General features: G+C 44.8%; 1 protein-coding gene across 4 annotated transcripts; it reads right to left on the reverse strand.

Annotated features, from left to right (window-relative positions):
• Positions 1-7,382: 7,382 nt before the first annotated feature.
• On the reverse strand, positions 7,383-93,778 carry SLC45A4 (solute carrier family 45 member 4). Of its 4 annotated transcripts, XM_010404702.4 has the most exons (9): positions 93,594-93,778; positions 93,029-93,160; positions 43,625-44,242; positions 19,474-19,662; positions 16,952-17,131; positions 15,766-16,841; positions 15,567-15,666; positions 14,378-14,589; positions 7,383-13,521 (listed from the first exon to the last, which is right to left on the reverse strand). In XM_010404702.4, the coding sequence occupies exons 3-9, from the start codon at positions 43,866-43,868 to the stop codon at positions 13,159-13,161; spliced, it is 2,364 nt and encodes a 787-aa protein (XP_010403004.1). In that variant the 5' UTR covers positions 43,869-44,242; positions 93,029-93,160; positions 93,594-93,778; the 3' UTR covers positions 7,383-13,158. The 4 variants fall into 4 exon arrangements, with proteins under 4 accessions (XP_010403004.1, XP_010403005.1, XP_039404570.1 ...); XM_010404703.4 differs by lacking the exon at positions 93,029-93,160; XM_039548636.1 differs by lacking the exons at positions 93,029-93,160; positions 93,594-93,778 and adding an exon at positions 71,289-71,387.
• Between the last annotated feature and the right edge of the window lie 39,227 nt (positions 93,779-133,005).

Genomic DNA, 133,005 nt, shown 5'->3' on the forward strand with positions numbered 1-133,005 from the left:
GGGTAAGTGACAGGAATTATTTACTGAATTCAAAGACACACAAGGCCTGTTAATGAATTTCCCCTGGCTGCAGAGATGAACCAGCTGCACCAGCCTGCTGCCCACCTGTTGCTGCCTTCATTGATTTTCATTCCTGACAGACTTTTTAAACCTGCTTGTCTTCTCAGCTGGTTTGTAGGTGTTCACTGACCATCTCAGCTTTGCTCCAGGATTTCAGCTGTGGAATGAACCTGCAGTCATAGCACTGTGAGGTTCTGTTCACTTCTCAGTAGAGTTTCAGGTACTTCCTGTGAGCCCCTTGGTGTTGGGAAGGCACAGGGGAAGGACCCTCTGAGCTGCTCAGAGCTCCTCTTTGCCCTGCTGCCAGCTGAGAGCTTGCCAGGTGTAGTTGCCTCTGTGAGTCACTGTCTCCCAGCAAAGGGACAAAGGGAGCAGGAGCTGCCCCTGGCAGAGAAGGGAGGCCCTGAGTGACTGGGCTGAGCACACCCCATCCCTCTCTGGCCCTGAGGCCGTGCTGCTGTTGGGGTTGGTCAGCCTCTGTCCGAGCCTCCAAGTGCAGCTTGTGCTGCCATCCCCTTCTCTCCCTCAAGGAAATGTTGCCTGTTTCTTGGAAACCTCAAGGCTAATGTTTGCTGATTCTTTTTCCTGGTCTCCTGACCTGAAAAACCTGAGGGGAGCAGAGAGACCTGCCAGGAGCCCACGATGCTCTTGGTCCTATGTCCAGTTTTCAGAAGTGCTGTGTGGAGCAGGGAGTTGGACTCGATGATCCCTATGGGTCACTTCCAAATTGAGTTGTTCTGTGATTCTTGGATCAAACCAAGGGATGGCAGTGTCTGCTTCCAGAAATAACTCGGCTGTGGAGATGGGAGCTGCTTGGAAATTCAGGGTGTTGTGTGCTGGGTGTGATCTCCCCCACAGGGCCATGCAGGAAGGGAGGAAACAGCCCCTTCCTCTGCCTCCCAGCCCGTGCTCATGGGCTGCTGGGGGGCTTCATGGGACCAGGCCCTGTCTTCCTTCAGTGCCAGTTGAATCCTTTTGTAGGCAAACTAAACCACATCCTCACCCCTGGATGTGCATTCCTTACCTTCCTGCATCTGTTTCATCTGTCATGGTAACCTGCAGGATTCTGCCTGGCATCCTGTTCCCTTCTCCATGGCGAGTTCCCCAGTGTCTTGGCACAGGTCCCCTGCTCTCAGAAGCAGTGGGTGGCCCTGTGCCACCCCAGTTGTCAGGACAGGGACAGTGCTGCACAAATGCATGAAATGCTGCCACCAGCCCCCCATGTCCCTAGCCCCGTTTTGGGATGTGAAGGGCTGCCCAGCACATGGGACACCAATGTGAGGAGGTGTGGGATGTCACCTGGAAGAGGTGAAATCCCACAGGCACATTCCATGTCCCCAGTGAGTGTGTGCCGTAAGGGTTACACAGCCGGGCTGGCACTGCTGTGGCCTGGGTGCTCCTTGGGGGTCTGGGAGTACACGAGGTCTTGGCTGGTGATGGGCATGGGGACCATGTGGCAATGGATGTGGGGACAATATGCCACCCCCACCCCCCAGGACGGGAGACACCCTGGCTGCTGCCAAGCCTGGAAAACGCAGGGACTGACCCCACTGGGGCAGACTGGGCTCAGGGAGGGATGATACTGGTTTGTTGATTGTTCTTGGTCCAGACTGGGAAGTGGAGGCAGTGCTAGAGCAGCTCTTCTCCAGGCTATTCCGAACCACTCCAAGGCCACTGTGAGTTATTCTGGAACAAGCAACAGCTCAGGGAGTGTGGCTGTTGTTGAGGCAGACATAAAAGCACACACTAGTCATAATCCATAGTTGAGAGGTAGATTTTTTATTTTCCCTACTGCTATTCTTATACCTCTTCACAAATGCTGTGTCCTAATTGAGATTAGCAAACAGTGACAAGGCTGTCTAACAAGCAATGACCATTCAGGCAGTAAAACAATTAGCTATACAAGCAAAGGTATAGTTGCTATATATTACCTACAAGCTCTTCCTTGTACACTCTTAATGTCCCATAACAAGAACATCCTCCCCTTGTGTCTAGAACATCTCTTATTATCTTCTTGGCCTTCTCTGTGGGTTTCACTAAAGCTGCAAAATTTCACTGTAATATTCTCACGGGTAAATTCTGACTGGCTTCAGGTCTGACTATGAGACTGTCAGTCCAGCTGTCAATCTCATCAAGGGAGTGACCCAGCTCCACTGTCCTCACCCCCAGCACAGCACAAGTCAGCCAGCCCAGACCTAGCACCCCCCTCCCAGCCTAAGCAGGGACCTGCTGCTCTTGGACAAGGATCACAGAGTCCCACTCCCAGGGCCAGGGATGAGTCACCTCCCCTGAGCAGAGCAGGGGGATCACCCTAAAGGCACAACAGCACCCAAGAGATTTCTGCTTCTTGTCCCTCTCTCAAGGCCTCATCCTGCTGTGGTGCTGGAAGGGATCAAGAAGGCTTCCCCACCCCACGCTTGGCACAGGGGACAGGGCCTCTTCACTTGTCATTGCACCAGGAGAAGATGGGGATGTAGGACAATCCCTGCCACTTGTTCCCCCCGTCACTTTGGGCTCTCCAGGTACAGTCCCTCAAGGTGAGGATGAACCCAAAATTCTGCTGGGCAGAGTGGGGCCAGGAGGGGAGGTTCTTGCCCTCATTACTTGCTCACATACTTCATAGAAGCTACTAGGAAGCAACTCTATCCACCCAAACCCAGCACGGCCCCTCTCTGAGTGTCTTGTAGGTATCTGGAGAGCCTCCTGCCGCAATGAGGCAGGTACCTGTTCTCCTCTCTGTGCTGGTGAAAAATGCCAACAGCATAGGGCGGGCCTGATGTCCAATTTATTGTGTTTTATGTTTTTAGTTCTTCCTTAACAGCATGTCCAGGGAAGTGTCTGGATATTCTGTGTTTAGCTTAGAGAGGAATTAGCCAGTGTGCGCACTTAGCATGTCAGAGGTACTGGCATTAGTGGCTGCATTCCCCAGTGTATTAAAGGCCAAGAGCTGGGTAGTGCCCTTGGGTGACCACACCAAGGTGGGTGGGGGTGTCGATGCCCTGCAGGGTAGGAAGGCTCTGCAGGGGGATGTGGACAGGCTGGCTGGATGGTGTGAGGCCAGCAGGATGAGGTTCATGAAGAGCAAGGCCTGGGTCCTGCCCACGTGTCCCAACAAGGCCCTGCAGTGCTCCAGGCTGGGGGCAGAGTGGCTGGAAAGCTGCCCAGCAGGAAAGGCCCTGGAGGTGCTGGCCAACAGCGGCTGAATGTGAGTCTGCGTGTGCCCAGCTGGACAAGGAGGCCGGTGGCCTCCTGGCATTCTGTGTCAGCAATAGTGTGGCCAGCAGGACCAGGCTGGTGATTGTCCCTCTGTGCTGGGCACTGGGGAGGCCAGCGGTCGAGTTTTGTCTGCAGTTCGTGGCCAGTCATGACAAGAAGGACATTGAGGTACTGGAGCATGTCCAGGGATGGGCAGTGGCACTCGGAAATGCTCTCGAGTACGAGTTTAATGAAGAGCATGTGACGGAGCTGTGGGGGCTCAGTCTGGAGGAAGGGTGGCTCCAGGGGGACCTTCTCACTCTCTACAACTGCCTGACAGGGGGTTGTAGCCAGGTGAGGGTCAGTCTCTTCTCCCAAATCACAAGCACAGAATCACAGAATCAACTGGGTTGGAAAAGACCTTGGAGATCATCAAGTCCATCCTATGAGTCAGACAAGCCAAAACAGCCTCAATTAGCACCAGGGGAAGTTTATATTGTATATTTGGAAGATTTCTCCGTGGAATGGGTTGTCAATCGTTGGAAGGAGCTGCCCAGGGAGGTGGTGGAGTCAGCATTCCTGGATGTTTTTAAGGAAAGACTGGATGTGGCACTCAGTGCTCTCATCTACTTAACTGCTACAGTGCGGATACTGTAACACGATGTATCAAACAAGAAGCCTGTGGAAAAGAAATATATATGGACCGATTCTTGATAGATGTTTCAGAGATGTTTATTTCTCCAGCCGCATGGCCAGGATCTGCCAAGGAGCTGCTCAATCGCGGGACCCGAGGGTCCTTGCCCACACAGGGGAACACAAAACAACTGATGGGGAACGAGGCTGACCAGGGGCAGGGAAACGCTGTGTCTGTCCCCTCAGGGCCCCTCTCCCAGGACCCTATGGCAGGGGGGAGGGACCCCGACATTTCACCTGTTTATTTTTAACAAAAGAGATTTAAAACTTAACATTAAAACAACTGGATAAACTTAACAAGAACAGTTTCAAAAGAAAAGAAGCCACCCTCCTGAGTCTTTAAATGTCCAAACAGATTCTCTGGAACATCCTAAGGCTGACAGAAGGGGGACAGGACTCTCCGAGCATGCTTTGTGGGGAAACTGAGGCAGGAGAGGGTTTAATTTCTTCCCTCCCCCTTTTCATCCCCCCCGCAGCATCGGAGAGGAGTTGTAGGGAAAGGGAATTGTATAGGGAAACCATGGGGTGAAAAACAGATTAGGAATAAACTGGGGATGGGGTAAACCTAGGAAAGGGTTCATATTGGGTATAGGGTAAAAGGGGAAAGCAGGCTGTGGGTAGGGAAGCTGCTGGGATGGATATTGTTTATAATTTTGTGCATAACGGCTGCCTTTGACAGGAATACCTCCAGGCCCAGTAACATTTGCTGCTTGTAAACCCTTCTTTCCTTGCACTATATCAAATTGTACAACTTCTCCATCTCCTACGCTTTGCAGGTAACTTTTAGGGTTATTCCTTTTAATGGCAGTTCTATGGATGAATAAATCTTCCCCTGTATCATCTCGTGTTATAAATCCATAGTTGTTTTTGACATTGTACCATTTCACAGTTCCTGTGATTTTTGTTGTACAACTTCTCCTATCACGTGCTTGCGTGTTCGTCGTGGCTGCTGGTCCCGCGTGGCCGCCGCCTTGCTGACTCCGACGTCTCGGCTGGGCCCCCGCGTTGCGGCTGCTCCGCGCTCTCCGAGCGGCGCTGCTCCGGCGCGTGTCCGGGCTCTGCGCGGCCCCGTGCTGCCATCGCCGCTGGCTCCGTGCCCCGCGAGCGGTTCTGCTCCACCAACTCCACGCTGCTTTGAGTGCGGCCCCGTTTCGGCTCGGTGCTGCGCTGCGCAGCTTCTTGTGTCGCTGTGGAAACCGCCGCTTCTCCCTCCGCAGGGCTCTCCGAGCCGTGTGCTCAGAGCGGGCTGCCACGCCGATGCCCGGTTCCTGGCTGCTCGTGGCCCACGGCACCCACGGTGCCTGCGGCATCGCTCCCTCACTCGTGGCCGTGTGGCCGGGGACCCCGAGGCAGGGATGGGGTGCGCGATAAGGCGCGCGCTCCCGAGAGGGCCGGGCGCATCCAGCGCAGGCACCTCCGCCGGCACGGCTGCAGTCATGTGCTCCCGGGATGGCGGCCGCGCGGTCTCAGCCACGGGATTATGGCCATCTTCTGCTCTAGGGGTAATGGGACCATACAAATGCTCTTCAAGAGCTTCACTGATTACAATGGATCCGCGGGGGGGTTCTATCACTAATGCATGTTTTGTTTGATCCCTTCTCTCATCCCAGATCTCGTGCCAAAAACACCCGTGATTAGCTCCAGTAATTCCAGGAGAATTAATATCAAAAAGCAAGTCTCGAGAAATATAAAAGAAATTTTTGAAAATCCAGTTAAAAAAATGTTCTAGATCACCCAGAACAAATACTTTCTTGTTTTGTTGTTGAAGAATTCCTTTAACTTCTAGATACATTTCTTTCTGTCGTTCAGAAAGCCACATTTCCCACAATTCTTCCATAGTCCAGAGAGAATATCCAAACCAAGGTGATGTACCTGTTTGGCCAAATTTAGAAATATATCCTCTGAGAGAAGGCAGGTTACTACCCCTCCCCCACCAGCTTCGGGAAAAATAAATTTTCCTCAAAGTGAAAGAGGTAAAAATTATTTATTTAACAAACACATGGGAAAAGGAAAATAATGCTAAATAATGAAATCTCTCGCTGTGGAGAAAAAAGCCTGGGAAAGTGTTCGAGTCCTCCCTTTGGTCTCCTCGGAGCTGGGGGTCTGTGCTCGGTGGAAAGTCCTCCCAATGTGCTCTGATATTGAAGCAGTCCAGCAGAAAAGGGAAAAAATCTGAAATTCCAGGGAAGGAAAAAAATTCAACTCTCAGTCTCTCTCCAGAGAAAAAGAAGCTGAACCACTGGCCAAAAGCTGACTGGAAAGCAGCAAGCTGGGTGCCTCCTCCCTCCCCTGCCGCAGCTGGAAAAAAAGGCGCTATCTCTGCGTGACCTTGAACAAGCTGCAAACTGCTTCGAAAAAGTTTTGCTCAGTTTTTTCCTTCCCCCTCTCAGGCTCAGTTTAGAGGCATAGAAAGGCACAAAGTTAATTTCTGGGGACAGAGCAGTGACATGGGATACACATCATAAAGTCACCCCAAGACAGGTGAGAAGAGAGAGATCGAGTGGTTTTTACTCATGAATTTTCTGTCCTTAGGGATCGGTGTCTTGCCCGCATTCTCTATCATTTGCTACAGTGTGGATACTGTAACACAAAACAACCAATGGGGAATGAGGCTGACCAGGGGCGAGGGAAACCCCGTGTCTGTCCCCTCAGGGCCCCTCTCCCAGGACCCCATGACAGGGGGGAAGGGACCCCGACACTTAACAAAGGTGGTGATCAGTCATAGGCTGGACGAGATCTTGGAGGTATTTTCCAGTGTAATCAATTCTGTGATGATTCTGTGGAAAATGAACCAAACCCTAGGTGGGCACTGACTTCTTGGAGGTGCTGATACTTGTTCTGAGGAATCTCCTTTAGGAAGAACCACAGATCAAATCAGTCAAGGAAACTAGAAATCAAATGGGACAAGTGAGCTCTTCACTGCAAGTTTACCCATCAGCTGTTGTTTGTGATCTGGCCCCAGCTTTCCCCTCTTCTTGTTCCCAATGGTCCCAGAAGTTGACGAGTTTGGATGGGAACTTGATTTCTTTGGAAGCTGCTTGTGGCTATCGAATCATAGACTCATAGGTGACTGGGGAGACCCTCAGCTCCTCAGCCCTTGTGATGGCATGAGAGGTGACGGATTCTGTGTGGGAGCCACCACCCTTTGTCAGAGCAGAGTCTGGAGCTGGGGACACACACCTGCCCTAGGTGTCCCCATTTTGTTCCTCTACCTGTGCTCTCTCCTGGGTCACACCAGAACCCTGCAAGTGTCAGGTGAGTTTAGAACCATCTGTGAATATTAACACCCGGATTTTTGCCAGGCAATGTTTGGCAGTAGCATTTTTTTAATGAAGCTCTGGGGTGCAGGTGAGTGTTACTTGCCTTTCACAGCTCAGGGACCTGGTGTCCCTCTGCTCACCTTCCCTACAAACACCACAGGGACACGAGCCACCAACTCTTACTGAAATGTTTATTAAGATCGAACTTCGGAACAACGGATTGGAACACAATGTCTCATGGAGTAGAATATTTCTAAATTGATTTTTTTCTTTTCTATGCATAAATGAAAAAAAAATCAAGATTATACAAAAAGAACAGAAAGTGCAGAACACAATAAAACAGTTCTCATGCAACAATTTTTTTTTAATCTTTAAACAGAAAATAAGCTCAACAGTGTAGAAATAAAAATCATACATACATTATGCCGTCTACGCACTCAAACATTCATCTGTGACATCACTTTTCTTTATCCCTTTTTCCTCATAAAACAACATTATGTGTTTAACACATGCTTATAAACATTGCTAAACTCAGCAAGAGCTATTATAGTGCCCCAACTTAATAAGTTGATAAAAAAGTAGTTGTCATATGGCCAGTTCACAAAGGAACTAAATATTCTCTTTTTTTTTTTCTTTTTTTCTTTTTTTTTAAATTTTTCCCCGCTATGAGATGCCTATATGCAGCTTTCTAGTAATACGAGGCATTTAAAATAAGCTGGTCATTTGGCTACTTAAAGGGCTTAGTGTTCATGTTACATCAGGAAAAACAAATTCACATTGGGAACTGCCAATTTGTTGAGAGAAAAGTCTGGATTTTGAGGTTATTTATTACAATTTGGCTGTTGCTAAGGGCTGAGTAGGTGCAGAGTAAATAAGGTGACAGCGAGTTTGACTAAATGCTCCCAGAGCTTCACCCCAAACTTCCAAATTTAAGAATAAATGTGCCAGAGCAGGTCAAATTGAACCATGCCCTGCATTTTCCCTAAAATTTTAGTAGGTCGCAAGGGCATCAAAAGTCCTTTAATTACAGCAGATGCTCTCTTTTGGTGGGAGATGTGTTTGTCCCTCCTGGGCACCCCTTGTGTTCCCTGGGGCGAGGGAAGCTGAGGTGGAAATTCAGCTGAAGCTGCTCAGGTTGAGGAACCAAACTGCACTGGTTTTCCAGGAGGTGATTTTAATTTACATGACAGGAAAACCTGGAACACCTTAATGAGCAGATCAGTGGGTGTGAGTGCCATGTCAGGAAAAGGAACTGAGCCTTTTTGTTGTTTTCTAAGGCAGCTTCCGAACTGCTGAGCCTCAAATTCAAACCCCAGTTGGTGTTTGAGCTGCTGCAGCTCCTTTGGATGCAACATGACAAAGAGAAAACTTTGGGTAGCTCCACTTTTTCCAAATGACCATTTTTTGACGTGCTTTACAAATGTTCAGCTTTGTCATTTAAGGAAGGAAAACAGCTAAAGGACTCTCTGGAACCATAGAGTTTCTGCAAAGAAAAATAAAATTTGGTATTTCTTCCACACAGTCATTAATAACATTTCTGTGCAACATTTGGTGTCCGTTACATTTATTTGGCCTTTTCAAAGGAAACGAGGACAAAACAGCTGCAAAAAAACCCAACTTCTCTTTCACGACAGACACTTCAGATGCCGAAGCTGCTACATGTGCTTGGAATATCATGCAGGAGTTCATTTGTTAACTTAAATAGGATACATATTTATAGCTGAGCTTGTCTTGCATCAGACTAGGATGAGGGAAACCCGGAAGAACTCAGTTGAGAACACTGTGGAGTACAGTGGCAGCAACACACAACCCCCAAAGGTATTTTGGCCTGAGCAGTGTGTCTGGAAATGTACAAACACATAGGTGCAGACACACACACATCCCTAAAACCCCCAAATCTCAGCACCTGCCTCCTGCACTTCCCTCCTGCTCAAATGTCCCAGCTCTCCTAGGAATAAAATGTGACTTTCTCCACCTTTACTCAGAAGTGTGACCTCAACCTGCATGGCCGTGAGATCTAGCAGCCAGGAAAATCCTGCTTTTCATGGTGGATGCTGGAGGAAGCCAAACTCACCCCCGACCAAGGGCAGGGGATGCATTCTTAACGATGGAACCCAGGTTTTAATGAGGAACCTGGCAAAAAGCACTGTGGTTGCTGCTGTCATTCCAAGTGCTAGGGGGTTCAGATCAGATGGGAGAGGGATAAGAAAGACTCAGTCCTCGCCTCTGAGGAAAACCTCACGCAGCCTGTTCCATCCTGGGGTCTGAGTGCCAGCATTGGTATCAGCAAGAAAACCAAGAGGGTAAATCTGCAGCCACCTCCTTTTCAGACCGATGCGCTGGGAATATTCCAGAGCCTAGAAAAAGGTTCCAAGTGAAAGGGGAAAAGGACATCCTGGGTTTCAAGGAGCACAAACCTCTGTTGGATTTACTGGCCTCCTCCCTCCTGATGATGAACAACCCCTATCTTTCCACGACTGCTCACAGCCAGCACCAGCAAACCACCAGGTTCGTGTTATTAAAAGGCTATTTAGGCAATAAATCTCATGAAAGTCACTGAACCAGCAGGAAGAGAAACATTCCTAAGAAATTATTGCTTCTGGAGTCTGAAATCCAGAATGCCATCCACCAACAGCACAGATCTCACTGGGCTCTTGGAATAACCCAACAGGGCCAAATGCACACTCTGCCTTTCCGAGAGGTGGAAGTTAAAGCTTCTCTGCTCTCACATGAAACATATCAAGATGTGCAGCTGATCGACCACAGCCCTCAAGGGTCTGAGCACCAGCAGTGCTTCATGTCACACATCACGGCAGCAGAACAGGTTAAAATAGTTTATGGTCTTGAACAATGCTAAACCTTAGTCCTACTATACTGAAGGTCCAACGGGATGACTTTGACTAGACAGGAATACAAACAAAAAAAAAAGATGCTTGTTGGCACCAGGAATAACAAAAAAAGCCACTTCAAACTTCTCTTTCTGCAAGTTCTGCAACAAACACATAAAACTGTACTACTTTAATTGTGGCAAAAAAAAAAAATCTGTATCAAAAGATAAGGTAAGGGACAGATGAAGAAATAAATCATTGCCCACTCTACCCTGAGAAGTGCTGGGGCTAGAAAGAAAACTCTCACATCCAAGGAAAAGCCTTAGGGAGACCTCAGCAGGTGAAGCCAGCGTGGGGGTTTCCCAGGCTGGCCAAAGGACAGGAGGAGATGCTTTGGCTGGGGCTCCCCAAGTTAATCCTTCTGGCAACACTACAAAAACTTCAGCACATTTACAATGAATAATTATTTCCTTTGCCTTTACCAGGGAGTGAAATCAGCTTCCTGTCGTGGCAGCACGCATACTCCTGTGTTATGAGCCCCATAAACAACTCCAAACATGGATTTTAACATCCAGTTCTTAGAAATGAGGCTCTGCCAAACGCTGTCCGTGACAGAACTGGCCCTTCCCTGCCTTTGCTTGAAGCCTCTGGGTTCGAAAGTAAAGGTCCTTCCTCCCTCCTTGCCCTTCCCTGGCTGAGAAAGCTCCATAAACATGGGTGAGCTCACCCCCAAAATGGTTTCATGTTCTCTCTGTGGGACGTGAAGTCAGAGGGAGCTTCAGCTTCTCCTCCCTCTCTGCAGCAACTTGGTCAGTGTGATGGCGCAGTGAAAGAGATCTTAGCTTAGAAAGTGCAGTGTGGAGTAAAGAAGATTTGATCCACGCTGGTCCATGGAACCCTTGGGAAAAGTGTAAGGCTGGCACTGGTCAGAAGATGCAGGTTTTTAAACTGTTGAAGAACCTTTTCAGAAGTAGAGATTCAAATAAGGAGTCCTTGACACCGGTCATTAACCAAAAGCAGAATCTTCAAGGAGCTTCAAAACTAAAATATTAAAGCCACTTTAAAATGTGTAACTCAATACGTAACTTACACAAATGCCAGTTCTAGGGTGAAACACAACACTTGTCTCTCACATATGAACATCACCAGAATATATTAAATGTAATTGAGATGATAAAATGCACGGCAGAATTTCTCACAACTGCTTTCTTCAGTGAGGTCTCACACTCTTCAGTAGTATCGCTCCCCTGGCTGAACACAGTTCACAGTATGTGTTCTAAATAAAAAATATTCACCATAGAAAAAAAAGACTTCCTCAAGACACTTGGAAAAACAAATACAACCCCTAAGTCCCGTGTGATTACATGTACTTCAGTGCTCTGTGATGTCACCAGCCTAAAAACATTGTCACCCTTGATAGCAGAGGCCATGGGCATGACTGGAAGCCCTCAGAGAAACCCACAGATGCCATCTTCAAATACACCCAAACATCCATTTCTCAAATACACTGACAATTCAAGTAATTCATTAAAAACTGCTTTTCATATTGAAATCTAGCTTCTTTGTCTGAATGCCTGTATTGCAGCATGATTGACACAAGCATTTGCAAGTCTTGAAGGAGGAGGAGGAGTTTGAGGCAGCAGGAATCTCACACTGCCTGTCCAGCACATGGATTGATGGCAGCCTGGGGAGGCCCAAGCCAAAATGAGTCAACAGCATCACAAACACTTCTTACGAATGACAAATGGAAGTTTGGTTTTGAAAGTTGCTTTAAATGGCTACTGGATAATGATCCAAACCTATTTTAAATGAAGTTAGCACAACTCTTTCAAGCTCTTTCCAGAAAAGTATCTTTGCACTGCAGCTGTGTCCTGAATCACAGAAGGGGACATGGAGGATGCGCTGACGACATTGGTACGGCAGCTCGGAAGAGCTCCAGCCTACAATTCCTCCAACACAGGGGCTGGAACAGCAACTTTTGAATTTTAAGGCCTAAAAACTGTTTCTGACACAGATTTTTATACACCCAGACTATGCCATAAAGTGACAGAGGTAGGCCTTGGGTTCTCCTTGTTGTACTGACCCTGTGCCTTTACCTCGGCTGCTGCGTTTCCAGCCAGGAGGTTAAAGGATCGTAGAAAGTGCAATTAATCAATGACTTCCTTTCCCTACGGAAGAGAATCGCATGCCCCTCCCATGAAGCTGACCCCAGAGATGCCCTTTCTCCATGGCAGCTTCATCCAGAGATGATCAGGTTTAAATGCCAAGAAAACACCCCCGAGATCACCAGCACGTGAAACTCTCAGCTAAAAATTGTCACAGCGTATTCCAACAACATTCATAAAATACAGCACTTGTGATAAAAAAACCTGTGAGTGCTGGTCACCTCTCCCAGCTGCTGCTCCTTCCATCTGCATCTGACATCCAGCACCCAGTGTCACCCTCTCCTGACGAGCAGCAGATTTGGGAGTGGTTGTGAATAGTATGACTAAAAGAATTCACAGCAGTTTCTTAGAAACTGCAGTAATTGCTTTTTTTTTCTTGAAAATAATTGCAAATAAAAGGATTCTGTAGTAATTGCACTAACAAAAACATGAAGTCTAAAATTAATGTAGCTGTCAGACCAGTAATATCATGCTCATGAAAAGAATTGATCGATGTCTAAGCATTTGAGTCCATTATTACGCTAGTGAAATCTGAAATGTTCTGACAAAAAAATGGCAAGAGACTATAGGTTGAGATAGCTTCCATTTTCCGTTAGTTTAAAAACAGCCGAAAACTTAATTTTTCTAACTGCTAATTGTATACACTGTGAGTCTCATGCAGATTAATAAAACTTATTCGAAATCTAAATGTATTCTTAATAAAAAAGTGTTCAGAAATGATGTTTCTAACTCGTAGAGAAAGCAATTAGCATCAGAGTGACCTGCTCAAACCTAGAGGAAGGACTACAGAATTTAATTTACATTTTTGCACGAAACTGCCTTTTCTTCTGCAAATTTTAGCTACAAGCAGTGAAGGTCCTAATTTGCTTTCCTGGAAAAAAAAAAACCAAACACAACAAAAGTTCTTGATCCTGCACCTGCACTCCTTGGAATGTGGGTGAACAAGTGGCGGTGGCCTCACACGGCTGACTCGCCCTCTGGCTCTGTTGCCGCAGCTCCTTTGCGCGTCAGCTTCAGCACCGTCGGCTTCTCTGTGCCTGTGCCTTTGCCCTCGGCTGTCTCTGGAGGACCCAGTCCCTTCTGCTCTTCCTTTGGCTCTTCGTTGACTTCAGGGTAAATAACCAAGAAAGTCGCTGTCAAAAAACCCAGGAAGGATCCCACCGAAGCCACCATGGGGATGACTCTGACCGTGCCAACTGCATCCACCACGCCGCCGAGCGCGGAGGCCACGAGGATCTGGGAGATGTAAACCTGACACGACAGGATGGCGCAGTCAATGCCGAATCCCCGCTTTGAGTTCCCAGGGCTGTGGTGAATGTACTGGAAAAAGACAAGAAACATGGTAGGAGGTAAAACAATGGATGAAAGCAAATACTTAAACACCAGAACTTTCTGCAAATTTCTCAGCCCCATGGTCAACTTTACATCATCCATGACACAACTCCAGAGCAACAGCCTCCTTATCTGCTCATCAACAACCTCCTCACCCTGCAGCACGAGGCAGGTATTGACTGGGTCACTTCTAGCCCAGATCAGCTCCAAGAGGAGGTTTTGTAAAAACAATTTTACATCGAACATTTGGTGTTACATGAAACATCATTTTTATGATTATAAAAAGGAATCCCCCTCCCTGGCGCAATGCAGGAACTTGTAACAAATGATCCTACTGTAATTTGCAATCCAAATGGAACAGTGGAATTACACTGTTGGGAAGTAATATCATCCTTGTTTCCAGCAGAACTGGTTTGTCTTATGCATCCCCAAATTACAGCTGCATTTCCAGACTCACTTCAAAATCTAAGACTGTTAAAAATCTGAGTAACACTACCATATCACATCCAAGACAGAAGTAACAAACAGATATGTAGTAAATACTCCAATAATAATTTAATTTCTCTTCATCTGCCATATGCACCCAGATCCTTTTATACCTCAGCATAGGGAGAAGCAGTCATGACCCCCTCTGAAGCAGTCATGACCCCAACTCAATGCCAAGACCGTCAGATTTCAGCATCAGCTCCTGCTATTCACTATCCATTCAAGGTGTGGCACATATCCCAAAAAAACAGGTATCTTCAATAATGGGATTTAACAAATCCCTTTTGCCACTGTGTTCTTCGGAGAAACATGAATGCTCTGCCTTTATTCACATATATACTCCAAATACTCCACGTACCTGTTTAATCTCATGGTATTGTCCCAAAAGCGCATAGGGGCAGTAGGAGATGCTCATGGAGACTATTCCCATCGTGCTGATCATTATCATGGTGACATAAACGTTGGGGAACATGGCCATCACTGCAGTGCCAAGGGAAAAACCCAGGGTGCCCAGGATGTAGATCACTTTTATGCTAAGGTCGTAGTTGTCCAAGTATTTCTGCAACAAGGCTGCAGAGATAAAGAATAAAACAGGAATCATAGAATTGTTTGGGTTGGAAGGGACCTAAAAGATCATCCAGTTCCAACCACCTCTGCATGGGCAGGGACACCTTCCACTAGCCCAAGCCCCATCCATCTTGGCCCTGAAAACTTCCAGGGATGGGGCAGCCACAGCTTCTCTGGGCAACCTGTGCCAGTGCCTCACTATCCTCACAGGGAAGAATTTTTTCCTAATATCCAATCTAAACCTACTTTTTTCAGTTTGAAGCCATTTCCTCTTAAATATCAGTTTACTCACTAAAGTTTTAGGGGACTGATGTGGCCGTGGCAGCTCTATCCCTGTTTAGGATGTGGATGTTCAGTGCATATTTGGGCTGTCTGAGCAGCACAGCCCAGACCTCACTAGGAACAAGATACATTCCTGCTTCAGAAAGAGCCTGTCCCCATGTCAGCTGTGTAGGCATGCCTGCAATGCGCTGCAAAAGGCAGAATTTAAGTTTGGAAAAAACTCTCAATTTCAGGGTCTATTCCAAGCCCAAATTATCTGCAGAATGACTTTCAGAAATACATATTTATAATTTTGATTTAAAAACAGTCTTTGCAAAAACTCTCTTGCATATGTTTAAATCTTCTACCAAGAATGATTTTAGTTTCCTGAAGGCTTGTTAAATGCCACTCAATATCCATTTTGTGCTTTATGCCACTTAACCATCTGCTCATATTTCCACCTCTACATTTGGAGGAACTTTTTAATATCGATTCTTAAAGAAGCCCTTCCCCTTATGATCACATGAAATGCTTTTCCAAAATATTCTTTACCCCAAACAAGGAGGTGGATGCCAACTGAAGTAACACTATTTCAGGAGGGCCAGGAGTTGGACGATCCTTGTGGGTCACTTCCAACTCAGAATATTCCGTGATTCTACTTTTACCTTAGAAATACATGCATGAGGTGCATTCCACTGTGTGATTGCACAGTCTCTTACCTGAACAAACGGCAGCAGTAGCAGCATAAATCACCAGCCCCCAGCATCCCATCTGAACCCCAGCATTGTAGGCGTGCAGCTCAGTTGAGTTCGAAGGAGCCTGCAACAGACACAAACACCAACACCACTTTGTTGTACTGAGAACATCTCAGAAATGAGGGACTCTGAGCAGGTCTGCCCATGGGAACTGCTCTCCTACCTTTGGATCGCCCTGGAAAATGACCTGTCCCATGAAATCTGTATAGAACACAGCTTCAGCAATGATGGAAAACCAAGTCAGGAGGTGGCAGACGCACAACCTCAGCAGCTCCTTGGGCATCTTTAGCATCGACAACCACAAGAGTCTGACAGTGGTTTCGGTCTCGCCTTCTTCGCTCTCCGTGTCCCCGCTGGAGTTGGTGGTGCCGCTCTGGTTGCGGTGCCGGCAGCGCTGCCGCTGCCGTTTCTGCATATCGTAGATGTCGTTCATGCTGCGCGAGGACTTGATGAGGACGATGGCGTTGGCCCGGCGGAAGCGGTACCGGTGGGAGCCAATCTTGCCGTAGTACGAGAAGGTGTAGGACGGCTGCCGGTAGAACATGTGCCTCCGCCTCCGCATGGAGTTGGAAGTGCTGGACTGCTTCATGCCTATTCTGGCGTGTCCATTGAGGAACTCTTTTGGTAGGGAGCCGTTGATGTTTGGGACTTTATCTTCATTTAAACGATTATCAAGCAACATTTCCTCCTCCTTCTCATTTTCCCTAAGGAAAGCAGACAGGTGGTTGAGTTTGGACTTCATGATCTCCTGGCTCGTGTTGTGGGGAGTGTTTGGATATGAAGCATCCTGAAAAATGGAGGGCTCGATGTCATGCAGGAAAAGCAGCTCTGATTCAATTTCCAACGTGGCATCGGGCATGTGCAGAACTGAGTCACTCTTGCTTCTCACAATGTTCACCTCAAGGAACTCCATATTGAGGTCATGCTCCGACTGAACCTCATCATGGAACATGGAAGCTCCATACGGCTCTTCCTCACTAATTACATTCAGCCGATTCAGAGGGGGGAGACTGCCACTGAATTTGGCACTGGAAAGTGTTTCTCCTTCGTCATCGATCCTGTCCTGCTGAGGGTTATATTGCTCTTCTTCAATGCTAAAAAGGTGGAGAGCAACGGAGACAGAGAAAATAATGGCTGCAAAGAAGAAAAGGACTTGCTCTTGAGATTTAAAAATGCTACCCAAGAAGGTCTGTGTCCAGTCCAGCCCTCCTAACATATAACCAATCGCTCCTCCAAGACCTGCGGAACAGAAAAAAGTGAGAAGTGAGTTCAGGAAAAATCAATTCAGCCACAACCTAGTCTTCAGGAAGACCGAACAGCTGCCGAGAACATCTCAGCTAACTCCATACCAGCTGAAAACGCATGGATGTTCAGGGCCATGTCTTGTTCTTCACTGTCCACCACATCCAACAAGTAGGCCCGAATTGGCCCTTCAGTTGCATCAGCACAGAAGTCCAACACCACAACCCCAAGCACTGTGAGAACTATCCCAATGGGCTGCTTGTCTGGGACATCACCAATAGCCAGACCTGGGGAGAAATGGGAGAGGAATCTGAGCACCTCATTCAAAAAGGGAAAACTCCCAGGAACAAGCTTAACACCTTAGGAGAGAGGCGGCCAACACGCTCACTGAAAACATTCCTTTTGGTGCAAAATGGCAATTTCAGCTCTTTGGCACAGTATCATGGAAGGTCTCGGACAAACATTATGTTTTACGTTTGTCAGACTGACATTTGTCAAAATGTTATTTTATAAAGCATCTCTGAAACCTCTGGGAGCACCGGATATTATTTCGTATTCCTCCCATGTATTCTCCTTCCGATGTGGAAGGCTGTTTTTATAAAAGACAGCCGTGGTGGGAGAGGGGAGAATCCAAAATGACATATTTCATCTGTCGGATACATTCACAGGTAACTGCACTGCTGGCAGCATTCCTGACGTGATACTTAACATGCAGTGGTTGCAGTACACCAGGATAAAGTGAAATTTAACCCTGTCATCTCTGTCTTTGCTTTCTTAAACATTCTTATTTTCTAGATAGCTTTTTATAAGCTAAATTTTTAAGGATGAAGCAACAAGGATGTATTTTGCATTGCAAAAAGCATCAGTCAGCTGCTGTTGACAGCACAGGATGAAACGCTTTTTGTCTACATAGTAGAAAGGCAGCATTAGCACAGAGGTGGATAATTTGTCATGAGATGAACCAGTGACAAAAGAACAAATTACTTGAATCACAGAGATTTAGAAGTTACACATGCGAGGCTGATAAAACCATTAGTGTAACTGATTAAAATGTCTATGGAAGGAGATGAACTGGCTAAGCCACCAAAAATCATCTAAATCTTAAGCGCTGATTCCTGCATATTGAATCCTCATTTATACCAAGCCCTTTGAAGACTAAAGAAGTTTATAAGTGTTCCACACTCAGCTGAACCCTACAGCAGAAAACACCAACAGTGCTTTAGAACTGCTGGAAACCTAAATAGGGCAGGAGAGAACATGAGTTGAGTAAGCTGTTCCCCTGGGACATGGTTGTATCACAATTGGGATTAGCCAACCTCTGTGTTCCTGGTTCCCCTCCCTATGACTCCTACTGCCAGAGGCCACGTTATGAAAGAGGGTCTGATACAGTTTTTGCAGCATCTCCTGTTCTCCCAAATTGCAATTAGGATTGCAAGTAAGTGGAGACTGACGATAGGAAAGCGAAGAAGAAAAATCAACAATATTTTGTGCTGATTTATTTTAAGGCTTCAAAATAAGCCTATAAACTGAGCATGAGGTTTGCTTGCCAGTATCAATGGCTCCTGACCTAAACTACTGTATGGAACTGAGAGCTTCATATCGCTTAAAATCTTGTATGAGGGTTGTAGTCTAACATCCTGGAAACAACTGGAGGAAGAGGAATAAGTCTTGGAGACACAACAACTAAATACAATTGATGCCATAGGAAAGCAATTCAAATAAGTAGTGTAAGTTCAAAAAGCATAAGCTAAATGTAATTTTTCTGAATAGTTTGTCCACTACAGTTTGCAGAGAATTGAAACCAATCATAGGGCATTCCAGTCTGGCTTTAACAAGCTGAGCCAAGGTAACATTCCACTCATTTCCCTCAATTAGTAGACCTGTTTCACAATAGAGCTGCATCTAATCCTGAAAAAGAGAGCCAAGAGGATGTTATTAGGTGCTAAGTTCCTTTTGTTTGCATCAGTCCAACCATTTTGTAAACATTTTCCCAAATGTACTTGCAGTCACCTCTCCTACAATAAATTTACAAAGAGATTGTAGATTAAATTCGTAGTAAACTATGTTTGAGGGAAACTATTTTTACCAGCTTTGATGGGGGCTCAGGAAAAATTATTTTCCCACATAGTTTTTGATAAACAAATATTAACTGTGTTCTGGACTTTTTCAATACTGGGTCTAAGAAAAGCACAAGAAAAAGTGAAAAGATAATTTTTGAAATAATGCTGGAAACAGGATGTGTTGCCAGATATGCATTAAAGGGAAAAGGGATCACAACAGGAAACATTTCCCTGTGAACAGGTTGCTACAATTTTCCCATGTCAAGGATCGACCAAATTCGTCTCAGCGTCTGCAAACATGCTGGCAACCATTGCATTAATAACATTGTTATTAATACCAGTTACAGCTACGATTGCACAACGCTCAGCACAGTGCTGTAACTTGTGACTTCAGATAATAACAAGCAAGATGGACAGAGCTCAAGGGCAGGGCTGTGAAGATTTCTAATGATTTTAACATTAAATATAAATTAAACCAACTGCAGAGCATTATCTTTACATCCTACATTAAAATATCAAAGCAGGTACATTAGCAGGAGGTACATGTAGGGGATTTCCTTGTTATTTACCTATCACAGAGCCATTAAGGAAAAGTGCAACTCCAAAGAGAACACCAATGCAGAGAGCAAGGATGAAAGGCCGCCGGCGGCCCCAGCTCAGCGTGCAGCGGTCACTGGCTGAACCTATGAGTGGAGTGAAGATCAAGCCCAGGATAGGGCTGAGGAACCAAGTGAGGCTGTAGTATTGTTCAGGAAGACCTAAAACAAAGACAAAAATGATGGAAAGGTTATGTGGTACACACTGAACATTTCACTCTATACATTAAGTTTTGTTACAGCGTTGAAAATTGTAAATTCAGGGTAATTTACCTACAGTGAATTCTCTCCCAAATTAAGAACTCACTTAAGAATCTTTAGCAATAGTTAAAAATACAGCAGAGATTGTTTATCTTTCAAATACCTGGGCAATAAGAAGGTAACAATTGGAGTATTTCTGCTACTGAATCCTCTATCCATTTGTGGAATATAAACCCAAAGGTTTTAGGATGCTTGGAAGCTGCCTGGCTGTCATATATACAGACCCCCAGCTCAATAAAGTTTTTAAGATTCAAAATTGAACATTACAGTGGTGCTGTTTTCATTTAAGACCACCCCCATAAAAGAATTATTAAAGATTTAATGGACTGAGAGTGAAGGACAGAATTTGAATGTCTTATTAAATATCCCATTTCTAAGCACAAAATGTTTACGTACAAAAATGAACAACAGACAATAAAAACAACAATTAGCATTTATTCATCAACTTAGATAAATCTAAGGTTTGCTCATCCCCACTGTCTTTGCTTTCTTTAAGAACAGAGGTGACTGTTCATGAGATTAGATGGGAAAATTTAAAATTTACTACATAGCACTTACTAGAAAACAACAACTTACTAGAAATAATAATTTCTGGAGAAGAAAGAGCTCCCAAGCCCTGCTCTCCACATCCCCAGCACGGAGCAGTGGCCTGCAGATGGCAGACTGGCCACAGCAGCAGCCAAGCCGGCTCCTTTGGGACCTGCCTCCTGCTCATTTATCAGCACAGGGCAGGTAACACTCAGACACGGTTCTTAGAAAACCGTTAAAAACATAACAATCTATTTCTTGCAGTCCAACTGATGCCAAGACAGAAAAACTCAGTGTCTTTATCCCAGGAAGGAAAACCATTTATTATCCAAACCCATACACGGTGAGTGCGAGCAGCATTTGACCTTTGCTGGTGAGATCAACCTGTACCTTGTGCTCCCTGTTCAGCACACTGAGGCATCCATTACCAAGCAGGATTATACCAATCCCTGCCCAAAATAGCCTCTGATGCAGATTTGGAAGTCTAATCTGCTGCTGTTTAAAGTAGCACCAAATCTTGACTAGCAACACTGACTTCTTCCATGAGACAGATCAGATTTTCCCAAGAGTGTTGCACACTCTGTGGTGATACAGAGATATATTATGGAAAATAAGCTATTTTTTGGCATTAAAAACCAATTTCATCATCAGGATTCAAAATCCAGGTCTGAGGCCGAGGTCTGTGTGATTTGACTCAACTTTGGCTAATGAACAAGCTAACAGTGACAGCTGCCTTGATGAGCCTAGAGTTATGGAAAGAGACCTGCCCCTTCTGAAACTTCCCAACCTATGTTTTCAGACCAAATACGCCATGAACCTCCTGCCACAGGGAATGGCACCATGGTTCAGCCACCCTTCCTTGTTACAGGCAGCTAGAGGCCTGTACTGAGGCCAGTACTCCACATCACTACTTACCATGGAACTGTTGACTCCTTCTGCACAGGATTTAGATCTTTAGGAAAGGGCTGTGTTTGTACAGGTGGGACTGTGTTCACATCATGATTCAAATCACTATCTATCTCTTACTTAACTTTTCCTACTGTTTGGTGATGTCTTGGCTGACATGGAAGTTTTAGCTGAGACGTAACTCTATGTGTTTGCATATCGGACCTAAAGCTCTTGTTCAAAAAGCCACAGGTCCCTCCAGATCCCATCCAGATTTGGACCATCCAGCTTCTCTTCATGAACACTGTCCTCATCAAATATGCAAGTTAGAAAGCCAGCAATTCAAGCAGAAGTGCAAGGAAAACTTCCATCTCCCTGTGGCTTAAACACTCCCTTTAACTTCACCAGGTTCAACAGCTTCCCAAGCACAAAAGCAGGTTCAGGCACCTCATATTTAACTGGCACCTCACCTGCTCCAGGATGCTGACACTTACCAGTGCCTGAGCAGGCTTAAAAATTAATCAGTGATGGGGAAGAGGAAACATTTGGTTCAAGGCAAGCAAAACTAAAGGCTGGGCATGATTCATTTAGGGTGAAAGATTTTTCTGCAGGACATAGAAGACATGGCAATGTGTAAATACTCTTCCCATTTTGCCTGCACAGAGCCATCCTGGGAGCAGTGGTTAAGCACCCAAGGTTGCTACTGTGTGAGGCCAAGTCCCTGCAGAGTGTGTTTCAAACACAGTGAGAAGCTGCAGCTTAACCAAAGTCATGGATCTTTATTGCAGTGATCATCAACATCTGGAATAACTCGATGGCATTTCACTACACAAGGGCTGTGTGTTGAAAGCAGACACTTCTTTTCTGAATTATGTTGTGACTCGTGAATTATGAGCTGGGACATCTCAGTTGAGCTCATCCATCAGTAAACACTTGCGAGACGCTGGGAAGGTTTTGCAGTAAATCATACAGAGGCTTTAAATAAACACAGGGGTGAAGGCTGGCAAGAGCTCTGACATCAGCATAACAAGCCTCATCACATCTTATGTGAATAAACAATCAAATAGGCATATTTAAGTAAAATGGACACAATTAAGAGATTCTCTTTTAATATTCCAACATCCATTGAGACAAACAATTTGTTTTAATGGAGACTGTGAGCAGAAACAACAAGGAAACACTGGTATATCAGGGACAAGAAATAGGAGTGCAAATCAGGGACACCAGGGGTTGGCGCAGCTCACTGTCCCTCTGTCCTTGAGGCCACCACCTTTTCTCCAGTCTGCAATGACACTTCTCTGTGGTGTATACAGATCTTAACCAAAAAAAAAAGTTCCAAAACCACAGAAACCATTTGAAACGATGATTTGAAATTACTTCTGCAGAGAACTAAAAATTGTTTACAAATATTTCTCCTTCAACTGTGAAACCTGCACTTTTCTAAACTGGACAGATAGGTATTTTTTATGCTTTATAGCCACAGCTAACTGTCATAAAAATGTCCTAAAATTATTTTAAAAATTCAGTACTTGACTTCAAGTACTTTCAAGATCAACTTTGCATGTAATAACTCAAAATCAGATTAAGGTCTGGTTTGATTTTACAGGTCAGTAGAAGAAAGGAAAAAAGGTTTTTTACCCAACCTTAGATACATGACTGAAATGAATGAGTTTTATCTTTCCATGTGTGAGTCAGAGGAGAGAGACTGAAATGCTTTCTTGGGAAGAATTTATTTTTACTTATTGCAAAGGGTGATCTTCCTAACATCTAAGTATTATAAATAAAAGCCTAAATCTAAATATTTACAGTGAAAATGGCTTACTTTGCAGAAGACATGAATCTCAATGATTTCAGAACAGAGCCATGGATGTAGCTTTTATGGAAGGGTAAAAAGGACACTTGAAACCCCAAGAACATTATGTTTCAAGATTCTTCTTTAGAAAAACAACTTTGATATTTTTTTATTGAACTACTCATTAGCAGCCAAAATATCTATCTTTAGAAAAAGAGGCCACGATAAAAATCTGTACAAGAATTAATAGCCCCATGCCAAGAAAAATGGAAGAATTTCTAAAAAGCTCTGAGTGCTCCCCCAAGTAAACAGGAAAGGGATAACTTTCAAGTGAAACACGAGCCATTCCCACAGATTGTGTAATGGCAGGAATCACTGACATGAACACAACCTGCTTTCTCTCTTGCTGGAGAAGCCATGCCATGGGACTGCTTCCATAAGCTAAGTGGCAGGGCCCTGATAAATTGCATTCCAAGTGCACGCCAGCAGTTTATAAAATCATCATGTGTGTTTTACATACAGTTATGCAGAATTCCAAACTGTTACCATTTATTGAGTGACATGTATGGCTTTACTGTAAGCATGTAAACTGTGAGATTGTCACATTAGAATTCAGTTGGTTACTCAAGTGGAAAACAACTGAGTGGGGTTAGAGAAGACTCCTGGCGGGAAGTGGGTGCACATGAAAACTAAATTAAAGCAGTACAGGAAAAAAAATTAATCTGCTGTTGGGAGAATTCCCTCCTGACCCTGACAAACTCCTCACCTGAGCAATGCACAGGCAGACATAGCAATCATTGTAGCAATAGGCAGGAAAGTGAGTTATCCTTTTGTGTTTGCTTTCTAGATCTAAAAGTTGAGATGTGTAATTGATAAGCTCAGTCTGCCCAGTGAACCAAAACTCTGAAGAGCTCTAGTGCCCAGAACAGTCTTCTCTTTCTGCACAGATTTAGGTGTCACCTCTGATGTCTGTGCTCAGCACTGTTGCTGAGAAATCAGACTTCTGTAAAGCTCACAGCCATGTTCTACCAGGAGTTTTCCAGGAAAGAGTTTTCTGAGGCACTGAGCACGACCTCCACTGTCCCATGAAGTGAAACTTCAAAAAGTACCTCACAGATGCTCCTCCTAAAAATTCACCCTTCATGCTGGCAGAGTCTGCAGGACCTTCCTCATTCCAACAGTAGCTTTAGTGCTAGACATTTTCATATAAATGAGAATGTTCCAGACAGACAAGGAGAACTCCAACCCCAAAATACTTTTCTTCCCTTAAGAGAGGCTGTTCTGGTTTTAGTATCTTGAATGTCTGCATACGTGATATGCATATTTAGGTTGGCGTGTGTGATTTGGCAGGAGACGCAAAAAAAAAAAAGACTGAAAATTGAAATACTTAAAGAAATTGTGTGTATAAGTGTGTGTGTATAAACAACAGAAACCCCCCTAAGTCTTCCAGGGTTTTTTGCCTCATAAGAATGAGCTCCAATAATGAAACTTTATAAAAATTCTGTCTGCAAGGGCTTTAGAAAGTTGAAGAAGGTATGTATCCTAATGATTCCTTTCTCTGTATATGTATGCTGCTAAACCTACAGAATGTCACCATTTTATGCAGTATTTTAAAATGGGAAGACAGTTCAGAAGGCAGCTGAGACAGAAAAGACAACACTAAGCAGAAATGTAGAGACAGAGGGTTTGTTTTGACACCAAGAAGTTCCTTCTGACGCCCCCATTCAGTGGCAAGGACTCAGTTGGGGGGTGTATTTTAAATAAACTTGGCTATGGTTACATGCTGGGCCAGCAGCCCTACAGCATCCAGTCTCTGATGTGCGTACAGATGCATGGATGCTGGCTTGGACTGGATTTCAAGGCAGCACAGCCATAAGATTGTCATCCATGTGACAGCCATTCCACAACCTCTTACAGCCAAAAGTGAAATGTCCCAACTGCTGAGAGCTGCTGCACCTCCCTAGAACAGGCTACAGCTCGGCTGAGGCTGATTTTGTATGGCCAAGAGTGGTTCCACGCAGCATATGCCTTTACCAAAGGCTGCTGAGACTCACATGCAGACTCAAAGGCCAAAGCAGCTGCATCCCATTACCAATTTAATGCCGTTCCTTTATTTTGTATGTAATTTTCCACCTCCACACTTGCCTTGCCAGGTAGCAGCTCTTACAGCAAACCACCATCCTCCAACTTGGAAAAGCAGCCTGGTGACCTCACGGGGGAGGAATAATAACTGGAGGATTATTATTTAGCCTTTTACTGACAGCTAATCTGAGGAAACACTGAGGAGGGAAAAAACATATTGGATAAACAAGGTTAGTATTTGTGGCGTGAACTGAATGTGGAGCAGGTCACAAGGCAGACTCAGAAGTCTCATACAAATCAGTGAGAAAAAGAGCAGAACACAACAACAGCTTCTGTTAGGAGTGACGACTGCCACTGAGACCCTTGTAATATGGCATTTCCCAGCCAGCTACAAACAAACAGGACACTGGCTTCTAGTAAATAAGGGTTTGTTTTTTCCCAGACAAAAAAAGTGCCCAACAATAGTGGGACCAGGACTGCTCACGGTTCACAGGAAATGCTCACTGTGTCACCATCAGTCTAAGGGCTGCGTGAGGTCACGAGTTACACGGAAGAAAGATTAAGTCACATGCAGTAGTTTCTATTCAAAACCTCTTTTTGATAAGTTCTATTGGGGGAAAAATAGTTCTTTATAAGCTTAACAATAAGATCTGATATGGGAATAGGATGCTAAGGTCCTATTTTCATTTGTTAGAAATCATCACCTAGAGACTTGTTTATACACTTTAAATAAACACCATACAAATTTCTGAACGAACACAAGAAGCTGTCATGCCCTGCAAATGCTTTCTATTCCACAATTTCATCCTTGTATAAAATACTGCGTGCTGCTAAAAATATTTCACATTGATCTGTTTAAAAGTGCACTGCTTATACAAGCTGCTTTGTTTAGACTGCATTTTGAAAGAGTGTAGCAAGCAGAACCAATGCTTGTCAAAAAGCTGTGAAAAAGTTCAAACTCTGGTATCTGTTTTTCATCTTATACATCAAAATTGTAGGAACCACTGCAAACTCAAACAGTTTAGCTTTGGAGGGCCTATATGAGGAGTAGGGGTTTCAGAATAATTTCATAAATTCAGCCAAATATCCATTCCCTTACATTTAAAATAAAAATACAGACTTGCCACACATTTGCGTCTCCCAGAGAAACTGCAAACAAGCTGCAGTGCCTGTTTTGACAACCGCATCACCACGAAACTTTGACCATACATTCTTTGCTTCTTGCTATCTCCCCTCAGATTCTAGGACTTTTAATGGCTTAGAGTGGGACCCTGAGCTGCCAAAGAAACCACATCAGAGCCAATATATGTTGAACCAATGCACTGGATTAGGCCTGACTGGTGGTCTGAGCACTACTGAGGTACAGTCAGCACTTGTACATAGAATTTGTTGCATCCATGAGAAACCACCTTCTAAATTCTGAATTGAAATAGGAACTCTGACCAACAGGGAAGGGATAAGAAAAAGCACAGTAATTTCTCCTGGAGCCTATTACTACGATTTGAGCAGTGAGAGTACAAGTTTTTAAGAAGGAAATAATTTTAAGTACTGCTTGAAATCAGAGCCTGGTAGCACATGAGAGGGGACAGCCTCTAATTTGCACCCCTAATGCTACAGTATCTTACAGCTGCTGGGGTGACAAGAAATGAAGCCCTATACTGGACTTGGTTTTTATGTGAAAATTTTGCTTTTCATTCAATGAGTCCTGCCCATCCTGTATAAGGCACTTGCTCAAGCCAAGTGCTTGTTCAGAAGCCACTTCAAAGAAGCAGCAAACAGCACAACAGCACTGGAGAAAAACTGACCAACACTTGTGGTCACAGGATTCAGTTTAATTGCAAGAATGCAGGTGGAAGAGCTCAGAACAAAACTGTGAGATTTTTCATTGCTGCTTAACTTCCTACATTAAAATGATTGCCCGGCAAGCTGTCAGGCATCTCGATTCGCTCAGTGTCTCAGGAACAACCTACTGCATAAACATCATCTCAAAACTGTGGCTTCAATCTTCCCACTGGTAAAATTCACATCCTGAAATTCCTCTTGTGCCTGTCGAATCAGAGCTCTTGTGCTGAGCCTGCAACATTCATGAGCTGTCAGCACATTATCCACATCTCACAGGCAGGAGTACGTGCGTTCTGCAAGACGAACACTGCTGTAACACAAACATCACCCACTTGCAAGAAGTCTCTCCTCTCCCTCGTCCTCCTCCTGGTTAGCTCTTGTCAGGAGGTATGGCTGCACAAGGGCTGGGATGCCAGGCTCTAAGCTCACTCAGCTGCTCTGTTATTGCTCTGGATGACATACAGGGCTGCCTCCTCTGTGCAAACAAGGAATTTTTTGTGGGACACAAGACTGGAGGGATAAAGCACAATTTCTCCATTGGATGGGGTTATGGGCACTGAGGGGAGTGATAATCAAGAGAACAAATAATTAATAGGAATACTGCAAAGACATAAAAAACATGGTACTGCAGAAACCTGACATCTAAGGGCAAAAAGCAGAAAACTCCTTCCAACACTACCAGCAGAAGCCAGCTGCAGCCACCCTGGAATGGTCAGGAAAAATCCACAGGACCAAAGAGACACTTTGCAAAGGAGACCGCTGGGGCACTGTCTGTCTTCCAGGACAGGGACCTGCTTCCTGCATTGCTGTGACATTCAAACCTTCTACAGCACATTTAGGCCTTTAAAATGCACCTACATTTCTGCTTTAGTCACTCCCTATCATAAGAACAGGATTCTAGACAAAATCTGCATCTACGTTAGAGATACAGGAACAAATAATTAATAGGAAAACTAAAATGATGACATAAGGTTAGAGATGTAGGAAAACTGTCTGACATTCCCTTAAAACTTATATTTAAAATTTGAGATTTCCTTAGGAGTTGGATGCAAACAAGTCAACACTGTTAGAGCAGAAACAACTTCCAAAAATTTGGCAACTATTTCATGCCATGTCTGCGCCTAGATTAGAGCCACCCATTTTGAAAGACCAGCTAAACTGGTAATAAAACAAAGCTGTTGCTCTTCAACAGCTTCAGTATAGAAATATTAGTGTGGTGTTTGACATACAGAGTTCTGGAGGTGTTTTAAGCTGCAGAATATTTCCTTCTGGCAAAGCTATTGTGCCTTTTGAAATTCCTCATGCAATAGCATGCCAGCAGCAACCATGGTGGGTTAAATAAGACTTCTGGAAAATGGAATTAAGGAAATAAGTGACAGGCCTCTTAAAGGATTTCATCATCCAGCTCTCCCATTTTCTGTCTCTGCTCAATTATTGCTTCTCAACCTCCTACAACTGTCCTCCCCTTCTCATATTTGGCAACTGTGGGAGTTGTCAGTGTTTCACTAAGCTCTGCTGCTGCACGGCTGTTCTGCCAAAGTTGTAGAAAGGTTTATGTGGCTTTCCTGACAATTTCTGGTTTATAACCCAGCTTTATGGTGCTGTGTCAGGAAAGAGAAGCGTATGGTAAGAGAAGTGAGCCAAAGGTATGTGTGGAAGGGGGAGAGGGAAAGCAAAAGCCTGGGAACAGCTGAGGTTTGAGGCATCCGAGAGAGAACACATGCGCTGATCTGCAGGCAGGCAAATGAGATTTTCCTTTTAGCATGATCACAAATGCTGTCAAGCAAAGCTTTTAAAGCTTTCATTATTTATTTTAAAGTTTCTAACCCTCCTACTTCCACAGGGGTAGCCTATGGTAATTCAGGTAGAAGACTATTTCTAGCTTACTGCCTTTTTAACAATCCAGTTTTCTACTTCCTTATCCAATATTGACATACATGTCTATTACTTGACTTATTTGCTACTCCTGCTGCTGCTGAGGAGGAGGAATCAAAAGCAATGCATATGACATGCCCTGCTCAAGGAAAGGCCAAAGAATCAACTACTGTTGTAGATTTTTTTTTTTTGTAACTATAGCTAGTTAGCAATTCCTATAGGTTCCACTGAATTATATACTTATCAAACCCACGGTATTTATTTTTGCCAGGGTACAGTGTAAAGTGCCAGCTTTACTTAAGACAGAAGCTGAACCTTTTATGCTCAAACACTGAGATGGCCAAACAAGCTTTCCCCATGCTGCAGCAGGTAAATAAGCTGCAGAGAGAGCAAGGAAACACAATATTGCCAAGGGCTCTGATCTACTGCTGAAGCTGATTCACTCAAGTTTTCTAGATTATCTGTGCCATCCTTTTTGGCTCTTGTGAAACTTGGTTTTAACTTTTCCTGCTCTCTCACTTATTAACCAATATTCAGAAATATATCACTTTGACACTAATAAGAAATTTGCATCACAGCATTTAACGAGCTGAAATGGAATATAGATTAAATCTGATGCAACTTCCAGTGTGCTGAACCAGCACTAATAAAAAAATTTCTTTTTAACCATCACTGTAGAGAAGTTTTAAGGGTATAACAGAGGTGTTTACATCAACTAAAAAACTGAAAAATTTCTTCACTGTTCCAGAAAAACAGAGGTTATGCTCTGTATCATAGAACCACTCAAGGCTGACTTCACAATGTAAGGGTATTTATTCCCAGCCTATCTCCTGTTGCTGGCCAGTTAAGCAAGCTGCAGATGCAGAAGGACTCGAAGGTCACACACACAACATCAGCATCCATTTCCCATCGCTCCTAAGTGTCTAAATGTATGCAGGCCCGTGTATGAATGCAGCAATCAATAAGCTGTTTCACCACACTGATCCTTCCCTCGCCCCTATGGGATGTAATTAAAAGGCATCAGCCGTACGTGATGCCCCACTTGGGCTCGGCGCATTACGTAACGCTGCAGCACTTCCTGCTCCTCTGGCTGCAAGATTACACATCAATTACTGTGACATGTGTTGCCTGAAGAGATGCAGCATCCCAGTTTATCCAAAGCTCAATAGGGTTTTTCGTCACTGCTTCTAGAATATCGACAAATTTGTAAACAAAGGACTTTGGCTTGAATTCCTTGAAAATTCCCAAACTCAAGAGGTTCTTGTACATACAACAGAAAATCTTTCAGCAACCTGTTCTGTTTATCAACAGTGGAGCTTTTGTTGCAGTGATTAACACATTAAAACCCATGACCATCTACTTACGTGGCTGAGTCAAATCCTAACCAAAAACTTGTCTTAACCCCTAGTTTTAATTCCAAGTAGAGTAAACCCTGAACTGTTAACTCTGGGTATTCAAACCAGACTGGAGCAACCCTCCCACCTCCTAAAAAAATCTGGTCAACGAACAACACTTCACCTTAAGAACAAGTTTTTAATTAAAATCATACTGGCTTAAGGGGGACCTATTCAATATGGGGCTGTCCAGCAGCACCATGAGGCAGCAGTAAGTGCAGCCTTAGCCCTCTGTGCTCTGGTCCTGTTCTGCTCTGCAGGGCAAGGAGTTTGTGCCCAAAGGAAGCTTTGAGTACCCTTCCACACTGCTCTACCCAGACCCCAAGGGGAGGTGAAAACCTGACTGACATAACTAAGCAAGGACAAGATGAACAGCGGGGCTAGGACATCGCAAATGTTCTGGGACTTGCTCATGGTCAAGATTTTTAAACCACCATTGTAGCAAACACTGGGCTAGAAGGCATCACCAAGATATTAATTCCCACTCACTGCAGCAGAAGTTTCCCTCTGACGTGTCCATCCACCCCACAAACTCCCAAGCCCTAGGGAATCATAAAGGTTCTGGTTTGCCCTGCCAAACAAATGACTGGCATATACATAGTCCAGCATGGCATCTGCTCAGTGTATCCAGGAACAGAATTTGAAAAAGGAAGGCAAGCAGACTTGAGGGTAGCCAAAAAAGTATATTTTTGTTGAGCAGGCAGCCAGACAAACTCTGGCCAGCACAATATTTGTGCCCTTGAATTGCAAGGAGCAAAGAAAACAGTTCATTTCCAGGCTTAAGAGTGAAATGCAAGGAGCTTGTCTCTGCACATTGATAAAAATTCTTCTCTCCTTTCCCAGTTTTTAGGCTTGACTACATGCTTGGAAGTCACATGAAAAGAGTGACTTGAGGTGGCTTTTGGCCTGTGTACCCTTGCAGACACCATCTGAGAACCTTCCTCTTCTTGGGGATTAGTGACCAGACAGTTGATCTTTACACTTCAGCTGGGATCACATTTTCATAGTCCTTTTAAGGGTCAGAAAGTGGTGCAGACAGCTCCTGCTATAATTACCCTAGTTGATCCAACAGAAAAAATGTAATACCTAATAAACATTATAACTACCCAATATACACTTCATATTCCAAAAGCCATTTTTCCCTGAACTGCCAGAAGGGAAAAAAGCTGAATTGATCCTACCTACACTCCTTAGGCCATTGACATTGTGCAGTCTCAAAGTGCTTTACTTCCCTTTGCAATACTCAAAGCCTCTCAAAAAGGCACCATTCCCATGACAGACTTACAAAAAGTGTATTGTTAATTGTTACCATGCTGAAAAATCAACCTTCTGGCCTTTCTAAAAGCTTTTGGACCACAGGTTTGTTTATGACAGGAATAAACACTCTGCCTGGGATCATTTGGGTCACAACTGTGCTACTGGGAAGCTCTACCAGAAAGTCAGCAGAGAGTGGTAATACAGCATTGGATTTTAAATTATTTGCTGTTTTAGAAGTGTTGCAGAATTATATGTATGAACATATAAAGAAACATGCTGATTCTTCTAACTTTATTCATTGTTTTCTTTAAAAAAAAATCCCAAACAGGCAAATTTTGCAAATAACCCATCCTAAGCTCCTAAAGAAAAACCACATTCCTCTATGCAGTTGTCTTTATTGAGGTTAATTCCTCATGTGGCTATATCAAGCGGAACAGATATCCTATTAGTGCTTTCCCCATTTGCTGCAACAAATGAACAACATGTTGGAGTTTGCAGGCACAGTTTTCCATGTACATTGCTCCAGGAAAAACACTGCAGTTCACCAGTGGTTGTAACAATCTCTAGATGTAAGAATGAGGACTATGAGACAAGAAGTTTTAATCAACTGAGGATTTTCCCTGCCAAAAAATGTGGGTTTTTTCTGTAGCTATGCATGCCACCTGCCTTGTGGTAAAGCATTATGGAAAACCATCCTCTCAGATGAAATTCTGGGCTGATTAAAGACAGTGTTGGTGTTTATGGAGCCTGCCTAAAACCTTCCTGCACTTGCATGTTTTGGCTTGAACATTAACTTACATGAAACACGTTCTATACATGTACAGGGGAGATTTAAAAGCAGAGCTGCTTTCCCATTGAAGCCTTCTAAATTCTAGTTAATAAACCCCTTGATCTTAGTATTTTGAGCTTGCAGGGTCATACTACAGCGTTGCTCTCATAGGAAATTTTGGTAACTAGAGCAGAGTCTCAGGCATCACTCCAAATAACTCACTCACTGTGTCCCAGAAGTGGCTTCCCCACCCTCACTCAGCTGTTTAAAAATTATATGACTGTATTTGTACGTGAAGGATAATGAGATCCATGGAGTCCTTTTGCACCAAATAACTGGAATTGACAGTCAGGAATAAAATGTAATAATACAAGATGAATAAGACTTCTTACTGCAAACCATTAAATGTGATCTTTACTCACATGTATTATGTTGCACAATCAGTGAAGCTACATGTGGAAGGATAAATTTACCAATAAAACCTGAAGTTAAACATGCAGAGCACACCAGCACATAAGACAGCAAATATTTCCTTTCCAAATGTGCAAATTATGAGAGTTAGGCCCTACTGGGGAGAAAGCAGAACAGAACTCTCTTCCAACAGCCAGACAAGTGCTTTTATTATATCATGAAAAGCAGTTTTCCTTTATAGCACTCTACATGTAATTTTTTCTTTCCATTTGAACTTATAAAAGAATGGAACAAGTTATATATTATATACATGTGTATATTATTATATGTTATATACTATTTATACATATATGCAAGTTATATATGCTACAGGTGTAGCAACACAGCATTATTCAGTCATCCAACAAAGAACCCAAATAATTTTTAAGATTGAAACCTAAATAGTTTGCAAAATTTGGCATCCTTTCATATCTGACGAAGTTGTACCAAACTCCTCTCCTGAAGGTTACAGCTTAAAAACATTTGAAAACTTATTTTAAATACATTTGCCACATCAACAGGGTAGGAATACACACTGCAGAAAAATAACCCTCCTCTCCATTTATCTCCATAACCTCTGGCACACACTGACTGCTCTCCAGACTGATGGAGTCCCTGGCACAAAATTTATGACACATGACTTTGACTACCTCAGAGAAAGGGGAACACTAGTTAGACTATTACTTAGTTAAATTACAGAGAAAGAACCACCCTCAGCCTTTTAACTGATTACACAATCTTATTTTCTCATGCCAACCCCAAATATCCTTAAAGCTCCCTCATTCTCTTCTTGAACTTCTCCACTGTTACACAGCATGTCTGTCTTGGGGGGACCCAGTGAGCCACTGGGGAAGGGGTGCCAACACTGCTGCTTCACCACTGGCTTAGCCATGACCTCTGAGATGTCAGCCAGTTGGGGCTTGAAAACTGCGTTTCTGGAATACTTCTGTTGGTTGTAATGGAAAGGAAAGGAAAAAAATTAAGTTCTGTTTTAATTTCATACAGATGACAAAGGTTCCTTCTGCTCTTATTTAAGGTCAATATGAAGTAAGCATCATTTGCTTTGTGTTAGAGGGTAGGTTTAGATTAGGTATTAGGAAGAAATTCTGCCCTGTGAGGCACTGGCACAGGTTGCCCAGAGAAGCTGTGGATGCTCCATCCCTGGAAATGTCCAAGGCCAGCTTGGATGGGGCTTGGAGCAACCTGGGGTAGTGGAAGGTGTCCCTGCCCATGGCAGGGGGGTGGAACTGGATGGTCTTGAAGGCTCCTTGCAGCCCAAGCCATTCTATGATTCTATGCTACAAAGGCATTAACATCAGGAATACCAATCCCTTTTGCTAAAAAACAGGAGATATAGTGCAGAACCACTACAGAGATGATAAACCGGCACGAAAGTCTAGCAACCAGAAATTTATTTTTTTAAAGTTTTACATAATAATCACTTAGGGGGAATAAAAAGGAGCAGAGCACAGTGCATCTGCTCTTCTTTTCTACTGCAGCTTGGAAGAAAACAGCAGATCAGATATTTCAGTGACATCCAATCGCTGCATAAATTGTTTAAACTGCAGCTAAGTATGATAAACAATCATTTTGAAGTCACCTGATGCAGTCCATGTAAGACAGCAGGTATGCCTGTAATGACTCTTCCTTGCCAGAAAATGTCTGGCTTGGTAGGACACTGACTTTCCAAATCAGGCAAAGAAAACAGAGTGAATACCACAATTGTCTCCACTGCAACTAATTAACCCCAGTAAACAATCATTTATCTGAATACCCAAGACACTTTGGTTTAAATTCATGAAGATTCTTCCCAGAGTGCCCAAGTTTAATACTAATTTTAGAATATGTAATTTAATATTTATTTTCCTGCCACCTACATGAACTCTGAAGGGCATGAACTTGATCTCCATTCTCCAAAGAAATACTTTACTTTCCAGAAGTGTCCAGATATAACATTTGTAAGAGGTATTAGAACACTTCAGATGAAGAGCTAATTTAAAGCCAGCAGGATATTTTTGGAATTTGCAGATTATCCTGGTGGGGGGGAAGCTCAGTTCTGATAGACTGAATTATTGAAAGACCATTGTTTACAGAGCAGCACAACTGATAAAACCAGGAAATTAATATTTTTATCCAGCCAATACAGAAAACACATAGAAAATGATCCAGCTCACTTTATCACTTGAGATAGAAAGAACAGACACTGGGATTCAGGGGAGGATAGAAATTCAATGTGAAGATGACCTGAGCAAAAGTTATACAAAATTTACTGGCATAATAAAAGCCATCACGCTGCCCCATAGTGGGCCACTTGCCAAAGACAAAGCTGATACCAAGGACAGAACTAGGCCATTGTAGGGACTGAGCCTTTCTGTTGATCCTTCCCCGTATCAGCACCTCCATGGCAAAATGTATTCTTGCTCTGAAAGTGTGTTAAGACATTTTTGAGCTGAGTGTGGAAGCTCTGTCCTCACACGGAACACTCCCCAAAACCTGGAGAGAAGGCACCTAACTTTGCTGTAAAAAACTGTAATCCAGCAGTCACCATTCCCTAAAAATAATAGAAACTCAGATTCGAATTCTTTTGTTTACATGCTCTGCATCTACTACACCACAAAAAATTCACCATGAGGCTTCAACTGAACATCATCAAATGTTAACAGAGTTGGGCTCATCTATTTATGGAAAAATCAGCATCTGTGCTGCTCTGTAACCAGTTACTCAAGACTTTAGGGAGAGGAAGATGTTTATGGAGTAACATGAGCTATAGGGGATTTATCCAAACCTATGTAGACATAATCCATAACATGGATTTGCCCTATTTAGTTAAATGGGCTTGTATTAAATATTATCAAACTGAATCAGTAGCAGAAAACATTTCCAGTAACTTCTTGCAAAATAGCCTGCGGGAAGTATATCTGAAACCTCTTCAACTGTTGGTTGGTGAAAAGAGGATGATTAAATGGGGTCCCCCAAAGGGGCATCACAACAGAAAGGCTCTTGCAACAAGTACACAGGAGACTGAGGGTAACAGAGCTCAAGGGGCTGCAGCTCTGACAATCCTTTATTAAAGCACTACATGAGTTGGCAAAAGCCTGCTGATGTTCTTTTCATTTCCGAAGTAGCTTTAATTCTACTTCCTTGAAAAGTAAGACTCCTGTTTACTAAGGAGTTCTCAGCTATTCTTTTCTCATAACCTGTCTCACAGTCCACATTCAACAGAAACCCACTCATGTGAGCTGTGGGGTCGCCAGTTCCAAGGTTGGGCATCCAAATATCAGTTCTGCATCTGCAAGTCTCTTCCACCAGAACCCCATCCAAGAGCTGAAAGGTTTCTTTTTACAGTACAGAACAGGCAATGGCCTGCTGGAAAATTACCCTGGTGGCAATTACTTTGTAATAAAGAGCATGGAAGCACTATCGTGTTTCACCTGTTACCACTATGGCAGAGTTACCTCTCGGTCAGAGCTGAGGGTCAAACTCAAATTCTGAGCAGAAAAACTCATGCATGTACATTCAAGGGTTCTCCTGACATCTTGCTCCAGATGAGGGTGTTTAGACAGAAATATAAAGAGATGTTGGGCATGTGGGTGGAAAGCAGATTAAGAGGAAGGGTTTAGGCTAAGAGAGAGACTGAGTAAATGTGTGTTTAAATCCACTCAATTTTAGTGCATTTCCAGGAGGCCAAAGTCTGTCCCTACTTCTATCATCTTTTCCCCACTACTCACAGGAAATCTTAGTAAAAATCCTGCAGTTCCTTTATTCCCATCTGTGCCCATTTCTATGCTCTAGAACTGCCCTTGAAAGCAGCAGAAAGGCTTGCCTTGAGTATCTCACAACAAGGTGGGTCTGCTATGTGTGAGAGGAAAGAATTTCAAGTCAATTCAGTGACCCAGTGATAAGAGAGATGTAAAAACTCTGTTTACAGTAGAATTTAATGCTACTGGCTGATATGAAAATTAAAATTTTAAAAATATGCTTTAATTTAATACAGTCCCATACCCAGTTCACCACCATTAGCTTATAACAGTGTTATTAATTAGCCCTTATTTCTGCTGCTTTACTAGCTCTTTGGGTAGGAGAAAAGGCATTTGGGAAAGAAGGGGAACACAGATCTCAAAGTACCCCTAAGTCATGCCAAACAGTTTAGCCTCTCCTAACCCTTGGCTACTACAGATAAAAGGGAGACAGCATGCTAGACTGAAAATATTTACAGGTAGAAAGAAGCAGCTACATAAGGATAGAGATGTGCATTTCCTTCTTAGAGAGTGATTATTTTTGGAGGCTTCAAGCTCTTCTGACAAATCACAGACTAAAATGTCTATTGCTGCAGGAAAAAAAACGGATTTTAAGAACAGAGGTGACAAACCTCCATTCTTCGCTGACAGCCTGCATTTTTACACTGTTTGCTTTGCTCTGCACTGTGCTGCTTCTATCAGCCCACAGTTTTTAGACCTGTTCATATTTTTTGTGTCATATACCGGTCACTTGCTCTAAACTCAGACCAAACTCTTAAAATGAAAACTTCCAAGGATTCAAAGAAGTGTTCACTCACAGTTTTTACTGTGAACACTATGCTAGGGAAAAAAAAAACCCAAAACAACCCACATTAACATTCTCACAGTACACAATTAAAAGCTCAAGGACTTTTATTAAAGATTTGGAATGGGAAAAAGCAGCACCATAGCAAGTACGAATCTTATTTTAGAAGTAGCTTCTCCAGCAGACCTTATTCAGCAAAAAAAAAAAAAAAAAAAATTACCTACTGGTAAGTAATAAGAAACATATTTCATGCTATGGGAGAAGCCTCTGAAGCCATTTGCACTCAGCTTCCCCTCTCATTGCAAGGCTTTTCATCCAAAGTCACAGAGTCTGTAGGACCCTAGAGCCAGCAGGAATCCTCACACTATCCAGCTGAAAATCTGCCATGTGCTATCAGTGGTGCCTCTGAAGGCCAGATTCAGTGTTACTTGAAGAAAAACAGAACATTGATATAAAAAAAGCTATAAGGAACAGCTATTGCACAACTGCCAAACCACTTGCCTTGATATGAAAATAAAGTACATGCTCCTAACTGCCCCCAGGATTAAAAATCTTAACAGTTCCATAGCATCTTTCTTTTAAAAGGGTTTTAAATGTATCTTTAATCCAGCCTTCCACTAAGGGCTATCTGTGTTTAAAATCAGCGCTGCTATTGCTTCGAGGACAAACGATATTTTATGTAAGAGCGATACATGATATGAAAGCCTGACTTGCTTGTTACTTAAAAAAAAAAAGTACAGTAAAATTAGTCTTACACAACCCCTTAGTGAACATAAAATTAGTCAATAAGTAAAAAAAGATGGGTGGGGAGGTTTTATAGAGCAATTAACATGTGCCTCAGGCACAATATTTGCAGTCTTACACATTCCACCACATGAGATGTGAATACAAACTTTGCAATCTTACAGACTAACTCTAAAGCTAACAAGGCTGAAAAAAGGATTTAATTGTTTATTATTCCAGGTTTTCTGGATCCACTGTATATTCAATTCTTGCCTTTAGGTTAGCTGCATTACAGTCCTCTCTTGGGACAGGTCAGCTCTCAAGCGATTATTTCTTCCAAAGAGAAATTCAGAGCCTGCAATTCAGTCTCAGCATCAAATGCAGCCATGCCTGAGAGCACGGATGCAGCTGGATTGAACAGGAATTTAACTCTGTGAGTCAAAGGACAGATTATAGCAACTCAGTTTCTTCCTGGTAAGACAAGGTAAGGTAGGCCACAGCTGAAATGGAAGATGGAGCTTTGCATACAAGCAGTTAAAAATACATAACCTTAATGTAACCTCTGGCAGAGATGAGGAATAAACTCAACTACTCGAGCTAAACTCAAATAGATTCAGTGCTGCTTTGTGTTGAAGAGCTTCCTCCATCTGCAAGAGGCTTTCCAGCCACTCAGCTCTTTTTCACTTGAATTATAGCCTCTAACAGCCCATCCACAACCCTTTGCTCCCTTCTTTCCCAGGAGATCTTTCAGGTTTTTAGATTTCCTTTGATCTCAGGCTTAGCCTTAGGAAGGCTATCTGCTTCCACACTGAATTGAGTCAGCAACTGATACCTTAATGCCTTTGAAGAAACAGACCTGGAAGTCAATTCTTCTGTAACATTTCATGCTTGGTTTCTAAATACATCTCTATAATCTCCCTTTACCTACAAGCATTCTTCTCAGGCAGGTATCGACACTACATTTCAATGGGAAGAGTCACGACTGCACACTAAAAGAGTTCACTCTGGAATATTGAATCTCTTCAGCATAACGAATTCTCAGCTACCACAGAGATTTCTCAGAATCAGCAATTTGAATTATTGCTTAACACACTTTTTCCATACCAGCAATTTCACATGAATTTCAAGACCCTTTAAGCACAGTCTGCTAAGCTTTAGTCTGGATGAATTTTGAATGTTATTTCTTTTATGAGATATTATATCTAAATATTTTAGCTGTAAAATAACAGCCCAAACCCCTGAACAGTTTTCCTACATATATGAGACACGAGCAACTACAGCATTTTGCTGATGTAAAAGGACCTAATGAAAGAAATAATTTCTTTTACAAACAAAAATAATCTACAGTATTCTGCTCTGCATAGCTCAGCCTTTCTTTTTAGTAAAATCTAATAATTAGCAGTGAAATACTCAGTTTCCAGAAATTCTATTCTTCAGTGTTATTGCCTAAAAACAACATCAATGCTCAGGGTTAAGCTTAAAATGACCAACTTCAATATTTAATGCTAGACTAGCCAATGTTTACTACATTGAGAATCCATTAACTCTCGCAGTAAAACAAAGTGATGCAATCACAGAGAGGCACTCACATATGAAATGCAGAAAAAACACAGCTACTCCTGTACCACACCAGACAAACATCCCTAGATTTAAGTGGCATTATAAAGGTAAGCAGCATATGTAAACTAATTTTCCTTAAGTTTTCTTATGAAACTATGTAAATGTACACAGATTTTTTTTTTTTAAGAACACTAGTGTAATATATTTAATTTATGCAGGGGAATGAGGAACAGCTCTGGTGCTGACAGTCACTTCTGTGCCTATTAACTATTCATAAAACACTCAATAGCACTGAAAGAGCCTTTGAAGCAACAGTAGAGGCTTGACAAAGCTTTTATCATATTAAATATAAAATGTGAAATTTCATGTTTACAGCTACCACTACTCATTAGTCAGACAGTGAGTTTTTCATGCTGAAAGCAGCAGCCCCCCAAGTCACAAAATACAGATTTCTTTTTTTTCCTTCCATAGTCCTAATCAAACAGGCACACAGATCCCACCTTTCAGAAGAACTAAAATGGATTTACAGCTTGCATTAAAACCAAAATTTTGTCTGAATTAAAATAGAAATAATCTGAAATTACCAAGTTATGTATTTATTAATGGTTTAAAGTGTTATTAACAGAAGTCATGTATTGTGATTTCACTGAACAAGTTTCTTCAAAAACCAGTTTCTCCAAGTTTACACCATACCAGTCTTTGGTTTCTCCTCCTTTTACTTTTATTCAAGCAAAATCCTGTGCAAAAGAATTTTATCATGTGTCCAAATCTTCCATGAACTTATGAACTGGAAGTAATTTTAGAGATTTAATTCTTTAAAAGCTAAGTTTAATGGTGGAAGAAAATACACTGTCATTTATAAACAATAGCAGGGATTTTAATTCCTTCTCACAGATAAGCAACATTAAGTACCAGACATTTCAGAAGACAAAGGTCTCATCCTGCTCCTATGGAATTTGTAGTTTATGTGCAGGGGAAGCAAACAGCAGTGTTAATACTCAAGGATAATATGAATCATTCAGTTTGTCAAAACCCTTGGACTCATGAACAAGTAAAACTCGCGTTCTAAAGGTGCTGAAAGCTTATTTTCTGGTAAAATTTAACACTGGTAGAAACTGCTTATTGAACAGGTTTCAAAAAGGTTAATGGAGATTTTTAGAGATTATAACTTCTGCAAGCATCAACTAATACAATTTCATCTGGACTCAGACCAGAATTCTCATATTTGGCATTTTTTTACATCATTTGAATTCTTCTCAAGTTCACTGCTTCATTTTGAATTCTCAAGCTGCAGATACTAAGACACCAAAGAGCAAGCTGGAATTAAAAAAACCATATATATTTGGCTTGTAGTTGTTGCTAGGCTACTAAAGCCCAGTTATGGCTGCAAGGCTGTTAGAGATTTGTAACTGCATTTCTGACACAGCAATATAACATCAATTATAGCAATAAAGACAATGATTAAAGTCAGAAGTCAGAACTTATTTCAGTAGGGGTGCAGTAACTCAGGTGCTTCAGCACCATTCCAATTCCAGTATCCATTGATTCAAGCAGCTTTCACTGATACTTTCAGTTCTTTTTTTTAAGATTTCAGACCTTCAGGAAATTTAAACACAATGAGTTCAGCCACCACTGAACTGGAAAGGGACCATCCAAGTGACCATCTCCTTCAGCTGATAAAATCTCGTGGATTACAGAACAAGTAGGACAGCTCATTCATCTGCCAAATCATAACTACACCTCTGATCCAGGGTACTCAAACTGCAAGAAAAGTCAAATACTTGCAAGCATAAAGTGTGTAACACCATACTGATGTGCCTAAGGTTTTCATGGTGGTATCTGATAAGAATCTCAGATTATTTCAGTGACCAAAGTTTTCCCACATACAGTTAAGCACAAGCATACACTGTAAAGTTTAATTGTTAATATTCAACACACTCTGTGAAGACTCATCTTTTTTTGGGTACCCAAAAGGCTTCTTGTTCTTCAGTGTATTATAAGCAAAATTGGTTGAGTCACTACACTTCCCCAGGTGCCAATTCTCAAATATAGTTTCTCGAGCCAATTTAATCTCACAGAAACTGATCTTTGCTTCTACCAAAACAAGAAGCAAAGGGAATATTACAGCAGTTCGACAGCTATACTGCAACCCCCTCCAGTGAGGAATAAATATAGCTCATGCTGAGGCAGACAGATGTTGAGGTTGATAAAGGTAAACAGAACCATGTAAGAGGTAATTAACAAAGAGGCCAGATAAGTCACCCGTGAATAACTTAACCCTTCAGTGAATCCAACACTGTTTTTAGCCATGCTGTGGGCACAGGAGCCAAGCAGAAAGATTTCAATTAGTTGCCAAAGCACTGACATTTGTAACTGCTACCTCCATTTCTTATCTCCGCGGCAGGGAACATCGTTACCGCATGTAAAAGGCATCACTTTGTCGATTTGCAGCTATTCTAGAAGTGGGAGCCCTCTTCTTCCCTTCCCCCAAATCACGATGTTTTTTTGATCACTGGGGTTAGGGAAGGAAGGGAAGAGATATTTCTCAATTATCTGGAGGAAACAGCTAGAAAAGCTCACAAAAGAAATGTAAACTGGAGACTGGTCAGTAATTAAGAGGATGGTTTATTTATACTGTCTGACCTTACCCTATGGTAAGGTAAAGTCAGTTTAGCCAGCCATACATTTTAATCATGCAAGTGCCAGCACAAACAAAGCAAACGAAAACCTACAGGTCACTTACAAAACCAGTGATCTGTTCCATGCAAAGCAGGATGCAAGTTTTTGAGTTTATGGTAGGCAGTTATTGAATCAATGCTGCCAGTACAAGGGACTGAAGTTTCTAGATCTCAACTTATGCAAAAGACACAACCTCGGAACAAGTTAGGAACGTTACAAGCATTCCTAGATGAAGTTGCATGTGTTTTATTTAGCAAATTTATTTAGGTTGATCAGAAAAGCTCTTTTTTGGAACTTTTTAGAATCTGTTTTAACTGTGCAAACAATAGATCCATGAAGACCATCTGATGAGCTCTGAAAATTAAAATTTTTAGGAAAACATTGAGGCTTAACTCATCATTATCTCCCATGGCACTAACTGCACTGATTATTCACTCCATTCACTCAAACCAACTAGCAATTTCATAGGAAAACACATTTTTAACTGCAGGAAGACTGCATGAAAGGACTTGTACATCACACGCTCACAAGCTGAATCTAAGATGCCTTTTTCTCATATCAAACAAACAAAAAACCCCCATGTGTTTCAGTCAAGATGCTAACCTGGGAATTTTTAAACAATGTTGTAAATAGTATTCACTGAACATTATTTTTTTAGTTGGTTGAGTGCTTCTGTTTGGCCACAGCTGAGCAAGCTGTAAGGCACACCTGCACAGGTAAGCCAAAGCAAACATATAATATACAAAATATATAAACAATTATACAGCGCACACACATGGTTGGTTTATTCCCCACTCAGTCTGGCATTTCCATTCAGTGTCATGTTGTTTTCTGATATCTGATTGACAACACAAGTTTCTGTATTTGATAAAGGTAATACCAGATACTCTTAATACTGTAAACAGTTTATATGAAACCTAATGACAATGCTCACCATGAAATTTAACACTGACTACCCCATTCTAAACCCCATCACTGCCCCCATTATCATCTAAGGCGATTGATATCATGGTTTATTCATGTGTATTCATGTGCTTTAAACTGCAGATTAATCACACAAAACAAGACTCTCCAGTGGTTAGAAATGAATGTAATAGGTCGCTGGAAAAAACAATTTATCTGTTTAGATATTCTAAAGTACTGTAACCTGAAGCATTTCTCCATAAATTAAAAAAATGCTTCACTGCAATCCTTTACAGCCTAATACTTTTTCTAGTTTCTAGGACACTTACCTTGTAGGAGAGAATTTTAGAATTAAATGAGGTTGCATTTTTTACAGAGGGAAGCAATATTAGACAGAAGATGAATGCATACTTAAACATGATCACACAGTTGAATCTGTGCTACAGACAATAAGCAAAAAAACCAAAATCCTTTTTACCTTGTGTACTTTCAGTTGGCAGACGCATCTTCCCTCTTTGCCTGGCTTCAATCAATGCAAAAATATATAGAAAGCTTTGACTCACAGAAATGAGAATTACTTACCAATTTGTAACAATACAGGTGTTACCAAAGCTGTCTCCATGGCATAACAAAATTCCCTGCCAAACATTACTGCACCATGCATCACCCACAGGCGTATTGGTATCCGGTCTATGGATCCTTCACTAATGGTCTCCTCCCTACTTTCATTCTCCTTGTTTTCTGGTTTCTGAAGCTGTGCCACAGGTAGATCTTGAACTTGCATAGATTCCGAGTCAGCATTCTGAGGAGCCATTTTCATTACCATAAAAATATATATATTTGTTATATCTATATAAATAATACTACCATAACTCCACGAACAAGTTAGGGTGTCTTCTCTTTCAGCTTCTGTTCCTCAGGCAAGTAATGCTTATATTCCTCTTGTACAAACAGGTATCTTGCAACTTCTTGTATAGATATGAGACATTAAGAATGAAAAGCTATTTGGTAGGAATTTCAACATATGGCTTGCTGGTTTACTGTGAGTTAGAGTTAAAAATCCATAATTGCCATTCAGTTAATACCAGTTCCATAATTATTATTGAAGAAGTGCTGAAGTTGTTATTTGTGCTACAGAGAGGTGGAAAGGCGACACAAAGAGGTGCTCCACTGTTAATCCCCATCGAGTGGCTGATTAATCTGCAACAAAAAGCAAGCATTTAAAAATTTCAATAGGATTTTTCAGGATATTGTGTCCCCCCCCTTAACCATATAACCTATTTCCTGCTTCATGCTTTCCATTGTCCTTTGCCTAGTGTAGGGTCCTTTATGCCTCGTTCCCTCCTACCTCTGAACTTTCCATTGAAAAGCAGTTGTGCCTTGTATTTAAATGATGCTTTACTGTACTCCAGTTCCTCTAGTTTGCGGTCCTACACAAAGCCACAGAAGAATATCAGGGTACTTGCCCAAGATCCTCAGAACACCAAGACTATGATTCCAGGAAATGTAAAGCAGGCTGCATTTCAGAAACAGCATAGGATATTCCAGTTCTATGCCAGGAGGATGATTCATCAATTACCATGGTCACACAGACATCTTCATTTAGACTCTTGGAAGTTGCAAGTTACTTTGCAGTAACTATCATACCATTTTATACTGAAGATATTTCTCAAGCAAGTATGAGCAAAATAAGACATGATGAATATAACTAAGAATTAATATTTAAATATTTAAACTTTAATGAAGATATACACAGCATATGAATTCATCTTCTTTCTGCACACAAGACCAGAGCATCTTACTCCCACATCCTGTGAGGCTGCTGAAATTTGTGAAAGCAGAATGATACAATATCTTCCACATTAAATTTATTAAAATATATTCTAACCAGGTAAGAAGCTTCTTCTGTATCTTCCCCTCCTTTGTGCCATAGACAAAAATCTAAGCATATATACAAATACTGCACCATGCCAATCAAAATGTGTTTAAGCACTTAGAGGAAGAAAACAAAGCATCTTATAAAAAGTCAGACTACATAATGTTTGTATTAGAAGGATGCATATTTACATCTCTGCACACAGGGTGACTGAGCTGTGACCCCAGGACAAAACCCCTCCGGGATATGCTTCCATGAAATGATGGCTCTGGCAGCAAAGCTGGCCTCAGTAGAAGTCCCCACGCTGCAATTCCCTGTCCCTTCAGTTGTGGCAACAAAAACTCTTAGTGGGCTTGAGCACAAACCAGATCATTAAGTGGTGAGCCTAAAACTGAGCCTTAGGAAACAGATGACATGTTTGGTGTTTAAAGCACATCACAAGAGCAGCTCTGTTTCAGTGTGACCTGAGACACTGTTCTACTAAAAGTGCATCACGAGAACACCATCTTGAGCACTCCTTCCTGCTGACACCCTCCTTTGGACTGCTTATTGCATATACGGCGTTCTTTCATTCCAAAGCATCTTTTTTGGTCTGGGTTTTTAGTGCTTCCAGGCTCCCCAAGATTACTGGAATTCTCATATTTGATCACCCCAACAACAAACTAATGCTAAAATTTTATTTTCAGCTGGACAAACATTTAAATCCCATGAGAAAGTTAAAATAACTTACTGAACTAGTTCCATAAACCAAGTTAAGTTCAAGTTTTTTCTATAAGCATTAAATAGTTCAGAACAAAAAGCACTCGAGAAAGCATTTCTCTACTTACTTGGAATTCACAGAAATTAAGATGTAAGTAGTTTATCATAAATGTAAAGTACTCTGCGTATTAAAAAAAACATATCCACTTTACATAACACAAGTTCTGAGTGAGTAAAGCCTACAAAATACATGTTCCGGAGTAGGAGCAATTATTTTAATTGCGGGCTAGTCATAAAATGTTTAACTGCTGGCAGACTCAGGCAACATGACATTCAGTAGAATTTAAAAGTATACATGTTAGCTCTTATTCAAAAAATCAGCAGAACATGTATGTTGTATTACACACTAAGGGTCATGGACTACTCTCCTGCACAAACTGGCTTTAAAGTCTCTGCTGTTTTCTCATGCCTGATTTCCTCTCCTGTGAAGGATTTAATTCCCCTTCCCTAAACAGCACCTTCCATATGCAGTTCTAGGGTGAGGCACTGAGAGGAAGACAGTTCATCACTCCAGAATATTCTGTGATGCACTGGGGCAGCCTGCACATGGCAAGGAGGATGACACCAAGCCAGGAGCATTAGTCCCGGGAAAGGATAAAGAGGCAGGACAAAAGAGGATATCTGAGATTTAGCCCATTTGAGCAAGGCTCTTAAGGGATGACTGAAAAAGTTATTTCTGAAGTGGAAGATGATGGGGAATGATCAGATAATTTAAGAGCCAGGAATAATGGGTGGTAGATGGAGGTAGACTTTGAAGCTGTAATTGACACAGATAAGAACAGCATATTTTAAACATGCCAGAAAAAGCAGTTACAGTGTTCAAGTGCAATAGCAAGAGGCACAATGGACAGGTTTTATCTAGAAGAACTGAGAATTACTGCTCCATTATGTCAATTTTGTGGTAAGCATAACGCTAGACTTCCTGTAGCACTTTCATCTGACTCCAAGTGCATGTCTAATACAAAAGCCAGAGAATAACAAGAGCCTCTCAGAAAGGTCTTCAGTTCTTTCCGAAGCCCTGCTCAGTTGTGTTCATATTCATTTTAGACTGATATATATTCTGCTACTGCTTTTTCCAAGTTCATTTTGAATTTGGCAAATTTGAATAGTGGCATTCAAAGAGGGAGACAAATTCATTTACCTGATGGAAGTAAATATAACAGGCTTTTGTGCAGCGAAGAACTCCAAAGTAAATGGCACCTGAAGAGAAGCTGGATTAAAATACCAATGCTGAATTCTCTGATGTCTGCATCCAGCACAAATTGTTTTTCATGGCTGGTTTTCGAGGGCATTTTCAAAACTAACAACAAATAAAGCAGTAGAACGAAAAATTTCATCCAGGGGAAGAGATTCCTGTTGGGCACTGTACACAGGTTGGGTGTGAAGAGAACTTTAGATACAGAAATATTTCTGATCTTGCCAAGTGTTTATGGGAGGAGGGGACTGATGACACTCTCTCTTCTTAAGTTTAATTGCACATGTTTTACTTTGACCTTTGGCCATGTTTTAGCAATGACAAAAACCTATAAAGCAATAATTAATATTTCAACAAAACAGACAGGTAATATATTCAAAAAACTAATCTGTAAGCAAAATTTTATAAAGCTTCTCAAATTGCTTGCAGTCTTACCTGTTATACTTTTACTACCTACCTTCCACTGAGGCATAATATGACTGTGTCAAACACAAAACATGTTACAGGCTTGACAAGACAATAATCCTGTGCCTCAAATAGGTACTGTTCACAGACACAGCCTGTGAACCATTAGAGAACCAAAGGAAAATAACTGCCTTTCCTCAGGGTTTGCCAAAGAAGAGGAAGTGTTATATAGGTCATATCTGTAGCCCATGAAATTCTGTGGTTTTCTTTTCCCTAGCGAGCACTACGATGCTTAAGATGCACAAAGAGCTCATGCTACACAATTATACAACATGATGCCTCAGGCAAATGACTTCTATCACACACCTCAGCATGTTTTTAAGTTCAGGACTTGGGGGTTTGACAAGCAGTGTTCCTGCATTTGTGATGCCACCATATGGAGGTCAGCAGACTGGTAGTACACCCATCAACACCGAAATAAATGGGGTTAACTCATTTAAAATAAATGAGTTAAAATAAATGAGTGATCCTGACCAAATCTTTGAAGAGTGAACTATTTTTGATGCATGTTTCCAGACCTCTCTTGCTAACAAGGAATAGGAATGCACTGCTTGACAAGTAACTAGAATTTCTGAACCAGTGCCAAAGCATATGACTGTAAGCTGTGAAGTACACAACACGTTTCAGGTAATCACATGCGTAGTTTTTTGAGCTGTAATAAAGCTTGGCAAGTAGAAAACAGTTAAATGGGCCCAACTGAATACCATGAGAAGATTTCAAATCTTTTGGAAGGTTTTCTTCCTATAAAGCCATTGCGCACTCCCTCAGGCATTTACTGGTGTAAGAAACAGTCTCAGAAGAGTTGGTATGCACTAGTTATAAAAACCCAAAACAATGAGAAAAATAAGCACAGCCTATGAAAAACTGGAATGAACAAACTGAAAAAGATGGAAAGAGTCCTGTCCAAGCACTCCTGAATATCTAAGGAAAAGAAGGAGAGGACTGAACAGAGGCAAACTACCCCTTATCTCATCCTCTTTGAAGTTTATTGCATTAACTTCCAGTCATTTATACAGCTGTCGCCTGTCTTCAAGATTTGCCTCTTACATTATCATGACTTTCTTTTATATGCAAGGGTACAGACTGACCAAAGTTGTCTCAGAGCATGAAGAGCTGCATTCAGTTTTGCTCACAGGAATTATTTTCTAATTATGTAGGAAATACCCTAACTCAAAGATTCTACGGTTTAAATGAATTTTAACTTCTTGATGCTGAAAGGAAGGATGAAGAGACATGTTGAGCCATCATTGCATACAATGTCTTTTCATTGTTTACCACGATCTTCAGAAGGGAAAATAGCTAGGAATCAATTAATCAATTATTACAGAATTTAAATAGGCTTTAATGATTCTGGTCACAGTTGTCATCACTGCATTAGGACCTGTCAGTGATCCATGCTGCTCAACACATCAAAAAAGCCCCAAACAACAAAAACAAGCCCAACTAAGTGTACTTTTTCATGAAATATTCAAATGTTTACCTGGAAAAAAAGTGTAAGACTGCAGAAGCTGCCAGTCTAATGGGAGAAGATTTTTGTTCCTCCCAGAGCCTTACAACTTACCCTCCTCCAATGCTTCAGTGAGTGCATCCCACAGACATCCATGCTAGCAACCACACTTTCACCTGTGAATCATGTCAGGCTGACAAGCCTGTAAGTGCCCAGTCATTGAATTTATTTGTCAAATACTTTTCTGCCACATTGGTTTATGCTCAGGTTTTCAAGTAATCTGGCCGTATCTTGAAAAGTTATCTAGACTGACTTAAGCTTAGTTTTAATATTAGCATTAGAAATAAAGGCATTCTGAGTTTATCTGTCTTATCCTCGGGCTAAATAAATGTTTGGCTGAGCACTTCTACCGCCATATTGCAGACAAACATCACTTATTATTCCTTCCACAATTCAATTCGAAGTGGACAATGGGTTCTGCTTCAGCATCTGACTGGCTTGTGAAAGGACACATCGTTTGGGCTTGTGCCTTTTCAAGAGTAAAATGGCTTTTGTCCAAGCATAATTGCTGGTGTTTTGAGTTCAAATGCTCTGTGTTCCACCAAAGAGAATGCTGCTGTGAAAGAGCAGTTCTTAAAGGCAAGACTGACCTTCAACCCCTCTGCAAGCATGGCTACACCACCTTACAAAGCCTTGCCCATTCTCAAAATACATTAAACATTACTCTGTAAGATCGGGCAACTGATTTTGTAAAGAAATATCACATAAAATACATTACCAGTTTATTACACTGCTTACACTCTAGGTTTCTCAATCACTTTAAGCTGGTATAAACAAGTACTTCCTCTAAGGGCACCAGTCTGTTTTTCCTTTTCTTTGCCCCTGGTTCCTTACCCCCACTGCTTCCTGCACAGCCACACCAGCAGCACAGCAGCGAACCAGACACTGTAACTGATCCAGGCTGAAAACTAAGCTGACAAAAACATGTCCAAGCAGCTAAAAAAATCCTTTATAAAATCAGGTTGGCTGCATGGATCCATACCATTGTAACAGAGAGGCACAGGAGTGGCTGGAAGTGTCCCTTTGGGGAGCAATTCCCAAAGCCAGTGTGAAATTGCAGCTCACAGAGGAAAGGAGCTATCAGTGGATCCCTGCGGCTGCAAGGTCAAAAAGCAAACTCATCTGCCCAGCTCCAGACACCTGCTGTGCAGAAGGCAGAAGGATCCTCAGGCATGCTGGGAAAGCTCTCATGTACTTTCCTTGTACTTGCCAGATGCAAGGCAGAACACCACTTGCTTGGCCAACAGGCAGCTATTTTCTCCCTGGTTGTTTTGCGGCTCTGTTGCTAATTATTAGCAGCTGTTTATAGTAACAGAACTGGCCACAAGGGATGTTTTCTTGGCCCATGTCAATACTCAAGTGTTCAGTCACTCCACTAGGAAGAAAAGCATCTAGAACACATACCTGGAGGTTTTGGCCCAGCTGGATAAATGTGCTCAACTACCCTACTCGAAGTTAGGAGGATGGGCTGTATCCCTCTGTGATCTGATTAAGTCGTTCCATCATAAAGGTGTAGACAAACCCTGCGACTTTCTGTATAGGTGAGTCATAAGGCCTTTTGTTCAAAAGGGCAGCAATTATAAGCAGGCAGTTGTTTGAATTCCCATTAAGACTTCTGACAGCCAAATGCAAACACTGAAAGCTTTTTAGCTACTACTTTCTAAAAACAGAACTGTATTAACCCTATCAGAGGGGGAAGACTATATTTTTTTTTTAAATCAATTATACCATTTATTACTTAACAGCATTCCCATACATGAGCTATATTACCTCCAGATCCTGAAAGTCAACCTCTCATTTTAAAACAGTCTTATATTACACTGGACTGGCCTGTTGTGAATCACTAAAACCCTGCCAAAGGAAAAAGGTTAAGGCTAACTGGGTGCAATAAAGAACCACATTTGACATGTCCCAACATCTAATTCATCGTTCAGGTCATCAGAGGCATTGAAGCACAACAGCATGGACCAGCTTCTTCTAAAGGACACCATGACTAAACAACCCTATGACTAACACTGACTGCAGGTCAGATTCTTAGCAAGTTCATCTTGGACACCAAGATAAAAAAAAAAAAAAAAAGGAGAAAGAAAGAGAAAAGAGTGACTGGAAACAGCACAATGCTTTTGCATCATGACCTGCTTTTGAAGCTACCACACAATTTAGGCCACAGAAGCAAGGTCTGGGCAGGGGTAAGTCATTCTGCAGCACATTGTGAATTAAAACAATATGGAGCAATCCACCTCACACGGAGAAACAGCATTTTTTCCACTTCTTCCAACACAAACTTTTGCCTGCCCTCAGGACTCTTCACACATTGTAAGTCAGTTGATGTCTTTTACAACCTCTGCCTTGCTATTTAAGACAGAACACAATGTTTGAAATATAAATTCATCTAAGAGAAGCAGATGATGCTGGCAGCTTTTCTACTCTTAATGCCGAACATCTGACATCCTCTACTCCCCCAACAAATAAATATCCAAACCACAATGCAAAACATAAAAGGAAGGGTGTGAACAGCTTGATTTTGGAAGGCTTAATTAAGACTTGTTGCACTCTTTCCTCAGTATGTATACAAAATTCCAGAAATTATTAAAGCCTGACATACACAGGCTTACAAACTCCAGCCCTGCCAATGTTAAATCTTCCATAGGGTTTCCTGCTTCCTTTTTTCCATAAAGCACAGCCCTGATTATAACCCCCTTAGCTTTCTTGGGGCCCTCTTTCCACCCCCTCGGAGCTTACTCAGAAAATGACCAACAGTAAGATTTTGGCTCCTGCTGGAAGATGGCATGATGCAGTCACAGATGGCAATCCAGGCATGATAAACTCCCCTGATGGGATTTTTCCTGCCCAGACACATGAAGAGAAATAGAAAGCTCTAGAGGTAAGGTGGAGAGGTGAAGGTGCTTGTGACACCAGGGAGAGCAGCTTTGTAAGACAGCACTATTTCATCATTCTTTGTATTTTGGGGGCCAACATCACTTCTCTGTTCATTACTGGGAAAAACACATAGGAAATCATGGGTCTTTATGCAATTACTGAAACAATTCTGGGAAGCCATCTTTTTAAGAGGGATCCAGAATTTAATGTGAGACAGACTTTATTCAGTGGATTGGATATTATACTGCTCCCTAAAGGCACAGCCTGTTACTAATATTAGATCAGATTACATTGTTAAATCACAGTTGCTACTGTTTTTAGTAGGAAATACTTCATTTTGTTAAACTGGAGAGGTGGCATTATCTGATTTAACTTGTATTTTGATTTACTGATAAGTAAAAAAGTCATATATACTCACATTACCTTAATGTTTATTAATACAGATACATTAAACAAGTAAACAGCTAAGGGGATATGTGCATAAACAGTAGTAGAGAAGCCTTTAGAGCTAATGGAAAACGTAACAGCTGGGACCAGGGATGCTGGGAAAAAAACAGGCACTAAGAAGCAGTTTCACAGCACAGCAAAGGCATAGGCATGCCTGATTTGTGACCGCTGGATCTCCAATTAGTAGGTTCTACACCCAGAATTAGGTAAAGGGCAAGACAGCAAGCACTAACAGCTCTCAAAACCAAACACTTACAACCAAGTCACCACAAAAGCACAAAACTCAAAAGTCATGGGGACAGAGATCACTTGGGCCAGTGTGCAAATATGCTGTTATGGGCTGACATTGTTGCAAGTAATGACTTTCACTAAGAAAACCCACTGATTTGGTCAGATAGGCACAAACTTGAGTCTGGCCTAAGCTAAAAGTATGGTCCAGCTTGGAATGGTCCTACTAAAAGATCCTCAAGTTTTTAAACCATGTTGAACATGAATGTTATCTCCCATCAGAGTTAAGTGGATTCATTCCCTCTGTCTCTGTGAAGCAGAACAGAGGAAAACAAAATTAAGGCTATCATCAGCAAACATCTTAATACATAACCAAGTGGATTAACTGCACCAATCCCACCTTCCTTCAGAAGGAAGGGCAATGTCTAACCCAGTGGGGCTGCTGGTGCAAGAATAATCCTATCAGGGCATCGTTGCCAGTAGCATTTTCTTTTCCTTCAAGTTCTTTCACCAAGGCTGTTCTTCTGATTGCAGTGGGGAAAATGGAATACACCAGAGCAACCTTTTCAAGTTACTCCCCAGAATGAGAAATACTTTCTGTAATAGGTTGAGACTAGAGTTTTGCATGAATATTCATCCATACTAATAGTCAAGCCAGGACTGATTACTTCTGTATTTACAAAGTTAGATATTTCTTGCAGATGCTACTGTACCTACTATGAAAAGCAATTATTTTCACGTACTGGCATTTAAACTAATCATATTCACTGCCTGAAAATTCACAGCCTGGTTTCTTCAGGCTGCAAATGCTTAAGAAACCCAAATACTGCCAGAATATGTATTAGACAATTACAGAAGCTATTCAATAGATCAAGACAAAAAAGAGCACAGCATAGATCTTCATAAGCTGGCTTCCTCTAGCATATCATTAACGTCTGCAAAGTCTAATTCATTGGAATTATCTCCAATTACCAGTCCCTAAACGCATTACCATCATTCAATCTCAGAAAACTCTTAAAGGAAGCTTTTGAAAATATCCCTAGAATTTTATTCACCCTCCAACAAAGATGGAGAAGTCAGGTTTTTGACCAGGTTTTACTAACTCTGAGGAAATAATTACTCCCTCAGAAAAAAACCAAGGCATCTCAGAAGAGGGTTTCTCACATTTCAGATTCTCCAAAGGGTTTGTAAACAAGTATATATGACTAGTTATATCATCTTGCACTAAGTGTTCTCATTTTGCCTTGTTTGAGTGGACTCACGGATCAAAGGGGAACCTCATCACCGTGACTGCTTGGTAATAAACCAGCATTTACAGCCTAACTTGCAGTTTGAGCCCACACCAACTCATCATGATTGCTGGAAATTGTCTCCTGTCAGCACAAAGGAGAGAGATTCCTTCCCTTCCCCACCCAAGCTTCGCTGAGCTTCCCTCCATCTGAGCCAAGGAAAATACTTTAACATCCCCTGATGAAGTATTAAATGGAACTCATCACTACAGTACTGAAAGAAAGGAATAAAAGTGTTTAGAGATAACATTTATTTATTACTTACTTCCTGGCACCCAAAGAATCCCACCTCCTCCTAAATCCGTGCTACAAAGGGTGTGGTAAAAGAGCTGCTTTTCACCCCTCTGGCCCCACACCTGCGATGCATGAGGTGGTGCTAATAGAGGAAATGGCAGGTTTAGGGTGCAGCACCTTCGGTAAACATCTCCCTTTAGCAATACAAATAATTACAAACAAGCATTGAGAAAGCATACTCCATAAAAAGTATTGCTGGAGCACTTGAGCAGATCCCTGCTCCAGTTTTTTAGGCTGTCCCAAATACCAGTGTGACAGACGTGTTTATGTACACTGCCATGAAGTAGAGCTATATGATTTAGTTCCTCAGTTATTTAGACAAACATTTGAACTGACCTAGCAGTGATACATAGCTTGTATATTTTAAGGAAGGTATTAGAGAAACAAAATTAAGAATCCCCTCTTAACCCCAATAATTATTAAACCTTAAGAAAATCAGAGAATTACTGTTTGGTCAATAATATGGATAAATCAGCACTTATAGGTTGCATCACCACACTGATTTCAGACCTTATCTACAGCATTTAGGATCAATACTGTAAGAACCTCCACAACCAGTACTTCTAACAAAGTAGGGAACACACACCACATAAGAGTTACACCTTATAGGAGACAGAAATACAGGTAATAAACAGACAATATTTTGGCCAAGTTACAAACCATCCATTTTAGACAATTTTAGTACAAATAATATGCTTTAGACAGCTAGCTTATAAGCAGCCCCACAGAAAGCTGATGGCCACATTTAAGAGCAGCTTGATCAGGACATTTTGATTTTGGACAGTGAAAAAATGCTATTTTAGAATGTGTTTTGCCAAGCTCTAACCCTGTTAGAACTGGCAGGATAAGATATTTACTGACATGTACACTAAAATAATAAGAGACTACAAGTGCTTGGCAGTTAGACTTGATACATGAAGACCAGCTAGCAGGGCAATATTTAGAGGACACAAACTTCTTCCATTTGTGACTCTGTAGAACTACGAAATACTTGGCAAAGACTTGCCAGAATTTGGCATTTTTACCTAATTTGGGAATGACTGTCAGCTGTTCTCCTCTTAAAGGATGCACAAGCTCCAGCATCCATGCCACTTCAACAGCAGACAGCTGGACCACTATGGGATGAGACCTGCAGCACTTCTGCACCAGAGAAGTGTTTGTACCCTGCTGTCACACCAGTGCAAACACTATAGAACTACTTGCAAGTGAAAATATTTGAAAGCAAACATCTCCCAGTCTAGATTTAGCCCTCTCACAGTCAGACAATTCAGTCATGCTCTGTCAGTCCATCAACTTTTCCTGTATGCTTCTTGCAAAATACACAGCTGCCATCCTCCAAGGAAAACTCAACATATAACCCAAGGGACAAAGCTGCACTGTGAGATGGGGGTGGAGCTCATCCACGGAACTCTAAGCATCTTCTTATTATCCAGAGCACAGGTCTTTCACCCCTTTAAGTCTCCACAGAGACAAGTTTCCAGAGCAGAGGGGTTAAGAGGAATCAATGGTTTCAGCAGCTGCACTATAACTGTTTGTCACAAGCCAGCTGGGACTACCACAAGCAGGCTGTAAAGGCAGTAGAGATGCTAATGTACATTTAAATACCTTGAACACTGGTTGCCCTTGTGAGCTGTATTCCCACTTCCTGCCAAAAAAACCCAAAACCAAAACCAACCCACCCAAAACAACAAGCAAATGCTGTTTGAAAGGCATCTAGTCTCCCAAAAGCATTTTCTGTTGGAGGTTACTATCAGATAACAGCTGGATTACCTAAAACATCCTCAGTGAATTAAACTTTCACATGCTAAAGTAGCTTTCCTTGAATATCCGTAAGAACTAAACATTGTTGCAATAGTGTCTACAGGACTAGGCAGCCTTCTTTTAGGAAGGGGAGAGTTTCTTTGCATTAAAAACATATTTAAAGTCAACAAGTCACAGCCAATATTAATTTAGCTGTAAGATTCAAAGTGATTGCACTTGAGTCATTCTATAGATACAGGGCTGCTGACATAAAGAACAGGGCAGTGAGAGGTACAGCCTATACAAGCATAATTGATTGTTTAGAAAACAAAGCTAATCTAGTGGTTGTTTCTTTATACAAGGCTAATTGCATACCAGCTAGAGCGCCTTTCCAGATCATTCTCAGAGGCAGAATGAATTTGTGGTCAGATAATATCACAGGTATTTCTCTAAGAATGCAGAGCTGCTTTAATACTAGCAGCCACTGAAAGCAGCGTATGTGAAGAGCAAAACAACGAGGGAAACACCAGAACTGCAGCACACAAAATAGCTTGATACCAAAGTGTAACAGCTGAGCTGGCAGGTTATCCTACTAGACATCGAATATCCTCAGAAAGGGGTGGGATCCTCTCTGCAAAGTGCACTCAGAGAACAAGCAATCTCCTTCGCTCATTCTATTACCCTGGATAGATCCTGAAATCTCAAGCCAAGGGGGAAATCCAGAGAAAGAAGTAGTAACCTGAACACCTGACAAGGTAAGTTTGGCTTTGTGCCTTTATTGTTTAAAGAGACACCAAAACACATGTGCAGTTAGTGTAAGCTGCCTTCAGAGGAAGGAATATAAAAGCAATTCCACAGACTGTGAGTAGGTGCAAATAAGAGCTGCAACTTCAATTCAGGGCCAAATATCTCCTTAAAATTTTTAAAAGGCACACCAACTACAGCTTGGAGAGTAACAAGTTTAAAATTTAGTGATTTGAAGGATAAACAGGAACAGCAATGTCTTGCTCAGATAAATATTTTACAATTAGTCTAACAGGCACCTAACATTAAAGGACCTCTCAGCTCAGGGGCTGTAGGGCTGTTCACAGAAAGAAGAAGAACGGACCAAACTGTGAGCTGATCAGTGAATACTGCCTTCAGTGCACTGAAGCTACCTGCTTATGCATCTAAACAGACAGGAGCATTCTCTGAATTTGAGTAACAACATCTAGCAAGAGTGTGGGCTTCACGAAGAGAGTTAAGTTAAACAGCTCTCATTCATCTTCTGTCATCCACACACCTTTATTAAAGTGCTTAAAGTTTGTGCCTGCATCACTGACATTTCCTCATCTTGCTCCTCTCACATTCAGTCTGGATTTGTTTCTGCTGCTCTGCTCAGATGGCAGAAGAAGTACCAGAGCAAGATTTTTAGTCTTTACTCTTTTCTGTGGTTTAATCATCTTTATGGTTTGGCAGCAGCTGTTGGGAACAGGCACAGCACAAAATAGGGATTCAGCTTTGTAAGCTCTCAGAGCTTTCTGTTCCCTGATCCTAAAAGTATAAGGGATGCAGACTCTTCTCACTGCTCCTCTGGAAAGCTGAGCCTGACCTCACAGTATTCCAGATGTTACATTTCCAACTGCCTGATCTATCACTCACAATCAACTTGCAAGATTCTACTTGCAATAATACATGAAATTTCTCGATTTTCAAAACTGTCTTGATGTTCATCTTCCAGGAGACGGCAACTGCTCACAGCAGCATCCCAAGCAAGGAGCACCACTAATGGCAGAGGTCAGACAAAGGATGATGGGAGCACACATACACCTGGCTAAAGCTGTTTGGTGGTTTTCACTAGATAAACTTCAAAGGGATGTTCTCTTTCTGTGCTGCAGAAGAAATCACAGGCTTGCAGCTGTGGGGGAAAATGGGGGAGACCAGGAAGACAGTTGTAATTTCTACAAGGGAATGAGTTAAAGTTGCAAAACTAAAGTACTTGAATGAATACTGCACATATCACCTATCTCAACTTTTCAGAGTTTTACGTCTTCAGACTATTTCTTTACACAACTGCTCTACTTTTAACTGAACACTTTCTGTTATCAGTTTATTCTGGTACAAGATAGTGGCTTGGCTTCCACCCCAGTTCCCATGAAGATAGTTAACACTTACAGATTCCTTTCTCTAACATCACAACCAGCTAAATCCATTTATTGGAGTTCATAAGGAATAGGACATTCATTCCTGAATTATTTTGCTGTCTCACTTTCTGCAAGGAGTTTATAAGTAACAGTTTGTTGAACAGACTTGCCATTCAACTTCACCAGCTACTTGGCAGTGTCCTAGAAAAACAGACAAAAGGTTGTTACCTTCATATAGCAATGCATATAGTCCTAAGTATTTGAAGTGCTACACTGCTTAAAGTATACACCTGTTAAGAGCAGGCAAACCAAAAATATGAAGTGACGGAAGCTTTGAGAAACTGGCAGTTATCCTGGTGACACTGTGGTGATGTTAACTTTGCCTAGCATTTCTAAAAGCCTTGTGTAAGCACTTTGGCATACTGGATAACTTGTTATAGGTCTCTGGTTCAAGGAAGAGATTTTAGAATTGATTCCAGACAAGTAGAACTGCCTGAATTTGGTCACTCAGGAAGTCTTCCGGGGAAAATTCTACTCTGAAACACTTGAAGATTTTCATAAATTAGCAGTCATGTAGGATTTCACAAGTTTTATTAATAAGCAGTAGGATGTACCATGCATCTGTGAATATATTCAGACTCTGTTAAACTTAGATGAAAGCATCACTGAAGTGGGCAGGACACTCAAACTCAAAGGACATTACAACAGCTTCCACAAATTTTGCTGTGAAGAGTAGCTGACTCCAAAACAGTATTCCTAAGTAGGGTTTCAGGAGCTTTCTAGTGTCGGTCCAGAAGTATTATCAGCCCATGCACTGAGAGCAGGTTTACTAAACAGGGATCTGTAACGATTCAAAAGGATAGTGTGAAATAAAACCAAAAACCTAGCAAATATTTATTCAAACACTGCTCCTTATAGCAGTTTGGAGAAGGGATTGCACATTTTTCAGGAAGACCTGTGGATTCCAGCAGAGAAGCATAACCCAAGTCAGTACACCCTGCTGAAAAGAGGTATTCTCACTTTTGTCCTAATGTTCTCTTAGAGGTGAGGACCACCTCATATGACAAATGATTCCTTATCAAGCACAATAACTTCAGCCAAATGCTTCAGTGAGCAAAGCACATTGTAAATCAGATTGAGCCAAGCAGAAAAAAAACTGGGAGAGGAAATAATCAAGAGGATAGGACCCAGAAGACATGGCTACAAAGTCTGAAGGGCGTGAGATTATTTTACATCTCTAAACAAAGTCTTGACAGAGGGTTTCAAATGTAGGAGCTGCTGAAAGCACAAAAAGGTATCAGAAAGGTAATGACTGGGCCAAGTTGTAACCAGAATTAGAGAATATTTTCTAGATGCTATGGGTAACAGAAGTGCTATTATCCATCATGGGGAGGACAACTGGCAGGTTCACTCCTGCCTTGCCCCACTCATGGATCAACTTCTCACAGTTCTACATGCTGAGGGTTAATTCCCTGCCATTCTCTCACCTTCACTTGTGAGCACACACTATTTCCCACCTCCCAGAGCCCACAAAGGCACAGACATTTGCATGTGCTGCATGTGTGGGTGTGAGTCTTCAGCAGTAACACAGGAAGCTGAGGAAGAAAACTATTCATTTCTTGTAGCTTGTGAACAAGAAAGTACATCTAGTATTTGACCAACAAAATCTTAAAGTTAATGCAAGTTACTGGTCAACACAGAGCTATTTGACATTTTACACTTTAGTCACTTGTCAGAGTGAGGAAGCCCAAAGGGTGATAAATTTCATGGTTACTGAACCTTATTTTAATGAAATGCGTGGCTTGCCCTTCTGGGCTGTATTTTATTTTGGCAGCTTTACTGAGAGCATTGTGCTTAGTCATTTTACTTTGTCAATTACAGGACTAGAATATGCAATAAACTAATGTTTTTACTGTTTGAACAATCACCTGCCAGATTTTCAGGAGGAATAATATTTGATTAAAGCAATCAGCAGTTAACCATAACATATCCTTAAATGTTTTAGGTTTTAAGAGCCTAAATAGATTGAAAAAATTTATTGTTGCTTTGTACAGCAGTCAAGATTTAATAGATAAAACAGGGGCACCACATCCCTTTTATCTAATTTAAGTGAAATCCATTTATCATCCTGTAAAAGCTTTAAGTTTTTATTCTTCCACTAACAAATTTCAAAGTTCATTGTATTACCTCTATATAAATATTTCTGCAAAACACATGGGCAGACTTTTGACCCATAAACTTCTCTGGAGAAGTACAGATGATCATATATGTCATAGGTTAGCAAGCCTAGTCCCGGAAGGGATGTCCTTGCTAAGGGGTGCTTACAGTTTCCTCTGGGAACTGATAGAACCTATCAGCTGGCCAGTTTGAATATGGACAATTCTCTAAGCCACTTAAAGTTGTGATCACCTCTGTGATCCACATTTAAGAATAGGCAAACTCCCCTCCAAGCTCTCTCTCATTTCCGGCGCTGGGACAGGTGGCTGCAGACCCCGTGTGGGGGCCAGCGGGCCCGGCCAGGCCCTGCTTGGGCCAGGCCGGGCCGGGCCACGGCCATCCTGGAGCCATGGACCTGTTCCAGCCATGGAACCCCCCCCCCCCACTGCATTGCCGTGGGCAGCCGGAGCGGCTCGGCTCTCCCCCCTCTCCACTTCGATAAGAAACATTCAACATTCCAGCTGCAAAGCTGCAAGGCCAAGGTGAGATTAACCCTTTTTATTGCCGTGAAGAGCTGAAAACCTGAGGGAAGAGAGAGAGGAGATGCTTAAAGCTGAAATTCTGTTGTGAAGCTATGATATATCAGAGTATCCTGTTGTAATTTCATGAAGATATGGGAGGTGGAGTGTTCAGCTCGTGAGCAGAAGCACCTGCGCTGAGATAGGCAGATGCTGACGCAGCTGTAATTTCATGAGAAGTTTGGACAGGGAGAGACGAACCAGATGAGGACTTTTGCTCCAAATGGGAAAGGAGAAAACCTCAGTTCCTAGAGATGCTCCCAGAGATAGTCCTAACGATGAAGATGATGAAGACCCTTTGCTCCCAGGGAAGGAGAAGGGCCTCTGTTTTCGTTTCTGAATGGCTCAACCTTAAAATTGTACCCCAAAAAACTCCAAGAGTGGACCCTCGAAAGCAGTTGCGGGAAAAGCTGCAAGTCGGGGGAAAGGACTCACACGCAGGCAGAGAGACTCCTCTTCCTAAATGGACTGAACAATATTTGGAAGTGGGCGGCTGTCTCGTTGTGATAATGGTTTCATAGCATGAGCAAGAAGAGACTTCTCTTTCTAAATGGACTGAACAAGGTTATTATGGAAGTGGTGAACAGACTGAACATCTTAAGGGTTGTCTTTTTACATTGTCAGTGGGAGAAGGGAGGAAGGTGGGGGGAGGAGGAGAGTTCTGAAGGTGGTATAATTTTTTTTTTTCTTCTTTTAGGTCTGTTAATAAACTTCTTTATATTCTTTCAAGTTTGGTGCCTGCTTTGCATTTCTCCTAATTCTTATCTCACAGCAGATAAACAGTAATGAGTATTTTGGACCAAACCACTACAATATAGTAAAACAGTCACAATTCAAAAGGTCACTTCCATTTTGTTTTAAACCTTCCCTTTTAAGCAAAAAAATATTTAAATTCAAGTTTCAATTCCACATTAAAACAGCCCTGATGTGACACATTACTATCCTTAACTTGTATTCTGGTTTTCAGTCAAGCTGCAGTCAGTTTAAGTTAACTTAATTGGGGTAAAGAGTTAGGGGATAAAAAGTCATAGTTTATGAGGGAAAAAATAAAACCTGCAGGAAAATTCCCATGGCGCCTGTGAAATTCTTCCTACTTATCTGTAGTAATGTGAACAGCAGTGTGCATAACTCAAACATGTTTTGGCTAGGAAAGCTTTTTCACCTTTCTCTGAGGACTTTGTGTGCTCTTGCTCACCACTCATACATGAAATCTGGAAAAACAGAATGAATATACAGTGTGCAACTGTATTCTGCATTTTACCTGATGAAAGAATACTTGTCATGTTACAATAAGCATCAACCAGGCTTAAATCTTGACTGGCACAGAGAGCAAAACTCAGCCTTCAAAACATGGAACTGAAATTAGCATGGACAAATTTCCCAAGTATGAAATGTTAATTCCTTCTGAAGAATAGTGCAATCAAAACAGACTCCAGTTTACTTTAGGACACATCGGCTAAATCAGCCATCTGGGCAGGATCTTGAGAGGCCTGATCCCAGATTTCTTTGCTGAACAGAAAACAAACTGCACACATGTATGTGCCTTCTCACATGCTTTTTATTAAACACTCCCTACCATGAGGAGCAGGCCTGACAACCATTTGCTGAGATTACACTGATTTCAGAAGCACTGGCAGTTCTATGCTGCAGCCACAGCTGAATCCCACTAGTCTGTGAGCAGTGACACTTGTCTGTCACGTTGGATACATCCTCCCCACATATGCCAGGAGTGAAACCCTCCACCTACCTGATGAAATAAAGCTTCCCAGACTTTGAGACTTTTGCTGCACGATCTACAGTTTAAGTCTGTGCCTAAACTACTTAGAAGTCTTGGGAGTGCAGATCTAACATTAAATTACAGGCCCAGATATAAACAATGTAAGATGTATTCATCACTCATGTAAGCCTGCTGTATTTTCATTATTCCCTGCAAGGCTGAAAGGGTCACAGCAATACTACAAGCCTAAGCCCTTTCAGATGCAAAAAGACAAGACTTGTGTAGCTTTAGTCTTAGCTGCTCACATCAAGCAACTTAGAGCTCCAGTTTGTCCTGTGAGGCTAACGAATTAATGAAGGAAAATTCTGGGCTCCTGCTTGCTTTATCAGGATGGAGCAGAGAAGTTTCCAGCCTTGGCTTCCTGCTTTCCTCTCAGTCCAGTCCAGTATTTTAAAAATTTCTCGGGTGAAAGCCAAGAATTGGCCAGTGTTCTTGTTATTCTCATTCTTTGAAAAGATATGACTATTACCCAGACAATGAGAAGGAAGTTATTTAATCCCTACATCAACAGTGAGTAAGAAAATGAAGTATTATAATAACAGGAGCGTAACTGCATCAGGTAAAAATTAAAAGTTATGCTGGACAGTCATTAATGCAAAAATAAGGAACCCATTTTTATTTAATATTTTGACACAGGCAGGCTTCCATTCATTTTCTAAGTTACAGGGAAATGCAATATTAATGAACTGAATGCTGCTATTGGAGATAAACCAAGTGTTGCTTTCATTTGCATAGTACTTCCACTCTGACCACACTCATTTAGATGCAAGAAAGAGTATAGTGCATAGTGAAGGTGTTATAAATACAGAGTTGAAGTACTTAAACACATACCCTTATTAAAAATATACCTTTAGTATTAAAGCTTGGGGAACCATTACCAACACCTCTTTATTTCAGACTATTTTTTTTCACAGAGAAAGCAATTTTACTGCAACTGCCTGAAGCACAGAACTGCAGCAGCTTTCTTATCCCATCTCCTAGGGCAAGATCACCAAATCATTTGGACAGCAGAAATTTCTGCATGTAAAGCTGAAATTTTATTCCCTACTTAAAGAATTTGCCTTTTGCAAGCTGTGGTGTGTGTGTGTGCATATATATATATATATACACACCCACATACATACCCAGTCAATACAGTAATTGCATGTAGGGACTTCAAGCTTTCTCTGGCAGGGATGTTTGACCCCGGGCCACTTACCAGCAGTGGCTTTGTCAGTGGGTAGCCCCTAAAACTTCAAAGGTCAGAAAAGGCCATCGGGACACATCAGTTACTAAATTCCAAACAGACAGAATGAGGCTGTGATCCACAGTCAGGGCAACTTACCAGGTTCATTGAAGGATCCTGCAAGTGAGATTTTTGGCAATACACAGACTCCTCACAGAGCCACCCAGACAGGGAGTCTGTTGACAAAGAGCTTCTTAAAGAGGCTGAAGTGCAGGGAACAGTGTAGCCAGTATTGTACCAGTGATAAATTCAGGCATTAATTACAACCAGTTATTCAGTAACCAGCCTTAACAAAGAACTGGAACTGATTTCTTAGAATGTGTTAATTTAGGAGCACAGTTAATGAGGAGGAGAGCTACTAAGTGCAGTTCAGGGAAATACCAGGCGGTGTTGGGCTGCTGGAATGAGCTGGAAGTTTGTAGTTTGATGAATGTGCATGTTTAGTAGTTTGCAGTTAAAAAAACCCCAAGTGCTCAATAAGTGTATCTCTACCACAAAAAGGTAGTATGATGCAGTGAAATCTCTTCAAGGAGTACAGAGTCAAGTTTATACTGAACATCCCTGACACTCATCAGGTTTTAAATTGACAAAGTGATTTTACAGAGATCTAGCCATGAACAGGCTAAGAATACCCTGAGACAAAGTAGTGAGGCTTTATCTTAAGTCATCACACCAAGACTATCACTTGCCCACAAATATATCCTGCTGTTCCTAACCAGTAAAAGGCTTACTAACAATACAATACCAAACTCACTAGACACACAGGCATCTGATGTTAGCACAAAATTCACTGTATGGGAACCCAAACCCTTTTAATATACAGCTTAATTGGGGGCTACTACACAACTGAAAGGCCGTGGTAGTATCCAGGTCATATGCATACAAAGAAGATTAGAGATCCCACTAGTACTATAGGGTCAAAAGGCTTATTTTCAAATGGCACCCTGAATTGTCATGCAAAGTATTCCAGAGCAGTTGTCTGGAAGAGGACACACCTTATCTGATTCAGTTCCATTTCTTCAGTAGACTGAAAGATCGACTATGCAGCTGCATAATGAGAGTTTTGAACAGACTGTACCTGGAAGACGACAAATTGGAAAGGTGATCTGAAAACAAAGCAGCAGAAAAGGCTCCAACTGTAACGCCAGTAATGACTGTAAGAGCATGAAGGGAACAGATAACTGCCCATTCACTCTCTTTTTCAGCCCATTGAAGGAAATTTTTTGACTTTTAGGGAGGCGGAAGTGCTATGATGTTGGAGACAATCAGGGGACCTGTGCACTGAGAAGTGTAAGCCTTTTCCCTCTCTACACCAAAGTTAGAAGCAGAACAAGAGCCAAGAAAAAGAACCAGCCTACCTCACAAGCTGATTCCCCCAGATACATATCAGACAGCAAACAGGACGTGCACTTGAAGTGCTGGTGTTAAAGCAAGCTGTGCATTTGTTTTGGGTTATTTTTTGAACTCTTGGGAGTTAGCTGGCCAGCCACACTACTCTAAGGAGCAATAGTTCAGACTGTCAAATCACTCCTCTGGGAGTACCCAGAGCCAGACTGCTCAGGCCAGTGTACTTGCTCAGATATTCCCCTCATAAAATGGGAGGAGTATTTTTTACCCTGCATGTGTGGCTTCTTCCTCCCCACACACGCACAAAAAAAACCAAAACCAAAAACCAACCAAAAAAACCCACAACCCCCTGAAACTCTTGTTACCTGGAAGCACAGATCCAGCATCAAGACTATTTAAGAGTTGACTCCTGTTCCTGTTATTTGTACTTCCATATGATTGATAAGAAAGTTGTAGCTTAAACAGTGCTCACGTTAAATGTATTCTGGAAGACTGTTTGCTGTGTGTAAGTGATGATAGGAAATTAAGTGGCACAGAAATCTGACTGCTCTGCAGTCATCGCTTGCTGGGTTAAGCCACTGGTTTCTGGATGTGGTCCAGAAAGATTGATCACATATTCAAGGACAGAATGCAGAAGATAAGAGTGACATGCAGTTGTGCTTTTGTAAAAGAACACTGGGTTCGGCCCCCAGTTAGATCATTTATTTATCTGGCACTGAAGGGTGATAATGGCTTGTTTTCAAGTCTCCAAAATAAATGAATTATACTGCATGCAGAAGTAGTCCAGGCCAGCCAGCAGAGAATAGAAAATATGCAGGGTCAGCATAACACTGGTTTCAATTTCAGTTACAAAAACATTAGAGTTCTCATTTAAAACAAGATGAGGAAACTAGGTCCTCTCTCCACTCTGCTGAGAGAACCAACCTTGCTCTCCTCAGAACACTGACAAAATCCACTTCAAATATAGTTCAGCAAAACAAGTCACGGTAACACCTTGCTGCTACCATTTACACACTAGAATTTTCTTAAAAGCATCTTTGGCTTATGGTTAGCACTAAGCTTTATCTCCTACGCTTTTATGCCTTGCTACGTGAGCAGCAGCTATTGACTGACAATTTCAGTCATGCAGGGGAAGTATGTCTCAGTCCCCTCCCAGAACACCTCAGGCCACCAGATTAGTCCATTTTCATATAACGCTGCAAAAGACTGTGTCAAGCCTGAAGTGTCAGTCCAGCCAGGTCTCCTAAAGCTGAAGTTTAACAGTCTTTATCCTTCATAAATGGGAGTCCTGGAAATCAAGTCTTCCCCAGCTTTAACTGGGTTTTAAGTTTTATTAGTGGTCCACATTGTGGAGACCAACTTCCCATCATCTATAGATTGAGATTCACGTTTTGAGCAGAATACATGCCAGCAAGAGCCAAACCAAGGTCAGGAACAGCTCTTAAGCCAAACCCAATCATTACCCAACAAAGGCCTTGTGTCCTGATGCTTGCCAGAGTCACTTGCCAAGAGCAAGTTTGATGAGGAAACCTGGCTGCTTGTCCCAAGTTGTTACAAAGCCGTATGCCAGCTGCAGTCTAAACGACTGCACAGCACTTGTTGGAAGTACCAGCAAGAAGGGGCTTTAGTTAATAGCCACCCTGTGCCAGTTAGGTCACAGCACAAACCACTCCATGGCTCAGACATTGCAGTGCTCTGAACCCATCACTGAGATGCCCGAAGTCCAGCTTTTAACTCAAGACAAATTTAGTCTTGGGCAACTCTATTGGAGGTCTAGATTTAATAGTATGATATCAGCTCTTTTTCATGCAGAGTATCTTGTTTCACTTAGAGGAATATTATACTTCTGTACCACACTAAAGAGTAATCAGAATATTTAGAACAGCAATAATTATTCAGTGCTTGGATACAAGAGCCCTTCACTGTTCCAGATGCGAGATATAATATCTGTTTACCAGTGGAAGCTTTGGGTAGTTTCTCTGGGCAGGGCTGTGACCCAAATGCAAGATGTGTGGGTAACTGATAAGCTGCCGACCTTAAAAGTCACCTGACAGCAGCAGTTTACTGAAAGCATGCAGTCCTTAGTTCACAACACTCCACAGCTTAACAGTCTCTGCTTCCATGCTTAGTTTCTGGGCTGCCCAGGATCTCCTGTCTGAAAGGTGACTCTCAGGCTGAAACACCAGCTGTCAAGTTGTACACCTAGTATCAGTCATCCTGACATCATTCTGCTTCAACTTTGACAACTGGATTGTTTTCTGTTTTTGCATGAAGCCTTAAACACACAACTGCTAGAAAGTTTATTGGACTTGATACAGCCATTACTGGGCAGATGTAATGCTCTGCTTAGGAAAAGTATTGTTTCACTCACGCCAGTTTAGTGCTGGTATATTAAGCTAAGCAATGCCTGCTGCACTCTGTAATCCCCAAGTCAACAGGCTACTCTTGAATGAAAGTGTTCAGTAAGGCTGACACTACGTTGAAGGACCAGGAGCTCCAACAGAATAGCTCAGATCAGTTAACCCATCTGTAAGGGAAACGACTGCACACAAGGCTGTTCCATTGGAGTTTTGATGAATCTTATGCCTATAGTTGGAATAGGTCACAGCCTGGGATCCTGCAAGTATTACAGATATAAAGGTCATGGGAGTGACCCTTGCAAAACCAAAATGCAGCACGAACAGTTTTTCATGTTACTCATTACTCTGCAAGCTGCTAAAGCTTCCTCCTCCATCACAACAGCCTCGTCACTTCCACAGGGCTCTCCTAGCAGGTCAGCTGGAAAGCTCCATTTTAACTTCAATAGCTTTGCCTCTGTTCAACATGCTTTTACACTACTAAAAGTAGCCCATAGCATTGCAGTCAGTTTGAAGGGCAAGTGAAGCTTGTTTTTACATCAAGCACACCAGCACATGTGTACTGTTGCTCAACACACTGCTTGATCATTTGATGCAAGTATCTTAGGGTGGCTTATGGTGTTTGAGGGGCAGAGGAGGTTCAGACCACAAGTTAAGCTCAAAAGCAGCTGCCAGCTCCAGCTTGTTGTGATGGGCAACATGAAGGATTTCATTGTTTTGCCTAATATGCAAGCAGCAGTGCTCACATACTGCGAGTGAAACTGGCTTCCTACTCTAGGAATTGATGCTGGAAGTCATAAGGTGATCAACTAAGGATGACAGCAGTGCATCACAGGCAGTTTACAGACCATGCTAGAAAAGATCAAATGCTCCTGTGTAAAGGAACTGTTTATAGCTTAAATCAGCGTCTGAAGAGTTAAATGCAGCTGTGTTCACAACTGCAGGCACTACCTAGCAGGTCATTCCACCCATCATCTTCCCACTCAGGAATTCATGACTCTTAAAGCTTCAAGATCTTTTCTAAGCTACTCAGTTGGCAACATATTTTAACTGCAAGAAAGTTTTTCAAACATTAGATGCAGCTCACTGGTGAATTACTCTGCAGGTACCATCCAATGTTAATATTCTCATTGCTTTTATAAATGATCCATTTAAGTTTATACAGGGATAGAGGCAGAGTCCATGCATTCCTGCCTCAGCACACAAGCAGAGCAACATTAGATTTCCAAGTCTTAACTTCCTAGCTGCCAGAGAATCCAGGACCGGAGTGAGTTTAAAGGTAATTAACCTTGGAGGTCACAGCCCTGTGAGACAGGTCCAACTTCAGCCTGCTCTCTCAGACCCTGTATTTCCACCTGGAGGAATCAAGGCAATTACTTCAGAAAGCTCCTCAGATAGGCTCCACACTCGCTTCAGTGTGAAAACCTAAGGTCACATGCACTTAGACGTACAAGCATGTGCATTGTTTCACTCAGCTACACCAAGCTTCACTGGAAGCCACGAAAATATTCTACTTGTGTTGCCCCAGTGAAAAGGCACATGAGCAAAGTTGCACTTCATGAGTTTTGTTGTAACATGACACAGAAGGAGCAGCAGGGTCACCAGCTGTCAGTCAATGTTCCTGCCACCTTCTCATGACTAAGGACACCTCCAGCAGAAGACAACTTCCCTTGTCAGCACAGGGCAGCACAATACAACTGTATTTAAAACAGACTGAATTTTTAAGGCATATTTCAGCTTGGAGGAAGAGGATTGCCCTCGACTGCATGCAGTCCCCACAGCATCCAAGCAAGATCACGTCAGCAGATACTGCTCATTCCTTTCTCAGCAACAGACTCCAGAGAGCAGCAGGCTCCTGCAGGAGTTAACCCGCAGTTATACAGAGGGTTTATCTGTAGAACCACACATTTTCCTTTTGCTGAAGATGCCTCAGTCATACATAATTGAGCACAAGAACTGCCATCATTTACTTGCTTGCAGAGGCACAGGCCAACCCATGTAAACTGGCCTCTGACATTACAAATAGCTAACTAAAATAGAAGTTGTTCCACTGATCCCACCCTTTACCTCATGGAAATTGTTATTTTGTCATGAAAACTGCCTTAAGTATCCAATTTAATCTAATTAATAGATGAATGAAGCACTCACTTCCAAGACAGCAGCTGCCATTACCTTTGGCATACACAGGAACTCAGAGATGTTTTTGGATGCTTCAGAGACTACTGGATGCAGTTTTAGGAGTTCAAGGTAGTGTCATCTTTTCAAACTTACAGTAAAAAGCACTTCTGTAAGCATCTACAGCCAAAGTGTCAAGTAAATAGCTTAATCTCTTGTCTGAAACCTCTTCCCTTATTTAAGAAGGGGAAAAATTAGGCATGTTGAACACTTCATCAATCCAGGATAATCACTAAACAAATCGAACGAGGAAGACCTTATCTTTTGCAATACTGGTGGAAGAAGTCACACAAGCCATGTCAATGCAACCACATCAACAACCCCCTCTGCCAGATATTTAGAAAAAAGCCTGACTTGGGGAGGGAAGCAGGAAGTATTCACCAGCTCGCTCTTTGAGCTCAAGCACCTGCTCAAGCCATATTTCATTAAATATTTTAGTAGCACTGTCTGATCACAGCAGTGGAACATGACGCAGCTCACACTGGAGCAGTTTTTTGCAGAGCAGAAAGGATACATGCTGTAACAGTGCAATTCCTTCCCACGGATCCTCATAATGCTGCAGTTATTTGGCTGTGCTCTGTACCTAGTGCTGCCTCTCCTTGTAGAATTCTTGTAACATCTCCTTTCCTGAAGGAGAAAACATCTCCTCTGTCTAAGATGCAACATTCTGCATTATCTTTCCTATCCTTTCCCATTTATAAGACCCTGAATTAGCCAGGCTCCAGCAACATTGATTCACTCACCGCACCCAGAGCCAAGTCAGAGTCTTGGCTAAATATTTTCCTCCCCTCCTTTTTCCCCTCTATACCTAGAGAATACTGAAGGCAAAGCACTCCAACAGAAAACTGCCCCACTGAGAGAGTATTTTTCCAGGTCAAGCAGAGCTTCTGCACCTGCTAAAGGTGCTAAATTAAGGCATGTTAAGAGTTGCAGATCGCTGATAACGTGATCTTAAGGGAAACTGCTGCATTCATGGGAGGTTTAAGAGTAAAGTTAGAAGTAATTTCCCCCAGTACCCTCCCACCATCATATCAGGCAAGGGGAGATTCAACTGGTTTGTGATAAAGCTTTGAGATCAGGTTACAGCTTAAGTGTGGAATTATTCAAATGGAAGACTACTGAAGTTTAATAGTCTGAAAAGCTACACTAATTCCCATCTTTGATCCCTTTGTCAAGTCCTCTTCGAGCACAGTCTGCACCCAACACAATCCCAAAGGGGCAGTTAATGAATTCTGATGAGAACGAGGTGGCTATCTCAGACACCCCAAATAAGTCTTTCCGACATCACCTTACTCATTCCTCATCCCTTCCCAGCCTCTGTGGCCCAACACCTCCTTTGACTCGATTTCTCACCACAGCACATGGCATTTCCAATTTCCACCTCTGCAGCTTCGCATCTCCCTCACCTCCAAGACCCTCATTATCTTCCCATCTTCATGACTTCATATAGCCCTCATTCCAAAGCTCCCCAACCCTCTCACCTTTCCAGCCCCGTAACTCCTTCACGCAAAAAGGTTTGGGGTTAGGGGCTGAGAAACTTTCTCATCTTCACCCCAACTCTTCCTCACCGTCATTAGCCCCTCACCTCCCCCACCTCAACTCTTTCTCACCTTCGCTAGCCCTTCACCTCCCTCACCCTCACGACCTTTTCACCCCAAGCCCTTCCTCGCCTTTACCAGCCCCGCAGCCCCCTCACCCGAAACCCTTCCTCGCCTTCACCAGCCTCTCATCCCCGTCACCCCACAGCTCCTCAGCCGCCCCTTGCCTCCATACCTCCTCCTCACTCCAGACACCCCTCACAGCCCAAGCTCCCACCGCGCCCCTTACCTGCCCCCGGGTCTCCCCCTGCACCCGGGACCTGCTCCGTGCGGCGGAGGGGGGAGGCGGCGGCGGCGCCGGGGAGGGCGGGGGGGATGAGGGAGGGAAAGAGGGAAGGGACGAGGTCACTGACGGCGGCGCGAGCGCGGCAGCACCGGGCAGCGGCGGCCGCTTTATACCGGGTCCTCGGGAACCGGCACCCGCTTCCGCTTCCGCTTCCGCCCCCTCCCGCCCCCGGGATCATGAATATGCAGCGAGATAGGCGTGGCCTCCCTGGGGGTACGCGAGGTGTGAGTTATGAATATGTACCAAAGAGGCGTGGTGTCATCGGGCTGGGCGTGTTGCTCATGAATATGCAAATGAAGGCGTGGCCTCGGGGCGGGGGGACGGGCGGGGGGCGTTGCTGGGTGACGGCGGGAGGGCTACGGGGCTGTCCAGGCATCCGCCGCAGGGGCGCCCGCCTGAGGGGAGGCGAGGCGGGCGGTGGGGGGGCAAGTGTTAGAGTGACAGCGTGACAGAGGGATACAGAATATCCACAAGGAACGTCGAATCCAAGTCCTGGTCCTGCACAGGACAGCCCTAACAATCCCACCATGTGACTGAGAGAGTTGTCCAAACACGCCCTGAGCTCTGCCACGCTTGGTGTTGTGACCACATCCCTAGGAAACTGTTCTAGTGCCCAACCACCCTCTGGGTGGTTATTACCTTTTTGTAATATCCAACCTAAACCTTCCTGACACAGCTTCAGGCCATTCCCTCGAGTTGTGTCACTGGTCACCTCAGAGAAGAGATCAGTGCCTGCCCCTCCTCTTCCCCTCACGAGGAAGTTGTAACTGCAATGAGGTCTCCCCTCAGTCTCCTCCAGGTTGAACAGACCAAGTGTCCTCAGCCACTCCTCATATGGCTTCTCCTCAAGGCCCTTCACCATCTTCATTATTCTCCCTTGGATGCTCTCTAATAGCTTTCTATATTATATTGTGGTACCCAAAACTGCACGCTATATTCAAGGTGAGACCACCCCAGTGCAGAGCAGAGCAGAACAATCCCCTCCCTTGCCCAGCTGGTGATGCTGTGCCTGATGGCCCCAGGACAGGGTTGGACCTCCTGGCTGCCAGGACACTGCTGACTCATATTCAACTTGCCATCAACCAGGACCCACTGGTCCCTTTCTGCAATGCTTCTTTCCAGCATCTCATTCCCCAGTTTGTGTAGAGGGAGTTTTTTCTTCTGCTCAGGGATGAAGGATGAGCCTATCGGCACTGCTCCTGGGTTGAAGAAGGGCTCTTGGTTGGAAAGGGAACACGAGTGGCAACCTGAGGGCAGATGGAGGCTCCACCTGCACTGTCCCTGCCAAGGTAGTGGGTGTTTGCACAGAAAGAGAGCATGGAGCCCCTTGCCCCTCTCCAGCAAAATTGTGCCAAGTACAGCTCCAAACCAACATCTTGGAAAGTGCAGGAGTGGGTGCCACTCTCTGCCTGAGATATTACGAACATGCTGGTCCCAAATAGCTGAAATTGTCCTTCATCATGAAGGAAAATAACACCTTTTCCTCATGTTTGGCTACAGTCGAGGTCCCATCCTGACTCCCTACCTTGCCCCTGCTGCTCTGCCCACCAGAGGCCATGAGCTGACTCTCCTCATGTCCAGCCCAGCACTGTGATGGGGTGTGTGCCAGGCCACCATGGAGAGGGTGACATGTGGTATTTGTCATGTATTTGTCACATCTGCAGAATACAATCAACACACAGCACCCAGTGACCCTCAGGACATTAGAACACTTCATTCCCCATGGCAGCCATAGCCCTGCCACATTAGAAGCACCCTCTGCAAACTTGCCATAAAAGACTGTGGTTTTTTAGTGCTGGTGTGTGTTTTTTTATTCCCAGTTAAGGTCTCCTAGCCTTAAGTGTGCTGACTGCATTGTGCAGGCTAGTGTGATATTTAATTTTCATTACTTACATAAACTGGGGATGCATAAAGCAGCGTGCGAGTGGCATGTAAAAATGCACGTTACGTTGCGTAAGTGTAATTGTTTTCTGTTTCTTGACATGCCGTTAAGTATATATCCAAACCATTTTTTTTTCATGATGAACTTCTTTCTCTACAACTCATGAATAAACAAACCATGAAGCATACCAGACTTCAGAAGAGGAAAACCACAGGAGGCAAAATGGAAGAACTGTACACATCTATTAAAAAGCAAGATGAATCTTGAATGTAACAGAGAGACTCTATTACAAGTCCTAACGAAAAAAAAAGACAACAATGTTTTGTTCTACAATGCTATTATCAATATGTTTTTGATTTAGGCTAATTCAGATGGAGGGCTGAAAAGCATGCATGACCACAGTCATGCACAACTCACTAAATTAACCATCCTTTGGTGAGGATGTCCAAAGTCCATTCAAAGAGTGATGGTTTTTAAGACATACTACTGATGTTTATAAACACAAAAAGTGTCAAAATAATTATCTTAAGTAGCCAAATGGTGAAGATAAAGGTTCCACACCCATGACAGCCCAGTGTAACACCTAGTCTTGACGGCAAAACAACGTCCATTGTATCACAACTGTGATAGACCTTAATAAAACATTAAAGTTTCTTCCATAGAAGAAACACAATATAACCATACTTATAGAAATGTCTGATGGTTCTGTAAGAAAAAACACTTGAATGACTTTAGTGGAAATTCTGAGACGCTAACACCCCTAAAAACACCAAGAAAGGATCTCAAGATATCATTACAACTTCTAAGATGTGCTTCTTGTTACCCATGGGTTTGTGGCAGCCCAAGCTGCCTGATGTTTTGACGCCTCATTTTAAAATAAGTGAAAAAAAAAAAAGTACTTCTTTTTTAGCCCTTTTGTTGCTTACTGTTGTGGTAAAGTGGGATCCTTACCTCAGCCTGACATTTTAGACCCGTTCTGGCAATGTCCAGACATGTCTGGACATGTCCAGATATTTCTCCATTGTATTTCCTCATGTTATTTTCACTCAAGAGTTGTTAATTCTCAGCCTTTAGCTGAGCCTAAACTCAGAAAGGGTAATTTTCCATAAACCAAATATTTTAGTTTAAAAAATCTGATTTTTCATAGCGAGTGAGGGGGTGGAAAAAAAATCCAAGGAAACAGACCCACCTTTTCCCTCTGAGGTTTTTACTCAACTCCAAATATTTAACCCATAATAAATAAACGCACTCTCATGTCTTGGCAGGGGAGAAATGAGCGTCAGTCAGGAGCCTGATGTGCTGTCCAGACGTGTGCTATGTTTGCCCGGGAGAGGGACTGGGAGAAAAGCCCCTGGACTGTGGTTGAGAGTGGGGTTGGAGACAACCCCTGAGTGCTCTCCTCAGCAGGGTGGTGAATCCTGTTCCTTGGAGAGTCCCTGGGCAACGTGTAGGGATTTGAGGCACTTCAGGGAGAGCTTTTTCTAAAGAAAGCATCCAGAAGTCACCTTAAAATCTCTCTCTGGCTCTTGGTGTGCACGTACCCACTTTGTTGAGTCACGTAGTTGGAGAACCCCCCCAAGGTACCAATCCCTTGCTTACCCTCACTTCCACTGGTTTGTTTGGCATGAAGTACCCGAGGACTTTAAAAGAGAAATAACCTATGGGACCTCAAAACACTGGAGAGCAACATCCTGCTCCAAACACCTTGCCTTGTGTCTTGGCATAGATGCTGGAGCAAGGGGTCTTCCCTATTTAATGAGATATGTTAATTAACCAGACGGCAGGCTCAACAAGCTGCCGTGAGTTCTCTGTACTCCATTTCACAGGTACTTGGCTTACCAAATTGTTATGAAAACTCACCATCCAGCCAAGCCAAACAAACACCACCCCCAATATTATTTTACACGCGTGTCAAAAGAAATAACTTGCCGCAGGCCAAGCGGGTAAAGGAATTTTACGAGGCTGCATCTGATCCTCCCTTCTCCCCTCCCTCAGACAGTTAAAGAAATGTTTGTATGATGAAAGGGGTAAGGGAGCAGAGGACAGCTGGTTAGGAATTAATGAAATGTTTGAGCATTATCATGCGATAATGGATTTAGCTGACTGTTTGCCAGTGTTCAGATCTAGTGTGAATTGCTTTATATGAAACAAGGGGATTCCTAGACTAGACAAACCTCCTGAGACCAATGCTGCTCCTAAATCCTTTCAAAGCTGTGATTTAAAAAAAGAAGGTAATTCTTCCTCTGGATGGACAGAAGCCCTTGGGATTGTTTTGATTTGCTTTCAGACTTAATGATATTTGACACAGCCAGCTCTCTGAGGTGTCTCCTAATTGGGAGTGGCCATGGGTTTGGGAAACCTGAGGCTACGCTTGAAGCAAATCTGAGCACCCAGAAACACAGGTGAGGTCTCCCAGCCAGGACATTTATAAACAGGACATGAAAAATGAGTCTCAACTTTTACACATTTGGCCTGTAACTCAGCCCCGGGGTATCTCTCACAAAGGATGATATATCTGATGGGAGACCCAGACTCTGGACTGGAAACTGCTGTTTATCCTTTTTCCCACCCTCCCCCAACACATGCTGTCATTACGATGGAACTTTAATGGCTGTGTAAAATGGCCCAAGTCCCTTGATACTTTTTTTTCCCCCCTAAAAGTATTGGGATGCTTCTGGTTTTCTTTTTAGATGTGGATTTGTGGCCGGTCAACCAAAGATATTTTGTCTGGACACAGACAACTCTCAAGAAAGTTTAATGAAGAAGAGCAGATTGTGTGAATTTGTGACTGGCACACAGACAGGCAGATTTTCAGGTCCATTCAGGTTGCCCATGTTAGCCAAAATTGACTTTTAATTCTGAGAGCCGAAGGGCTTCTGACAGAACCCACAAGTATAGAGTGTGACTCAGCCCTTTGCCTTGTCACCAGCCCAAAGTCCACCCATCTGGAGCCAGTTGGTTCATGCCACCCCAGAGCAATGTCAACAATCCTGAGCAAACAGGGTGCTGCAGGTGTAGGGTCCCTTTGCCCTCATCCTGCACTGAAACCTGGAGTCCCCCTGTCCTGGGCATTGGTGAGGTCCCACCTCAAATCCTTTGTTCAGTTTTGGACCCCTCACAACAAGGACATTGAGGTGCTGGAGCCTCTCCAAAAAAGGGCAGTGGAGCTGGAGAAGGGTCTGGATGAGGAGTGGCTGAGAGAACAGGGGGTGCTCAGCCTGGAGAAAAGGAAGCTGCGAGGTGACCTTATTGCTCTCTACAAGAGAGATGATAGAGGTGACCTCTGTCACTCTTGGGGAGATAGTTTAGTGGTGAACTTGGCAGTGCTGGGTTAGTGGTTGGATTTTATGTTCTTAAAGGTCTTTTCCAACTGAAATGATTGTATGACTCTAAAAGCAGTAGCTACAACTTCTCACATAACCCTCATATGGAAAATAAACTACTCACAATAGCAGTTACGTTACAAGGTGCTCATACTGGCTGTAAGATGGGGTTTGTTGCTTCTGCCACTTGTGAGATCTCATCATGAGTTCATGCCTTGAAGAATGAGAATTCCCTGTCATTATTTTCCTGGTTTGCACAGCTGAAACCTGGTATTAATGGCTGCAATAATTAACCCGCCTCTTGAGTCTATGTGGTCTATAATTATCTTCACAATAAAACTGTGAGGAATTAAGCTTCAGAGCAGTTTATAGGTGACAAGGGGTGACTTGACAATCCTTCGAGAACTGTGGCTTTCAGTCCTCAAGTGCCAAGAGCAGTTAAGATGCTGCTAGATAGCACTTAAGAACTGCAGGACTTGCTTAGTTCAGCAACTGCTTCCCTTGTCAGGGAGAGACCAGAACCTCTTTTTAAATTTTTTTTTTTTTTTAATGCTGTTTACTCTTCTGTTTCTCTGCACTTGGGAAATGAGCTGAGATAAGTGAGTTTTAGTTCTGAGCTGCCTGTCATGAAACCATGACTGTGATGTTTATGAGGTTTCCATTGCTGCACAGGGATATTTGTATTTTGGTCGCTCTATTTTTATTGAAAAACAGATACGTTTTCATCATATTGCAGAGAAGCAAAATCCTGAACCAAAGCCTGAAGTACAGGAGGCTGTTTAAGCCTGAGATGAGTTTCATTCACGTTAGCCTTACCCTGGTGAAAGCTGACTGGTAATAATTTTAGTTTACACTGGTGGATGTCTAAAAAAAGACCAGTTAGTCTTCTGCTTGCACAGACTCCTGCTGCGTGCCATGAAGCCAAATTTACCGAAGTTTCACCTGAGAGATCTTGTGACCTTTCAGTATTTAATGGGAACTTGTAAAAAAGATGGAGAGGGACTTTTTATACAGCCAGAAAGTGATGGAACAAGGGGGAACAGTTTTAAACTAAAGGAGGGGAGAGTAAAGATTAGATATTAAGAAGAAATTTTTTACTCAGAGGGTCATGAAGCACTGGCATGGGTTACCCAGAGAAGCTGTGGATGCCCCATCCCTGGAAGTGTTCAAGATCAGGTTGGATGGGGATTGGAGTAACCTCATTTAGGGGAACATGTCCCTGCCCATGGCAGGGGGTTTGGAATGAGATGGGCTTCAAGGTCCCTTCCAACACAAACCACTCTATAGTTCTTGGTTACTTAATGCTTTCTCATTACAACACAATGTTTCATAGATTAATTAATAGATGATAGCCAGTTGGGCTAACCCAGAGAGGAGAAAATACCTTTTTTTATCTGATCACCACACAAATGCTTAGTTTATAGCTCTAGACACTTAAGTGATGACCTCTAGTTAACTGAGCACTTATCCCTGTTCATGCTGCTTGCTTGTTTTGCAGCCTTGTGGCTCCAGCTGGATCCAAACTGTGCAGGTGTTACTGGGCACGTCTGTTTTGATCACCAGGTGGGACCTGAAGCCTCTGTAGCCTTCCTGGAGGACTCACTTTACTCTTTGCTCTGCTAAGGCCTGTTACAACCACATGCTGTGATTTATCTCATCTCTCTGCTTGCCTAATCAGTCACATACCTAATCGGTGTTTGCAATATTCTGAGTCCCAGCATAAACAAATTGTTTAGCCCTGTGTCATCAAGACTGCATCTGGACAACCATCAATGTTCTCCATATTTTTGGAAAATCCTAGGAAAGAACTCAGAAGCTACACCTGTGTTAGTGACTTCTGCAGATATGACTCAGTGTTAGCAGAAGTCCATGAGCAGTCACAAAAATAGACACTGTTGTGTTGACTGTATTCAGAGTTTTTTCACATTTCCATGAAAACATGAGTAACACTCACCTGGGTGATGGAAAAGTGAGTTGGATTGGCACTGGTTGGCAGTGGGATGGAAAATTAGTATGTAAAGAACCTAGTGATTAAGATAATGAAAAACAATGTTAAGAGTCTTAGGCGGAGCCAAGTTTTGTAGCCCTCCAGCTTTTAGTTGTGAAATTGTTGGCTCTTGTGTTGTTTCTGAAATAGAAATCTATTTAAATGACTTAAGCAACCCAAGTTTTAAGAATAACCCCAAGCAGGCTGTTTTAGTTGTGACTGAGAAACCAAATTGGGTGAATACTTTTTATTCTAATTGCTTGAATTTCCAAACACAACCAAAGAACCAAACAGCTGCAGACCCTGAAGTGTTTAATATGAAAGTAATTTTAAACTTTGAGGAAAAAATGAAATGCCAAAGTTGATTGGAGTGGAAATCCCCTACAAAATACTGGGATTTTTTTAGGATTCTCTTAATTGTTCCCCCCACTGCCCCTAAAAGCTGAATGTAAACTGAAACAATCACAGTTTTTGGAATTAACTCAAAACAGTTTTTTTGAGTTAATTGTATTCAGCAATTTTTCCCCTTTCCTAGAACTGAATCTCACTCATGGGGTTTGATTTTCATTCAGTGTTGGACTTGTGAAAATCCCTCTACCTAATGCACAGTGTGGATACTTCACACTGCTGTTCTTGGGCTCTAGTTTCACTTTTCAGCTTAAATGATTTTAAAACCACTTACTCTGAAAAGGAGAAACTTTTCCTTTTCTTTTCATCTCCTCATACTCTATAGAATCATAGAATATCTCAGGTTAGAATGGACCCATAAGGGTAATTTATTCCAACTCCCTGTTCCTCGCAGGACCTAAAACTAAACCATATGACATTGTCCAGACACTGCTTGAACTCTGTAGAGGCACTTACGAAGACCCCCACGAATACAGTGCTCTCCATAAATGACTGCACTAGATAGAAGCCTTTTGAAATGCAGGATAGTTAATGCAATTTGCAGACATTTTTGTGGGGATAAATACATGGCAATGCACTGTGGAACCTCAGAACTCTGCCTAAGGACTTTTAAGAGTTTAGGCTTGGCATGAGTCAGTTCATCTAGTTGATTTGGTGGGAAACCTACAAAAAAAAGGTGTTGTTTTCTGTTGAAGAAACTGCACACATTGAGTCATGCCACAGTCCTACACCTCGCGTAAGCTTGCCAAGGCTAGCAGGTCGTCATGGTCAGGCCCTTTCACAGAATAAATCACTCTCCAGTTCTCACTTCTGACCCCTATAAAAACAGCTTCATTTTCCAGTTCCTCCTCAAGCAATTTCATCCATTTCCTCAAACACTTCCCAGACCTTCCGAAGGCTACAACACAACCTGCTGGAGGGGGACCTGGAGATGGCCCATATGCATAGACACTGTTCCAACACCAGAGGAAGATTGTAATGGAGTTGTGCTGTCCTGCTGCTCTTCTTCATTGGACAATCCTATTGGTTCAGCAGCTTCTTTCCTTATTTATATCAGGAGCCTGGCAACTAAGCTCCTGACTTAAGCACCTCAAAGACTCAAGGTTGCTTTGGTAGGACCAAAAGTTTTGTATTACTGTCAGAATAGGAATAAAGAACCTTTCTCCTTGAATAGGTTCCAGCCCATTTCTTTGCACTGGCAATGCATTTACGTTGGGCAGACGGATGCTCTCCACAGGGATGTATTAGCCCTCACCTGGGCCAGAGCACAGAAGGACAACAGGCTATTTGAATGGAGATCATTTGTAAGCCGGAGAGCAGCCTCAAGAAGTTACAGCTGAAGATAAAGAAGTATGTAAAACTGAGAGAAAGTTCCTAGCAATGAGGTTATTTGGGAGGTTTAACAGGCTCCTCAGGGAAGCACTGTTCCTATGGATAACTTTGAGAAGAGACCAGGAGAAATGTTTTTGAGGAGTATAGATTTGTCCTGTCAAGTAATCAGCTATATTTCTGCCAGAGAAGGCCTTTCCCCCATCCCAATTAAACAAGAACTGGCCTGAGTGGATTTCTCCAAATCTGAACAAAACCTTTTTCTTTTTTCCAGCTGGCAAAAATTTCATATATTTTCCTTGCTCCTTTTTCCCCCCATTAGTAGTTTTGGTCAGACCATAAGCATAAGTTGCAGAATCTACTAGAAAAAAATGTTTTCACAATTGATATTTTCCTAAATGCTTTTAAAAAAATTTCAGCCAGTGCCCAGCTAGTTTCCTGTATTTCCAAGTATTCTCCCAAACCATTTCTTCTGAAAGGACCATGCCTTGTTGTTGAATGCAAACTTGAACCTGTTTTCCTGTGGTTTGAACAGATATAAGGTCTCTCTACCACATGGATTTACTCACATCAAATACCACAAACCCCATACTTCAGATGAGCTACAAATCTCCTCCTCTAAGAGCTTATTTTAACAAACTTGCAGCATTTCATCCTCTGGTTTTGACCTCCCTCTGAAATGCTGCTGAAGCCAAGACATTTAAAACTTCTCAGGAAAAAGGACACACTATTGGACCAACCTCACCTCCTTAGAAAACTAGTATAAAATTCACAGACAGGGACAAGCCTATAAATTTGAGTCCCCCAGTATTTCCAGGACTTGAAGGCATTTGCACACCTGATGCTGAGTTTTGTCCCAGCTCCCTGAGCTCTGTCTGAGTTTTGCACTTGAAGCCAGCCCTAGGAAAACTAATAGCTCTTCAGACCTTTGCTTTCTATCTCTGGGTGATAAAAAACCCAGAGTTGGTTGTAGCAGAGCTCTGGCAGCTGTGCTGTTAATGACAGGAAGAAAGAAAGAGAAGCTGTTCAGCTGATCCATGACCATCTCCAACTCATCCTGAGATATATTATTTGAATGACAAAAACCCTCCACACATTTCATGCCTTGCAGGGGCAGATGTTCCACCATCTGTCTCACTGGTGGTTTGCAGGATTTACCTTGTTATAAATCAGAAATAGTGCAGGAGTGCAGAAATACCCATTATTTTCAGAGTACAAAATATCTTCTGTGTGTGTGTGCGCATTTCATTCATGGACTTTACTTTCTCTCGAATGACCTATGAGTATCTCTTGTCTCATGGAATTGAGTGTTGTTTGCTTGTTCACAGCTTCCTTTCCTTCCGTTATCCAGCAAAGAAAGTTTGCTTAAGTGGCTTTTGTGAACTCTTTCAAGATCCCCAGAAGGATGATACAGGAAACAGAGAGTTTCCTTTCTATACAAACTTCTAGGGTGTTCCCATAATAGCCTGAAATTTATCTGCCCTCAGCAGCCTGCAATTGGTCAAAAACTTAATGGACTGTCAAGGGATCAGGCCAAACACAATTAACATATCAGAGAGGAGAGTTTGCAATAAGAAAAAATCCTCCACTTAACACAGCACCTTTTATCCCATGTTACCAAACATTTTGCTTTCTACTTTTCCAATTACTTTACAAGTTGGCCATGCTTTAACTATCCAGCCTGAAATTTTCCATAATTGCTTCCTGCCTCACATTGAATAAATTTTTCAGAGAGCAGTGAAGGGGGAAAAGTCTCAGAAAAAAACCCCCTCTTGGCTGCAGTTATATTGCACTGAGCTTAAAGATATGAATTAATTTTAGGGGCGTTTAAGCATTCTCCCTCTTTATTTTGAAGATCACGTTTGCACCACGGGAGGCTGGAGTGCGAATGAGACTCTTAGCAAAGCAGTAGTGCTGGGGATGAGAATCTGTCACCGTCGCTGTGAAAATGCATCTGGGTTTGTCCAAAAAATAAACCACAGATAAACCCCTATTTCAGTGTTTCAGAGGCAGGTTTGTACCTCGGTTTTATGCCTTCTGACTGTTGTGCCCATAGTTTCTGCAGCCCCTAAAAAGCAGCCCCTGTAAGCAGAACATCTGGACAGGGTGCCGACAAAATGGATTCTCATCCTTCAGGATTTCACCTGGTGTGACCTGGCACTGTGGGTGAGACCTGGGAGGATTGTAGCACTGGGAGGGAGGGCAGGGCCTGTGCTGAAAGCTGACAAGGTAGAAGTGTGAGTCATTGAAAGGCAAAGACGAGTCTGTAAAGAAACAATTACTTACATATTAAAAAAAAAATCAGATCTGGAAGGCACGTTCGCCTGGTGGTTGACACTCCCTACAAAAGCACCATGTTGTTCCAAAAGTCTCCCAGGAGATGAACAAATCTTGCCAGGAATAATCACAGATCTGGAGTTGTATAATTGCTCAACTAAAGGCAGGCAGGGAACAGATAGGGAACCTGTGCTTTGCTTTTCCTGCCCACTTCCTTGCTTTCAGGGCTGTGTGCTGCTGTGGAGCAGTGAGGCTTATATTGGCTGGAGCAGTCAGGACACCAGGAAAAAAGAAAGCTTCTAAGAAACAGCTTCACGGCATGTGTTGTTTTTAACTCCATTCATAAAAGCAGTGAGGAGGGCGGTGTGAGGTGGGCTGGGGCTCTGCGCGCTCGTGTCTGCTCGGAGAAGAAAGCTCTCGACGCGGTTGAGCCGAGTGCCGGCAGATTCAGACCCTTCCAGCACTAATCCAGTAATAAAGAAAATGGCTTTAAGCCACTTCAGACCCATTAGTGCTCTCCAGAATGCTAATATAGCATAGAGATGAAAGGACTGCAGCGAGGGGAATGAGATGTGGGCAACAGCTTCACCTCCCCTCTTAGGGAGGTTTGGTTCATTCCCTCAAGGAGCAGAGGCCAAATTTGTGGAGCAAATGCCATGGCAGCACAACACAGTGGCACTCCCAAGCCATGGGATTCAGGCAGCATTAACGACAGGGTTGGGGTGCCTTTATTTTAGTGATAATTTATAGTTAACCAGAAATCTGATACTTGGTCTGCTGCAGCCTGGAATGCCAAGTCCATTTGCACGACACGTGTGGCAAATGTGGCCACAGGCAGGAGATGATGTGAAAATCGTTTGGGTAATAGCAATTAGCACAGCAATAGTTTTTCTTTATTTTCTAAATAGGCTTGGGAAAATTAATCTTTTTTTAAATTAAGAAACAGTGTTTGTCACTTTTAAAATCGAAAGCCTCATGTTTACCGAGAAAGATCTGTCTTTAGTGACAAGAGCCTATATATTTTTCCAACCCAAAAATCCTCTGTGAAACAGCAGTATTTAAAAAGTCTCTGAGAAAAGGTAAAGAGGTTCTGCTAGAAAGCCTCATGATGCAGAGAAAGAAACTGAGAAGGATGGTTGATGTGGAAATTCACAGGTTTGGAAACAGAAGTGTGGTGGAGCTCCAGAATGTCTACGCTGCAGTAGGGAAGATTAGAGGGGATTTTGCCCAGAAAAACCTGCGGCAGAAGAAGGTATGAGGTGAAAGCAGGCTGTCTAATCTACTAGAGCCATTCGCTAGAGGTGGAAACAAGAGATGTTCCCGCTGGAAATCAGGACCAGAGGTTAATTAACTCCAGGAACATCCTACTGAGAAGCCATCCTGTGAATTCCTATATGATGGCTCGGAGGCATTGCCATCAGATGCTTTAGGTGTCCCATTAAGCTGCTCACCACGCTGTTGCGGAGATAACCTGCTTTTCCACTGGTTTCCAGAGGGATGCCAGGGCTCCTGCTGCAGGTTCCCAATCCTCAGGACTGTGGATACCCCCGGATGCCCGCTGCAGGACTGTGCCCTACTTTTGTGTTTCTCAGTGAAAGAGCCACATCAAGTCTCTGGGGAAAAAAAAAAGCAAAACAAGGACAAAGTTCTGCCCTCCACTACTCTGTTTTCATTTACAGCCAAATTCTGCCAATCTTTTAGTGTCTATTTAAAACTTCTATTTCCTTCCCACCAGTCTGTTTCCGTGCTGGGGTGTATGTTCCTTTTTTTTCCTTTTCTTCTTACTTTGTTTTTCTTTTTTCCTTTTTTCTCTTTTTCTTTCCCTTTTCCCCTGTTGTTTCACAGTCCACCTGACAACACTTATCACTCAGCACTTCAGACATACCAGGACCCTGAGCTGAGCTCAGTCTGTGTGCAGACACTGTTACATGAGGTGTCAGAGCCTGCTGTGTATCCAGGGGAGGAGACTGTGCCTGACTTTCCTTGGCTGTGACACTGTGGCTCAGCCTGGAACTGACAGCTGTGGAAAGTTAATGGATGGGCCCTGTTTCCAAGGAATGGCCATCAAGGTCACGGTTTTGAGGCTATAAGGGCACAGCCCCTTCCTGCTTGCAGCCAGTACACATGCCAGCTTTTCTGTCCCCTCTTCGGATGTCACCAGATCGCTGTCACATGAGGACAGCATGGGTGAGGGGGTGCCATTGGCTGCCCAGCCTGTTTTCATGCCCTCTATGAATACAGCCTGACAATGCTCGAGGTGTAACTGAAACCTGCTCTGCAGACACAGCTCCTGGCTGAACTGTCCCTGCCCCTTGCAAGGGGCTGAGCAGAGGAATTTGTTCAAACCAGCCTTGAGGACAGGGTCACCCCGTGCAGCAGCATGCAGGGAGGTACATGGTGCTGCCTCTTTTCTGGGGGTACTGGCCTGTTTAGTGCTCTTCTCCATCTGTTTGGTGGTCAGCCCACTTGAGTGGAGCCAATTTGGATGCAAAGAAATGGAATTTTTCCCAGTCACAGAAACCAGATATGAATCCTTTTGGGCATGGAGGGCCTGGGCTTGGAATACACTGAGCTGTCTCTGGGCAGTTTAATCTCACCAGCCAGAAACCTGTATGGATTTACACTTCCATATGCAACTGTTTGATAATCATGTTGCCATGGCTACATTTGAATCCTGCAATAAATGTGTAATTTCACACATTTACATCAAAAGGAGCTCCAGAACATACAGCTGCTTCACAAAGCAGCTGATCTCCCTCCATAAGCACTTTCCATTTTTAACACCATATTATTGTACTCAATGGTGTGCTTCTTTTGGGAGGGGGTTGAGGTCCGTAGGGCAGGTTTGACAGTCAGGTTCTTGAGATCTGATCTATACTAAGGTTCCTTCAATGCTGGCACCAGGGCAGTTGCCCTGCTGGGGTCAGAGCAGCCATTTTCAGGGCAGCACTGGTTCTGCAGCCACTTGAGCTTCAGGGGACTGCGATCCTTTGCAATTAAAGAAGGACATAGTTAAACACAAGGTCCTGGTATGCCCAAAATGCAGGGACAAGGACTGAGAAAGAGGAGTGGAATGTGGGGCTCTGCTCAGGGATGTGATGCCCACCTCTCTTAGCAGTTTGGTCCCTTCATCCCCTTTTCATCCCAGTCCTTTCAAGTCTTCCTCCCTGGCTCCTTGCCTCCTCTCTCCCACCCCCTGCCATCCTGATTGTTCCTTATTTCATCAGCCAGCTTGTCCCAGTGTTTTGCCCCCAGGGTACCTGTCTCTCCAGTGCCCTCTGAGTGCTGTCCTACTTGTGATGGCTCCTTGTCACACAGACACCCTCTGTTAATCCCATGGGCAGCTTTTTCCTTGGTCCAAGCCTCTTTCTCTGCCTCTGACAAGAGGCAGGGAAGTGTTATTTAGAGAGGGGTAGGTCACAGGGAGAGTAGAGAAGAGGCTGTACCAGGATACAGCTTCAACCAGCAGCAGCTGAATGAAGTGGTGGATGGCACCCACTGAGCAGCAGATCTGGAGAGAAATTTGCATCCAGACTCTATCCCTGCTGATTTAAACAGATTTTTTCAGGAACTCGAAACTTGGACAGTTCTGCCTTTGGTGGTTTTTTTCCCTATAGCAACAGCAGCTGGAACAATGTTGGCACCAAGGCAGGGCTGCAGCTGGTTTCCTCCTTGCTCAGAGCAAAGAGATGCTGGAGAGTCTTCAGCACTCACAGAATAGGGAGAAAACAAACATTTCACTTCACTCCATGAATTTACTGTTGTGTGGAGAGAGAGGAAATTTGACTGTGACAAGTGCCCAATACCAACAATTTCTGTGTGAGAAACTGGAAGAAGGAAAAATACTGGAAAAGCATAAGATTCTGGTTTTTTTCTCAGCTGTTTATACAATTGGAAAAGTTAAGTCTAATTATTGAGGTTATTGGTTTTAATGAGTCACCACCTTGATGTTATTATTCCTGGTTCCTGTTGCCATAGGACAAGAAGCTGCAGCTGGGCTGAGCTGTGCTACGCAACAAACACTTACGCTTGCTATTCCAAGATTAAGACATAGGGAAATGGGTGGCTCAGACAAATGGGAACATGGAGAAGGAAAGTGATATTTGCCAGTGTGTTATGTGGCAACATGACCAGTATGCAGATACTGGGAGCAAAGATGGGTTTCTACCAGAGACTGAGTTTTGGATGTTTTTTGAGGAGCACTTCCAAAGATGTGATAGAAAAGAGGTTGGCCACCATTGTGGGCTGGTAGTTGGTGGGAAGGGCTACGGGCAGAGAAGTCACAGGGCTTTGAGAGTGAAGAACTGAGTTTGGTGTTATGGGAAGGGATGAACCAGTGAAAGGATACAACCTGAGAAACAAGACAAAAAGGAAAGGTTAGGAGAAAAATCTCCATGGTGGTATCATGAATGGGTAAGAGTGAAGTGTGATCAGGGCCCATGAGAAGTGCTTTAGTAACAGATGAAGGAAGAGATATGCAAGAGATTTACCTGCAGGGCTGGAGAAGCTGGGCTTGAAAAATTCTGCAAAATTTAGCTGCAGCCTAAATTCGTGGGCTTTGAAGGAGAGGTATGAAGTGGCATCAGGAGCAGTGCCTGCATGGCAGATAAATCATCGTGTTGCCCACTGTGTTTTGAGAAGATTTAGGGAGACGGTTTGGGAGGAAAGGGATGTCAAAAACTCTTTTGTATCCAGGCTGATCTTTAGATAATAATTAGACATCCATGAGATATCCTGGAGGATCGGATGTCACTAGAGGATCTGTGCTTGCGTGTGCATTAGTGTGGGAGTCAGCTCCGGGCTGCTGTTGGGATCAGGCAGAGCCCGCGGGGTGGAGGCAGGAACATGCCCAACCCCCAGTGTTTCATTGATTGGTTTCAATTGATCAGTTGTGTAGAAACAAAGCAAATGAAGCTTCTGGTCTCTTGGATGTTGCAGGAGGTGTCAGGTTTGCTTGCAGCAAGTTCCTCTTTTTCAGCTGATCCTGCACTTTCAGTTCTTTCTCCAGGATGGCAGAGAAAAATCTTTTTTGAGCTGGGCTCAGAAACAAAAAGGAGTATCCAGTCGAGCAATGGGCTGTCAGACAGGTTTTCTTCCCCCTTAAACACATACAAGGGTGCCTTCTGAAAATGCCACAGGAGGGGTAGGCATGGAAGTGAGCTGCCCCATGAGTGTGAAAGTCATCCTGAAGACATTGAAGATATGAACTTATTCCCAGTGTGGCCCCTCCCTGCAAGCCTCACAAGAAGAGTGGCATAGTCTTTTTTTCACCCAGTTTGGACACCATGTCCATTCAGTTCTAACATCCATAGCCTGGGAGGAGAGGGAAACCCTCCCCTTTATCTCTATGGCATGGGTAATGTGTGTCTGTCCTTTTCACAGCTACCAAAATCTGGCATTTCCTGTTCTATTTTCCATTTCCTAATACTTCCCAGGGCTTGAATGCTGAACTCGGCCAAGACTCCAGAGAGGGATTAGCATGGACTTGCCTTGGCCGTGGATGACCTTCATTCTCTTTAGCATTTATTCTTTCTAGAGGATTGAGGAGGAGAAGGGGAGGGTGAGCCACAGCTAAATCCTGTTCTTAGATCTCCCTTCAGCCACTGAAGAATGAGCTGAGAGCCTAAATGAACCCAAAAGGCACTGTGGGGTGAGGCACATCGCATCCAAGCCGGATGTGGTGGCCTCTTCCCAAGTTCCTGAGCTGCCACACGCTCCAGCCATGCTTCAGCAGGCAGGACAGCCCAGGGACCCTGGGGACTGTGACAGGGCTGCTGCCAAGGCTCTGAGCTCCCCTCTGGGTGACTGGAAAACAGCAAAGACACAGGTCATGAATGCTGTCTGGAGTGAGTGACCTGGATGTGTCTGCCCAGACTCTGTACAAAGAGACAACGTGGCCTTGGCTCCGTTGCTCCCAGGGCTTTGTGCTGGAGGCTGAAGTGGTTCCTGTCCAACGTGTGGAGAGCCACAGCTCTTGCCCAGTTGCAGGAGAGGCCTCTGTTCTCTCTGGTACCCAGAGAGGCTCTGCAGACCTGGCTGGACAATAGGCTGCTCAAAATGGATGCCAGGGAGCATCTCTGTCATGACTGCCAAACTTCCTGATTACAGACTGCTTTGCAGCCTAATGCAGCACACTGAGGGGGAATTCGGGTGCTCAGATAAGAACTGCATAATATATTGGCAGTTGTCCATGTCTTTTCACTCTTGGGGCCACTTAACTTTTTGACATACCATGCCAAGCCCCCCTGTGCAGCACCACTGCTGTGAATTTTGTAGGTTGCTGAAGTTAAGCTGTGTTTTTCTTTCTGTGCTGATCATTGCTTTCTCTGTAGACTTGTATATATGAGAATTGTTTTCCTAAACTCTCTTGCTTCTCTTCCAAAGCACACTGGATTCTCTGACAATGGCAAGAAGATCCTTGCTTACCTGCCAGCTTATCCTCTCCCTCTCCCAACAGGTACTTGCTTGAAGTTTATGAACATGGGAATCAACCCCAGGAGCTCCCAGCTAATGGCACAGTCATGATCCCAGCCAGAAGTTGCTCCTGTGCCTGACAATTAGGTAAGAATTACCTCAAATACCCTCAGATAGGTCTGATAGGATAAGTGCAGGGGACATGGGACTGCCTCCAGCATTGCAGAGGAGTAGGGCTCAATCCACTGTATCGACTGAGTCCATGACTGTTGGGTTTGCTTCTTCTCTCCCTTGTAAAATTACATGATGAAATGTTTTTTCCTGGGCATTTGTCACTTCTGAACATTATTTAGTGCATTGCATTACAAATAAAGGAAAATACTAAATTTCAGCTGTTTTTTTTGTTTGTTTGAGGTTCAAATTTTATATCCCCCAATCGTTTTTTGGCAGGTTAAAATCAATGGACTTTTCAGGGTGGTCAAGGGAGAAATAGAGTATCAGTCTCTTACCAAATGAGAAAAGATGGGAAATGTTAATTAGATCATCTTGGATAAATACCATTTTTCCCCTGTTCTTCCCATCAGATCAGTGTATGGAGTACCAGGGCCAGACAAGTGGGAGAAGCACTGCTGCTTTTGCTTCCCCCTCCCTCCTACGTACAGAAATGAGGCACCTGAGGAGCTTGCAATCACCAGCTTGGATCAAAAAGGAGTGCCTGCCAAGGAGCAGAGCTGCTCCTGTAGAAACATCCCTCCATCTCTACCATGTGGGAAGAGAGGGACTTTGGCCATTTCTTTCTCTTAGTTATGAACAAATAGCACAAGGCCATCACTCACCACTAACTAAGAAGCCCAGTTATGTATCTGGTGATACATCCTGGCTGCCCCAAGGTGCTGTTGTGCAATGGAAGTTGATAAACTGGGCCAAAAAAATGCCTTAAAATCTCCCTGCTTCCACAGTAACTTAAACTCGAGGTCAGAGTGAGCACAAAATACACTGGGCTAGAAATGAGACTTTACAGACACTATCCATTTCCGTTCACATCTCCTTTTTTACCACCAAGAATTCAGCTAATATAGCATATCACAAACAACAATAGTTAGTGCCAGTATTGAATGATCAATGGTGCTTCTGCAACCCCCTGCATGCCAGCTGGGAAGAGTCAATGTGCCCTTCCTGGGAAGGCTGTTGCAGTGATGAGAAGATGAAGGATGTGTTATTAGACCAATATGTATGTGCCAGGTCCAAGGCTTCAGATTTCTGCAGAAAGGTGGGATCTTATCTGACTTAAGGTTGGAAATAGACAATCATAAGATCCCTTCCAACCCAAACCATCCTGTGATTCTAGAACTGGTGACATGAAATGGTTTAATGCTGGATTTTCCATGAGGATACACCTCTTAGACTCTGTGCCCACCAGCACAGACACACCAGTTACATGTGAGAGCCCTCCCAACCTCTGTGATTAGGAAAAAAACAAGAGCTGGCATGAGATGGTAAATGCTGCCGTGCAGTGTTCAGAGAAAACGTGTTTGCGTGGGATGTGCTGGAAAAATTGCTCAAGAATGGTGCATTCTCATAAGAAAAATGATCTGGCTGCTGTTCAGGTCAGTGGTTTTGTATCAGGGCTGCAGGCTGTGTGGTTGTTTCAGTACATGGTGCAGCCGCTGGCAAAGTGTTCGCTGTGCGTGTGATCCAATGCCCCTCACTCTGGGGTGTTGGAGGTCCTTGCCCTCACCCAGTTTTGCGTCTGGCTCCTTGTTCTCAGAGCAGCTTGCACTGGCACAGGGCTGCATGGCAGAGAGAGGCACCCTGTGTCAGCCCAGGAGAACAGGGCAGTCTGGATCAGTTTGCTGGTGGGGCTTCAGCCCTTTATGGTGGGAAGGTGGGAGGGATAAAATGCTATACCCATGTCAATAGCAAGTGATAACCAGGATTCTGATCCCTGCCGAGCAAAGCAGTGACTGTGCTTCACAGGTGGATGAAGATGTTTCTGAAAACACAGATAATGAACGAGCATTAGCTGCTGAAAGAACTAAATTACAGGAATGTCCAGGTGTTAATTGGAGCCTCCTCCCAACCTCTGCTTGACAAGCTGTCAACATGCCATGAAGGGACAGCCTTCACTCCATCTCCTTTTTCATCTTAGGTGAAGGGTGAAGGAAAAAGACATATGGAAGGTCTCCTGCCAGCAGAGAGCTGTAAGGCCTCCCTCCCTCACTGTTCTTGCTCTCGTACCAGCAGACCCCCAGCCTTTGACAACAGCTACATTAGTCTATGCTTGGTTCCTGTAACTTTTAAGACCAGAACCATCAGCAGGACTGCCACCAGCACCAGCCAACCCCTGTGGTATCATGGGGTGAGGTTTAATAGGCATGTTTTAATAGGGTTGCTCAGTAGAGAGGGCCCTTTTTCCTCAACAACATTAAACAAATTAATACAAACAGTAAATTTAATGAAAGAAAATGAAGTAGCCCTCCACGGCAGGCTGCTGTTTCTGCAGAGGATGTGCTCTTACACTGCTGAATGGTTTGGTTCTGGTCAGTCATGAAGCAGCCACTGGAAATGAGACCAGAGTAAGGTTATTCCAGAGGAAGGTTGTGCTTTAGGTTCCTTGTGCTATTGCTTTAAAAAAAATAACCCTTCGCAGCAACTGCTCTTTTCCCTCTGCAAGGAGAGCTGAGACGGAGTTTGCAGTGTAAAATTTAATTGAGAAATGAGGAAGGAAAAAATTCCCCTTTTCTTGCAAGCACACAATATCTCTCATTTGTGGCTTTGTGCATTGCTGACAAGCACGGACAGTGATGGGTTAGTACAGGGAGCACTCCCTTCCACCGCATACCCTTGTCCCCTCCAGATCCCAGACATGTCCTGGCACACACCAATGACATCTCTCCCTTTTGATCCCTGGACACCTTCTCTCCAGGAAGATTCACTGCTATTTGCCCATTTTTCCAATCCTTATCCCGTCCAAATCAACACTGACAAGTTGACCTCCATGGCATTTTCACTATGCCACCTCAGCTGGAGCTGCAGATCAACTCGGACCTCATGTCCTTGCTGTGTCCATGCAGGAGGTCCCATGGAAGCACCAGGAATTTGACACCAGCTTTTGAGGAACAGGCACCAGTTTTAGCTGTGAAATGTCCAAGACCATGAGTGCTGAAAGCTCCAGAAGGGATCACCATGTTAAACCCATCCGGGCTCTCCTTTTAAAAGCACAGCCCTGCCTAACACCCATCATCACAGCTCCAGTAATTCTTTGGCTGCACAGCCAGGCTTGGGGTACAACGAGCAGTTCGTGCCTCCTCCCCCCAAACACAGACGTGCGTTCGCACCCACACGCAAAACTGGGGTGCTAAAACTTCCCTGTGCCGGAGCTTTCACAAGCAGCGTTTCTGGGAAGGCCTGGCATTTGGATGGCAGGCAGGACAGCTGCTATCAGCAGTGCCCGTCATTGTGGTGTTGGGGCTTTGCAAAACAGGATCTGTCTTTGAATTTTTTTTTTTTTTTTTAATTAAAGTATCCCTCTAAGGTAAGGTCTCCCTGCTCCTGAATATCTCAGAAGGTCAATCATACCAAACCATGTTCCCCTGCCTTGGGATTATTGTACCATTTCAAAACACCAGCCTGGTCTGTTAATTCTGCATTTTAACCCCCCTGCCAGACTGCCTCCTTTAGCTGCCAGCAAGCATCCTCTTCCCAAATTAACCTGACCACAATGAGCTGCAGCAGAATACACACAATTGGTCCTTTTTGCTCCAAACAGCCTGACTTACGAAGGGGATATTTCCTGCAGCAGCCAGCCCTGCAATACTCATGATTCCAAAGTCAGGGGTTGTTGCGGTATCTTTATGCTCAGATACCGCCTTTAATCTCACACGCTGCCTTCAGCAGCACCACCGGCTGCAGCAGCCCCGCAAGATGCCCTCTTCCCATCCTCTCCCAGGCAAGCAAGCCAAGAGGCTCCCGATGGAGCCGGCAGTCACCCGGCGAGAGCTGCATCCCCCCTTGGAGACAGGCATGCAACTTCCACCTGCGCTGGCAGGCGCGGAGCACTCACGTTGGCGGCAGCGCGGATCCCTTTCAACAGCTTAACTGCGGCTCATTTTTAACCCCGGCCAGCGGATCTAAGCTGCTCTCCCCAGGGCTCAGACGGAGCTGCCTGCATGGCATCCAGACACCGGCTCGCCAGCTGACATGTCAAAGCAAAGTCGTGGTTAGCAAACACATCACCAAATCGACTGACAACCCACACACCGACGGGAGCGGGTCCCTGCGTTCCGTGCCGCTGTCGCTGCTCCGGGGTTTGTGCAGCCCCGTCGAATTCGGTGTTGCTATCTGGCGTTTTCTGCCGGTGTCTAAAATAGCATCAGGAACGTTCCCTGTTGATTTCCCCGGCAGTGCTTGCTGAGCGATGCCGGGGACCACAGCTCCCGCAACCTGCCTCCACGCAGCACATTAAAAACATTTTCTTGCCTTCTGCCTCCAAAGGAGGTGGAGAGGGGAGGAAAAAGCCCTGTAGATGTTTTTCTGCCCAGCTACCAGCAAATCCTGACCTGAGCTAATTCTGCTATGGCTGAAAGCAGAGGATGTGTGCAATGCATGAAGCTGATTTGCTGACTTACCCTTCATCTCTCCCAGGAATGCCAGGTGAAGAAGCCGGCCTCTCACTCCAGGAAAGAGCCACAAGAAGCCCAGCAGCAGCCACTGCAGAGCCTGCTCAGAAGTTCGCTCCCTCTGTCACAGTGTGTGCAGCTTGCCAGGTATAGCCTGGATGAGAACACTCCGTGCTTTTCCCAGGATGAATGAGATCAGCAGATATTCAGTCAAGGAAAAAAAAAAAAAAATGTGATGGTTTAGGACCCAGAGGAAAAGTGTTGGTCCACAAATTGCTCTGCTTTACAACTCAGGATTTTCTCGGTGAATTTCATAGGGAGAGGAGTTTCTCTTCTGCATTTGATGTTGTTGGATGTGTTAAAAAGCAAGCAAATGGTGGTGATATCCATGGGGATCCTGAGCCACATGAGGTGGAGGGCGGGTGAAGGGCACCCTTACAAGCAGCAGAGATACCTTTATAACCTGCAGGCTGATGCCTTTTGACTCAAACCACCACCTGGCTGTTACAGGCTCCACATGGGTCGTGCAGATCTGGACTCCACCGGTCCTGGCTTTTCTGAGTGAGGTGGTTCGGATTAAGCTCTCTTCCACCTGGCTGCTCCGTGACTCCCCAGGCTGACAAAGTCCCTTTATGCTGCCAGGTCCTTCACATCAAGCATCTCTCAAGGCTCATCACCTGCCTGTCAGGGTGCAGGGTATCACTGAGCTGAAATCCTGGGGTGACAGGGAGGCAGGGAAAGGGCATGAGGTGCTTGGAGGACTCAGGTGGGCTGAAACATTTTGGTGTCAGTGTTATGTCAAAGAGCATCTTGTACCTCTGTGTCTCTATCGTTGTACTGGGGGGATCCTGTGCTCCAGCGCAAGAGGCTCACAGCATGGCAAGAGTTTTGATGTTTGCCTTGGTCTTAGCTAATGTTTGGGAGCCTATGTGGCACAAGGATATGACATTTTCCTTTAGTCTTGGAACTGAAGTGACTACATTGGATGAAAATGAGATGCTTTCCTCAGGATCAGGCCCCAAGGCTTGTGTGGTTTGGAACCCAGCTCAGCTCCCCAATTCCCTGCCTTTAGCTACTGCAAACCCCCTCCCTTTCCCTCTCCCAAAGCCCAGGGCTAGGAGTCACTGAGACACTGACCTCTGCCACGGACTCTCTGCATAACCTTGGGTGCGTCCCTGCACCTCCCCATCCCACTCATATGCACAAAGCTCCTGTGCAGCTCATCCATGCAGGGAATGGGTTCCCTGCCTCCCACACCTGGCCTCGTTCCCTGCTGACAGCGAGACTGGAACGTGGGGTTTGATGTGGCTGAGACAGTCCCTGTGAATAGGCTGTGGGGGAAGCCTGGCTCCCCTGGGTGTCACTTCAGCAGGATGCAGCAGGGCAGTGTGCTGTGCTCACCTGTCACCATCCTAAGGCCAGGTTTGTTCTCCTGCATCAGCAGGACTCATGGATAGCTGCCAGCCAGACCCCAGGGGAAGGTTTATCCCACCTGCACTCGAGGTCTGGCAGAGCCTCGGGCAACTTGTTGCTTGTCCAAGAAAGTTGGCTTCAGTTGCTGGATGTGCCCAGAGCCCCACTGGGTGGGAGAGCAGGGAATGAAGCAATCATGGAGGGCCAGAGAAGATGCAGGAGAAAAGGCCATTCAAGGACAAGCTTGGCAAGAGTCCTGGGCTGGGGACATGGTCCCCTGGGCGCAGTGACCTCTGAAGTCACAGCACAGAAGGGCAGTGCTCCATGGGTCCCTCTTGGAAGGGTGGGCGGTGGGGATGGTGGACCTCCCATCACCTCTGCAGAGCTCCCTCTGCCTTTGACCCGCAAAGCGGCCGTGGGCATGTTTGGAAGATACACCCAAGACTGAACTAACCTACCTCAGATAAGGCTTGGATTAATTAGTCAATACATGTTAAGTGCTGCAAAGATTTAAGGCTCTGCTTAATTGTTAAGTAACTCAATCATCAGTGGCTGCGTGGGATGCCTGAGGCAGAGTGGATGAATCAGCCGTTCTCTGGCAAATGCAAGGTAACAAGGGAGAAAACTTTCCAAGGCTGGGTGACAGCAGGATGGGTTGGTTAGGGGACAGCAGCAATTACTGAGGTCACTGGGACTGACACAGGTTGCCCAGAGAAGCTGTGGATGCCCCATCCCTGGAAGTGTTCCAGGCCAGGCTGGATGGAGCCCTGAGCAACCTGGTCTGGTGGAAGGTGCCCCTGCCCATGGCAGAAGGTTGGAATGAGATGATCTTGAAGGTCCCTTCTAACCCAAACCATTCTGTGATTCTATGACTGGGAACACTTAGGACCTAAAAAAGAGGTCAGGTCCTGCATGGAGCAGCTGGCTCTAGGAGCAGGAGTCCCTTAGGCGATGGAGGGAAAGGCAATGATTTCATAGGAGAAGGAGGTAAAAAGACCACGAAGAACTTAATTGAGCTCTTCAGCCTTGTTATGGCCAAGCCACTCTGAAAGAGGTGGATTTGGGGCTGAACCAAAATGTGCTAGAGGATGTGAGAGTGTTTTGGGTGAAGTGGGGAGCACTTACTGTGCCATGGACTCACCTGTCCTCCCTGCAGGGACTGGCCCCATGTTATAGGCTTGGATGGGACATGAAGCTGCTGCTGAGGAGCCAACTTGTGTCCTTCAGGTCAGTTCTTCATGCAGTGATTACAAGCTGAGAGGGCTCCCAACAGGAATGTTGGTGCAGTCCATCACCAGCCTAAGACATCTCTTCTCCTGCCACCATACAACACGTCCTGTCACTCAGGGGTGGGTTTCAGACCTGGACCTGTTGCTTTGTTTCTGTGCCAGCAAACTGCATCTTTCACAGTCTCTCCATTTGCCCCTCCCCTTCCTGCTGAGCTTTGCCCTCTGCTTCTCTCCATCTGGGAGCTTCCCAGCTATGTCATGGAGTCTGCTCCCAAAAACCTTTGAACAGGGTAGGAGTGTCCTCAGAGTCAGCCAGGGTGTTTTCCACCTCCTTGTGAAAAAATGTCCCCCCCGAAGGTGTAACTCACTGATACTGAGGCTTTAATCCCAGGGTCAATCTCCATGCAGAGGTGACTTCCAGCCATCCATGATCATGGCACCTTGGCCAGGTAAGATGAGGGACTCCTTGGCATTGTGCCTCATCCACACACATATTCCCAGGGCTTTCTGTGAGGCTGGATGTGGGAAGGACCTATCTACCTGGCATCACTCTGGCTGGAAAAAGCCTCTGAGCGCTGCCCCGGTGAAACACTCATATTTTTGGAAAGAGGGAGCGGGCAGGAACAGCCTGTACTGTTGTGACAGAGCTGCTTGCATGAGATGAACCTCACTGCCAGGGTTGGGACGGGTGCATGTGGCTCATGTGCGATAATGGTGTGAGCTCTGGAAGGAGACACAGCCAAACAGAAGACCCGGGAAGGGCCAGCAGAACAGCATGGAAGCATTGGCAAACAAGCTATAACTGCTTGCTCTCTTACCCTGCAGGCTCCCATGTCCCTCATCCCAATCCTTGCCCTGCAGCTCTCTGTACAGAGCAGCACTGCCATAGGCAAGCAGCCCAGATAGGTTGCCTGGGTCTTGGATTAGACTTGCCTTATTCTTGGAGAAGCTGGAGTCACCAGCAGGCAGCCCCCTGTCCCAGCACCAGCTGTGGGGCTTGGCATAGGTTTGCAAGGCACCCCTTGACCTCAGTGTCGCCCACGTCCTTACAGCCTTGCTTTAATCCTTTTTTAATTAACTGCTGAGGGGTGTGATGGTATCAGAAGGGTGGGAGGGGGTGGCCTGGGGTGTTTTGGGCTTGGTGTGTGTGCAAGCCAGCTGGGTTTGTTATGAGCCTGTCAGATCTCACAGGCTAGTGTTCCCTCTCCAGATCCGGTTGCAATTCAGGCATTGCATGGATCATCCCTGCAGCTCTTGCACTGCTCAGGGATCCTGCCGTGTCCCACCTGGCAGGTGCTGGCATATCAAAGATTCGCGTGAAATTGGCAGCTGAAAGGCAAAGTGACGTCTCTGACAGCACGGAATGCTGGGGAGGAGGTTTGACTTCAGTCAGAAAACCCTGGGGAGATAACCAGAACAGAGATGGAGCGGCCACGGGGATGTCCGAGGTGGAAATGGGGGTGAGGTCAGCAGTTTGTTGGTCACTGAGGTCATGCAAGAGGCTCCTAAGGGGTTTGGGTTTATCAGAGCTTGGTGGTGGGTTTTCACAGGGACTCAACAACCTGCTTGCCTGGGGTTTGACTCGAGGACAAGGCATATCCAGGCTTTCCACATCCCCTGCACCTCCATCACAGGGAACCTCAGTTGCCCAGAGTATCTCCAGGGATCTGACACTCCTGGGGAGAACAGGTTGCACACTGGACCCAAATGCCGTGAAAGTGGCTGTCCCCAGGCTGAAAGCAGCCTCTGGCTGAAAGGATGAGGTGTTGTGGGGACAGATTGCCTGCCTCTACCCATGAGCCTACAAGAAGGGAGGATGAGTGGAACTGAGATCCCAGGCTGCTGGCACTACCAGGAGCACCAAAATTGTGTGTGCTGGGGGTCAGTGGAGGCTATGAGAGCACATGACGTTGAGTCCTAATAAAAGTACACCCAGATAATAACATCCACAGTCTTGTGTCTGTCCTGCACCCTTACTATGATTTCTTTGACAGAGACTTGCCCAGCAGATGTTGATTTGGCCTTTCCTGGCCCTGAGGTGGCTCTTGGTTTTTGAGCATCTGAGAAGATCTTGTGTAACATGACCTTGAGGGGAATCAAGGGGATCAGAGTAGGGAACAGAGCACAACTGTTCTTGGCCACTGTGGATGATGAGACACAGCTGTGCCCAAAGCAGCAATGCAGTTCAGAAATTAAGGAGCTGACCTGGATGAGGTGGATGCAAAGACTTTCCAAGGGGTGAACAACACTTCAGCCCCACTGAGAAAACCAAACCATGTCCATTGATGTGGAGCAGAGGCCAGATGTGTTCAGTCAGTCTGTTGCCCTCCTGGCTTTAACTGGTGGAAGCTGCTGACCGCTGTCACCAGCCACCTGGGGTAGCTGGTGCACAGTAGGTTCTTCATTGCTGGAAATCTCTGAATCAACACAGCAAAATTATTGCTCAAAAGGAAATTGCGGGCTTAGCAGAAGTGGTCAGTGCTGGGTTTTGCAAGAGGGTGGATTACTGAGCACTGTTCACCCCATGTGCCTTAAACCCTGTGACTCTGAACCAGCAGCTGGTCACTGGTCCCTCTTAGCCAGAGTCATGAGAAGCTTTGTGGGTCTGTTACATGGCCAGGAGGTGCTCTGCAGCATTGCTTACAAAATCTCTGCTTCCTGTGCACATAAATTTGGGGAGACTTTGACTTTGAGGGAGCCATCCTCATGCCTTGACTTTATGCTGACCACAAACAGCTGAGTGAAAGATGCCTCAAATGAGGGAGACCTGTAGATATGCAATATCTCTGCCTGCAACACACCTGTTTCTCTGCAAGAAAAGCTTGCAGGGGTCCTACCCACCCCCATATTTCCTGGCCCCCTTCCTGAGCTGCTCCCCTGGCACTGGGATGTACACACACAAAGCAGAGCAGAGCACCAGATACGTGCTTGGTGAGGGAAACCTGGGCTTTGAGGAGACAATGCTTAATCAGAAGCATGACCAGAAGGTGGAAGGTAGGGAGATGGATGCATAAATTCTCCCTGATGCCTCATACTGCTGTCCTCTGTCAAAGCCGGGAAGTCTGGCAGCAGCAGGAACCTTGCCCCAGCAGAGGCTCCAGCACAGGAAGAGATTGCTCAGGGCTGGGTCACCTGAGAATCCTCCTCATCAGAAAGGTTTCAGACCTGTTTGGCCAGATGAAGGTCCCCTCAACTGCTGAGATTCCTGTCCTCCTTTCGGTTATGCTAAGGATAAGGTTTAAAAAAATCCTGTGAGTCAAGGCCTCATGAAACCTCCTTCCAAGTACTGGAATGCTTCACTTTGAACTTTTGTTGTTGGGTTGCTTTTTTCCCTCTTAAGATCTGCTGGCTCTGAGGTTGGCATGAAGTCAAATGCTCTTCACTGAAGTCAGCCTTTAGCTGGAAGCAAGTCCAGTTATTCATCCCCTTTTCCCCACTGCAGCCAGATATGTATTGCTCTCCTGAAGCAATGCTGCTGGTTTTGTATTCCTGCCCCTCTCTGCTCTGAGGGCATCCCTGCCCCACAGCCCTGCTGGTCTGCAGCACAGAGGAGCCTCAGAGTCTGGCTGAGCACTCAGCAGCAGCTGGCTCAGCTGGTGGCAATGTGCAATTTTGCAAGCACTGGGCTGTGTGAGGGTTCAGAGGTAACTCAGAGCTAACCTGCTTCTTGCTCCTGGGGATGAATCATGGCAATGTCTAAGCTTCAGGCAGCAAAGAGGGAGTGGAGCAGGGCAAATGCAGGGTCACGGAAAATGGGATTTCTTCATTCCTCAAACAGTAGTTCAGCTGTGCAGAGCCATGGTGCTTCTTGGCTGCTGTTTCTCTGCACTCACCGTGGTTATTGCCCATGGGGCTCATTAAAAGTGCAGTGTTTGTCCCCATGGCAGTGTTGGCTTGGAGAAATGGCCACAGCTCTCTGCAGAGTGGAGCAGAGCACATATGCTCACTTTAGTTCTGTGGCTGGAGAAAGGGTGGAGCAATGGAAAACATGAAAGGGTGTCAGCTGGGGAGGTCAGGACGTGGTGGGAGGGGAAGATCTGCCAAGCATGGGCCATGGCCACAAAACCAGAGCTCTTGACATACCCCATGGGGCTGCAGGATTGACCAGCTTGGCCACACATGGTCTGTCTGTGCTTCCTACAAGCTGTGCCTGTGTTATACCCTGACCTGTGCCCACACAGCAGAAGGGGTCTGTGGGACACAGGAGCCAGCTCAGACCAGACCTGGAGGCATCAGGAGATGCTTAATGAATGCAGGCAGTGCTCAGCATGGGGAATGACAAGCCAGCAGGACCATAGATGAGACAAATGGGATGTCCCTGCCAGAGGCCGGTCGTGCCTTGGCTTCGTTCTGTTGAGCTGGTGCAGCTCTTGGCTGATCACCCCTGGAAGAGAGGCACCTGCATTGCAGAGTGTGCTCAGAGCAAGGCAGCCAGGCTGCTCTGCACCTTGGTGTGGTGGCACTGGGGCGTGTGTCACCTGTGGTGCTGTGTCACCACTTTCATTTCCTCCCCACAGTGTCTCAGGGAAGGGGAATTGTGCTGCTTGCATTAGCACAGAGAGCTGAGGAAGGCACGGAGAGCTGTCAGGGGAACTTTTTATACCCCAGCGCTGATGGCCAAGTCAGCTTTGCAGATGTTTCTCAGCTTGTCCAGAGTGGAGCCTAGGCCAAAAAGATGCTCTGAGGGACAGAGAACTTCTGCTATGGAGACAGGCTGTTAGAGCTGGGGTTGTTCAGCCTGGAGAAGAGAAACTGGGGCTCTGGGGAAACCTTAGAGCTCCTGTAAGGACCTAAAAGGGCTATAGGAGAACTGGAGAGGGAGTTTTTGGCAAGGGCCCTCAGTGACAGGACAAGGCGGAATGGCTTCAAACTGACAGAGGGCAGATTTAGGTTAGATGTTAGGTAGAAATTCTTTACTGTCAGGGTGGTGAGGCCTTGGCACAGGTCTCTCAGAGAAGCTGTGTTTTCCCCATCCCTGGAAGTCTTCAAGGCCAGGCTGGATGGGGCCCTGAGCAACCTGGTCTAGTGGAAGGTGCCCTTGCCTATGGCAGGGAGTTTAGAGCAAGATAATCTTTAAGGTCCCTTCCAACCCAAACCGTTCTATGATTCTGTGATGACACAAAAACAAGATGTGAAAGAGAAGAGCTTTTTAAGAACCTTGATTTTTCCCGTAGAAGGTTCCTGTTGTGCTGGGTGGAGAGGCTGTGCTCTGGGACCTTGGTCTGCAAGGGCCACAGGAGGGGAGGAGGCAAAGACAAGCACAGGGATCCTGGCAGGCCTTGAAAACATGAGAAATAATTGCATCTGCTTAGTGAGAAGGAAGAGCTGGAACCTTCCCCCTCCCCTTGCATCTGTCCAGCACTGAGCAAACACCAACTAATCTTCCTGACACTTCCAGAAGACAAGGAAGAATTACACTGCCATAGTGGTCAGTCAGTGAAAACCACAGCTGCAGTGACATAAGCTGCATAAACCCACCCCTCAGGCAGGCTTGGCCCATCAGGAGCAGGGCTGAGCTCTGTTTCCCACAGCAGGCCAGGGACAGAACCAGAGGGGAGCCCAGACATCCTGTCTTGCAGCCTCCTGCTCTTGCTTCTGGGCCACAATGAGCTCAACCAGCCAGGGCAATAACTTCCCAAGGGGGCTGGTAGAGGTGAAGAAATAATTAAAAGCTGATCTGGGCTCCTGCTTTGGAGAAAGAAAACCCCCCTCACTTATTTTCTTAATGATTTAAAAGCACCCTTTCATCTCCAAACTGGCAGGAACCTTCTATTGTTTGTTTCTCTTAGGTTTGCTCCTAATCAGTTTTTGCTCAGCAGAGATGGAGATGTGGGAGCCAATTTATCAGGCAGAGCAGAGGAGACACATGAAATGGAGTGGAGAAAGTTAGTTCTCATCAGCAAATACTTAAAGATTTGCTGCCAAAGGTGCAGGAGCTTATTCTTTCTGCTCACGCAGATATCTGACAAATAACAAAATAACAATATTTGTTGGGAGTTGATTACATTTTAAACCCAAATCAAAACAAAAGTTCTTGTCATTAATTGCATCCAGACCTTCATGCCCACAAGCAGCAACATGTACCCACCAGTTTGGCACCAAAACACTCATGTCCAAATCATCTGTCCAGGGCTCCCTGCAAAGACATGGAGAGCAAGGGATGTCACCAGTTGAACCTCTCCATCCATCTGAAAGTCACCAGGATTTACTCCCTGGCCTTTGTGTCCTGAGATGTGCTGGGATCTTCCTGGCTTCTTCTGCCAGGTGCCACCAGAATGTGCTGCTTGTGTAGCCCTTCCCTGCCATTTATTCCTTCTGGTGCAGCCACACAGAACATCCACGTTCCCTCCAGTCTGAACGTTTCTGTTATGGAGCCTTGCATGGCAAAGGAAACCTTTTTCACTTGGAGAGGGGTAAGCACTGGGACAGGAACACAGGACACTGTGATATTTCCACACCTGGAAATAACCAGAAGTCACCTAGGTAAGATCCTGATCAAAGTTTGAAGGAGATTGGATTGGAGATGCCCAGAGGACCTTTCTGACCTAAATTATTCCTTTGTCCTCTGATAGCACACGAAAGAGAAGGTCTTTGTTTTGACAAGAAGAGGAAAGGAAAGACAAGGGGGAGCAATGACTTCAGTGTCCTTCACTGACCTTATTGATACACTTAGAATCATCAGCAGCTGTGTACATGGCATTGCTGCCTGCTGGCTGCAGGAGAAACTGTGCCCTTTCCCTTCTCAAGGGTCACAGGGATGTGACAGGCATGGGATGGCTAATGAACAACCCCTGCCTCCTTCAGTTGATTTCAGAGCCCAGTGTGGGGACAGAGCTGTATCCCAGTTTCTGCCAGGAGTGGAGGCATTAGGGAACAGGCAGCTTGCCCAGCTCTGCAGTGACGCACTGTCAGCAGCCAGACTCCTGTCTCCCAGCCCTCTCCATCCCCAGCCAGGCTATCTCCAAGGATAGCCCTTTGCCAGACAGCAGATGTGGTTCTCTCCATGTCCCTCGTCTGCACAAGGCCTCAGAGTGCTTGCCATGGTCCCAGAGCAGGCCCGGCCCTGGCTGCAGGCAGGCAGAAATGATCCCCACTAGATGGAAATTCTCTCCATCTCCTGTCCTTCGCAATCTGAGGTGTGTTTGAGGGTGGGCAGCCTCCAGCTTTTCTACAGGGACTTGTCCTCTCCCCTGGTGTTATGGAGGGGACAGAGAGACTGTGATCCCATGCTTTGCTTAAACCTTTTGATCCCCAACACCTCACTCTCCTCACCCACCCATTTTCACATCACATGTTGAAAAAACCTTTCTTTGGCCTTCTGAAAGTCCTGCATTGGCAAGGTAAAAACTGTTGGTCAGGAGCAGAGTTACAGTCATGCACAGCGATTGCATAAGGGGATTTCCTGGCCGCTTAGAAAACCTGACAGAAATACAAACCCAAGCAAAAAAACCCTTTCTTGAAATCAGGTTCCTCAAAGAGCTAGGGGACGTGACTGGGCAGGACAGACACAGACACAGACCCTGACCTTGTCCCAGCTCAGCCACCCTGGTTCCCTTGGGCACCCTCCCAGCCAGCCCTCCAGCACCAGCTGAGTCTCGGTTCCAAGCAGGGTTTTATCCCCCACCTGCCTCAGAAAGTTTTAGTCATCACCCAGCTGCTGAATAACCCTCTTGTCTGAATTCCCCCGAAGGCCCAGAAGGACTCTGCTTATCTAACGCTCATTTGACCGGATAATTTGAAGGCAGTTCCAAGCACTGTGGAAGTGACCTGCTCTAAGTCAGTTCAGCTTTTCAATCCCCTTGGCTGCAGGATCAGCAGTTTTCCTTGTATTTTTTTCTTCTGCCTAGTGCAGGCTCTGATATTTTTACTGTCCCAAGCATTGTGTTAACCCTGCTGGGACTCAGAGGACGAATGGTGCCCCCAGCTCCCAACACAACCTCTGTGTTACCTTCCCTAGACACATGGAAACTCCATCACAAGGGATCTTTTGCAAAGAGTAATTGATCTTAAAAGCCTTTTTTTGTCTCATCCTAGAGTGCTTGAAGTGGCTTCCTAGAGCAGGTCTGGCCTCTGAGTACAGTAGTAACAGCTTGTTCCTGCACTGTCTCCTTTTTGGGTGTTACTGATTAATCCTGCTGCTGTTTGCTGTTTTGCTGGAGGGGTTGTGTTGCTTTCTCGCTGCTGAGGAGATAAGCTGCTGCCTTGCCATGGGCAGAGCACAACAGGTATTTAGTTCCAGTGCTAATACTTTCCAACAAAAAGTTTGTTTTCTGCAACCAATCTCGTGCCCAGCTTTGAAACACTTTCAATGGGTTTATTCACTGCACAGCTGCCTGTGTGAACGTATGTGAAAGTTACTCAGACAATCGCCTTGTGTTTGCTCTCCTCCTCCCACTGGGTGCCCAGCTTTTCCTGAAAATGCTGACGGGAAGTGGCAAAATCATCCTGAACCTCTGAAATGACTGAGCCATCTTTTCATACCTTTCAAGGCCAGTTGCTGCGATAGCAGGATGCCACAGTCAGTAGATAAAGGATGTTGATTTCTTATGTGCTGGAGATAAGAAGCTAATACTGCCTGGCTTTCTCTTGATGTGCTTTTCCCCCTTCACTCTTCCATACCTTTGAATCCTTTCCCATTTCAGCCAAGTCTGGTGAAGTGCCAAAGATTGTAGATACCAAAATTCCTACACTTTTGCAAATATTAATTGCTGGATAAACGAAAAGTCTCTTTCAGTGCCTCCAGTAATGGAAATACAATGCTATGAGGACACTACATATTACCTCAGAGCAGAAGTTTCTAAAAATCTCCACAATCTCTCTGTAAAAACCCTTCCAATCTCTTTAAAGCAGGTTTCATTGATCCACTTCTCCAAGGACAGCTTGTTCATTGCAGTGAATGATTTTCAGGGTTTTTTTAGGTCCTCTCCCATACCTTGTTGCCCTTGTAGTTCCCCAGTCTGTGAGTCTTGGACTGGATGAGCTGAGAGACCTCAAAAACTGCCACTGCAGGAGGATGGCTTTGTGGCTTTGTGGCTTTGTGGCCTGGGTCATGCTGGTGATGGGAGGGAGGACCACAGCAGTGTCCTCCAGCCTTGGTAGCTGTGCTGGTTAAATCAACTCCTTTTGCCACTCATGACATCCAGCTACGGCCTCAGAAGCAGGGATTTATTTTGTCAAGGAAAGTATTGAAGCTGGATGGGTTGTGGTGGGGGAACAGGGAGACAAAGGGCAATGGCTTTAAACTGAAAGAGGGAAGGTTTAGATAAGATATTAGAAAGAAATTTATTACTGTGAGGGTGGTGAGGCTCTGGCACAGGTTGCCCAGAGAAGCTGTGGCTGCCCCATCCCTGGACGTGTTCAAGGCCAGGTTGGATGGGGCTTTGGGAAACTTGGTCTAGTAGAAAGTGCCTCTGCTCATGGTAGAGAGGTTGGAATGAGATAATCTTGAAGGTCCCTTCCAACCCAAACCATTCTGTGGTCTTATAACATTGCATTGTTTCAGCCTTGAAACCCAAGAGGCCTGAGTTGAAGTCAGAGAAATGGCAGTGAAAGATAACATGGACTTTTAGATCAGAAGTGGATAAGCCTAAATATGTGGTGGGATCTTTTCAGAAATAAACTCATCTTGTTTTACGTTTTTGCTCTGTAGGTAAGATGGTCCCTTTAGGAGCCCCAGACACACCAGCAGGTCACAGCTGTGCTGTATGTCTGTTGTATGTCTGCCCCTGGTGGGCACTCTCTGGTGATACCCATGTCCTGCCCCTAGTTCCTGTCCCAGTTATTCCTTGTTCAATCTCTTTTTCCTTGTGCTTGCTTCCCTTCCCTTTCCAGTTCACAACTGTCCTGAGCTGTCTTGCAGACTCTGACCTTGCCATCATGGCCTCCTTCTCCTTGCTTCCCATTTGCCTTCATCCAATTATCATGTTGCCTTCTACTCTCTGAGAGGAACTCTGCCAAAAATTCCCCCTCTGTGCTCTGTGCTTGCCAGCTCTGAGCAGGAAAATACTGTTTCCTGCTATTTCATTATCAGCGGTCAGGAAAGTTTCTCCCGCTGAGGGAAGGCACTTCAGTGAATTACATCCCTCCTCAGCTGTCTCAGAGGAGATCGTGTACGTTAAATCCGGTCCTTTCTGTCCCTAATTTTCCCCTTGTAGCTGCACTATGGATGGCAATAAGAAGAACAGAGACATGAGGCTCATCCCAACTCCTGATGGGCATCCTCAGAGCCCCTGCACGATTTGTCCTTATCTCCCTTGAGGACACTATATTTGTCCTAATCTGAGCTACCAGGCTCAAGAGAAAGTCCCAGTGAGGATAAGAGATGCTACAGCTTTCCTGTGAGGGAGCAAGCCCAGGCTCTCCCAGGGTCTCTTGTTAGGGAGCAGACAGCAGAGATCTTTTATTCCAGGTGAGTTGGCACATTTGCTGGTTCTATAACTGGACATGGTTCTTCAGGATACGTACATGGCTCTTGATGTGCTTTTTCCTGGGACAGCTGCTATGTGTAGTACCACGAGGTGGTGACAAAGGTGACCACTGCTGTATCTGTTTTAGAACTGATGCAGAGGTGTTGCAGACTGTGACAGTTTCACCCACCACAGTCAGAGGGAAACAGGCTTGCCCAGGACATCTCATCCTAGGGAAAGTCTCCTCTTGGATGCTATGGAATCTGGATGAAAGGTCACATGCAGACACCTGCTCCTGTCTACTGTCACCTTAGGATTCAGACAGGAATTGCCCTAACTCGCAGATCTCACTGCAGCTTAGGATAAACTGGGAACTATGGGACCCTCTGGCAGAGGGAGCAGCAGAACTACCAGTCCCTAAGGGAGCTTGGCTGAGCAGGATAAATTTTGGCAAGCATCTGATGAGGTTTCTTTGGCAGTTCTGCACCTGCAGGTCTTTCAGCCAGAGTCTTGCTCTGACCCGTTCTCCTCTGCAGGTACAACCCTTGCCTGTTATAAAGGATGGGACATGTGTGACTGTACGCACAGTGTCTGGCATGTTGGGGTCTATGATTCATGAGTCAGAGCTAGAAATCAACCAAAGAGAATAGCCAGCAGGGGTGAGTCACTGCAGGGTTAAAATCCTCCTTCCAGGTCAGTCAGACAATGCAATTCAGCCACCTTCCCTTCCTTCCCATGGATGTGTGTTTGTGCACTTACAATACAGCATCTTGTTTAATGAAAATGTTTTATTTTGATAGTTGAAGGCTTCTGGTTATGTAATTGCCCTTGTAAGGCAGCACAGAGGAGAATTTTAACAATATTGCTGGCTCTTATGCAAGACTGTTGCCAGTGTTTACTCTGCAGACATGTGAATCTCCTCTGTCATTTGGGCAGAAAATGATGCCTTAATCTTCTAAGACATTTATGAAACATTGGATTACACCAGGATCAGTGTGCTATCATCTGTAAGAAATTTACTGGCTGATTGGATTGCACAGAACTTTTCAAGGCAGGTTTTATATTTAAACTTTGCATTTCCTTGCTGGAAGAACAGCAGACATCAAGCTCTTAAGAGCCTTGGATAAATCATGAGGTCCTAGGTCTCAGCAATTACTACCAGCGGAAAGCTGGGCTTGTGCATCTGTCAAGAATAGAAGCTGTATGGCTGATTACTGGTCTCCTAGATACATTTTCATCATATTTCTCGGCTAAAGGGAATTAAACAGACCTAAATTGCACAGTAATGCTGAGAGGCCATCCTGAATCTTATCTGTTCCCTGGAGAGCTGCGAGATGATTTAATGACACAGGTTTAGTGTATCAAGTCACTTGCTGAAGCAGTGACTTCAGAGCTAAATTAGGAACATAATAAGATATAGGACACCAAATCAACTTCAGCTAAGTTTGCTCTGGCAGGTGCCAAAACTATTGTTAAAATTTGAGAAAAAATCCTTTTTAGTTTTGTTTTTTTCTCCCTGCTCCTTCGGCAAATTGGAGGTTTCTGAGATGTGTGTTGTGATGCTCTTATGGTGCAGGAGAGCATCTGAGGTTAAAAGCCTGGTTTTCAGCCTCCTTTTGTTCATGGCTCCTCATGTTTTCCAGCAGAGGTGCAGCCCATCCATGGTTTTACACAGCTGAAATAGGTTTGTGCCTCTGCATGAGCCCCAGCACACAAAGGTACCCCCAGCCCATGTTGGAGCCTTTGCCACCTCCCATCTCCAAACAGACTCTTCTTGACCAGAGACTTGGACCCACAATAACCAGTTTTCGAGGCTCAAGATGTCTTTCAAGGAAGTAGAGTTCAAATCTTGAAGTTGTAAGTGTCATAAAAATTCTGCCCTTTTAAAAACACCCTTTTGAGTGTAGTTGGAATCATGTGCTCACATGAGTGTCAGATATATGCAGTGTTGGACACAAATAATGATCATCTTGCCACTCTCCTGACTGCAGTAGGATGCTGGCCTAATCTACCCAATGTTGACCTTTCTTAGGAAGTCCAGCTCTGTGATTCCTACACTTCTCCATGCCCAATAAAATAAAAAAGCAAGGCTTGCTGCAAGTTAAAAGTAGATACCTGGTATCCTTTGGAAATCTGATCACAGTCCCTGCCCATAGGTACACAATACTCCAGGCTTATTTACTGCTTTTCACCAGATGTTTGTGAATCATCAATCACCGGCCAAAGGTTTCCCTCCCCACTTCTTTCCTCTCCAGTAGAAGAGCAATGGATCCTCTGGTTCTGTCCATTCCTCCTCTTACAGGTAGGGAAACTGAGGCAGGGACTTGGCCGAGCTGGAGGCAACAAATGTTGTGGGCTTGGATGTTCCAAGGGCAGGTTAAACTGAGAGCTCTCAGGACTGGTTCAGGCATGCTTGATCTTGCCTTGGGGCAGAGGGAAGGACAAGGTCCCCTTCTCGTGTCCTTCCCAATCCTGCTTTCAATGGTTTGAAGATCCACCCAGTTACTTTGGAAACAAGGCCCTCCCACCAGTGACACACAGGGTTTCTTACAGTCTTCTTGTTTATGTCTTACCGATGCTCTTGTTCCCACAGTGTTTGCAGTGCTTGGGGCTCTGAGACTGTGAGTGCAGGATTCAGGGAATGACGTGCATGGAGCACCCACTAGGAATGTGAATGCCCCCAGTGCATGGCAGGGGGGAAGGGAACTGCAGAGGTGGTCCTGACCCCAAGGGAGGGACTGGGATGCCCACAGGCACATTTTGGGACTCAGAGCGAGTGTCAGCATTGTGGACAGAGATTGTATCACCAGGGAAAGGCCAGGGCTCCCTGGGTGTGACAGGGAGTCTTGCTGTGGGTGGGAAGGAGTTAATTTCTCCTTGGGTGGGGAGGGCAAAGAACTGGGTGTGGGTCAAGTAGGCACATAGTGTGAAGCAAAGGAATGGCATTACCTGGGAGATCTGTGGCTAGATGTGGAGTAAACAGTGTTTTGAAACCCCCTCGAAATAACTCAGCCTTCCCGGAGAGCTCTGCCACAGCAGGGGTGAGTCCCCGGATCGGCCTCGTGTGGGATTGCAGGAGCAGGATGGGCAGGCTGGGAGACGCTCCGGTGTGACACCTCCCCAGGCACTGAGAGCACGACACCATGTCTGCCCCACCTTTGTCCAGCTGTAAATGATTAAACAGGGCACTGGGTACCAAAGTCGTTCCCATGGCCCTGGGCCAGGAGGAGGAAATCACAAGCTCCATCCAACAACCATCACCAATGTTAACTCCTGGGATGGGGATCCAGGCTGGTTGTGTAGCCATAGCCCAGAGCTCAAAGTCACCAGCTTAATGAAGCACATAAGGAAAGGCAGCTGAAATAGAATCGATAGAGTCATATAGGTTGGAAAATAGCTCTAAAATCATTGAGTCCAAACATCAACCCAGCACTGCCAACTCCATAACTAAATCATCTCCCCAGGTGCCACATCTATATGTCCTTTGAATCCCTTCAGGGATGGTGATTTCACCACTTCCCTGAGCAGCCTGTTCCAATGCCTGACTACCCCTTCTGTGAAGAAATTTTGTGTAATATCCAACGGAATCTCCCTTGGTGCATCTTGAGGCCATTTTCTCTTGTCCTGTCACATGTTACTCGGGAGAAGAGACCCACCCCCACCTGGCTACATCCTCCTTTCAGGGAGTTGTAGAGACCAAGAAGATCACCCCTGAACCTCTTTTTCTCCAGGCTGAGCCCCCCCAACTCCCTCAACTGTTCCTCACCCAATTTATGCTCCAGACCCTTCCCCAGTTCTGTTGCTGTTTTCTGGACATGGGCTAACTGTTATTTATCTGTCTGACTCACAAATAAATACTGATCATGGGTCTTGTTGCCAAAACCCCTGTTCAGAAGCTGGAAGGTAAATCACCTGCTGGAGGGTGACCAAAGACAACGCTCTGGGCCCGCTGTGCTGTTGCTCGGAGCTGGATGGAGGTGGTGGTGTGCCCCAGCCACTCTGCCTTGGCAGGGGTTCCACAGCAAGGTCTGGCCAGGGCAACCTGAGGTCTGCTGTCAAGGCAGAGCCCCCCAGGCCTCCTGGAACAGAGAAGATATGAGAGAAGGACAAATGGCACAACTGGTGTTACTCCAGAATCAACAAAAAACTGCCTCTTAAAGAACCCTTCCTGACATGAGGCCACACTGGTGGGCACAATGTTCACATAGTGCATCCATGCTTTGTTTCAGGAGTCTATGATTGCAGGATAATTCAAGTTGGAGTGGACACTGGAAGGTCTAGTACAACCTGTGGCAGACCTGGGGGAAGGACAAGGAGTCTCATTTGTCATGCGTCACTCCTGGGGAGCAGAGGGTGGCCAGCAGGACCAACACTGGTTTCTGCAATGTTCCTGACTGGAACAGTGAATCACTGTTAGAGATGTGGTCAGCACATGTAGCTGGGCTGTCTTCTCATTCACATGTTACAGTACGGATACTGCAACATGATGTATCAGACAACGAGGCCCGTGGAAAAGAAATATATATGGACAGATTCTTGATAGATGTTTCAGAGATGTTTGTTTCTCCAGCTGCATGGCCGGGATCTGCCGAGGAGCTGCTGCAATTACGGGACCCCAGGGTCCTTGCCCGTGCAGGGGAACACAAAACAACCGATGGGGAACGAGGCTGACCAGGGGCGAGGGAAACCCCGTGCCTCCCCCCCAGGGCCCCTCTCCCAGGACCCCATGGCAGGGGGGAGGGCCCCAACATTCACATATCTTATAAGCTTCCAGGATGGGTTGAAGTATGTAAATATATCAAAAAATATAGATGTAGTGTTTGGCTCATCTTGAGATTTCCATCCAGATGTGAGATTCATATAGAAACCCAGAACTGAGTTAATCAGGTGTTGAGCATTGTGACCTTGCCACAAAGCAAAACTCTTATGTTGTGACTGATATAACTGATGTCTCTCAGTCGAGCACAGAGCTCTGGGCTCCTCTAATTGTGAGGGGTGGCATGTCAGAACATCTGGCTATAGAGGAGCGAGCTGTAACATCTCCGTGTAGCTGGTGGGGAGCTGTACCATGAAGAGATTCAGTGGGTTTTAGTCAGAGATACTTCTAAGCATCTGAAATAATGTGTGGTGCTTATGTTTAGGCAAATGGGTTGGCTGTACATTCACTCAGTTAAATTGCTAATTAGTCTGCGCTGACAGTGCTGATGAGCTCCTTGGTGGCTGTAATGTGAGATCAGGCATTAACACAAAAGGAGACACTTGCAATTGTGAGCTGCGTCTGCCTCCTGTCTCCAGTGGCTTTCCAAATACCTCCTTGGAGGTCATGCAGGAAGGTTGTGATGGAGATGGGGAATGCTTCTGGATCTCCTGACTTCTCAACTTGCTTGCTTTCACCATGCCAGGGTGCTGACATGTCTCATGTCCCCACCTCTTCACCTCCCTCCCAAGCATCTCCTCAAGCAGCCTCTTGGCTTGTGCTTTGAGGCTCAGGCCACCATGGCTGGCTTGGCTCAGAGAAAGCCTAGAACAGGGGTGTCCTTGCCCACGATGAGCACTCTGAGGTGCTTCAGGGTTACAGGTCAATGACAACAGCATATAATATCAGCAATAACTCTATTATTCTTCTAATTGACAGAGGAATAACAACAACTATTATCATTAATATTCACAACAGTGGAAGTGAAAACAGGTGTTAGTATCTACTATTAATTACCATTACTGTGCGAACTTTATGAAGTTCAGCAAGGCCAAGTGCACAGTCCTGCATGTGTTTTGGGGCATTCTTAAACACAAATGTGGTCTGGGCATAGAATGGATTGAGAGCAGCCCTGAGGAGAAGGACTTGGTGTGCTGGTGGATGAGAGGCTGGACATGAGCTGTCAATGTGCATGGGTAGCCCAGAAACCCCCCGTGTCCTGGGCTGCTACAAAAGCAGTGAGGGCAGCAGGTGAGGAGGCGATTCTGCCCCTTTGCTCTGCTCTGTGAGATTCCACCTGGAGTGTTGCATCCAGCTCTGGAGTCCCCGACATTAGAAGGATGTGGACCTGTTGGAGTGAGTCCAGAGGAGGCCATGAAGATGCTAAGAAGACTGGAGTACCTCTCATATGGAGACAGGTTGAGAGAGTTGGGGTTTTTCAGCCTAGAGAAGAGAAAGATCTAGGGTGACCTTACAGCAGTGTGCCAGTACCTAATGGTGCTACAGGAGAGCTGGAGAGGGACTTTTGACAAAGGCAGTGATAGAACAAGAGGGAATGGCTTTAAGATGACAGATTAGATATTAGGTAGAAATTCTTTACTATGAGGGTGGTGAGGCCCCGGCACAGGTTGCCCAGAGAAGATGTGGCTGCCCCATTCCTGGAAGTGTTCAAGGCCAGGCTGGATGGGGTTTTGAGCAATGTGGTCAGGCATCGAAACAGGCTGCCCCTGGAAGCCATGGAGTCATCATACCTGGAAGTATTTAAAAGATGTGTAGACGTGGCACTTAGGGACATGGTTTAGTGATGGACTTGGTAGTGCTGGGTTGATGGCTGTGAATGATTGTATAGGTCCTTTTCAACCTAAATGATTCTGTGATTCAATGATTCTCTGTGCAGGGGTAGCAGGGATGTGGTGACAGGGGCAACTTTACCCACAGTGAGGGACGAGGGTTCTCTTGGTTCCCATTAGCAGGTGGGTCCTGCAGGTGCAGGAGAGTCACTACTGTGGCCATATCCCACCCTGACCGATGTTCTGTCACCAGTAGTTCATATCCTGGGTGCTTTGCAAATGGAGCACTGAAGATCCATTTTTAATTGTTTGGGGATTATGCCAGCTCTGGGGTTGTATCTGAAGCTCAGCAACGTTGCAGCTTGCAAGTTGCACTACTGACATCTGCCGCTTGCTGTTTCATTTCCTGAATGGGCTTTGGATAGTGCTGCAGAAAGGACTGGATGTGAAGGGAAATAGCCTCAATTCTCATCACCCTGATGGAGCTTGAGCACTCAGTATTGCCAGGCTGGTTGCTCACTATGGATAATTCATCACTACAGTGTAAGGATCCCCTTAACCACTCCACAAATTGCCCAGCAGTGCCATGTGCTGTGAAACTGGTGGACATGGAGCATGTTACAGACCTCCCCAGGATGGGGCAGAGAGAGCTTCTGCTTTGTGGAATGGTTCTGGAGGGGAGGAAGGCAGGGTTATTGTTGTCTTAGCTCTCCCTGGGATAAATTCATACCAATCTCTACCAGCAAAGAGAAATGTTCCCCTAGGGACAGCTCCGCGTGAACATGCAACCCTTGGCTCATGGTGTTTCTTGGTTGATTACACCAGAGTGGCTAAAAGTTTACAGCTGTTTCTAGTGAAAGGATTTGAAGAGCAGTAGCCTGAATTTGTTGATCCTGCAGTATTTCCCACAGGAACTTGGGACTGTGTTTGAAATGTCTCAGATGATGAAGTCTGTGTGGGCAGATTCCTATGTAGCAGCATCTTGTCCCATCATGAAGGTGTTGTTGTGCTGTCAGTGAGAGAAGGGATTTTGTGTGTGTTGGGGAGTAATAATGGAAATGTCGCGACTGGAAAGAATGGAAATTGGATGAGGATTGAGGTAGAAGCACCAGAAGGGACAAACAGCAGAGGGCTGCAAAAATGGCAGGTGTAGATGGCCACTAGATGAGCAAATCAGCAAGATCCCAGCACAGCTACGTGCAATGTCTCAAGACACCCAGATTGGAAAAGAAAAGCCAGTTAGTAAATCCTGGTGACTCACAAAGGTATCTCAGGTAGGAGACATCAATCACTAGCAGCTTCTTCAGGGACAAATAGACACATCCAAACCCAGCACACTGTCACCAGTCTGGGAGAAACCCAAGAAATGTGCTGAGGGCTTGATAGTCATTGCCCCTGGAGCAGAGAAATGCTGAAGGGTGATGGATACTCATGGCTTAGGATGTGACAAGATTCCAAGAGAGTGCTGCAGTGGGAGTAAGTCTCATCCATTCATATTTCTGTAACCAGTGAAAAGCTGTCCTTGGATATAAAATTGGATGTGCAATTGCCTTTGAGTCATTCCCAAAATGTCTCCCCATTGCTATTTGTCAGATGCAATCACTCCACAAATAGCTAGTAGTGGCAGAAGCAGCAGCTGTGGCCCAGGGAATACACTGTAGACTTCAGGAAAATGGTGTCTGTAATGTGCCCAGCTGATGCAATTAATCAGGTTTGAAAAAAGAACACAGCTTTCACACCCTGGGGGACTGTACCTAAAAATTCCTGCCTATGCAGATCTTCCCATCGTGCTCCTTGACATAACTTCTAAGAGAAATAAATGAGTTTATCTCCCATATTGCCTGCAGACCTTTCACATGGAAATAGTGGGATTAAGGAGATTAAGATTTAGCTTCAATTTGGATAAAGAACAACAAAGAATGATTAATACTTGAAATGGTTCCCAGTCATTAGATCTGAACTCCCTGTATTTCCTTCAGTGAAGAGCTTTTCTGTTGTGTTCACTGCTGTCACATCTGATCCCATAAGAGCAGGAGTAACCCAAATGGTTCCCTGTGTTGGGATGGGCTGGCTCTAAAACACCCAAGGTTTGGACCATGGAGGATGTAGAAGGCATGGGAGAGAAAAAGAAGTCTGGTGAGGTTTATGGGCTAGATATAGGAAAGGCTGCTCTTCAAAAGGACTAGGAATCAGGGAGAGCAGGGTCAAGGAGGTGGAGAGTAGAGTCTAAGTGCTGGGGTCTTGGTTTCAGGTGAGCAAGAAGGAGAAGAACTTGGGAGGCCATAGGCTTGGAAGGGACCTGAGTGACTGCTGGGAATTTTACCTTTCAGAGGAGATCCTACTCCTGCAGGACTCAATCCTTCCTACAGAATCCAGGCTTCCTTCCTGAGAAGCTGGCTGCTCACAAATGGTGATGCTCTGGCACTCTAACTGAATGCAGCATGTGAGGTCAGGAAAGGGCATGTGATCCCCGTTCCAGGTCTTGCGCATCCTCATACATTTAATAGTGTTCTGGAGACTGCAGAGCACTTCAGACCAGCTTAAAACCTTCCTTGTCTTAGCCTGATTATCAGAATATCTTGCTCCCTTTTTGTGCTGCCCCATATGTTAGATGAGACACAGATGTTTGCTTTGACAACAAGACATTACCACAGCTGTAGCTGTCAAGAAAGCTGGTGTTTTTTGCATCTGGATCAGGGAAAGTTAAAGTCTTTAGTACACTTTAAACCACAGAAGTTCATGTGCTTTTTTGGGAGTCTGGGATCAGTGAGATAGATCAGTTCCAGCAAAGGAATCTCTCTCTGTGACTAGTGCAATAATAAATTTAGAGGGAAGGGACTTTGAATTGCTTATTCCCCTGCCCAGCACTGCCTGTGCCTGCTCTGCCCTCTCTGCCCTACCTGTTTATTGTACTTGGGGGCAGGGATTTGCCTCATCTCCATAGGGCGGTACAGCAGGGCCTTGCTGGCATCTGAGGTCTTTAGGTGTCACTGCAATGGCAGTTCTAGGGTCACCCCATGTGTGTGTGAGTTGTATTTTCAAACACATGGGGGAAAGGGACTCACATTTTCCCTAGAAAAACAATTTATGCTAATGGCTTTTATGATACGGTGACTTACCTGCAGTATTCGACCTTCACAAAGGTCTCTGGATACACCTCTTTCTCATTCTCAACCCAGCTGGATTCTCATATCCCATTCCTGTCTCTTTGAGCACTCACTGTGGTTCTGTAATTTACAACTGTTTGTCAAAAACAAATAATGTTTATAGACCATCAGAAATAATTCATGAGCTTTTAAGCCAGTGCAGAGAGGCGGTCTCTGCATTTGCCACTCAGAGCCAGAGCCACGTGAAGGCAGTGACAGACAGCATGGGAAGCAACGGGAAAATGGCAGGAAGAAGCAAAAAAATTAGATCTCTTGAGCAGAAGTAATTTTCCTTGTCCATTGCTGTCATGCTGTCTAGGCAGTGCAGATGTGATTTCTCTTAGGGAAGAAATGCAGCTCCTGGAACGCTTCCTTCTCTTCACTAGGAAAGTAGAAAAGAGCCTCTGGGACTTTCAGGGGTTTCGTGTGTTTCATTTAGAGGAACAACACAGGACGCAAGCAATGTCACTGCTCTCTGCCATGGGTGTGCGCTGAGAGCTCACACCCTCATATAGGTATTAAAAGCCCTAAAGTAAGAGGGTAAGTCTGAGGATGCTGGAAAAAAGAAAAGGAAAAATATTGAGGTAAAGATGTGTACACATAAATAGGAGTCAGAGAAGGGAGCGAGGGTGACTTCTTGCCCTCATACGGAGGACATGGAGATCTCCAGGGTGAAAGCAGAGGAAACGGTCCATGTCCCAAGGGAGATTTGTATTTGGCTCTCCTGGAGAGATAACCACTGCAAACCTAAAGAAGGGAAGTTATCCATAACCTAGAAAATACAGGGAAATATTTTCCATGCTGCTCTGGGAGACCAGGAAGTTATTTTTGGTTTCTGTAGCACAGTGAGTGTCGTTGGGAGCATGTGCAACAACAGAGTTTTCAGTGGCTCCCATTGTAATTGCTCCCATTGACCTTATCACTAATAAGTGCAGGATGTGAATTATAACGGCAAAGATGTAATCGGAGAGGTCTGGAGACAGCTCGTCTGCAAGGGACGAGCAGTTGCCATGACAGAGCCTCTCACGCTGCTCCTTCTCAAGTGGAACATCAGGTAAAACAAGGACTCTGCTGCTTCTGTTGATTTCAGTATAATTGAGGGGATAAGTGACTTCACTGTTTCCCTGGATGTGGGAGGCGAGGACATTTTTATGATCATGAAGGACAGAAGAAAGTCATGTTATTGCACTCCTGGTGAATTACTTTGATATTCTGCACAGCACTCAGGCTGGGAGCTGAATGTTATTCCTAGTTATTGCTTAAAAAGTCACAGCACATGCAGGGATGCACCAGAAGCAAAAGATCCAGATCCTTCCTGATTTGCAGCAGCTTAAGCACCTTTGATGGTGCTATAGTCATTTGCACCAGCTCAGAGTCTGGGCCAAAGTTTCCACAAGGTGTAGCATTGGGGGTTTAGGAGGGGAAAAACAGGCAGCCTCTCATCCAGCACCTTCCCTGTGCCAAGCAGCCCAGCCAAGTGAGTGAGGAGTGCCTGACACTGACATCCTCTCTTATAAACAGGCTGAGGGAAAAAGATCTGGAGCTGTGCAATGTGTACTTTATGTCTGCTAGAGGAGCAGTATGTCCGTTCAGTCCCTCATGGCCCAAGGTGTGGTGACAGTGCTCAGCCAGGCAGAGATGTTCCACAGGGCTTGGAGGCACAGGCATCTTCCAGAGGCCTCTGCTTGGTCCTGAGGGCTGTAGTCTTGGAAGCTGTTAGGAAAGGAGCCTCTGAAAGTTTCTGTGAGCATCCTCCTTCCTTCTGTTTTGCCTCTGCTGTGAAATCATCTTTGAAACAAGAAGAGCTGCCACTCTTATGGCTGTGGAGCCATAGGGCAGGCTAAGGGCTGGTGGGAGCCTGCAGTACCTAGAGAGAACTGAGAAAGATGGTCTGAAACTTAGCAGCAGTGATGGATGTAGACATTTTTCCAGGGTATAATGGTTTGAAAGGAAAGTAGAGGTAGAAAACATTGCTTAAAATGATACATGTGGATACCTGACAGTCTCTGGGAGGATTTATCAGAAGATAGGAAAACAGAATTATAATCTGCAAGTGTCCATGTGTCCAGAAGGACAGTGGGAAAAGGGACAGATTGTAGGGGAATGGGACCAGCAGGCAGTAATATTGTAATTGTCAAATATATCAATGCCAATGATTCTTGTTTTAAAAGTAAGGGACACCTTGTCATTTCAAGAGGACAGATTGTTATTCCTTGACAGCATCTGATTCACATTGCAGCACCTGAATCCAAAAGTGAAGACTTTCAGATGGAAATGAAAAATCGCACAAAGGAAATGCTAAACAAACAGAAATGAGGGGGTCTGGGGATTTCAGACCTTGTGCACTTGGAATAAAAACAGCCTAGCCTCTCCTTTTCATCTGAGAAATGCTGTTGAACTACCACATGCATGGACCAGGTAAACGAATCCCAGGCATCTCACTGTGTCTTTTGCCAAGACCCCACAATATTTCAGGAACATCAAAAGATCTTGATGTTTATCTGACTGTGGTTTTGTAAGGAAAGAGACAAAAGAGGATTTTGACTACCTAGTGTCTAAGCAGACATCTGCTGTAGCTCAGCCTGTGCTCTCCTCTAAGACAGATTTCTTCCACCTCCTCCAGCCATCATTCAGTTTGTGTCACTTTTATGGACTGCTCAAATTTGCTGAGTGGGTGTTATACCCAAAAGAGGAGAATGAAGGCTGGTATCTCTCAGCAGAACTTGTTGTCCATGTAGGCCACCTTCTACTTTTGGCCTGTGTCTGCATTCCTTTAGCCAGATCCCAAGGAGCCTTGTCACTTGCTGAAGCTTTGTAGCACATCACTGGTGATTGCTGTGGTGAAGCACAGGGTGTTGTGCTGAGCAGCATCCTGGAGATCTGGGAAGGCACAGGGCACGGCTCTGTCCTTGTCTGCATTAAGTCATTTTCTGTGTGTGCTTTCTTACATTTGCACATCTCAGCAAGATATTGCTGCCAGTTTTAGAGCACTGCCATAGACCTGTGGCCATGATACACCCATAGCTTTATTTTGCAAGAATGAAGAGATGTTGACATTGTTATAAACAAACTGCATCACCAGCTCCTACAGCTGGTTGCAATGAACCAAATTCCCAGGCTCTCCAGAGCACCAGTGATTTTTCCAGCTGCCTGTGTCTCCCAATGGGAAGGCAGTGGGACTCAGTGGGTGAAACTAGATTTCTGAAGGCAGCCCCAGTGACCTCTGTGCCATAGAGCGCTGGGAATGATGAGGGTGAAGGGAAGAATTTACAAGCATTCTAACTCTTCACCTGTAGTGACCATGTGTCACATGTGAATACAATCTCTCTGCACAGTAAAGTCTTGTGCTGTGTGTGGAGGGGCTTGCATAGAATCATAGAATAGCTTGGGTCAGAAGGGACCTCTAAAGGTCATGATTTAATGCAGGCTGCATCCAAGTTTTACAGCTCAGTAGCAGGCTCTCACTTTGATTCCTATAGCCTTAGTAGTCTGTAAATACCATACCTATTTATTTTGACCATTTGGGCTTTAAAAGCCTGTCAGAAACACTCCTCACCAATTTGCTGTGGAAATAGGAAGAAGGAAGGGAAGCTGATGGTAAGTGCTCATATATGCCTATTGTCTGCATAAATGTTATGTGAAGTATGGGCTAAAACTCAAATGCAAATCCATGGTGCTTGATCCAGCGCCAAGGGAAAGCTTGAGTTCAGTTGCTTCAAGGCATGTCTGTGTAGACAGAGGCAATTTGAGGTTAACTGAGATGAAGCCACTGCTAATTTCACTTATTGGTTATAACCTTGGGCGGACTTGAACCTTCTCCCAGAACGAGAATGTCAGCTGAAACACTGTGGCTGCCTGTCCTGCCAGGGTACAGTAAGTATCCTGGAACTTACTTCACCCTGGAAGGGTGAAGTCTCAGAGCAGTTTGTCTCAGCTGGGGGGGATTTTGGAGAAGTTTGTGTCTGGAGTGCACAAAGGCTTCCTTCAAATGATGCATTTCCTTGGTTTAATGAAGACTAAGCTTTTATGGAGATACAGATCATCTTGGACATTCCTGAGAATGCAGTTTCCAATCTGTGGGAAATATGATGTAAAAGCAGAGGCATAATTCACACTTTAAAAAATACAGTACCTCATTTCATCTCACTGTGAGCTTCCCTTCGCATGCTTAATAGCCCTCCTGAAGACATCCATCATGTTCTCTGTCTTGGTACGATCTATGTGCAACACAGGTTGGAAGCTGGCAAATGTTGTCCCAGTTTTCAAGAACAACAAGAGGAATGACCCTGGTAACTAAATTGGGAGGAGCTGTTGATTCCCTCGAAGGCAGAGATTTTGATGAAATAGAGGGCTGGACAAACACCAACCATATGAAATTCAACAAGGGCAAGTGATGGGTTCTGCACATGGGATGGGAGAACCCTGGATGTACGGACAGCCTGGGACCAGTGCTGCAGAAAGGGACATGCATGTCCTGGTTGATGGAAAGTTGAATGTGAGTCAGCAGTGGCCTGGCAGCCAGGAGGGCCAACCCTGTCCTGGGGCCATCAGGTACAGCATCACCAGCTGGGCAAGGGAGGGGATTGTCTCACTCTGCTCTGCGCTGGGGCGGCCTCACCTTGAATATTATGTGCAATTTTGGGCACCGCAATTCAAGAAAGATATTAAGCTGTTAGAGAGCATCCAGAGGATGGTGAAGGATCTGGAGGGGAAGTCATATGGGAGTGGCTGAGGTCACTTGGCTTATTCAGCTTGGAGAACAGAGACTGAGGAGAGTCCTCATCACAAACTACAGCTTTCTTACAAGGGGAAGCAGAGGAACAGCACCAGTCTCTTTCTTCTGGTGACAGTGACAGGACACAAGGGAATGACATGAAACCAAGTTAGGATATTCTATGGTTCTGTGATTCTAAGCGTTGCTGGCTCCTGTACTCTCAGCAAGGAAGATTATTTGGGATGCAGCAGGGCCTCTTCATGAAAGTCACTAATGCCTTTTCTTCTTCCTTGTCTTTGGGTGGGGCCATCCTCTACTGATGAGGTTGACTTGGGTGTTGTCTCCCCAGGGAGGGAAGGAGGAACCCCTCCCACTACATTTCTGTACATACAAAGGATGGACTCAGAGTTTTGAATGAGTCTGAGCAGAGCACCCTATCGATTGCTCTCTGAGCTGTTAGCACTCTCCTCTTCTCTTAAACCACCATGGCCTCAGACTTGCCAGCAACCTCATAGTCTCAGGACACCTGCTCTACCCAACACCCCTGCCCCATCCGTTCTGCTCCTGCTGGCTTATGCCAGCTCCTCTCCCTGAATGGCTGTAGCTATATTTGCCCTGCTCCCCATGTCTCTCTGCCCTCCCACACTATAGTTTTGGTATCAACTCACATCTAAAGGGTTGGGCTCAGCTCACCAGATGGATGTGAGTGGGAAGAGGATTAGGGGTCCTGTGTGGGTCCTGCGTGAGCAAATGTAGGGGAAAATAAATACAGTCAATATTTATGTTGAAATTGTCTCAGCTAGAATGTAGATAGCACCCTACAAATACTAGCCAGGTTAGTCCTTCCTGCTGGAGTTTCCAGAGCTTCCACTTCCAGAACCAGGCTAAACTAAAGCACAGAGAAATAAGCCTGTGATGTGTGCCAAGGCAGTAGCTCATCTCTGCAGAGACATCTTTGCATTTTAAATTCACTAACCAAGAAGTGAATTGAAAGTGCATGCATTAAACCAGGACAAAGTGAATGAAACTGCTTAGAAATAAAGTTACTTTAGTTCTCACAGTGCCGACAGAAATTTAATGTGGTCTAAGCAAGGCGTCAGTATACTGAGAAAACCATAATATCTACCAGGGTAGGTTAATCTTTTAGGGTAGAGGGTATAGGGAACCCCAGAGCCCTGATGAAAAACAGTGCCAAGGTGGTAATGGTACCATTTCTTCACATGGATATTTAGCCAGATATAGCCATTCACTGTACTTCGTCCATGGAGTCTACATTTCATCTGCAAGGTTGGGGACTCCTCTGCCTCTGAAATAACAGCCTATGTTGACCTATGGGACACAATTCTGCAGAAAAGAGGAGAAGGGGTAAGTTTTGGAGTTGCCTGGCTGCTGCGCACAACTCTTTCTGACTGATGCATCACCATGTTTTTCTGCATTGACTTGTCAGTCAGAAACAGATCAAATCCCCAGCCAGGTGAGCTGCCCCCCTCCTTAGGCTGGGTTGTAAAAGAGGCTGCTTATGTCAGAGCTGTGCTCTGTTTTGGGCTTGTGTGAATTGCTGTGTCACCACCATTTCTCTGTGGATCTGTTTGGAAACAACTCTGCACCTGCCTCTCCTTCTCCTGTTTTACTTGGAGAGAAGCAGCGGAGAGTTGTCCTGGGCCGTTTTGAGTGTTCTTCCTTTGTGGCACTTTGCCTGAGAACGAGATGAGTCACAGGCAGGTTACATGTCCTGTCCTCGTGAGCATGAATTAGAGGGAAAGGCTCCCGGATTACTGGTGATTGTCTCCCTGAGCACTCCACCAAATTATTCATTTCACAGGGCTGGAGGCTGATGTGGCCTCCTGGTCCTTTGGGTCCTGCTTAAAGACGGATGAGCTCTTCTGTTCTGCTCTGCCAGCTGGGAGCAAAACCTGTTAGGTCTGCCTGACCTGTCAAATTGTTAGGGTTCAAATGGATTAGGAAAAGAACGTCAAAAAATGTTCCCAGCATATGGATGCCTCGTGGCTTTGCAGCAGGCTGGGTGTCACAGAGAGAGATATGTGCAGTGAGGGACAGAAGTGGGATAAGAGAAATATTGTCTCCCTTGCTGCATTTTGAACCATGGAAGTTTCCGTTCCTAAGGAAAACAAAGGAGGAATTAAGCACTGAGGGTTACAAGCAGGTCCACAGTGTGCAGAACAGTCTCAGGAAATTCAGACTGTGCTTGGATCAGGGAAAGCGAGATGTATTTTTTGTTACAAGCATATGAATCACTTAGTCAACCAAAGCTGAAAGATGCTGTTTGTAAACAAAGCAAAAGAAGTCTGGATGAAAAAGAAGTATTTATATTAAATATATTGTGGTAAAAGAGGTATTTATATTCAAAGGTAGTACCAGTGGAGGATCAAGTGGGAATAAATTGGACATAGACATCTTCAGCTTGGGAAGGAGCATAGTGTTTCTAAACCTCTGAGACATTTTAGGAAACCTTCCCAAAGAAAGGCATCAAGCCTCTTTCAGTGTGCAAGAGGTAAAGTTGAGGAAAGAACTGCACAGGGACTGCCAGAGTGAGGGTATGGAATTTGTCAATAGGAAGGTGTTGGAAGATGATCATTGCTGTTCTCAGTTTGTTACTTGCCATTTTGACTGTGTTTAATTATTCCCATGTTTCAGGGTTTCTGCCAAGAGGAATGCAGAACTTAGCTTTGGGTTCAGTTTGTTCCTGGGATTTTTTTCTTTCCTTTCTCAGTTAGCGTTAGACTGACCCAAGTCAAAGTTAGCTTGAGGCAAGGTTGAGCACTCCACTTCTGCTTTTAGAAGAAGAAAGAAATGTTTCAAGGCCCCAGCTCATTCTCACACCCAAAAATTGTCCCAGAGTCAGACCTAACATCAGAGAGGAACTGGGCTGGGTCCTTCCTTCTCTGTAATGCAGAGGGTGGGTGACGTCATTTGACATGGATCCATGACTTTGGCAACATACTTGCTGTCTCTTGCCTTTTTGCTATGGCACATTGTACTTGGAGGCTTTTAAGTCCTTTATATTTCGAGTCTTTTCTTGACTGTGAACTGCTGGGGATGCCCATGAAGGGCTGTAGTTGAGCAAGACCCCGAACAGAGCTTTTTGGGGGCTTTTCCAGACATGCAGCTACTGCCTGGGGACAATGCATAAGGTGACCATGGTGATCTCTTTTGGAGCTTTGTGCTCCAAGGTAAGTGGTTCCCAGGACTGGTGTGAGGTGACTTATTTCCATCAGAATCTTTTCCTTCCGTAGTGACTTGGTAACCCAAAGGAAATTCCTGATGCAGGCATTGCCTAACCAGGAGCACGTTGTGTTTGAGAATGGAAGGGATAAGTCATAGCATTTTTTCCCCCTCTGATTTACTAGCAACTCAAGAAGATGACAAATGAAACAGTTTCAGACAGGAAACGGTCAGAGTCTAGTGCAGTGTGTAACTAGGCAGGTTTGTATTGGAGCTGAAAACATTCCCATATGTGCTCCAGTGATGTGACTGACCCAGAGCATTTCCCAGCCATGGATCCAGCAGTGCACCCATAACCACAGTTCTCTTGGAGGCCTGGGCTTGGAGGACCAGCTGTCCCTGGAGTGTATGCATTCTAGACCATGACAGCAGCTCTAGCCAGGTGTTTCCAGGACACTGAACATGGCTCAGCAAACAAGTCAAGACATGGATAGTGACCTCCTCATGTGGCTGCAGGGTGAAAGGGGTCATTTGGACCAAACCGGGGCTTCAGCAAGGACAGAGGAAGGAGTTGTAGTGGGAAAGGTTATCCCAGGGCTATCCCATGGGCATTTACACAAGCGTTTGCCACAACAAGAACAGGGGAACCATACAGGAGAAGGGTCTGTAGCAGGCTGACACCCAGTGCCTGGCTAGAGGAGCTACTCCTGCACAGCATCACCCAAAGCCAACTCCCAGCTGTGACCGTGCCCTAAAACAATTCCCAGCCCTGACCATGTCCCATGCCTGGCTGGTGCTGGTTTTGGGAGCACTTAGACTGTTCAAGGCTCAGAGCAGCTGAGTGATGGAGCCGCAACTCAACTATGTTATGTGTGGGGATGGGCAAAGAGAGGAGTGTGTCCCTTTTCCTGTGTCACAGGCTGAGGAAAGCAGGGTTGCCCAGAGCATCTTTGGGCTCCCTCTGTTGCTGAGCTTGGGCTTCTTACTATGGCCGTGGTCCCAGTAGTTTTTGCCTTGGCCACAGCCATCAATACCTGGCCTGGGTCCTGCTGCTGACTGCAGACAGCTGGAGGAGTGTTCGGAGAGCTCCAGCACCCTGGGTCTGGTCATCAAGAGGGCAGAGTGGGGGTCCTGCCTCTGGGGGGAAGAGGTCTGAGCACTCCACCAAGGGATGGAGTAGGGGTCCTGCCCCTGAGGGGACGTGGTCTGAGCTCCACCATAGGGCAGGGGGCTCCTGCCTCTTAGGGGACACTCTACTGAGGGTCTGCAGGTTCTGGGTTTGAGGGGTCAAGGTCTGAGCCCCACCACAGAGGTCCTGCCTCATGTGTCTCTGAGCCCCATTGAAGAGCAGGGGGACCCTGCCTCTGAGGGAACACGATCTGAACCCCCCCAACCAAGGGCCAGAGTGAGGGTTCTGCCTCAGAGGATGTAGTCTGAGCCCCCACTGCAGAGAGGGGGATTCCTGCCACTAAGGGGACTGGTGTCTGATCACTGAGGGGACGAGGTCTGAGCCCCACCAGCGAGGGACTGGGGTTGCGGTCACTGAGGGGATGCTGAGCCCCGCATCAAGGGACTGGGGGTCCTGTTACTGAGGGGACGAGGTCCGAGCCCCAGGATAGAGGAGGTCCTGTCTCTGGGGAACGAGGTCTGAGCCCGCCCTCGAGGGGCCGCGGTCCCGTCCCTGAGGGCCCGCGGCGCTCCCGCCTCGGCCTCTCCCTCAGCGCCATCTCGCGGCGGCCGCGGTGCCCGTCCCGCTCCGCTCCCCTCGGCCCGGCGAGGCCCCGGGTGCGGCCGAGGAGCGGGGACGGCCCAGCTCGTGTGCGGGACCCTGTCAGAGTGCTGAGGAGCCCCAGGGGGGACATGACCTGCAGCTGGCCCCCTCCCTGACAAGGCTGAGCATCAATCCCCTCCTACTGCTGTGCCCAAAAATTGCGTCGTCCAGCACCACGTTGCTCCAAGCTCTGTCCAGCCTGGCCTGGAACACTTCCACAGATGGGGCAGCCACAGCTTCTCTGGGCAGTCTGTGCCAGGGCCTCCCCACCCTTTGCCTTCAGCTAAATGTAGCTCTGGGGACCATTTCCAGCCATGCCAGAAGTCCTGAAGCAAGGACTGCCCTGGGGTAGTGGTGACTGAACCTCGGGGATTTGGGGACAGGTGTACAACAAGCTCTGAGGGGGACTAAAAGTCATGGAATCATAGAATCCTTTAGATGGAAAATGACACTTAAGATCATTAAGTCCAGCTGTTAACCCAGCACTGTCAAGTCCACCACTAAACCATGTCCCTAAATGTCACATCTATGTGTCTTTTAAATGCCTCCAAGGATTGTGACTCCATCACCTTCCTAGGTAGTCTGTTCCAATGCTTGACCATCCTTTTCATGAAGACATTTTTCCTAATATCCAACCTAAACCTACGCTGCCACAACTTGAGCCCATTTCTTCTTGTTCACTCTCTTGTTACTTGGGAGAAGATATTGACCCCTATCTGGCTACAACCTTCTATCAGGGAGTTGTAGAGAGCGATAAGGTCCCCTCTGAACCTCCTTTTCTCCAGGCTGAGCCCCCCCAGCTCCCTCAGCCACTCCTTACAAGACTTGTGCTCCAGTCCCTTCCTCAGCTCTGTTGCCCTTCTTTGGACTTTTTCCAGCACCTCAATGTCTTTCATGTCATGAGGGGCCCAAAACTGAGCACAGAATTTGGGGTACAGCCTCCTCAGTGCTTACTGCCAAGGGCCATGAACAAACAGTGCTGTCTGTTGCCAACAGGGAGCTGGAGCTCAGGGACAGGAGACCCCAAAAGGGATTTCTGTGGGGTCCAGCACACGAAGGTGTCCATGAGGAAACACCCAGGGCTCCTTGAGCTCTTGTAGTGAGGGAAACTGAACCCAAACTGTGTTAGTTAACAGAGTGATTAATATTCTGAGGTTGAAGGAGATACTTAAATATGCTGTAAAGATGCGACAGGGCAGCAGGAATACAGCATGGAAGCCATGAAATATAGGATTTTGGCAGCTGACCTGAAGGGAACGTTCATGATCTAAGGGAGTAATTTGATTTTTTTCCCATCCTCCCAGCAAAACAGGATTTCAACCATAATTTTCTGGACCACTGGAAGCTCCGTGGGGATTCCAGGCTGTGTTCAGCAGAGGGCAGTGGTTGGTTTGGTCACTGCTTGGCTAGCAGCATCAGACCATGGACTTGGCCATTTGCTGAAATCATTCTGCTGAAGAAAATCCAAAAAAAGCTGCAGAAGAGGATGGTGCAAGCAGATCCTCTCTGCTTTGCATCCGTGTAATGCAGAGGTAATGGTGGGTTACTGAAGTCTCTTGGGGAAATTCAGCAAACTTCCCTCTTCCCATCCCATATGAGTTTATATATCTAAAAGAGAGTTTTCAAGGAAAAGGATTATGATTCCTTGACCTTGTTTAAATCTTCAGATTTACTGCTGTTTTTTTGAGAAGTTTGGCCATTTATTATCCACGAGTATTTAATTAAAATAAATAAAAAACCTTAAACCTGCTGTGTGTGTTTATAGAATTTCCCTAAACAGTAATTGTAACCAGTACTGTTCATATGAGCAAAGGATACAATGCAGTGTCTTGTCATTGGAGCATCCTGTTCCCGTGGGAAGGGAGGAGACGCAGGAAAAAGGAAAGATTCTTTCAGCACAGGGATACCAGCCACCTGGACTGAGCAATATGTCCTAAGTGGTCCTGGGAAAGTTACTTAAACACAGAAGAACTCATGTGGAGCTGCTCTGAGCTGCTCCAGAAAGCCTGGGAAGGGGATGCTGGGGCACAACTCCTGTGATAGTCTCCCTGTGGATGCTGGCATGGCAGATGCTGCTGTGGGAGGGAAATCAAAGCTAGGGATTCCTGGCAAGTTGCTGAGTACAGGGCTGGTGGCAGCTGACATGACATCAAACTTACTGGTGCAGAGCAGCCTTGGGGTTTCCCAGTTTCAGGATCCCACCTCTGTGCAGGAAAAGCTGGGTTCCAGTTCACTGCATGCACTAGTTTGAGTAAGGATGGGTGAGAAGAGAGGGTGGGATGACTGTAACACAGGTATAAGTTCAGAGCAAAGCTTGTGAGGAATTGAACACTGGGAGGACTGGAAGTGAAGTTCAAAAATAAACTCCAGCACTTGGCCATGATTTGCCTGCCCACTGGAGCCCTTTATCCCACTGTGTGCCTGCCATAGTCCTGTGCCCTTCCCCACACAGGTATATGGGGGTTTTAAAAGTGACACCTGGGTCAAAATCCTGCTCAGGAAAGATTAACTGTACAAGTTAATCAAAATCAGTATGTTCTATAGGTTCCGGCTGGGAAGGGCTGTGAAAGCATGGAAAGGTGAAAGGACCTGGAAATGCGACATCTGCTCTGGTGCAGTGCCCAGGACAGGTGTAACAGCAATTCTGCCTGGTGCTGAGCATCCTCTGGTCCTGCTGCAGGCAAAAGGGATGAGACTTCACAGGATGAAGCCTGAGTCTAAAACCAATGGGATATTTATGCCTGTGTCCCAGCAGCTTTGTCTTTTCTCCAGTTGCTGAGAAAGGCCCTCAGGCAGGCTGTTTCCTGTGATTTTATTCATTGTGAGCTGGACAAAGAGGCTCCCCTGGAGAGGTGTTAGAACATATTTAATCTGTGAAAGATTTTTGCTGATGGCAGGGAAAAAAATTGAACCTTGCCATGTACAGGAAAGAAATTTTGTCCTTGAGGGGAACTGGAAAAGACAATGAAGGGCTCTCCTTCTCTACTGAAGTTGCATTAAAAAGCCCCCTCTCCCACAAAAATTATCTTGTGGTTTTCATCTGCTCACATCACCTGCTGGTGCCCATGCTGCTGTCTTGCTCTCCCACCTGGCAAGGGGGAAACTCCCCAGACCCCTTAAGGACACCCTTGGATGTGGCGTAGATAAACCCCTGACATCTTTCACTGGAACCTGAATGCAGAGACTGTGCCTTAATTTCCTTCTTGCTTTCACCCCACACCTCCTCACTGTACCTGTGTCCTGCCTCTCATCTCCCCGGTCTCTTCAGGGTTTGTGCGTCATGGTGAGGGTCTGTGAGTCCTCTCCCCAGTCACATTGAATAATTTCTTTCTCTCGCCACATGCACACACAAACACATTGTTGCACGAACTTGTCCCTTTTGGATTTATGGCAAAATTGTTTTCCTGTTTTTTAGGTGCTTGTGTCCTCAGGTGTTCAGCCACGTGCTGGAGTCCACAGGCAGGAGATCTTGCAAGGTCCCCAACTGCACCATGCCACTAGAATGGCAAGTAAGACAGAATTCCAGGAACAGCCCAGAACAGACACCAGACACTCCTCTGACATCTTCCCTGGCTGCTACTGGGTGCTGGATTGGGATCTGGGTGATGTCTTATTTGCATCACATAGCAGGAATTTGAGGGTATATTAAACAACCCACAGGCCTCTGCTGCCTGCCACAGAGGAAGAGACTTCTCCACCTCTTCCCTGCTGCTGCCTCTGCCAAAACCTTGCCCTGTTTTTCCATCACACAGTTACTACTGCAAACACTCACTCCACATTTGCCACCCTTACCTGCACAACTATGTTCTGTGCAGGTGTCCTGCCCTCCTCTGTGCATCCCTCCCTTGGAATTCTGCTGCTCCCTCACTCAGCATTGCTGACAAATAACCCTCCAGGACACTCATGGCAGAACCAACTGATTTTTCTTGCCTCCCAGCATAGTGCAGGACAAACAGCTGTGCTGTTGTTCGGGAAAGTTAAGTTACAAATGGTGCATCCACATCCCTTGTACTGGTAGCTGCTGCTGTTGGTATTAGACATGGCAGCTGTAGAGACAACATACAGAGAACACCCTTCCACCCACTTCTCCAATCCTTGTGGGCTTGGGAGGGCTTCACACACAGCTCCCATATGCAGAGTATGTGGGCTTTGCTGGGAGATCTAGACATAGCGTGATGGCTGAAAGGAAGCCAAAAATGTTAAGGATGCTCATTGGTGCTGGCAGATCTGGATCTCTGGGTGGTGGGTATGGAAGCACCATGGTCCTGTGTCCTGGAACATCAACTGTGTCCCTCAGTCCATTTGTTTCACCCTGCTTCTGCCCCAGTGTAAAGAAGGGATTTAACCTACTTTAAATCGACTGATAGACTAACTCCCCTCTGTTCCCCATCCCCATCTTTCTTCTGATGCCTTGATGTGGAAAAGGCAGCTGAAACATCTAAAGAAGCTCAGCAAATAACCACCAGAAAGCCTGACCCTGGAAACACGCTTCATAGGAAGAGATAGAGTAATTTAATTTTTTTTGGAATGCAGGAATAGAGGGTTGTTTACAAATATCTTTGCTGGGAAAAAAAAGGTCTGGCGTTTCAGGGTGTAGTTATCTGTTAGACAAAGAACAAATATCTGTGGCTTTGGAACGTAGCACTGCAAAGACAAAGAAGGAGCTGTATCTTCTCTAAACCTCAGAGAAATTAGAGCAGAACTGCAGGCTTTCTGAAAAATGGGCTCCAGTTTAAATGGGCTGATGCTGGGATGACTGGGAGAGGTTTTCTCACCTCCGTTAGGCAAGCAGTAACCTTAGAAAGAAGTCCTGCTGGCTTCCAGTTCCTTCCAGCCTTGAGAAACAGCAGGGTTGTGCCTGTTTTGATACTCCATGGGTTAATACACCCTACAGTGACTTACTGAAAGCTCTGCAGGTCAGGTACAGTGCTAGCAGTGGCAGAACTGTTAGGATTGTATGGATAAACCATCCAATCGTTTGCTTTAATTATGACAATACAAATCTGTTTACTTTATGCAGTGTTTGTTGTAAGATGAGTCATGGTTACCAAAATTATCATGTAGACGATTCTGTGTATAATAGCAGGCCAAGAGGTTAGAAGAGGAAGGGTTTCCGGGTTGGATCGGAGGCACAAAGTAAAGCTACCAGATAAACAAGCCATAACTTCTGTCAAGAACCTATCAACAGATTCCCACCACATGCTCTGCAAATGGGCAGCTGTGCAGAGAAGTCCGTCGGAACCGACGTCTTGAGCTCACCGTGTTTTCCAAGTGATGCAGGCAGGGCGGCATTTCCACCTCTAAATACAATCAATCAAGAGAGGCCTTCCCTGAGAAGACAGGATTTGGGCAGTCTCCAAGCTATCCAAAACATCAAGGGGTTGGTACTGGGCTTTGGTCTAGGCTGCTGTCTAATGAACTTCAGGAATGAATTTATAAGGATCCTTCTCTGGAGAGATGCTGACTGTGGGATCAAAGGATGGATGAGCCAACGGCTGGGCTCTGGCCCAAGGCTTTAATGCCATGCCTTACTCCCATATGGACTTCCCCTGGGCAAGTCCCTTGGGGGAATCTGTTTAACTAATATGCAGCAATTTCTACTTTTCTCCATCTGTAGACAAACAAGCACTTCTAGGCCTGTTTTAGAGTCATCTTTTGGAGGAGATGGAAATAAAACTGCTGTAAACAAAAAGCTTTGCTGCTATTTTGCTCCTGGGTACTTGAACCATATAGAGGGAAATTTGTTTGGTTGCTTTAAGGACATGTCAGGAAAGTCGTATTAAGGTCTACTGAGGGATAAAAGAGAAGCCAAGGGGTCTCCTGCAAGGCCTTCAAGAATGTTTCTTTTGGGACTGGAGCTCAGACTAGTCCTTGCTCTTTGGCTTTTCCTACTGAGGAGAGCACAGGTGATATGCTCGGAGGAGATATGTTTGGGTCAGAGTTCTTGGCACATGGTGTGTGGCTCTTGGGGATGGTCCTGTGCAGGGCCAGGAGTTGGACACGATGATCCTTGTGGATCACTTCCAACTCAGGATATTTTATGATTCCATTATTCTGCTACCTTCTCATTGTGATGGCAGAAGTTCCTCTCTGTGAGCTTTCCCTGGGATTGCTGTGAGGTTAACATTCTCCTCCGTGTAAACTCAGCTTTATTTCATCTGATAGGCTCTTCCTTGCTGCAGAGCAGCTGGAAAAAAGAACCTCAGTCCTGAGGTGGGCTCTTAGCTCTGAATACAGGTGTGAAGGAAAAGCAAAATCACTTGTGTTAGAACTCAGACCCATACCTCCATACCTAAATTAATCTGATCTCTGACACTATAGCAAAGAATCATGAAGAAGGACAGTTTCATGAACTAAGACCTTGATATCCTGCCAGCACTGGTTGCTTATAAGAACACTTAGAGAAAGTCATATCTCTGCCAGGGAAGTTTGGGTGCTTTTTGACTGATTTGAATAAGAAGGAATCAGAAGGATGAGAAGTGTATGGGTCATCATCCCATGATGTATTTGAAAGATGTGTAGATGTGACACTTAGGGACATAGTGGTGGCCTTGAAATTGCTGGGAGAAGGGTTGAACTTGATGATCTTGTAGGTCCTTTCCAGCCAAATGATCCTATGATTCTATGGTTGCAGTGGATATTCTCCCTTGCATCCCTATTAGGTCCCGATAGCCGAACAGGGCCCACCACAAAGCACTGAAACACTGCAGTGAAGTGATCGATCATTTCTTGTGCTTGGAGACATGGCTGCAATCCCAGTCTGCCTTGCCTGGGATGCCCTGCAGAGCATGGGACATGTGCTGTGATGTGACATTTCAGGTGGCACCGTCTGTCATAAGCATCACCCAGCACTTCCCATGACAATCCTGCTCGTCATGCAGCTGGCATTTACAATGGGTGCTGATACGAGTCCATGAGCACCCACACCACACCAGATCCCCTCCTGCATCCCCAGCACCCTCTTCCCAAGGGTGTAGGGATAAAGACACTCTTCCTTTTTCCCAGCACACAGGAGGCCTTCCTGTCTTCTACTGTAAGACCAAAAAAAAAAAAAAGCTCTGATGAATGTGGGG

This window comes from Corvus cornix, chromosome 2 (assembly GCF_000738735.6).
Source record: "Corvus cornix cornix isolate S_Up_H32 chromosome 2, ASM73873v5, whole genome shotgun sequence".
In the NCBI taxonomy this organism is placed as follows: Eukaryota; Metazoa; Chordata; class Aves; order Passeriformes; family Corvidae; genus Corvus; species Corvus cornix.

Bases quoted from the DNA above. Each gene is read 5' to 3' on its own strand.
- SLC45A4 (XM_010404703.4), bottom strand. From the start codon at position 43,868: ATGGTAATGAAAATGGCTCCTCAGAATGCTGACTCGGAATCTATGCAA. The intron at 14,590-15,566 runs GTAAGAGACTGT...TTATCTCTGCAG, and splicing joins TACTGCTGCCGTTTGTTCAG to CCTTGTTGCAGAAATACTTG. The intron at 13,522-14,377 runs GTACGTGGAGTA...GTCTTTTTCCAG, and splicing joins AATACCATGAGATTAAACAG to TACATTCACCACAGCCCTGG.